This window comes from Lepisma saccharinum, chromosome 23 (genome assembly GCF_977018435.1).
Source record: "Lepisma saccharinum chromosome 23, izLepSacc3.1, whole genome shotgun sequence".
Lineage (NCBI taxonomy): Eukaryota > Metazoa > Arthropoda > Insecta > Zygentoma > Lepismatidae > Lepisma > Lepisma saccharinum.
The window spans coordinates 35,348,421-35,475,976 of record NC_139251.1 but is presented as its reverse complement, the minus strand read 5'-3'; the positions used below and the strand labels follow the sequence as shown (position 1 = coordinate 35,475,976).

General features: G+C 38.6%; 4 protein-coding genes across 9 annotated transcripts in view; 1 reads left to right on the top strand and 3 right to left on the bottom strand.

The window, feature by feature from the left end:
• Positions 1 to 23,256, bottom strand: part of LOC146005347 (carboxypeptidase B-like) — a 54,959-nt gene extending 31,703 nt beyond the window's left edge. Inside the window, exons 1-3 of the mRNA XM_083144538.1 lie at positions 23,134 to 23,256; positions 21,811 to 22,020; positions 19,768 to 19,858 (exon numbers count right to left, since the gene is read on the bottom strand). Of these exons, the coding sequence (XP_083000664.1) occupies positions 19,768 to 19,858; positions 21,811 to 22,020; positions 23,134 to 23,198 (366 nt within the window). The 5' untranslated portion in view covers positions 23,199 to 23,256. The remainder of the gene's footprint in view (positions 1 to 19,767; positions 19,859 to 21,810; positions 22,021 to 23,133) is intronic.
• A 13,750-nt stretch (positions 23,257 to 37,006) lies between these two features.
• LOC146005316 (rhythmically expressed gene 2 protein-like) lies at positions 37,007 to 49,657 on the bottom strand. Of its 6 annotated transcripts, XM_083144468.1 has the most exons (3): positions 49,382 to 49,651; positions 46,486 to 46,562; positions 37,007 to 38,096 (listed from the first exon to the last, which is right to left on the bottom strand). In XM_083144468.1, exons 1-3 carry the CDS (start codon positions 49,388 to 49,390, stop codon positions 37,373 to 37,375), a joined length of 810 nt encoding a protein of 269 aa, XP_083000594.1. In that variant the 5' UTR covers positions 49,391 to 49,651; the 3' UTR covers positions 37,007 to 37,372. The 6 variants fall into 6 exon arrangements, with proteins under 6 accessions (XP_083000594.1, XP_083000599.1, XP_083000596.1 ...); XM_083144473.1 differs by lacking the exon at positions 46,486 to 46,562 and having other exon boundaries at positions 49,590 to 49,657; XM_083144470.1 differs by lacking the exon at positions 46,486 to 46,562.
• An 8,774-nt stretch (positions 49,658 to 58,431) lies between these two features.
• LOC145977871 (splicing factor C9orf78) lies at positions 58,432 to 85,557 on the top strand. Its single transcript, XM_083110204.1, has 6 exons — positions 58,432 to 58,757; positions 74,000 to 74,114; positions 75,098 to 75,246; positions 76,173 to 76,382; positions 81,706 to 81,839; positions 84,942 to 85,557. The coding sequence occupies exons 1-6, from the start codon at positions 58,633 to 58,635 to the stop codon at positions 85,115 to 85,117; spliced, it is 909 nt and encodes a 302-aa protein (XP_082966330.1). The 5' UTR covers positions 58,432 to 58,632; the 3' UTR covers positions 85,118 to 85,557.
• Positions 85,558 to 90,294: 4,737 nt separating this feature from the next.
• Positions 90,295 to 109,084, bottom strand: LOC146005281 (synaptonemal complex protein 3-like). Its single transcript, XM_083144402.1, has 4 exons — positions 108,622 to 109,084; positions 106,543 to 106,688; positions 103,090 to 103,203; positions 90,295 to 90,945 (listed from the first exon to the last, which is right to left on the bottom strand). Exons 1-4 carry the CDS (start codon positions 108,944 to 108,946, stop codon positions 90,781 to 90,783), a joined length of 750 nt encoding a protein of 249 aa, XP_083000528.1. The 5' UTR covers positions 108,947 to 109,084; the 3' UTR covers positions 90,295 to 90,780.
• Between the last annotated feature and the right edge of the window lie 18,472 nt (positions 109,085 to 127,556).

Genomic DNA, 127,556 nt, shown 5'->3' with positions numbered 1-127,556 from the left:
TGCCGGCGGAACGGCAAACTGAAGTATGTTCTGATTATCGATGGAAGCGATAGGCTTGTAGGCGACCGTGTAAGTTTTTTCGACATTTTGCTGAATAGGTTTTTTACTGAAAAGATCGAACTGCGAGATCATGCAAGTGTTATTCTCCATTATTATCCAAAAATATCTTTTCCTGCCGCCTTCTGTTTAATTTTCCTTTTGCGTGTCGTCCTAGATTTTGTGGATGTTTTTCTCCGCTTTTTGGATGCGCTTTTTTTACGGATCGTAGATGTTCTAATACGAGTGGCTAAACGTTTTAACATCGACTGAGCAATTTTTGTTGCAGGTTTTGTTCTTATACCGGAACCTACCAGAGAGTCGATTTTGCGTTGTGCTTTACTCTGAAGATTTTGACCCGCTTCACGTACACGTTGACGAACGATAGTTCTCGGAGTTTGCTGGCTTGTTGCAATGTCGGTGATAATGTTAGCGCCTGTTTTCAAAGCTTCTTTCCCGATCGCTTTTGCACCACTCCAGAGTAGAGGTTTCACCATTCTAAAGAGTCCTGCAAAGAGAGACCCCAATCCTCTCCCTTTTTGAATTCTAGTTGAACGATAGATGGGTCCAATTCCCCCACGGATCTGATTACTGTAATATTCGGTCTGCGAATTCATGGTGATTCATCAGCTTTTCGACATAGACTGAGCAAAATGATTCCTTACTGTTTTTTAAAAGGACTTTGCTTTCCTACGAAAATGTAAAACAGCTATTGTAGGTACGGAGCCGTTTCTCAAAGGCAGGAAATATCCTTGTCTATCATACATCGCAATTTCTATTGTTTCGAAAGAACCTTTATCCAGAGAAACGTAATGAATCGGATTAAATGTATGATGGGCTACGGGTACTGTGCAAGATGATTCTGTTTCCGAATACTGTTTTCGGGCAAGACGTAAAAGACGTAGCATTTCTCCTCCGACCAATTGCTGTTTCACGAGATCGGAATAAATGAATATGTAAGGGTTTTTATCCACGACGTTATTGGACACTGCGTGCGTAGAATAAATAGATTTCAATACGTCATATCGAAATTTAGCGTAGTCATCAGTTTCGTCTATGGGTGTAACAGTATTTGTTGGAACACCTTCCGATTCAGGATCGGGAACCCCTATCACGGACAGATGTTTGTTCACAGCCTCTTTAAAGAAAAATCTGAGATGAGTAGGAACAACGGCGTTAGCAGGGTTTGTTTTCAGGAACTGAATGAACTCCTCTATTGTATATGTTGCTGCAGGAAAATAAAATGGCTGCTCGTTAATATAGAGTGTATTATCCGTAGAAACAGAAGATCCCGACGCGTCCCATTGCGCTTCCAACAGAGAATGCCAGAATTGCTTAAGAACGTTTCTCCGTATTTCCAGGTCGTTGGGGAGGGATTCTTCGATGGTAGAGATCAGGTCCTCAGCATTTGCATACGTCCGAACAGGAAAGGTCACCGTTCCGTAATCTGTTTCCAAAACATTGTCGTATAGAGTTGAATAATGCAGTTCTGCTAATCCGACTTCCCACAATTCTGGAGACAGATCAATCCGTTTTGCAAGTTTTACGTTGAAATGGGTCAGCGTGTTGTTCGGAAAATACTTCTCCGATGCAGATGACGGTAGGTAAACATAGAAATTATCGTCCATTCTCGCCGAACACAAAGAACTCACTGGATCGTGGTGACGATATATTTTGATATAAATATGTTTTGGAAATTATTTTTCTGATAACGGTTTTACGGAAGATGCCTTGATCCACGAATCGAAACTAGGTGGATATCCGAGCCAGCGAACCAGGTATTCCAAATTTTTACCTTTTCCCCGGCTGTTCAAAATCTTATCAATTTTATACTCTTCGTCAGGATCCGAATAAACTTTTTGCAGTTCATGTTTGTAAAATGTGCCTTTTACAGGTTCTTCGTTTAAATCGTCTAATATGTATACAGGTACAGGTGATCGCTGAACAAGGGAGTGGATTTTGAAAAGTTCTCGTGACCACGATTGTTCGTATCCCTTCTCAAAATGTCCTTTGACGACAGAGATTCGTACGAAATCACCAACATTCAGATCTGAAGACGGTTGTGAAATATGTCTGTCAGGTTTGTTGAGACGTTTCCACACGATGTAAACGTTAGACTCGTTCACATCTCGAGGTGCCATCCCTATGGAACTGTGGATAGTTGTATTGTAACCTTCGAGAAGTTGCGGTAAAATGTCTACGTAACGTCTTGTTTGTTTCGATGTGAAATATTTCCACATTCGTTCTTTCAATGTTCTGTTGAAGCGTTCCACTACACTTGCTTTCACAGGATAATTTGAAGCGATCGAGAAATTTACATTCTCATTTTTTAAAAACTTCTGGAATGTAGAATTTGTGAACTCCGTTCCTTGGTCGGTCTGTAGTGTGACAGGTTTTCGTCTGCTTTGTCCGAAAATAATTTTGAAAGATTCGGTTACCGAATTGCTTGTTTTATTTCTTAGCGGTAATGCAAAGGCATATTTTGAGAAAACATCGATCACTGTCAGAAGATATCTGTATCCATCGTTATGTTTTTGTATCGATGTCATGTCGTTGAGATCGGCTTCCCAAAGCATGTCTATGTTCCACACATTGTAATGATTTCGGGGGAACCTTTTCCTTGCAGGTTTGTGGAGAGTGTACGTTTCCTGGTGCATCAACCATTTTTTCACCGTATTGCGGGATATATTTTTATCCCGTACCGCGTTCCATAAACGATCTACAGATGAGAATGAAGCACGGTGTCGGGGATCGTAATATATTTTGGTGAGGATTTTATCGTGTTTTAACTTAGGGACTCCCATGACTGATCTCTCTGTCTACGGCTTTTTCTCAGAGGAACCAGCTTGTATGCGTCAGGTGTTCTCAGAAACGGTGTAGTTTTTCTGGAAACACGGACAGCCGCTTTCTTCTTCTTTTTCTGTTTCTGTCGATGAGACGGTCCAGGGCTTTCCGTTGACGACGCTGAGAAGTTCAACGTCTTCGGATCAGGAAGTGTTTTTTCCTGACGTTCGTCTATCAAATGTTGAGCCGTAGATTGGTACTCGTCGATGATATTTTGTAACTGATGACGTGTATTACGGGGTAACGTCTCAGCCAGGTTCGGAGGAAAGAACGTCGATCCTGGCGAAATAGTAGAAGAACCGTCGTTATCTTGAACAATAGGAATTTGTAATGGTTCTTTGGATTTTCGACTCAGCCATAAATACTCGTCCAGTTCCTTTCTGTAAAGACGCCATTTCTGATCGTCTGATATATTTTTCATTTTTAGAATATCATTCATTTTTTTATCCAGAACGGATAATTTCTGAGTTACAGACGAGTCGGAACCGCGAATACGTGCTAACTGTTCCGGTGAAAGGACGATCATCTTTTTGTAGGAAGATGTCATTTCTCAATGAGGAATGAGAGTACCGAGAAGACCCGATAACAAAGAACCTAGAAGTAAGGGTAGAAATCCACCTTTTTGCACAAGTAGTTTTCTTCGTTTTTCGATGTTCACTTTCGGTTTCACGAGATTGCGTAAGACCGACTTGTAAGGTGTCAGACGACGTTTTGTGGACGGTTTAATTTTCACGTTTCCTTTTAAAACGTTCAGGCAGCATTCGCTGATGAAACGAATTGTCTTTTTCGGAGCACTTTTCAATAATGATTTACGGATTTTGGTCGGTGAATTTTTCAACACGTGCAAGAAAGGTGAATGTTTCTTGAAAGAAGACGAATGTCTATTCCTGTTAGAACGTGATTTGGTACGTGTCTTCCTCGTTCTCCTCATCTCGATGTTTTAAACATTCCTGAGGAAGATATGCAGTTGAGTAATTCTGGTTAAAAATGTCTGTCTGATAACGTAAAGGATCCGGTGTTGACTGTGAAAGATCAATATACAAATAACTGAAAGGTTGAGCGGTAGCATCTATATATACTTTTTCGAGTTCCTTCATGCGGTGAGGATGAAGTTGTCGTGCAAACACAGTGAATTGGTTCATATCTCGAGGGTTTTTAAAAATAACGAAATGCTTCACGTTCAGCGAAATGTCTCTGCAATTTTTCCCTTGATGAAAAAGATTCTGTGTTATGAACACCACCGAAATGTTTTTGTGATGACTGCCTTTTGTGAAAAGGTCGGCGACTTTTTCTCCTTGAGCAACCATCATAAGATCATCCAGGATTATGAGAGTAGGGGTTTTTCCGTTCCACGACTGCCAATCGACGATCCCTTTATGATATTGCACATCTCGAAGATTTTGCGGAATACTGTTTTCCTGATCGTAACACCATACGATTTTCTTGACGGATCCTTCGACAAGATGAACGATGGAGTCGACCATATTTGTCACAAAAGTAGTTTTTCCACTTCCTGATGCTCCGCAGACCATCATGGTGAAAGGATGGGAAAGTTTAGGAAACATGTTTTATACTGGAGATTTGAAGAAAAATGAAGATCTGGCACATTGTAAACACATTTTATACACTGGCTGTCCGAAGAAGGGTTCAAACTCTTGACCTCTACAGACATATTTTAGTCAGCACAGTATCCGAAAGGATACGATAAATGTTCATCGTCGAAACGTCGTTTCAACAGTACCGGCTGAAACAGCTTTTTTTCATATGTACTGATTACTTGGAACTGTTTTGTTCTTCTGATCCTGAAAATATTTTCGACCATAACCTCAGGTTGCTCACTGTTTATCATGTCGCACATGGTATCAAAATTGACCAATTCCGATGTGGAGGTATTCAATGTGATTCCTTTCACTTTACAGATATACTGCGGTTCGGAGAACGGTTTTGTTATTTTCATGCTGTAACTTTTCGGTCCCGTTGAAACAAACTGTTCACAAACTGCACCGGGTCCGAAATCTGCCAATTCATCGGTAAGTTCTCCTAGTGCGTCACCTGTCTGGGGATGATATTCCATTTCAGGACTATCTACGTAAATTACAGAATCTGTATCACAATAACATATCCTGTCACCCAATTTTTCGAGAAGTTCGTACAGTTTCAGACGAGCATGGCATGTTGTGAAGGCTCCGATAGGAACATTTACTTTCCTGTTCAGACTGACAGCCTCTTCAACATATTTCCAGTTCACTAAAACGGTGTCCTGATTGATGAATACGACTCCTCCAATCATTATATTTGGATCAGTCATTTTATCGAGAAAATCTTTCGATTCCTTGATGATGGTCGTCTGGGAAAGGTTGTCCCGTTGACAGAACTTGCCCCATAAAGAATTAAGGCAAAGTTTAGCCAGAGTACGTTTACCAGGATTGACTTCGATACTGTTTTCTTCCAATAGAATACCCTCCTTATCGAAATATTTCTGTATGTACTTCTTCTTATCCTCGTCGTTCTGACACCATGAAGGCCAGCCGCTCGCTTCCTGTTTTATTTTCAAGAAGGTGTTGACATAACCAGCAAAAAGTCCTCCAGTTTTTGTGACAGGGTTGTACATCGATGTTTCATACTTCCACACTTCCGACACTGACAGTACTCTGTAGCCTAAACTGTAAGCTTTACGCACCTCGGCGATGACCCAAGTCCCCGAAAGTGTGCGTTGTTCATCGGAATGGCTGCATGTACCTTCACATTTTAATCTGATAGCACATTCGTTACACAAGACAAACATCAGTTTTCCATGCATTTTTGTAGGTAGAACAGGATGTAAAAGGGCTTTTGGTGGCAGAACAGTACATTTTATGAGCCCCTCCATGTTCAAAACCTCATTTACCGATGGAATAGAAGTTCCTAGAAATATGGTAGGATGTCCGACAGGATAGGCACAGTATTTGTTCACATAAGGGTACAAACTTGTAAAATCATAGTACTGTAATTTTTCATTTTCCTTGATTTTGTAATACGTCCTGACTGTTTCAACTCTTCCTCCATATAAGGCGTCTCGTGGATTTAAAGGAATGCAGCAAACGATAGGATGTGTCGATAGATGTCTGTCGAGTTCAGGATCTGCTTGCAATATTTTTTTGAAATCGCATTCCCACATTGTGACAACAAGGTATCCTTCAGAACGTAGAGCCGCAAGTTTACGACACGTTGTCTCGTATCTGAAGGCTGCAGTGTTCAACAAGTCACTATGTTTATCACTGTTACTATCCTGATCGGTTTCATCTTCTTCGTCACCTTTCGGATACATATCCCTGTTAATTGATATGCAGCGTTGACAACCATGCCAGTAGCACCCAAGCGCCTCATACACCGTCTGCGTCTCCTCGTGATAGCCGTCCACTCTGTAACGCCCTCCTATGACATATTTTTCACGAGTACGTCCACCGTGAAGAAGTATTACATCATTTTGTTCTTCCACGTAGGTTAACCATTTCAATGCGAACTTGGACATCTGATCTGCATGATGGTAACCTCCTTTAGGTATTATTCCTATAGTGTCAGCCGGCATAAATTTCTGCCTGTAAATTAGTGAACAGGCAGATGCTATTGTGAGACAATCCTTGAAAATGTCGATCTTGCATATGTCTAGGAAATTCTGTCTCAGCTTCAAACATCCTTGTCTCAACAGGGTAACATCCTTGATGCAGTATTGAAGAAGTTGGTTTTTGTTGTTGAAAGGTACATTTTTGCTGCATTCAATGTCATACCAAGACATAAAACGGTGCTGATCTTCGACTGTTTTCATATATTCATAGCCGTATGCAGAAGGAGGAGGCATCGGTCCTATGTAATTTCTGTTCTTGTAGGTGTTCCACAGATGCGGATAATAGCCTTTCTGCACCGGCAAACCGAAAAGTTTTGAAAATCCTGCAAGATTTGTCTGAACGTAGTTGAGACTGTCCACAAAATGAAGATTTTGGTATGACATACTGATGATTTTGGTACCGTCTAAGATCACATGAGGTTTCATTTCTCTTTCCAACATTCTCCGTAGCAGAAATGTGCTATCGTAGCCTCGAGCATTGTGTGCACAGATGGTTATGTTGGAAAACTTGTGCTGCAATTCGAGATAGGATAGAAATGTGTCTACAGGATCATCCCAGAATATAAACTCTCTGGTTCCACAAACAGAACAGGGAACTGTTAAATCCTCCTTCTTGTAACACGAGTGACAGGCTGTCTGTACTACAATAAGATTCGGAACATGAAGAAACGTTTTTTCTTTCTCAGAGTAAGGAATGTCTGTATAACATTCAAAATCGTAGAATATATATAGAAATTTCGAATTCACTTTACTTTTCGGTACAGCCATGTGACAGAAATGATTTATAGGTTTCACGCAGTTACATACAGTACAGAACTTCATATTACATTTATGCACTTTTTCATATGTATTGCTTGTTAGAATAATTCTGAAACATCTGAGGCACTGTTGGATTTCACTACAGACTGTACCGTTTCGGAATGGTGTAGAAACGTGATTCGTGAAGCAGTTTTCATTTTTGAAAATTCTGTGACATGTTTGACATATTCTGCGAACACCCTGTTCAGGCACACACGGCGGAGTTGAACGACACATAGAACACAATTGTTTACACAGATGATTATGCGGTCTATGAAATATGAGTTCGTTACACCCGCGACATTCTTGTTTTGCCGCAAATGCTCCAACACGGTTCACTATCACATCATAATGCTGGCGAGTGTTATCATAGAGAAGGTATATATATTTGGAAGCATTTTCAACCTGTCCTTCAAACAAAACATCTTTCACATCACGAAGATTGTTGTATACAACAATTTTATATTCTGTAAGAACTTGCTGAAATTTTCTCAGTTCAGGAATTCCGCTTCCTGCACACGCATTGTCTGTGAGATCTACATCTGCTTTACGCATAAGTTCGAAAACAGGTTTGAGAAGATTTCTATTTCTTCGATACTGTGAATAGGACGGATCATTATCAGCATGGGATTTTCCTATGATCAAAGCTTCAGCTAAACAGAGTGGTTTCCTTCTATTCGGCACACCGACGACACTTCTTTTTTGCGTGCTTAGCATGTAATTAGGTAAACAATATGTTTTTTTACCTCCACCTCCGACAGGTATGTCGACATGGTCGGCGCGCAAAATTAAGCGATCTGTAGCAGTGAATGTTTTCGCACTCTGCAATATTTTATACATGATATTCCACACCATATCACTGTGTAACTGGTCACATCTGTGCCACCCGACATAAATATCTTTCACAGTGGGGTCAGATATGTTAGACAGAGTTAAACCTATCTTGTCTTCATCTTTGGTGTTTTTTTTAACGTAGGTGAGAAGATTTTCGACACCTTCGCGGATCCATGTGTGAGGATCGACATTTTCTGGAGGGTGCGAGAAACTGAATTCCACACGTCGTCCTTTGGAACGGAATTTAGGATATTCACGTTCTTGAATGTTGTGTAATATTATATTCCCTATCTGTTCACGAGACACTGAAGCACGTTTTCTTTTCTTACCTCTTCTATCTGCTACAGAAACACTCTGGGATGACGGTTCTGCTGGGGGCAAGGGATCCGGTCTCCATGACGGTCCTGGCACAGGTTCCAAGCCTAATCCAGGTGCGACGTTCTTTGAAGGTCCTGGTGATGTAACAGGCTCAAATGCGGTTGTCTGCTTCTCCTCGGTAGCTGGGGATACAGGATCGGGTGTTGATGAAGGACCTGGTGATTCTTCGGAAATACCTGCTCCATAAAGATCGGGTACGGGTGTTGTCACTGTTTGTAGTAACCGGTCATACTCCTCGATCAAGGAGATTGTTTCTCCTGCTATGATTTTTTGCGCAATTTGCACCAACACTTCCCGTAACTGTCTAGGTGTTGTGAAATATCCTTCACGATATAGCAATAACAGATCGTCAGCGGATAACTGTACGTCCATGATCGTGCGATGTCTGTGTCACGAAGACTGTCATGTGGAGAGAACACCGTACTTTATATACGCAAGCATACCAAACCAGTTATTTCCGTTCCTAACGGTTTTGCTGTCTGATCTGCAAACTCTCCGGAAATATGTAACAGTCCTCTGGTAACCGTCTTCGCCCTTTCTGGCTGATATGAATGCTCATGAAAAATTCTCGGAAAAGCTAACTGTCTTCACCAGATGTTGTCCTTTCTGATATCAAACCCAAGTAAAATTCTCGGAAATAGCTAACTGTCCTCACCAGATGTTTTCCTGATTGCTATGAAACCATGTAAAATTCTCGGAACTACTTAACACTCTTTTCCAATAAATCCCCGAACCATCCCTAACTGTTCTACTTTATTCCGAGTCCAACACACTATCACTCATCCTCCAAGCAAAGGTGGCGACCCCATTGTCACACCAGCATCAGAACCTGACATGACTACCAATTCTATAATATTACGTAGTATCCGTCGGTGATAGATATTGTCACCTATCTGTTGTAGGTAAATTGAAAAACTCGAAAAACATGTCCGGAAAGTTTCGAAGGGCCGTCCAGCCGTCCCTAATTGGACTAGAGTGAAAGCAATTGCAGATCCGGAATCTGTACGTCAACACCTTTAAACAGAGTATATGGACGGAGGTCTACGGTCAAAATAACAAAAACCAAGATGGCTGCCAAGATGGCGACCCCCATTGTCATGACGAGGTGATATGACAATTAATTGTATAATATTACGTAGTAACCGTCGGTGAAGTTTACTGGCACCTATCTGTTGTAGGTAAATTGAAAAACTCGAAAAACATGTCCGGAAAGTTTCGAAGGACCGTCCAGCCGTCTCTAATTGGACTAGAGTGAAAGCAATTGCAGATTCGGAATCTGTACGTCAACACCTTTAAACAGAGTATATGGACGGAGGTCTACGGTCAAAATAACAAAAACCAAGATGGCGGCCAAGATGGCGACCCCCATTGTCATGACGAAGTGATATGACAATTAATTGTATAATATTACGTAGTAACCGTCGGTGAAGTTTACTGGCACCTATCTGTTGTAGGTAAATTGAAAAACCCGAAAAACATGTCCGGAAAGTTTCGAAGGGCCGTCCAGCCGTCCCTAATTGGACTAGAGTGAAAGCACTTGTAGATTCGGAATCTGTACGTCAACACCTTTAAATAGAGTATATGGACGGAGATCTACGGTCAAAATAACAAAAACCAATATGGCGGCCAAGATGGCGGCCCCCATTGGCATGACGAGGTGAGATGACAATTAATTGTATAATATTACGTAGTAACCGTAGGTGATGTTTACTGCCACCTATCTGTTGTAGGTAAATTGAAAAACTCAAACTCGAAAAACATGTCCGGAAAATTTCGAAGGGCCGTTCAGCAGGCCCCTAACTGGACTAGAGTGAAGGCAATTGTAGATTCGGAATCTGTATGTCAAAAGTATATGGAAGGGGTCTACGATCTGGAATACAGAAACCCTACATTGCCGTCAACATGGGGGCCCTATTGTCCGGCCCTGTGTGATTTAACATAAAATTGATTTGCCATAGAATTTACCCTATGTGTAGGTCGACTCTGATTCTGTTTATTTAAGAAACAGACGCTATTACAATAACACTGCATTTTCAACATCATCTATTTCACGATGCTCTTTCTCAGACGTTCTGTGAAGACCCAACAAGGAAGTTGGTTTTGCAATTATATCTCCATACTTTTATTATCTGTCTGGATGAAACAAGGAAGTACTATGTACATAACGTTATCAGAGTCAACCGGATGCAACAAGGAACTACTGTGAAACTCATCTCAGAACTGCAGGCCTCAGTCCAGCAATTTCCTCCTTGTAAATCTGTCATGATGTGATAAAGAACTCCAGCCACCGCAGTTTAATCTCTTCTACAGATTTCCGCGTAACACGCTTGCTAATGACTTAAGCATGTAAGGAAGTCTGCAGAACTTCTGAAACAGATTTTCCTCCACTCATTCTGTTACTTCGTGCTGGATCAAGAAGAACGTGCGATGGCGGATAGAAATTTGGTAAGTACCTATTTCATATTCATATTAAAAATAACATATTTTCTGTATACACCATATATTTTTATTACAAAAAACTATTATACATATTTCATTATACCCATTAAATGCAACACCTCTCAATGTAGACATTATATGTACAATCTCGGGTTCGATTCCCGATGGAAACCTATGGTTCTGTGCATAAATTTAAAATCAGATAGATTGTTTAATTATCCCACAACTGAACGAAACGTGTTAGTGTATTAGTAAGATTAGTAATGTTTATTCGTTCAGTTTTCTCTTTTTCAACATCTCCACCATCCGTTCCTCTAGCTCTTTCCCCGTTCCCCCTGTTTTTTTATTTTCTGCTCTTTCATTCCTTACACTTTTAAATAGTTCCATTAACTCGAAACAGATTCTTAACGATAAATGCGAGGGTACATATTGGACCCTCTGTATGTTTTCTACAAAATCACCAAACACTGCCGCGTTTCTTTTTTTTTCAATAATGAAGCTGAATATTTTCACCAATGTGTCCACCTTCACTTCAAAATCTTTACACGTTTCTTCTAGTCGGTGCAATAAATCTTCGGACAACCCGTTTTCTTCGCAGAAATTGACGTAGCTGGCTACATGCTTTTCTACTTGTCGTGCGTGAACTTTGCTCCACAAATTTCTTCTCTCTTCTGTTGTAGTCCCCGTCTCCTCTTTTACGTCTCCATACAGCAGACTGAACCCTAGTGGAAGTGTAGTCATCTGAAATAGACAGAAAATATATTAGTTATATATATATATATATATATTTCGGCCTCCCCGATGGCGCAGTGGTAGCGTCGTCGCCTTGTAATCAAGGGGTCCCGGGTTCGATACCCTGTGGAGGCACAAGTGGTTCGGATCCTACTTTAAACTGTAGGTCCAGTCCCAATTAGCCTTACCGTGCATAAAGTGGACTTCAAACAACTAATCAATCAATCTACCGTGCATAAAGTGGACTTCAAACAACTAATCAATCAATATATATATATATATTTTTTATTTTATTTTATTTTTTTTTTCTTTTATTTTTTTTTTTTTTTTTTTTTTTTTTTTTTTTTCACAAACTGTAATCACTGTTATATATTAATTCACACATATTTTCAGGAACGTAACATGCAGCAGGGGGAGGCTCTGCGGAATGCTTTTGATCAATATCAAATAGGTGTAGACGAACAAGAGCACTTCGCAGAGCTCACCAGGGATGTTAGGAGGTGCCTGGAGGAGCAGGCTGACATCGAACGGGTCTACGAGCAGACGTTGGCAGTAACAGCACTTCGGCGTCGACTCAATCGGGAAAGAATGGCCGACACTTTCCGTTATTATCGTCAAAGGTAATTATTTTAATTTATTTCTTATAACATTGTATATTTTGACATGGTCCGACAACCTATCGACTATCCTTGTAGCTCAATTATGGACAGATGGAAATTTAAATCTGAAAAATAAAATCGAAAATTTAAAATCGAAAAATCGTAAAAGTTTAAAATGTTTTAAACAAGTTTAAAACGTTTTTGAACAAAATTGAAATAAAAGACCCTCAGTCACGGTCCTGTTTCTCCCAGACCTCACGTTTCAAAATGTCCTCAGTTGTGGCCTGGTTTCACATGCATGTTCACCATTTTCTGATTATATATGTCACATACCACTTTTTCTTTTACAGCCAATATCTACATGGAACCGAATATATTTCTTTAATTATTATATCTTGTTTTTCAGAATGGGTCGACGCAATGCTCGTAGAGCCGATAACCTGCTTCACCTGATACCTCCTGCGGTCCTCAGAGGCTACGTTCGTCCTCCTTCTCCTGCTCCGGAAGAGGAGGAAGATCCACCCCTCATTGATTTGGTGCAGCGGGAGGAGGAGGACGGACATCGTACGCCTCCATTACCACCACCCGAGGACCGGGAACACCTAACCCCCCCACCATAGGCTGTATGTACATCTTCCAAATAAACCTCTGCTGCCACAGGTAATGATTTTTATTTTCTCACCTTTCAAGCTGTATCGTTTTCTGCTTCCGACGTGTCAGTCTCCTCTATTATTTCGGGGAACTCACGATGTGGGCCTGTACCTCTTGAAAACTGCTCTTCAACTTTATGGACACTGGAAATAAAAGCATATTTTGATCTTAGATCGTTACGCCGTAACGGGTTGTAACAATAGTCGGCTAACTCTTCTAAATCTAATGCAGTACCTTTTACTCCTAATGTATCGCTTACCGACTCCTGTAGGGGTACACTACTGTTAAACCACTGAAATATTTCACCCAGTGATAACATAGACTCACGATATTGTTTTCTAAATATCTGCATCAGGGTTGCAACATCACTGTAATCCACTATCATGTATTTTTTGTGACACCCCACTCGGTACAGCAGGGGAATCTCCTCATTCAGTAAATGTTCCAAATTTTCGTACCGTGTCAATTCGACAGCGGCACGCCCACAATTTAAACTCTCATCCGTCATCATGATATATTTTGTAACCAGACAACGTGGAGGAACATGCAGATCGGATATATCTACATGTTCCGAATTTAGTTCAGATTCTGTCTCCATACAGATGCAATCTTTTGAGGAAATTCCCGATACTACAGTAAAAGGTCCTGCATTATATCCGTGAGATGCTATCTCACCGGCTACACGATTGCTCCACACATGGTACGGCAAATGACCGTATACAGGTGCTCTCTCGAAAAGGTAATGTGTCTCGCATAATCCTGTTCTACGACTCTTGATGTACTGCATGCTGATCGGAAAACCATTACTTTCAAGTTCCATAAAATTCTCATTCACTAGATCTCTATTGTAAAATGTTATTAAAAGAGATTCCCTGTACCTTACCGGACTATCAAACACCAACACTTTGGGACTATTACTCTCAAATATTTTCGATTTAACACCATGCAGTCTTTTCGAATCGGAGACTGTTACAGGGTATGCAAAACACATCGCCTTTCTCGGAGAACGTTCTATGTAACCGTACAAAGGATTATACTGCATATTTTTATCAGCATCATGTTTTCTTTTCCTCAACGTTTCACCCCTACCACAGCGTCTCAACTTCTCATATTTGTGTTGTGCAGCATTCTTTGCTTCCCACGATCTACGAAATTGCTGTTCCGTAAAATACTTAGGAACGCTCACGTACGGGCTTTCATCCTTAAACATTTCAGGCTGTACCGACGACCGTGGTGTCCGTGGAGGAGACGGCAGTAGACGGCTACTTCGTGATGTCGTCGTCGCTGGCGACAAATCTGGAGCAGCAGGTTTCATCCCCATTACACCGCCGACAAATTGCAATATCCAGCTCCCTATACCCATTTTACACTTCTACTCACCTCAAGATAACCCACTATATATTATATATATATACCAGGTAGGATTGATCCGTTGAAACTGATCACTTTTCTCACTACAGTATCTGCAACCTGACAGCCGATTGTGCTGGCTGAGCTGTGGACAGTTATCTGGCGGACAGTTGTACCTCTTATGATGCATATCTGGCTCGTTCCATTTTATATACCTTCCTCCCGACGATCAACACAGTCATATTCGATACGTAATCTCTCGCGCAGAGCATCCGACGCCCACGTGCCTCTCCTATCTTCTTCCTGTCCTGGTACACTGTACACACTCAACTCTTCCGAGAATCGTACTTTTTTTATTCTGTATAATTTATCTACATCCGTCTTCTCCGGCACTTTTTTCTCCTTATGCTCTTTCTCCATCACGTGCTATCCCACATGCCACAGCATTCAGCCATTCCGCACATCATTCATCCTGTCCATGCATATCACCCTCAACCGTCCACACACACACATATCGCTCACCAATTCCTGGAACCACTTAACGATAATCTTTCTCGCAACACCAAACCAATTAACACCAGACATCAAACATTACTCATTCCCCCGAAACCCTACTCTCATCCCACACAATTCCTAGAACTCGAACACTCAACACTTCAACACCATCTGCTCGAACATTCACCAGACCCTGAAATAATCTCCCAGACAAAATTCCTTGAAAAACAGACCTTAAAACACTTGACTCAAAACTGCAAAAGCAATTACCATTCCAGACCCATTACACAAACCACATCCATTAATTCTCACAACATTTCCTCGAACCAACACTCGACAAACCACATTTTCCAAGAACAGACGCTTAACCTTCACCGCACGCCTTAAAAGCCTCATCAACGCCATCTGTTTTCAGACGCCGGAAATTCCGAGAAAACCAACCGTCACCGGATAATCGTCGATACTTTTCCTCCTTCCCCCCAACCCCAATTCCCAGAATTTCAGAATCATCAACGCCATCTGTTTTCAGACGACGCGGGAAAAACCCGAATACTTTTCCTCCTCCCCAACAACCAATCAAAACGCTCCTCACAAAATTAAGCCCCGCCCATTTTAAAACACCCCACCAATCAGAATCAACCTCACAATTAAGCCACGCCCATTTTATGACGTCATCGCGAACAACAATAACACTTGCTTGCCCACACAACTACATCATCAATTGATCTTTGATCGATCTTTTCCAATCAATTGATTTATCGACTCCAAGGGGTTACACTAACTACTACCGACACGAGAATGAGAACAAACATTTACAACAGGTTTTAAAAAAATATCTTTAAAATACCCATAAAATTCTAAATAGCTACATATATAGCCTAATTAAAAACTATTTATGCGAATTTTGCATATAAAATATAAAAACTTACATATATAGATACAGTGACGTGCACTGAGGAGTAGCTAGTCTAGCAGAGATAGATCAATCAATCTCACATCTCGAATTATATTCAAATCACAATATTTATTGTCTTGTTAAAGCCACTACAGCTCATATGCAACACCTTCTTTTCCACGCTCTTCTCGTCCATCGGTGTGATCCGCAGGCAAAACTTACTGGATACCCTAGCTCGCTCTTCTTCCGCCTGACCAGTTTCCAGGTAGAAACGGCCGCCCGAAAGAAAAGGAAGATTTCTGCCTCTACCTCCCTTGCCCCCTAACCCCGCTGCAATGGTTGAAAGCCCGTGCTTTCAGGTCCCCCAGTCTATCTCCTATAGGACAGATAGGGAATTGGTTTCTCATAGATTTTTTTGTAAATCCTCTTAAGAACTCAGGGTAAAATTTTCTGCAGTTCTCTGTATTTACACAACATTTTACACGTTGTATAATATGTATGTATAATATGGGATGTAGTTTTATTATTTATGAAATGGGAACGTGTTATGTGCAGACAATAATGTTATGCTTTCTTTCTTTCTTTTTTCTTTTTCAAATATGGAATATATAATGATTAAATTACAAATATGTGCTCGGGCTCTCTCACACTCTCGTTTTAGTAGTGTTTTAATTAAATATACTAATCTCTTGGCCTCTAACAGTCATAAATACGGATGTATTTATTTGGGCAAGAGAACGCGCGTTCATATTGCTGTTGGTTTGGTTTATTTTACTTTGCTTTTCTGCCACATTTGGTTATTGCGAAAATGAGGATGAGTGATGATATGATGAAATTGATGAAGGAACCTCATATGAACAATCCAGGCCAGGATTCGAACCCGTGATGAGTGCGCATTCTTGTGCTATGTGTTGTACTCTGCAGTGAATAATGAAATAATTTGGAATGAAAAATGTATCTCAGAACTCAAAAAGCCAAATGAATATTATTGAAGAAACTACGAAAAAGTGTGTTTTGTTTCGTGTTTTATTTTTGTGCATAAAGTGGACTTAAAACACCAAATCAACCAACTGTGCGGGAGTGGTTTTCACAGCGTGCTACGACACCAGGAGTTCCGGGTTCGAACACCGACCTGGCCATGGGTGTTCTTTGTATTTGTCCCTTCATTAATTTTATCGTATCATCTTCGCAATTAACCAAATGTGACAAAAAAGCGACGCTAAGTAACAAAAATGAAATCAAATCATTGATTGATTGCTCGATTTGGTTTATTTTACTTCGTTTTTCCGCCACTTCTGACTAATCGCGAAGATGATACGATAAAATTGATGAAGGGACACACACAAAGAATACCCATGGCCAAGCTGAGATTCTAACCCAGGATCTCTGGCTTAGTAGTAAAATCAAATCGTTTTTTATTTTCGAATGTGGGTGGGGGGGGGTTACGTGTACTTTTTTTTAGTACTCATTCATCATTTTGTAATCTTTTCCTGTTATTGACATTCTTTTTTTTAGGAAAACTGTGCCCTAAAGGGGGGAGGGGTGTGACCCCCCATCTTGAGCACGCCACTGACTGCACGACCGCACGTCACTGGATAAATATATATATATATATATATATATATATATATATATATATATATATATTAAAAACGTTTTTGATTTGGGATGATATGATTTCTACTTCCATATCCCATGGATATCCGGAAGGGGGCAATGGGGGCCACGTCCCCCCTGGAAAATAAAAGTCAAACAAAAATATTTATATTTCATACATAATTTCATTTCAGCCACACTTATATGTGTTACTTAATGAAAGAGAATTGTAGGAACATGATAACTTCAAACTGAAGCAATGTTTTTTTGAGGGAACAACACTATTACGGAGGTATATGTGCCTTATTCCCCCTGGAAAAAAATACATTGCTTGCCCCTCCCTGTAAAAAATCCTGCGGACGTTCATGCATATCCCTCTCTTTCTCTGTGTGTGAGAGTAATAATTAATGTATGTGTATGTGTGTATTGGTCTATATACGTATTTCAGTTTAGAACAGATCACACAACTAATAAAAAAACAAATTCACAAAACTTTTTTTTAAAATTTGAAAATCAAATTATGGCTGTTGTCAACATAGGCGTCGAGAGGGGGGGGGGTTGAAGGGGTCGGTGGACCCCCTAGAAATTCACATCGTTTATTTAAAGATACAAAAAAGACGAAAGTTTGTTACTCTTATTGTTAAGAACAGAAATAAAGTTCATTTAGTTAGTATTCGAACAGAAAAATCAAAGTAAAAATGCATGGGATCGAAAACATTGAGTGAAAATACAGGAACAAGGTTACATTCTACCATTTCATACGAACAACAAATGGTTCCACAGTTTTCAAAATTCTAATAATTACAGCTGTAGGTGAGAGGTCACACAACGAACTTTAGGAAAAAATATCCCCCCCAACATTTAAAGCCTTTTCTTGAACAAGATGTGCAAACGTTAATATCAAAATGCATTTAAGATACTAACTGCATAAAATGCAAAAGAAATAATGGAAAATAGTTGTGCTGGTTTTTATTCGTTTAGTGGATCGAGTCTCCACATTTATATAATAATAATAATTATTATTATTTCGAATAAAACCTGTTTTTATTAGTTTATAATATGTATTATTGTATAATGACATTTATAACCGTGGTAATAATACTCATTGTTATTTTATCTGCTATTCAACTTTTACAATTTGCCCCCCCCCCCCCCCCATGGTTCTCAAGATAGTTTTTAGCAGCTTTTTAAAACGTAAAATTGTGGAACATATTAAAGCTCTTTCTAGGTGTTATTTAAAAGTCTTGCACCAATTTGGAACAGGTTTTACCTTCTTGTCAAGTCTTCTGAGAGCACATAATATCAAGTGAGATAACTAGCACCGACTACAATGTAGTATTCCATGTACGGTGGTTTCTGGTTTGCAGTGGCGTGGCGTGACTTTTTCGAAAGTGTTACCGGCTCTTAGTATGACAATTATGCCTGCTAGACGTAATCAACCCCCCTCCTCCCCGGTAAAGAAAACATGTCTTCGAGCTAGATATTTGTTAATTTCGTTCTTGTTTTGCAATGATTTAGCCACAAACACTCCTAGAAAGAACTACCACTCATGAGACAGTTACCACGAAAATCCAATGAATAGTGGTAGGCCCTTGTCAATTCTTCATCTATCTCTGTTTCTTTGCAATGAGGTGCGAAGGGGAAGAAGAAGAATCACACTTTTCTCTGGTCAGTTTGACGTTTGTGTGGTGAGCACTGAACTCCGCTCCGCTCCTTTGTGGAAGGGAAGCCCAGCTGTACGTACTACTGTTGCCAACTTAGTATTTTGGAACAAGGTTTGTCCAAATCACGAATCACACCAAGGAACTATATTTTCGTCTATTACCTAACTGGTCTCAGTTGTCGTTCAATCCAGCCTTGGCTCTACAGTCTACCTCTAGTTGCTTCACAGAAATGGTATTCCTATTTTAGGCGGGATTTAGCTCTTTTCTGCCAATCCGATATGACAATACTGGCTGATCCGGTAGGTATGAACGGCAACAGGGCCCCTTAACAGGCATATGAATAACCCCCAAAGTCCTTCCCCGCTCTTTCCTTGCATTGGCGCCCTCTTCTCCCTTGTTGCCTCTTCAGGTTAGCGGAACGGCCTCCCTCTTCGCTTCTGTCGGCTGCAGAAAAAAATGTCCTAGGCAATATCATGGTGGAATGAGGCAATATATACTCGACGGCAACGGTGTTCATTAACGTATTTAACAATGTTGTCATTTTATTGAAACAACTTTTTAATTCTTTACATTTTGCTGTTACCTGCTGTAACACCGACTACGTGCACGCCACGCCTCTGCTGGTTTGAATTATTTTGGATAAGGAGATAATGTAGACACATTTTTCATTAGCTATTACAATTGATATTCTTTGAACGGAATCATCTTGCGTACAATTCAGTTCAAAGGATTTAGGGGTACAGTAGTCCTCCCCCCTCCCCCCAAATGAAAGACAATGTACATCGTACGCCTGTTCCTGCACCACTGACTGTATAAGTCTTAATATGAGCGAATATTGGTGTGATACTTTACCTCATCAACTGTATAATAGCGATCGAAAGAGATTGCCCTTGTACCACGAATGTTTCTTCGATGATGCGTTGTCTTCTGCTGCTCTATGAGGCTAAAATAAAAGCAATTGAAAATGGAAAAGTACATTGCTATTCTTAAATACATGATAGGATACGTTATTGCTTGTAAATATGTTTTACAAAACACAAAATCTTCTTATATATCGTAGCTCTTCACATTTTCTTTAAATTTGCATTTTGAATTACATATTAAGACCTATTTAAAATTTCTGTTCTATACTTGGTAAAAAAACTATCGATCATAACTAGACCTCGGATCTAAAAGTGTGCTTTTAGATTCCTAAAATAGGCTCCAAAAACCCTAAAATAGGTTCTAAAAATCCTAAAATAGGTCCTAAAATTCTTACGTTAGGCTCGAAAAATCCTGCAGTAAGTTTTAAAAAAAACTTAAAATAGTTCAAAATTTCTGAATACTGCTGATTAGGTAGTCACCGGCAATGAAAATGGGACACCTATATCCTGATATACGTCGTGTGTTGCCTAACCCTACGGCGATGGCATAACTTAAGCCCCTATCACACGGAACTGGATTTCTAGTTGGAATGCCCTAGTTGGCGATGAACTGACTTTCTAGGTAGAAATTATGGCCGCCTGGCTGACTGCTTGACTGGTTTTGAGGAATAGGACATGTTCTAATTGCTACTAACGTCTTCGACTAGATTCTGTGGAACAGCCAATCAGAGCAAAGTTTGGCCATGTGAAGATAATCTGTGAGTTTGCAAAGTAGCCTTTTTTGTCTGTGGTTTCCGAGTGCGTACAGCACGAAAGGCATGTTTACAATTGAAAAAGCTAAAATATTCTTCCATACGTGTATAGTAAACGTTGTAAAGTATGTATTTTATCAGCGCCGTTCTTCTTTACCTAAAACCATTTAGTACGCAGCGATATTCCTCTCGGTTGAATAGTTATCGTATTTTAAAAATGTGAAGTGAAACGTTGTTTACTTCTCGCGCGGCCGCCATTATGGGAACGAAAGACTATCGACAAGTACGGTATAACAAGTACCGTGTGAGGCGAAAACTAGCAAATGGGTAGCCAGTCCAGCGTCAACTAGAGCGTTCCTACTAGAAATCCAGTTCCGTGTGATAGGGGCTTTAACATTGGAAATTTGCTATTAAAATCCACTCCTTGCCGTATAGTTAGGCAACAATCTGTTTTCATGTTATTTACAGCGAAGCTCCGCAATTTTGTCTGTGAGGATTATCTTATGTATCTACTGAAAATAATATTTCAACAAAAACATAGTCAGTGGTGCAAACTTCAATGCTGAAATGTTAGTTTGCAAGGCGTGAATGCCACAAAGCATGGGACTGACGCGAAAGTGAGCAAGACCACACAGATCAGATCACTTTGGATTGTACAGGCAACAGTGGCACCAGAAAGTTTGCTTTGTTTATAGCTTTGAAAAATCACCATGGACTTGGAGAAAGGGAAATCGACAGAGTACGTTTCAAACACGTTCGTCATTGAATTTTCTAGTGACCAAGCAAAGCAAATTCCTCTGTGTGACATAAAAAGTCTGCAAAACCTTTAAAAATAAATAAAAATCTAAAAAAGGTTCGATTTAGGCACATAAACCTAAAATAGGTTCTAACAAGCAAAATAGGTTTCTTTAGGCACTATAAAACTTCATAAGTTGTTTTGTCTCTTAATGAAACGCTTTAAAGGAAAAAATAGGTTAAAAACCTAAATTCCGAGGTTTAATCATAACGAAGTCATCAAAATAAAATTGGATCTATACTTTTGAACAAAAGTGACATAGTTTTGTGACAAAGTAAACACAAGTAAGGAAGGAGTAGGCATGGACTACCGTGAAAAGTGTATAAGCGGAAATTGCCGATTATTTTTCCCTTACCCACTCTATTTGTATATTTTCGTTCTTCTCTACCATCTTCTTTCTAGATTTTCTTCTCTCAGTTTCAGTTCAAGGTTTTCTGACGCCGTTCCTGCTTACGAGGCCATTGTGAACTTTTCAAGTACTTACCTCTGAACATCTTCCACCAAAACTTGATGCGCCATTTGATTGTCGCGCAGGAAACTGTGGAAGTTTTCTTGCATTTCAGGGGCTACCATGATGTCAGAGAGACGGCCAACGACCGGTTCCTTCCAGAAATCGATGCCCTCCCTTTGGCGCCAAGACAAAAGAAGGTCTCTTGATGTGGCATTGGAAATGGGCAAGCGGAACAGCTTGTGGCTAGGAAAGAAACATATTTATCTGAGAACACTTGTAGGGACCGGGCACGGTCGACCAGGACTCGAATCCGGTTGCTTGGAATATCCTGCCATAACCCTACCAGTGAGCTACACTCTGTCCCATCTATCTGTGGAGCAGCCGAACGAAAATAAGACTGCGCAAGTAGTGACGCGATACGCCTCCACCAATAACGGTGAGAGGAACGGGATTGCGTAATGGAGGGGGGTTACCAGCCTTCCCAGCATCGTGTACTGTTTCGCTCTGGCTTTGCCCACACGATTACCTTCGTCCTTCTCTACCGCTATGCACGGCCCTGCTCCAGAGTTAGCTGGGACAGAGTATAGCCCTCGTTTTACAGCTCTACTAAGTAGAGAAAAACTCTCTGGTGTTGTCGAACTTTCAACCGTAAGCGAGAGTGGGCGATGCAATGAGCTGCGTGCCATGTAATCCTGCCCCTGCGTTGCCAAAATGTGCAGCGTTATTCAGCACATCGTCGTCACCTTTAGTGAGTGCCAACACCAAATGTTTGTATCACCATGAAAGGGAAAACTGTACACAGTGAAAGTGAGTTATTGTTAGCTAAGCGAGTATTTGTGTAACCGAGTTAATGTGAGTCAGCATTGTTAGAGAGGCTGTGGAGACCATGTGGAAGCCAATACTGATGAAAAATAGTAGTTGTTCGCTGTGTACCAGATTTCAGCGCTATATTTCCACCTGGTGATTAAAATTTTAACTGTTTTTTTCGTCAGCATTCGCTTCCCCATGGTCACCATAGCCTCACAGTTTTTGCCTCTCTTTGCCCCCGCAGTACGACCTCTAATGCTGAGCCTTGTCTATTAAGAAGTAAACTGTCATTGCCCCCTCCCCACCCACCCCCAGTTTTGGCACTCTATCGCCGCTACTGTTCATAGGTACAATCTTTGACGAATCTTGGGTAAAACATAAGTGTTCATGTACCCCCATCAGCTGCCACATCATCTATATCACAAGTGAAAAAATTAAAAACCAACAATCATTAAAATGATATAAAGTTGCATTAAGTTTCATTCTGATTATGCTGGCGAGTTAAAAAATCCTAGTTAAATGAACAGTAGGTACAAAATTGAAGCTCACCCTTCGTAAGACAATGATGAGGCTGATACCAGCACAAAGAACCACAATGCACAGAAGACCTTCATTTTTCACAGAAATAAAATAACTTCGTTTCTCGATACCCTCATGTACTGACTGTCAAACTCTTTATTCGATTCATAGTATTTATGTTTGCAGTGATTATATAACTGATTAATATATCTTTGGAACAAGCACCTGCTCTTGCACGTTGTCTGGTTAATTTCAATCGTATCGAGACATCGTTTCAAAAATACATGATAAGACCCAGACAAAGCACAAGATAAGGGCGGACACAGCTAAACATAAGCACTGATGATCACCCAGGCTAGTGAGAACACTCATTCATGACAATAACCTTTCCTCTTTTCTTTGTAAATATGGCAGGTATTTCCCAAACGTTATTGAGAAAGTTACAAAAAGCATTAAATCGCAGTAATTCGGCGTTATTTCTTAACAAATGTTCCCTTATCAATATTATTTTTTAATCTTTATTCTGATATGAACTTTACTATTCTCACAGAATGCTTATCTGCAAGACAAAAGCCATGTATGATATTTCACTTCAACTGAACTGAACTACGTCTCGTGAATTGTATGCACATTTTCTTATCTTCACTGTATCTTATCCTCACTCAGTCTGAAGCTGGCTTTTTGTAACAAATCGCGAGTCAAGTTTATTCAACCTGAATAAGAAATGAACAAATGTAAGATATATTTTCATACTTCTCTCTAACGCCACACACTAAATTAACTATTCCTAATTAGGTTTTTTTTCTCGTTGAGCTGCTTGGGTGGCAAAGTTGTGAACTACCACTTATTTTGGACTTCAAGGACGTCATTATTACCCCTGTATCTACATGTTGTACGTAGTTTCATATTTAATATACAGTGAGTGCAGAAAGTATTCGTACACTGTGCCATTTTTCATGAAAATCGGCAGAAAAGGTGATTTTCACATTTAAAGATCACCAAACGACAATAGAATGCACATTGATTTATCTATGCCGTCGCAAAACGGTTCTTAACATTAATACATACGCAAACCATAAGCATAATATACACACAAACCGCAAGCGACACGTACAGAAAGTATTCGTACACCCAGGAACTCGGGAAGAAAAAGGTTACTGTTGTGCGGATAGGAGCAAAATTTCTGTGCACACATCACACCAGAGCTGCTAATAGCGAATTGCTGTAGCCAAATGCAACGGGAAAGTGCCGCTTGGGGCACACAGTCAAAATGGGCCACAAAGCGAAAGAGACAACTGAAAGTGAGCGAAAGCTGATTATTAAATTGCATAATGAGTGTAAAAGTATACGGGAAAATCGCAGGACTTGTGAACAGACTCCGGTCAACCATTCAGCTTTGGAGGGAGTTAAACGGTGAGGAACAAACGCAGAAGTGGGTGACCACAGGTGCTCAGCGACAAAGAATTTTGGTTACATAGAACGATTATTATTTTTTTATGTATACGGATAAAAGTAGTCAAGCTACTTTCGGAGGTATGTGCTTATGCCCTGGTACCTGAAAATTAACCCAGGGCGTCAGTTCCGTGAATGTTTTACGGATTCCCCCGCTTTTCTTTGATTCATCCTTGATTTCCATTATTTTTTTAATTACAATAATTCACTGTGACATTGGCAAGAATGTCCCAGTGTGAAGAACCAAATTTGTTCGGTTTTCCTGAACAAAGTTGGTTTCACATCATTCTACAAGGTAAGAAGATTAAGATAAAGGTTAGAAATAGTAGGAAGTAAATAAGTGTTAGTGTTTAACATTAATATTATTTATGATCACAGATACGAAATTACATAAGTGTGTAATTGGGTGGGTAATGTTTTCTTAGGATAAGTTTTATTGTGTGTCGTGTGCATTAGTGTTGATGGATGAGATGAGGAATGGACATTAACACGATTCTATGAATGTTAAGCAGGGTCTATGTTCTAGTATGTTATGTTTGAGATAGTGAGAGTATTATTGGCTTTGAGATGTACGTATTAATAGTAGGAAGAGATATGAGAGAACGAGTGGTACCTGATGCAAGGAGACTTGCGGGAGACCAGCAAGAGTTGGTCGGACTGGGATGAACATCGGTACGACGGTTGGTACCCGGGACATCATCAGGAAGGGAAGAAGTAGGGACGGATTTCCTGGGAAGTATCGGGTACATTAGTACGTTCGGTAGTGGAAATATAGAGAATTGTCAAGAATCAGTGAGAGAAGTTTGCAGTGTGTTTAGTAACGAGAATAAAGAAGGGGGTGTAAGATTACAATTTAAGAAAGAAACGAAAAAGAAGAATCTTGGTTAAATTCGGTTGGTTCCTAGGTCGAGTCCTTGCAGTGTTATCCTTTGCCTTTCTCCGGGGAGACGTAACCTTTTTTCGTTTTGGCGTATCACTGTCTTCTGTATTAGTGTCTCCTTCTTGATGTTCCTGTGGGAGGTTCTGCTTCATTATCCTCTTGGTGATCTTAGTCCTAAGGAGGGATGTCCTGTTGTTGAGTTTGTCGAAGGTGGATTCTTTGTGATCTTCTGGGGGGTATATTACATTCCGGAGGTAGGGGTTGAATGGGGAGGTGAGTGATGCCGGATTTGAAGAGGGAATGTTCCTCTTTCGACACCAGGTTTGTTAAGTCGTTTAGTGACGTAAAGTGCTCGGGATTTCTTATTAACTGGTACGTGTTGAAGTTTGGTAGCTTTTGTCTTAAATCTTCGATTTGTTTGTTTGATGTCTGGCAAAAGAAGGCTTTATGTTCCGGTGTGTCCGTCTCGGTTTTACATTTCAGGCATTTATCAGTCTGTCTGAGGTTGTGCTTATATAGGTGTTGACCGTAGGGACCGTGTCCCGTTAGGAAATGTATGAGACCTCTCGTGGGATGGAAATGGTCCATCGAAAGTCGTTCTTTTATGTTTGGAAGGAAGCTGTGAAGTCTCCTTCCTTGCGTAGCTTGTGTCCATTCCTGTTGCCAGACGCTAAACAAGTGGTTGTAAATTTCTGGTACCGTGGCAGGGCGTATTCCAATTAGTTTATAGATTTCGTCCTCTTGTCCATTTCTAAAGTAATACTTTGATGCTCTAGTTTTAATAACGATTTCAATAGGCTGTAGGCCCGCAATCATGAGAAGAGCCAGGGTTGAGGTTGTTCTGAATGCACCCGTTAGGCGAAGTATCACTTTGCGTTGTGAAGATCTCAATCTGTTTTTAATGTACTGTTTACTGGTTTCCATGGCCCACAGGGGCGAGCCATAGGAAATAATAGAATTATATATGGTAATGAGATATGTTTTTATGTGTGATAGTGGAAGGTTGTAGTTTGCTGAACTCAATGTGGCTAGACTGTTTATAGTTGTTTCGGCCTGGGTTGTTGCCAGGGCTATGTGTCTGTTAAAAAACATCTTCTCTTGAAGAGTAATGCCAAGGTATTTAGCTTCTCTTACTCTTTTTAAATTTCTTTCTCTGAGTTTGATTTGAGGGTTTCTTTGTAACTTCCCCTTAAGGATAATATAATGAGTCTTTTCCGAAGTTATTTTGAGTTTAGCATGATCACACCAATTGGATAGCATATTGATTGCAGTGGATGCTTTATCTTCGATTTCCCTTCTTGAGTTACCGGAAGTGAGCATGATAATGTCATCCGCATAAGCTATGATCTGGTCTATGTCTGGATGGTCTTGTAGTTTCATAAGCGCAGGCTCCGTTAGTATTCCAAAGCTCGGGTCCCAGAATGGAACCCTGAGGACAACCTTTTGACGTGATCTTACTCATTTGTAGATCCGGATATTTGATGCTAATTTTTCTGTTAGAGAAATAACTTTTCAGAAGTAGGAAGAGTGTACCTGGGCAGTTCATATTTTTAAGTGTTTGAAAAAGGCTGGGCCACCACAAGTTGTCAAATGCCCCGGCGATGTCCACCATGATTCCAACCATGTACTTGTTTGGAGTGTTTTGTGTTGTAGACGATAGCAGGCGTAATGCATCGTCAGTGCATTTACCTTTCGTGAACCCAAATTGTATCCCTGATATGGGTTTGAGCAGGCGAAATTCTTTGAGTCTTTTTAGGATAAGTTTCTCGAAGAGTTTTCCCAAAACGTTGAGAAGGCATATTGGTCTGTATGAATTGACCCTGGTTTCATCTTTATTTGGATGTTTCTTGATGATTATTAAGTTTGCTTCCTTCCAGGTCTCTGGGAATATCTTCTGAACAAGGCACTCATTAAATAGTTGAGTAATGTAAGGCGTAAGTACTGGGGTGATTTCTTGTATTATTTCCACAGGAATTCCGTCTGGTCCCGGGGACTTCTTCATTTTCATGCTGCTTATTTCGTTTTCTACTTCCTGGGTAGTGAAAGGTAATATTGGTGATTCTGGATATGGCTGGTGATAGATTTCTTGTATCCTTATTTTCCTCGCTGTCGTTTTCAGGTTAGTCGTCTGGTATGAGATTCTTCATTAAGAAGTTGATGGTTTCTTCCAAGTCCTTTGTCATATTCGTGTTGTTCTCGTCATTAATTAAGGTGGAAATGGTTTGCGGTTTTTTTTATTTTGCCGGTAGCGATTTTATACGGGGTGCCCCATTTATTTATTTCCAGACGTTTTTCGATGAAGATATACCATTGTTGTGTCTTATAATTTAGTAGCTCGGTTTCGTATTGCTTTTTTTTTGGCACGGTAAATCTGGAGGTTGGCATTTCTGTATTGTGCGATGATGGATTTTTGATATAGTTTCCTGGCTTTTTGCATTTGTTTCTTAAGGTTGGTTAATTTCTTTGGCCATGGCTTCCTCTTCATTTTCCTTTGGTTATTTCTGGGTGATGAATTTTCAATTGCTTGTCTGATGTTTGCAGAGAGTTCCTCTGCGAGCGTGTTGAGTGATTTTTGTTGGTCCAATTGTTCAGGGATAATGAGCTTTTCTAGGAATTTTTGATGATCGATTTTTCTCCAGTTCAATATGTTCTCCTGGTTTGTCTGTTCAAGCTGATGTTGCGTGTAGATTAAGTCGAATAGTATTAAGTTGTGGTCGCTTGTTGTGGCGAGATCTATAACTTTCCAGTTTTGGACATCGCCCAAGGCCCTTGCATTCGTGAGTGTTAGATCAATGTTGCTTGAGGCGCCCGCCCTTCCCCTGTAGGTGGGGGGATTATCTGGCTGATTTTCGACTTGTAGGTTGTGCTCAGAAATGAATTCCTCCATGGCTACCCCCTTGGTGTCGGTTTCTTGGCTGTACCACCACGGAGAGGAGGAGTTCGTGTCAGCTGTGATTATGATCTTGTAGTTTTTTTACGCATTGCTCAGCGACCACGAAAAGCGTTTCATAGTGCGTAGGATCAAACAAAACCACAAAACGAGTGCTCCGACAATAGCTACAGAACTTGGAAATCGGGGCGTGAATTTATCTGCAAGCACAGTGAGGACTGTATGCAAGAACGAGGGGTATCATGGTCGAGTATCTCGTAAGAAATGTTAAGCCAATCCAGCTAACAGGAAGAAACGCCATTTGGGACGTCAAACTTTTGATTTTTTTCAAAATTTTCAATTTTTGGGAGCTTATAGAAAAAAGGGGGCCCATGTTTAACAATTTTCGGACTTACCCGGCACAGCACAGTAAACATAGGAAATATGGCTAAGGTGTTTTGCCCCACTTCATGGTTATTTTGTGGCCCAAAGATGAGAAATTATGAAAAACGTTCTATAGGGATTATTGTAGTATAGCATGGAAACTACTAATCTGGAAGCAAAAATGATATTAAACAAAATGAAACAGCATTTTTTTAAGAAAATGGTTTTTGAATCATTACATTTGGAATTATAGAACAGACGTTACAGCGATTTTCGTAAAGGTCTTAAAAACGCTAAAATCACCGCACGCCGCTGATTGAAAATGGCTGCCAAATCCAAAAGCAAGCCTGAAAAAAAAGTTTCAATGTCGGTTTTGAACCCTTGAAAGATGTAGAAAAATAGGTTAAAATATTAATAATTTTAAATATGGTGAGGCGACAAATTAATTCAAAATTAGTCGAAAAGGTATGGAATGACCCAAAAAAGCTAAACTGTGAAAGACTTGCCTCGGGGCACTTGTAAATGTATGAATTCATTTGGATTAACAAAAGTTGCACTTTTTACCGTCTACGGAGAAAAATTCACGCATAATTCCCAGAATTCCTGGTGAGCGTCGCGTTTCTTCTGAAACCCGAGCCACTGTTCCCCTGGACACAGTCAGGGTCATTCCTTTCATTTTCAGTTTTATCATATACTCCAATTCATCATGCCCTCCCTGATGGAGTAGTGGTATCGTCGTCGTTTTGTAATCAAGGGGTCCTGGATTCGATACCCGATGGAGGCATATAGTGTTTCAGATCTCACTGAAAACTGTATGTCCAGTCCCGATTAACCTATGTGCATATAGTGGACTTTAAACAACTCCAAATTTTCTGTACTGACTTTTGAACTGACATACACAACATATAATGCATATTAACATGACATTACATCCAAGCATGTATATGTTAATATTATTTATTGGTCTATCCATAATTATAATAATATTAATAATGCGTAAATTAATTAACATTGTATTTTTATTATATGAATAGTTAAAAGACGGTATAAGAATAGAGATACAAGTATATCAGTGCATATTCATTATCTAGCTTATGTGTACTTAATATTGCGAAGATTTGTATAGGAACAACTGTCCTGGCAAGGAAATTGTCAAAGATAAAGAATCAAATACTTATTGAATAACAAAAAAATGATGTTACATTCAGTCAGCAAAATGTAAAGTTCCTGATTAATATTTTATTCATATTATAATAAGTAGTAATAACCCATGGCCCAACAGCCTGTGAGGGCCAGGGCCTACTTACCGGCTGCCGGCCTTACTCCCACATGCCTGTGTTAATGCTCTGTTAACGAAAGAACGTTTGTGTGAAGCCATTTGGGTGAGGTCATTTCATGATAAATTTCAAATCCTAGATTAGAAGTACAACCATGTGTGAAACCACAGATGTGGAAAGGAACCGCAAAATAAAAACCAAAATAATAGCTAAAGAATTAACTAACTAACTAACTAACTAACTCTCTAACCTTCTTAAACCCGAAGGTTCATGGCTGCAGCAACACAGGCCTTCCATCTGTCCCTATCTTGAGCAAGATCTATTTAAGGTTCGTTACGATACTCTTTTCCATCCCTACCGAATATTGTTATTAATTTTCATAAGTTATTGAAAAGTTTACTTCAGAAAAAAAAAACTTTGAGTAAGCTGCATTTAACACTTAATTTTATGCTGCTTTTCCATAGTGCATACCTCTATATTATATTTCACTGTGTGTGTGAATCATGGGCTGAAGATTAACCATTTGTCAAAACCAGCATACACTGTGCTGCACATAAACTCTGTTCAAAGTGAAGAGGAATGGTGTCCCTCTCACCTTTACCATCATGCTACTTTAAACAATATTTTAACAAACATTTATTTCAATTCTGTCAAAATATGCATGGGTATTGGAAAAAATAAGTTGTCAAGTTCTACATTACAAATTTCTCCTCAAATTGCAGTTCTGAGCAGAACTTTGAGCCACTTATTAAGCTGGATGGAGTTTGTCACAAATATCATTAAGAAATGTGTTTCCACTCCCAGGTACTTCTTTTGAAGGATGAAAACGTTCGCTCTTCAAAGTTTTTCATCTAGTTGAGATCCCCAAACTTTGATACTGACTTAAAGCATATGGCAGTTTGGGAACTACCGTATTTACCAGCGTATAAGACAATTTTGTACACATTTTTGAGGAAAAAGGTTAATCAGTAAATATTACAATTAATTTACAGTATTTCAAGTATAAAGTAACATGTAGGTTTACTTTCAACAAATAACTTACATAATCTAATTAGGAAAGAATACATTTTAATCTTCGTCAAAACATACACACATTCATCTCAAGACCTAATGAAGTCACTTGAAACCTCTTCTAAATCGGAATCTGCATCCTCATATGTGTGCATGAACTCTACGTGACTGGAATGCTCTCACATACCACAAGGAAGCAACTCAAAACAGAGAAAATTTCCAGATATGAAGGTAATAAAAAACTGAGTGTCAGAGTATGAGAGACAACCTGTCTTTCAGACCTATTCTTAAAGGGAAAAGTGTATCTTATACCAGGGGTGGCCAATGTGTCGACCGCGGTCTACCAGTCGATCGGCAAGCTGCGAGAGGTAGCCCGCGGTGCTCTGTCAGTCTTTTGCAACGCAACTAGATGATTTGGCCACGGAATTTGAGAGAAGATTTACGGAGTTCTTCCAGTTAGATGTAACTTTCAAGGCCTTCCGATTTCAGGAAATGAAAACTGAATCTGTGGATGAACTCAGTTCTCAAATATCACAATTAGTGGAAGGCGACCCCAGTAAAGTAGAAGAAGAAATAGTGAAGTTCTGCTGCGACATTTACTTGAAAGCAAGAGCAACTGATAGCAACGTATCAGAAATCTGGAAACTATTGTGTGAAAACTTCTATCCAAATATTCGCAAAGTGGCATTTTATTTGACTGCATTTTTCGGATCTACGTATCTATGTGAGTCGGCGTTCTGTACAATGAATGCAATGAAATCAAAGGAGAGGAATCAATTAACTGATGATCACTTGATTTCCTGCTTGAGAGTAACAGCACGTAGCAGTAACGTCATATGACTTGCAACATGATAAACTCATTGGCAGAATGCAATGTCAAGTGTCTGGAAAAAGTCAACTGACTCCTGAAAAGTACAAAATAGTTGTGTAAGTTATTTACTGATGGCCAGCAACGAGTGACATACTTTTATTAAAATGAGTGTTTATGAAGGAATAAAATTGTAGTAACTATGTTTATCTTTTAAAAAATAATACTTTCTCATTAAAAGGATGCTAATGATGAACTGGGGAGATATGGCCTAAAACAGGTGCCAGGCCCACAGTACTGAAGCCAAAACTTACTTAATAAATAAATAAATACATACATAAAATAAAATAAAAAATAAATGTTTTCTTTTATAGACTCTCGTTGTTAGGTCTAAGATAAGTAGACTGCCAGCGATTCTTGAAATGTAAATTAGCCCTCAAAACAAAAAAATGTTGGCCACCACTGTCTTATACACTGGCAAATATGGTAATTGAAAAGAAACAGCTAGCTTCAATGCAAACATGAATGTGCCAGTGTGTCTAATTGACAAAATTAAATTTACTCTCAATTAACCCAGCATTGGTAGCGTACGGTCTCTAGTTCCAGATGTGTGGCTTTAATGTCGTCATTTATTAATGATTGTTTTGTCAACACCCTCCCTTTGTCTAGCTGAGTTTCTAACCTTCCTCTTTTACACCATGATTTGGTTTCAGTGTTAGTCAAATCTTCGAGCTGCTAAGGAGGCTTCGTTGAAACCCCTTGCAGTCTTGAGTCCATGCACGACTATAGGCGTACCTAGTTTTTACTGAAAATCTTGTCTGCCGTTCCGTGTCTGACTAATAGAGAATGCCTTTTTATAATTTTAATTTTTATAGTTTTATAGAATCTCAATTGTTGAAAGATAAAATCTAATTGTAATATTTAATGATTTGGCATTTTAGACCATTAATTTAGCATATTTTAAATAACCCGGTCTCTGGCACCGTGTGCGACCATAGACATAATTTTTCTCATGTGACCCACAAAGGGTTAAGGGTGCCTCAATCTTTCACATGCAGGACAAATATCTAGCTACATTTCCTTATACGAGGGTTACAACAAAAGTCATGGCAACCATTTTTTCCTCAATAATGCAGGTCAGGCAAGCAATTTTAAAATATACAGTGGAAACCCCATCACATGCAATGCATTGTGATGCCACTAGATGACAGTGGCTGCCAAGGCATTGGACTAAGGGAAGTGGGAAGTCAGTGCATGTTTAACAGTTGTGCAGGATGAATGTGACCCAGCGTGAACAGCATTCTTATGTGAAAATAGCAGTTCTCTGTGGAAGGAATGCAAGAGAATGTCACACTGAGCTTGTGGAAGCTTTAGGAAATGATGCCGTACCATACCGAACTGTTGCGAGGTGGACAACAGCATTTGGGCATGGAAGAGAAGCAACTGCCGACATGAAACATTCAGGATAACCTGTGATTGTGTGTATTTTGTCTTTTTCTCTATCCTGATACAGATATCTAGGTTGTTCAAAATTCATACATTAAACGTTAGCATATATCGTAACCTTCCAATCGTATATTTTACTATTTCTTGCCTGGCCCACATTATCGTGGAAAAAAATTGTTCCCGTGACTTTTGATGAAACCCTCGTATTTACATTAACACATTCGGGTCTGGCCTCATAATACAGCATTTTCACCTCTGGCCTGTGGGTTTTGGTTGTTTCTCAAAAAATCATAGAAATTTTTTTTTGTAATTTGTTTTTATTTACCACAAATTTCTTAAATCTACAAAACTTCCTCTTTTCAATGAACAAATATTTGTTAAATTTTCTTTTCATTTTCAGACATTTTTGAATATTTTTTCAGCAATGTTTTGTGAAAAAAAAAAGTACAACATTGTAACATATGTTAATATAGAGATATTTTAAGTTCGTAATCTGGAAATTTCAATAATTAACAATGCAAAAACTACATAAACTATCAATACATCTTTTGAATCTTGCATAAGAATACTTCTTATGTGCACATAACAAAAAATAATTACAAATTACAGGTAATTAGCTTTTGTTGAAAAAGTTCGAAACATTCAGGAATGCAGAGAGCAACATCACAGCTGGAGCAGTAAAATGTTGCGTCTTTTCTTGCTCACTTGCCAGTTTCTTTTTTCTGCCTGTCTCCACAAACTTTACATGACCTACAGGGCCTTGACTTTTTCCCTCTAAGGGGGGGGGGGATTTTCCTTGGAAAATGGCGGCCTGTTAGCCTATCTGCTGTAGTTGACATTGATGTTTGACCTTGAATATCTTTGCCCGCTTTGATGAGTAGTGCTTCCCCTAATTGGATGATGAACTCTTCCAGAGACATATTATGATTTTCCCTGTTTACTTTCTTATAAATTACATACGCATTCACCACTGACCTAATGAACAAATGGAATGCAGAATTTCCCCTATGCAGTCTGGATCTAACGACGTCATTCTAAACAATGCAACAACGTACATCAACCTGACAACAAACAGTTGCAGGTGCGAGATAAAAATAGGACATGAGTCACCTAGCGGTCGGAATTTCAACCAAGAGGCTTGAAGGAACACGCACATGAGACAAACTACGAACATAGCCCGTAGTTCAATCAGCAAAGCGATTGCATACCGCAGGATGGGCTATGCCAGTCTTTCGTCCATACTGACTTTAAGTGCACTGCGGGCTACCCGTCGTGAGACCCCAATGTGTTAAAGATAACACGAGGCACATACAGAAAGTAAGTTCCCATTAACCATAAAATAATACAAGAAGGTCAGTGTTAATGCATTAGTTACATTGAATAATAACCTACTTCTCAACATATTCACCACCTTTGTTCAGGCATTTGTCATAGCATGGCACTAAATTGATTGATTAAAATAAAATGTTTGGGTGTGTCGAACACTTGGGTCATTTGCACTCATCACATTATATGGGGTCTAGCCCTAATGGTAACTAAAATCAACAATTGTCTTAGACAACTAAAATCTCCTTATGCATGTTAAAAGCTGAGGTTGTAAAGGAACACTCAGCACACATGTGGACAAAACAGAACACAACACACAACTCTTAAGATTATACTGGCTATAGGTTCATATGCCAGAGCCTCGTTAACCTGCAAGACTACTTACAGGGGTGTGCTACATGGAAGTGAGGTTGACGTATGGGTACCGTCTAAAAAGATCACCCCTTACACCCCATGTGGCACTAAATTTTGTATGCTTATGTCATATGTAGAGCCCGGAAGTTTGGCAAAATGCCTTTTTATCTACTGCATATATTGCTAAAAAATTTCCGGATATACGTTTTTTATGTTGTTTCGAATGTTTCAGAAGCCTCTTCATTTTGCCTATTTGGGACCCCACTGCCTATTTTTAATTATAATGCCTTTTTTTGCCTTTTTCAATGAAATTTGATCATTTTTTGAAAAAAATATGTTGGCATTCATTTTTCTTCCGTTTATTATGTGAATAATTTTCTCCTTATTTAAGTAATATTGAACTTACGCATGTTTCAACATTGCTGAAGGAGAAAAGTGTGAGAAAATAGTATTTCATGATGAGTTCGGATATTACCTCTCGGTTAACATCTCCTTGTGCATGATTGACTGCTGAAGTGGAGAGGTTGATTTCGAACACAAAGAAGATATTTCTGAAATCTCCCTCTCGAACCCGAAAATTTCAGGAAGTTGTGCCTGAGCTTAGTTTACCTCTGCAACCAGTCTTGACGAGATGGGGAACTTGGATATCAGCAGCTATATATTATGCTAACAACCTTGAAAAATTCAGTGAGGTGATCGATGCTCTTCCAGAAAATTAAGCGGCTTCAATTCATGAAGTGAAAAAACTCCTGTGCTATTCAGAACTGAAGAATGAACTGTCGTTTATTTTTGCACATTATGGTGCATTGCCAGAGACAATTACAAAGCTAGAAAAAAGGGGTGAGACTCTTATAGAATCCATGAAAATTCTTCAAGGAATCTATGCAGCAGATGACGTAAGTGCCAGAAGAAAAGGGGTCAGCTGTTGCAGAAAAGTGCAAACAGGTAGTGAGTGCAAATGAGGACTTGAAACAATTGAAAACAATTTGTGATATTCTAAAAGGTGAAAATGCTGTTAACAAAATGAGTCCAGCTACATAAGCTTGTTTTATGTATGCTCCAATAACTTCTGTCGAAGTAGAAAGATCATTTTCTATTATGAAAAACATTCTCTCTGACAGACGACTATCAATGAATTGAGTTGTTGATTTGGTGTTTTAAGTCCACTTTATGCACAGTAAGACTAATCGGGACTGGACCTACAGTTTAAAGTGGGATCTGAACCACTTGTGCCTCCACCGGGTATCGAACTCGGGACCCCTTGATTGCAAGGCGACGACGCTACCACTGCGCCATCAATGAATGTTGACAACTTTAAAAAAAAAACACCTAGTAGTTATGTGTAATCAAGATGGAGAAAATTGAAATGTTCTTCCCAATGTAGATTTTAACATGTTGCCAGAAATTATATATAAAAGTAAGCGACTTCCAAATGTGCCTTTTTTTCGGTTTATTTTGCCTTTTTTTCATTTTTAGTGCCTATTTTCCACATTATAAATGCCTTTTTGCCTGCCTATGTTAACGAAAATAAATGCCTGAACTTCCAGGCTCTAGTCATATGTGTCTGTCGACAAAGGCTGGAACTATCTGTACCACAGTGTCACTGTCAAACCATCTTGTCAGCTGAACGGAGAGGTGAAAATTGCTACATATGATGTTGAGGCTGTATGGGAAGGGGTTGATTATCTCCCACTTCCCTTCTGTGAAATGTCTGCTCCATCATCTGACCATACTGTCACTCATGACATCCGGTCATGCACTTCATACAGTTGCTGCGTACGAAAGAAATCGGAACTTACTTTCTGGATGGAAATCATACCTCAAAATTTAAAAAGTGAGCTGTGGAACGTGGCCACCGAGCCATAATTTGGGAAGCCCTGTTTTAAATTAATTATTTATTGGATTACATGATGTGGCTTTTCTGGTAGAACTCCCAGGCTTAACCTTGCCATGATAATAAAAGCCATTCCAAAGGAATACTTCATGAAATATAAGAAGATATCTACTCTTGTAGTTGATTTAAAACGTACACTTGGCAACACAGAACTTCCAATCTACCAGCGTTTTCAGTTGGTTTATAACAGAAAACAATGCTAAAATGTATACAGCCATGTATTTCACAAAACATATAGTATTACAAAAATATTATCTACATTTTATATCTATATATTAAATCTCAAATCTGCTTCAATCATTATGACAAAAGTTTTAACTGGCATAAATACTTCTTACTTTAAAAGCATTCAAGAAGAACCAACATATAAATTAATTAAAAATGCTTGATTTATACATGATTCCACGTGTAAAGTAATTCTTCAAAAATTCTTTGGGCATATTTCATGAGTACATTGTCAGTTTAAATTATCCTATTAGTCTCTTCAGCTACAACTCAATAATAAAATTAATATCATCGCAAATACATGTTACTTACACACAGAGATACATACATATCCCAGTCAACTTTACAACAATTGAGCTTGTAAATCTGAAAGATTTTCAAACACACATTCTGTTCTAATTTTCTGCAATGTTGTTACATCCTTTTCATGAACAATATAGGCATTCCAACCTGCCTGAGTAGCTCCAACATAATCTTTCTCATAGGTATCACCAATGTGAAGTGCCTCTTCAGGTTTCACATCACAACCACGAAGTTTTAAAGCTATATCAAATATCCTTGGATCTGGTTTCTGGCAACCAGCATTGTACGAAGACACAATGAACCTAAAATAGTCTCTAATTCCCATGCTAATAAGAAGAACGTCTAAGCGATCATCAAAATTCGATATTACCCCTAGAGGCATTTCACTTTCACGTAAACAATCTAAGAGTTCCTTTGCACCCTCGCAGTACTCCCAACCATCAGATGTTGAGTAGGTTGAAATAAGGTGTTTCGTTACGTTTTGTAGCAAAGTGTTGTTCAAGGAAATGCCAGCACCATAGAATGTCCCACGGACCACCTCACTCCACCATCGATCCCATGACATCCCCGTGGCAGCACCAAAGTTGGGGTGTACTGCGTTCAGACGCTTCATCTCTGCTTTGAAGCTGGTACTCAGTTTTGAAGGGTCGGCAGAAATTCCAAATTTAGATCCTATTCTTGCATACTGTTCTCCAGGAGACATGCGAAACTTCAATATGGTGCCTGTCACATCAAATGTGATTAGACGGAAACGATTCATAGTTCTGTAAAACAATATACCAAAGTCAATAAGTATACTTGTATTAATGGCACATACACACAAATAATAATTCTGTGGTACTTCTGAAAACCTATCAATTTCAGTGGATGGTAGGACTTCGTGATTGCACCTTGCAATTAAGGAGTCCTGGGTTCATTCTGAACTTTAAACTGTAGGTCCAGTCCTGATTAGCCTATCTGAGCATAAAGTGGACTTAAACACTGCATGTGGCAATGCTCACTAAAATTAATAGGTAATTTACTTGTTTGTAATCAATGACATTTTTATTGCTTTACACAAAGTGAACTAAATCATATAGTTATTCTGATTAAACAAAAAAAATTGTCCTGCTAAACTCCATGGTGGTCTAAGGACCACAGCTTTTTCATTGGATGGCACATGATCAGTGCATCGAGTCCCATCATCGTTTTCTGGCTTTCAAGACTAGAGCACACAACTTTTTCTATCCAAGTCGTTCCACAATTGCCAACATGACGCTGGGCCAACACTGAAATTTTGGGGTTTACACTGGGAATTGAACCCAGGACCATGTGTACCATATGTGAGAGCGCTAACCATGTGGCTACATGAGACCCTTGTTTATTTTGAAAAGAAGGGAAAAGTTTTTGTGTAAAATGGTTTGGTGGCATTTATATGTTACAAAAGTTATTGTCACATTAGTTAAAAAAAAATCACGAACAAGACTGCCATCTAAGATATTAAAATTCACTATTGTCGCCACTGATATGGAACAGCAACTACGAAAGCTACTGTGCAATTGGAGAATGAGCATGCTGCATCCAAAGAATTTGTTAGGGGCAGTCATAGACATCCAGGATAGACATCCAGGAAAGGGGTGGGGCACAGCCACACCCTGGAAAATTAAAGTCAACCAAAAATTATATATTTGACACATACACAGTGGACTACTTTTAATTCGAACTTGGATAATTTGATTTATTCGATAAATAGAACTGAAGTTTATTCCCCTTGAAATCAACTTTTCATTAATTCGAACATTTTTCTTGTGTTCTTGGGAGTTTGAACTAAAAAGAGACCACTGCATAACTTCATTTCATTCACAGTAATGTTTGTTAGTTGCAGGAAAATAATAACTTCAAACTGAAGCATTTGGGGGGAGGGACAACCCTATTATGCTTGCCCCTTCCTGGAAAAAAACTGTGGACCTCCATGTGGGCAGTGCTGAATTCTGTCATCTGCTGAAGCCTGTTTGGCGAAATAATCAACTTCAAAATTATATTTTTGTTTTTTTCCTTTGAAAGCCAGAGAGGGTCACAGGAACAGCTGAACCAATCCACTTGGTCCAGTTGCCGTGGTGAAGGGAAATTCTCGTGGTATTCTGCCTTGCCAAATTTTTCATTTGGAGTCATTTTCGAAACAGGTGTCACTCTCAACAAGGTCAAGCATGGGGAAGCCTAATGGTTGCATAACATTAGAGGCAAGCGTGCTAGAGGGTTATTCATACGCTGCGACCTACCGGATCATCAAGTGTTTAAATCCTGCCTAAAATGGGGATACTATTTCTCTGAAGCAACAAGAGCTAAAGTCGGGAAGGAATAACCTAGCAGTGACGTCACTCCCTGCTAAGTCAGCGTTGCCAACTACTATGAAAGGAACCATGGCACTAGTAATGGTACGAGCAGTAAGGATCGCGGTGCAAACTACCAATCTTCAATTTAAAGTTAGCACTGCTAGATGTCTATTTTATGTTTGTTTATTTTAATTATTTCATATAATTCGGCTTTCAGCAAACCTTCTGCATGCGGAATATTGAGAGATGACAGCCACGACTTCATTTCATCCTTCCTGCTGTTTGATGTTGGGATTTCTTCCACTAACTTGTTGTGGTACGGAGTATTGTTGCACACAATAACAGAATTTGGGGACAGATTGGCAAGTAGCTGTTTTTCGAACCACAACATAAAATTGTTAGTGTTCATCTCCCCATGATAGTCCCCAGAAGTTGTTTTTGAAAGGAACACTAACTTTGCCCCTCCACAAATCCAGTTTCACTGCCAGCATGCACAATAATAAACCTGGGACTCTTTCCTGTTGGCACTTTACCCCCCCCCCCCCCGAATCTTTGGAATCCAGCCAAACTTTGGTGACAGTGCCGTGTGTGTTCATGAAACTTTCATCCATGTAAATGGAAGACCGGCACTCTCTGTGCAGTTCTTTAAGTTCACGCAAAAATGATCGCCGCTCACAACGCAACGATGCTGTTTCGTTCAAGGAGTAGCTTCCTGCTGCTTACGCTATGCATTTTTAATCTGAATCCTAAATTTCTTATGATCATGCGCAACGACCAACGCGAACCCTTAAAATTAACATTTTCTTGCAGTTCCTTCATCAGTTTATGTACGGTGACAACAATGCCTTTCGTGTATAAGTCATGGATTGTTCGGCGCACGACTGCTTCATCAAAAGAATCCAGATTTGTGACACGTTGCTGGGTGTTCAGTCGGTTTTTGCCCACCGTTGAAAAAGATTTCCCACTCGCACTCGCAACACTTTTGTCTTTATCCTTCAAAATTCTCCACACCTGTCGCCACGGACGTTCTGTGAACAGCTGTGGTTGTTTTTTCATCACAATCAAAGTACTTATGCACACTGAAAACTATTTCTCTTGCATCGCTGTGAAAGGGCTTGCCTTTCTTTACGCCACTGCTCATTGTACAATAATGACAAAACCAGCAAAAAAAAAAACAAAAAAATAACGTGCTAACAAAGAAACAAAATAGCCTGCAATCCCTCGCTCGTAGCTGCGGTTTGTTAGACTAATGTAGCAGTGTGGGGGTTTGCACGCCTGCATCACCCCTCTCGGAATGATTTCAATTGGCTTGCATGTCACCTTGTCGTCCACACTAGCGAATGAGCCTTCGCTTCTGGAAGGAGAGGTGAAGGTGGGAGATGACGTCACTGCCAAGTTATTCCTTCTGCGCTGTAGACTGCAAAGCCAAAGCTGAATTTAACTACAACTGAGGCTGTTTATGTAATAGACGAAAAAATAAGTGCTTGATGCGATTCATGATTTGGACAAACCTTGCTAAAAACTAAGTTGGCAACAGCAGTACCTACATCTAGGCTTCCCTTCCACCACTGGAGGAGGGGAATTCTGTCGTTTGCTCACCACAGAAAAGTTAAACTGACCCGAGAAATGTGTGGTTCATCTTCCCCTTTCCACCTCTTTGCAAAGAAACAGAGATGGTTGACAAGGTTCGACCATTATTCACTGGATTTTTGCGGTAACTCTCTCATGAGTGGTAGTTCTTTCTAGGAGTGATTGGCTAAATCATTGAGCAGATTGCAAAAAAAAAAAAAAAAATCCTGATTTTTCTTATTTGAAAAATGCTCGACAGCTGTTGAAGTAATGTTGCATCTATCAACAACAATGTAATCTTCACACCGGATACCTACTTAAATTATGTGCAATCTTCAATCTACTTTTGCAGAAAATAAATGTAAAAATCAATTAAACCTGTGAACTGAACATCAGTTTGCTGTCTATATTTTACAATAATAAAATGAAGAATGGTGTAGATATATTTACCAAAATCAAAGATACACTATTTTCAAGGAGACGGTATACTTGAGGAACAAGTATAATGTAGTCTGCTGTCTTCAAATGCTAACTCAAATGTTTCCACTCTTTCAATTATGTATACATTAAAATTACTGAAAGTAATTAATCAATGTAAGTTTAATGATAATTTTAAAGGTGCACAACCCCTCTTATCTGATAAGAAGCCATACATTAAGTCAACCATTGTTAACAATGAGATTACTGGTATCAAGAAATTCATCAAATTCAACAGAAACTTGTCTTAATCCCACACAGTATCTGTAATTTATTTATGTGAAACGTCCCTGACAATTGTCTAATGCATTCTACATACAATACAAATTGTTTAACTCCTAATCTTAGCATGACTGATACCATGCAATACCTATACATATGTAAACAAATCTATCCATGATTGTTACTCATCATTCAAATAACTGCATGTTTGATTTTTTGTGTTGCTTTTCTGCCACTTTTGGCTAATCACGATGAAGAGGATGAAACTGAACATCCATCTCCCCGGATGGGATTCAAACCCAGGAACCCTGGCATCGTAGCATGCTGTGCTAGCCATTCCACCATGGAGGTCAGACACACTGTATTTGCAACAAGCAGAGTTGAGAGAGTTAATGAGAATGAGTAGTAGTAATGGAGTGGAGAAAGGAACTCTAACATGACTCAGGATTTTGCATTTTACAAAATAATTGGCATAAAACAGTAAAAACTTTGAATTTCTTTAAAATTTGTTCTAGGTCTGCTTCATGTACAGATAAACTTATTTGGGGTGGACCTACATGATCCAAAGCACTGTAATATACTCCACCGGGTATCAAACCCAGGACTATTGATCATAAGGTGATGATTTTACCATTATACCATCGGTAATATTTAGAGCCCGGAATTTTTTTTCAAAATGCCTCTTCTTATCTACTGCATATATTGATAAAAATTTTCAGGATATACGTTTTTTATGTTGTTTCGAATGTTTTAGAAGCCTTTTCATTTTGTCTATTGGGACCCCACTGCCTATTTTTAATTATAATGTCCTTTTTTGCCTATTTTCAATGAAATTTGAATTTTTTTAAAAAAAAAATGTGTATATAAATTATTTTTCTCCCAAAAAACGTTGTTGGCATTTATTTCTCCTCCATTTATTATGTGAATAATTTTCGCCTTATTTAAGTAATATTGAACTCACACATGTTTCAACACTGCTGAAGGAGAAAAGTGCGAGAAAAAAGTATTTCATGCTGAGTTAGGATATTTCCTTTCGGTTAACATTTCATTATGCATGATTGACTGCTGAAAACCCGTTGCAGAACACCTGCACAATTACGTCATTACATCCAGAGACCGTGTCAGGAGGTTATTGACAAGAAGCAGCACTAATGCCGAAGGGCCTTTGCATGGATTCCAAAATGAAGTTCTCTATCTTTAGTTTAGTTCTGTACTTTGGAGGGAAAGGATCGTGTAGTTGTCATCCTGCCAAAATTTAGTGTGCCATTAAGTGGTAAGTTACATGGTTACGTGCGTGAATTTGGTGAGAGCACAATTTCGACAGACGGTACTATTCTTCTCTGCAAGATATGTGAAAAAACAATCAATTGTGAGAAAAAATACTTTATATCTCAGCATGTGTCAACAGCAAAACATAAATCTGCAGCTGCTAAAATAATCAGACAGAAGAAGATATCCCTAATTTCAACAGTGGGCATTTCATCCAACAGGCAATCTCAGTTTTCACTTGAACTGTGCAAAGCTTTCATGGAAGCAGGAATACCTTTTTTGGTAACAGTAGTATAAGCCAGAGACACATTAAACTCGTTTGTTTTCAAATAAAAATCATTGCCACTTACCTCATATGCATAGCGGAAGATTTTTCAAGCTGGGGATCACTTTTTTTTCCATGAAAAAAGCATTATTTTTAACATTATAATCATTTATTGGTCATTGCTAATTCGGCGGGCAAATTTTGACTCACGTTGTCTATCGTCAGCTGATATGCAGTATCGTCAGCTGATGTGCAGTGTTTCAAAACTTATGAACCGATAAATGCCGCACAAACTATTCACAAAAGGTTTTTAAGCGAAAATTGAGGCTAGACTCTACTTTACGTCCTTATCTGCATGGTGATTGCTTCTTTGCGTTCGCGGTGCGGCACCCGGCATCTCTTCGGGTAAGTACCTTTTTTCTTTTTACACTTTGTGTTCACGATAGCCCCACTATCCATTCACGGGGTCGAGGTATGTCTACGAGGTTAGGTTAGGCCTGTTAGGTTAGGTACCATTAGCACTCATTTCACCCCTAAATATGTGCTTCATCATCTAAAAAATTCCTCAGTACGTTCAATTGCGCATATCCCGAAAACATCGGTTTTTCTCGATTTACTCCTTCAGGAAATTTTTGCTCGCTTTGGGATTTACGTTGTTGAATTCCTTATAAAATAAGCTTTCCAACGATATATGACACGTATTCCTTAGGAAAAGGACGTAAACTAGACTTACCTTACATTGGAAAAAAAAAAAAATGCTCACACGTCATCTTGTCATGGTTGCTACACTGTGAGCGGGTTACATAACCGAACGCACGGACCATTTGATTCACGTAGTCGACGGTAATGGCGGCACGAGCTATCGTACAACGGAGATGCATGATTGACGAAAAATACCTTATTTACAGGCAAAATACATTGCACGATTCTAAAAAAACAATTTCTCCGGCTTCAGAAAGTCCTCAAGAATGCAATTCCGTAAGTACTTTCTCGTCTTTTCTCCTGTAAATTTTTAGAAATCCGTCTCCGGCTTATACTACTGTTACCCCTTTTTTTCCTGAGAAATGCAGTTAAAGAAACGGTGCTGTCGGAATCTATGCTGCGGAAAACATATTTAAGTGTCTGCTACGAAGAAGCTCTGCAAAGAATTCATGCTGAAGTTGGTGGAAAGATGATCTGGATTTCAATAGATGAAACTACTGACAGTATGGGAGGCTACATAGCCAACGTCATTATAGGATCTATGGAACCAACATGTGGAGAATCCTCGTCATTTCTTCTCACATCAGAACAACTAGAGAGAGCGAATAGCTCAGTTATTCGCAAATTCCCTACTTCTGCTCTGGCCAGATGGTGTACATCATGATGACTTGTTACTTTTTATCAGTGATGCAGCTCCCTATATGAAGAAGGCTGCCATAGCATTGAAAATTCTCTTCCCAAACATCTGTAGCCCACGCAATGCACAGAATTGCTGAAGAAGTTAGTGTGTTGCACCCAGAAGTGGAGAGGTTGATTTCGAACACAAAGAAGATATTTCTGAAATCTCCCTCTCGAACCCGAAAATTTCAGGAAGTTGCGCCTGAGCTTAGTTTACCTCCGCAACCAGTCTTGACGAGATGGGGAACCTGGATATCAGCAGCTTATATTATGCTAACAACCTTGAAAAATAGTGAGGTGATCGATGCTCTTCCAGAAAATTAAGCGGCTTCAATTCATGAAGTGAAAAAACTCCTGTGCTATTCAGAACTGAAGAATGAACTGTCGTTTATTTTTGCACATTATGGTGCATTGCCAGAGACAATTACAAAGCTAGAAAAAAGGGGTGAGACTCTTATAGAATCCATGAAAATTCTTCAAGGAATCTATGCAGCAGATGACGTAAGTGCCAGAAAAGGGGTCAGCTGTTGCAGAAAAGTGCAAACAGGTAGTGAGTGCAAATGAGGACTTGAAACAATTGAAAACAATTTGTGATATTCTAAAAGGTGAAAATGTTGTTACCGAAATGAGTCCAGCTACATTAGCTTGTTTTATGTATGCTCCAATAACTTCTGTTGAAGTAGAAAGATCATTTTCTATTATGAAAAACATTCTCTCTGACAAACGACTATCAATGAATGTTGAGAACTTAAAAAAAAACACCTTGTAGTTATGTGCAAACAAGATGGAGAAAATTGAAATGTTCTTCCCCAATGTAGATTTTAACATTTTGCCAGAAATTATACATAAAAGTAAACGACTTCCAGATGTGCCTTTTTTTCGTTTTTTTTTTTCATTTTTAGTTCCTATTTACCACATTATAAATGCCTTTTTGCCTGCCTATTTTAACGAAAATAAATGCCTGAACTTCCAGGCTCTAGTAATATTGTTGCCCAGGAAAACTTATGAGCGAACAAATTGATCCACCAGATTCCAGGTTCGATACCCAGTGGAGTGAGTGCATAGTGGTTCACATCCCACTTTAAACCCTATCTGTGCATAAAGTGTACATAAAATAAAAACTCAAATTGATCCACCAAATTCTTGGTATAATTTAACAATACAGGGAATTTATCCAATTTGTTTGAAATTTGGAATACTTACTAATTTGGGCCTCGTAATCACGAATCTGCACTTAAAATTTGGCGCTTATTTGGGGGAAGGTGAATCCAGCCAATTTCTAACATGCCTTTAACAGGGACTCTATAGAGAAAGCCAGGGAGCCGGAGCGGAGCGTAGCGTAGCAGAGCGGAGACAAGGCCGCGTTAGCAGTTGGGGGTGGTAGGTCAATTACCCCAGGAGCGGAGCCCAGAATCGGTGGGAAATTTGGAAATCGAGGGTGTAGAAATAAGCACTTAATTTAGATTATTTTGCTATTTCCACATGTGAGCGCCAAATCTTAACTGCAGATTCGTGATTAGGGGCAAAAATTAGTGAGTATGCCGAATTTCAAACAAAATGGAGAAATTCCCGGTATTGTAAAATCGCTCCAAATTTTTCTTTTCTATCCTTACTAGTGTATTTTTAAAAAATGACAGGTGATGTGATGTTTGAAATTACCTGTTTGTCATGAAGAGGTGCACAAAACAATCAAACAAACTTCCATTCTGTTCATACAATTTTATATTTGGTAGATCCTGAGTAATCAAAAGAGATCGACTGTTAATTTCAAGAGAAATCAAACAAAGACATTCACATCAATCCAACATGTTAATTTACAGTATTTCCAAACATCACAATTTTATATTTGTAACTTTAGTGGACTTTCAGGTATCTATCTACTGTATCTATATGCTAAAGTTCAGATTCACAGCTTACACTGAAACAGTAACAAAACAAAACAACATGGTACAGAAGAAACTAAAATCACACATTCACATTGATTGAAAATTGTGTCCCTGCTAAAAAAAAATAATAGCTAATAATAATATTTGGAGGTAGAATGTTGCAAGGTGGCAATAACCAGGCTCTAGGACAAAGTAGTCAGCACCCAACATAACATGCTATGATGTCTGGAGTCCCTGGTTCAAACCCTAGATATAACATATAGGTGTATTACTGTGTGTCCCATCATCCACCTCATTCACTTAACGGGTATGGTATGTAACATTGTTATTCGTACACATAGAATTTCCGAGGAAAAAATGTCATGTCTACTAGTAAATATAATCATATTCATATGTACCTGGAAATTATGTTAATGAAAGTTTCACCAACAAATGTCAATAAAAATGTATGTTCAAAGTGTATAAACAGAGCATATAATTTATGTGAAAAGAGAAACACATGCTGTTTCATGCAACATTGTTATTCGTACAGGCAAGAGTTTCAATTTTCCTCGCATACAGCGCCACCGCTATTCGGGCGATTTCGTGCAGTTTGCAACTTCGTAACAAGTTTGAACATGCAGGCATGCTCACCGTCAAGTGGAATGCTGGCGTAGGTATTGTTGTAGGCCTATCGTCTATCTATCAGCATGTTCCAAATGGGCAAGGTGAAGGAACTTAGTTCCGATCTGAAGGATGTTGTTATAACTTTGGCCCTTCGAGGTTATTTGTTAAGAAAAATTGGACAAACAGTCAATAAATCACACTTCACAATTCAATATAGTAAACAAATTTAGAGAGGAAGGTTCAACACAGAATGTGCCCAGAAAACCAAAAGAGAGACGGTTGAATAAACGTGATGAACACTTTATTTTAAAAAGAGTGCGGTTGGCACATTCTTAGACTGTTAGAAAGAGTGGAAAGGACAAGAGAGAAAGAGCAGAGAAGGAAGAAAATGAAGGAAAAAGAGTGTGAGATATAAAGCCCAACCACATTTAATATGGAAGTAAATATGTTTAGCCTTTTAGGTGAAAGTACAGTAGACAAGTGAAAGCCACCTGCTAGAAAGTTCCAGAACAACTTTCTAATAGTCTGGAGGGAGTAATGTTTTGTGTATATATAATGCCCTGTTTTTGTATCTTGTTACCTTTGTACTTGATACAGAGTCTGAAGAAGTCCTTGTTAGAAGGTTGAAATGTTACGTTTAGTTTATGTTTTTAATAAAATAAATTACTGCCTTGGTCAGCATATTTATTTTTTCATAATCATGGAAACAAGGCTTAATGGTGTTATAACAAGAAATAAGCACTTTTGATATAACAAACTTGCATTTTGTGCAAAGCACATTCTTAGACTGTTAGAAAGAGTGGAAAGGACAAGAGAGAAAGAGCAGAGGAGAAGGAAGAAAATGAAGGAAAAAGAGTGTGAGATATAAAGCCCAACCACATTTAATATGGAAGTACATATGTTTAACCTTTTAGGTGAAAGTACAGTAGACAAGTGAAAGCCACCTGCTAGAAAGTTCCAGAACAACTTTCTAATAGTCTGGAGGGAGTAATGTTTTGTGTATATATAATGCCCTGTTTTTGTATCTTGTTACCTTTGTACTTGATACAGAGTCTGAAGAAGACCTTGCTAGAAGGTTGAAATGTTACGTTTAGTTTATATTTTTAATAAAATAAATTACTGCCTTGGTCAGCATATTTATTTTTTCATAATCATGGAAACAAGGCTTAATGGTGTTATAACAAGAAATAAGCACTTTTGATATAACAAACTTGCATTTTGTGCAAAGCAACAACATTAGGCCGTTGTTTCCATTATGTACCTGCAGATGGCATGAGCGTCGAAAGTCACGCTGTCTCGCCAGTGTTTCCAAACATGCTTTTTTACGAGAATTTTTTTTGACTATGCTTACCTAACCTAACCCAACCTAACCTTGCCGGAAATGGTTTTTGGGGCTATCCATCAATGGTTTGTGATGACATAATGAACACGAAATTATGTATTTTTCGGTTAAGAAGGTTGAACCACTGCATACCCACTCCAAATCGACAAAACACAAGCACGACGCCATATTGCATGTTCCTCAACGGAAGAAAGGACCCAAAGGAATTACTCGTAATGTGAAAAATCGAAGTTATTTTCGTGTAAAATGTTCCGCAATACACATTTGGTAAGTACGAACCATTTGAAACTGAAAATTTCCGATAGAAATGTGTCTCCGATATAACAGACATTTGCCACTTCTTTTCTTTTATATTATTGTGTACGATTAGAAAAGTTGTACAAAAAATGGCATGTTTCTCTTTCAGTTTCATTTAATTTATTATTGTCATTGGTTATACAGAATTTGGGTAAGATTTTGTTCCTAATAATATTAGTTATTGAATTGTAAAGAAACAATTTCAAAAAGAGTGTATTTCCTTTCAGATATTAAAGCATTTTCTTTGAAAAACCGTGTGTACTAATAAGAATGTTACATACTGTATCAAAGGGATGTAAAATAACCAAAATAGGAAGACAAGTAAAACTCTGGAAGCGAATATAATTCCTAAGAAATATATCTTAACGGATGAGAAACAAAAAACAAAAATTAAAACAACAGACTGCACATGTTGGTCCCTCACCTGAAACATAGTACAAGTTTCAAAACTAAGCAGAAATGGAGAATTAGCTATGCCATGAACTAGGTCATAGTTCACACGAGACAAAAAGTTTCGTATTTACTTATTTCGTTTCCTTTTACTGCACATTTGTACGATATGTAATTTAACTAATTTCCCACTGTTGAGTTATCGTCTTATTTCCCTTCTTTCTATTTCAGTAAATATGTACCACAGAGAAGTTCAGTCTTCCAAGTGTGTCAGTGTGCAATTTCGAACATATCAATTTTTAGATAATACGTGAGGAAAAAAAAAGATCGTAATATTACGCTGTATGTATTTTACAAAAATAGAAAGGTGGTCGTTACTTTACACCAAGGTTATTAGAAGTATAGGTTGGGCCAATCCGTTGTTTACTCGTAATGACGAAACGACGGTAAGAGGTGAATTTATCCATGAAATGAATTCCAAATCTATGCGCTAGTGTTGCACTATGCAGATAGGAAAATCATGCCAGAAACTGAACACACGAAATCGAGTACACAAATGAGCATTTCCACCCAGTTACAATTTGTGGCTTTAGACAAATTGAAAATAAATATAGATAGGTACTTATTGTTATGCGGGACAGAATATTTTTGATCGGAACGGAATATTTTTTTTTTAAATCCCGTCATTCGGGACAGGAAATATTCGCAATTTCTCGACTAACATGAAATGTAATATTGTATAACTTTGCTTTCACGCAAACTTGTCATAAAGTAATATTTCATTCTCACAGGCAGTGGCGTGCCCAAGCGGGAGTTAGTGGAGGTTATAACCCTACCCGTTGGCCCCGTATTCCTAAAAAGCAAGAACGCCAAATGTAGGAAAAGATGGCAAAATGAGGGATGACTACCAAAAATAGTGTACAGTCATGGAAAAAAGTTCTTCCCCATAAGGCTTTAATAGGAGCAAGTAATGCAGGAGGGTAGGCAACACATATTGCACCCTTCGATGATCGGGTGATTTTGCCTGTCTTAACACCGAGAAATGTGTTCCACGCGAAGGTCAACATGACAGGAAAGCAAAGAGGGTCACGTGACTATTGGTTACGTGGAGTGTTGTGCTTCTCCACGTCCCCAGTTCTTGATCCACATTGCAGAAAAAGTAGAGCTGCATGCAATATATGAAAAGAGGTTGTTTTCAACTACACGCTTAATTATGATTTTCCCAATTGTAAATCTATCAGACGTGTCTCCCGATTTAGTCGGGACAGTCTTTTACTTTGAATTCCTGTTTGTCATAGGCGTAACTTGACGGGAGCAGAAAGAGCATTTGTAACCCCCCCCCCAAAAAAATCAGGTTTCTTAAAGCTGCTAAAACAGGAATTAAATACTATGATTTGACGCGTCCAAAAAAAGTATTATATTGAAAGATTTTTCCCAAATACGTAGATAGCAATTTAATACTTTGAAAGTGTCTCAGATTTGTTTATTGTCACAACTTTGTGTGGCACAGGTCTACTACAAAAGTGGAATTTCGTAACAGAAATATGAACCCACTCCTTTTATTTCGTAGCCGATTTCATCTTGAAACTGAAATTAAGAATATTAGTTAACAATGTCATTGGTAAACAATAAAAACATGTGTTGGACCCAATTCTTTAATACCTTATCATAATCTTTATCGCAAGTTTAAATTTTGTTGTAAGTCCACTTTATGCAACAAAAAAAAGGTAAAGTTCTCACCTGTGCTTGGCGCTACGCCATGAAGGCGTATAGGGGGTGTGGGGGTAACGCCCCACACTTTCTTGATTCGTTCGTGAGTGGGGGTGATGTGATCAGCATCACGCCGCCCCACACTTTCTTGATTCGTTCGTGAGTGGGGGTGAAGTGATCAGCATCACGCCCCTGACCGCCTTTACCCCCAGGGTTTCCCCCAGGTACCCAAGTCTTTCGACGCTGGGTGGGCGCTGGGGCCGCTTCCAACGTTAGAAAAGTTCCCGGGCTTGAACCTGCCGGGAATCGAACCCGGGGCCTATAGCATGGTAGTCAGACGCGTTACCGACTGAGTCACCGGCACAGATAGACTAATCTGAAGTGCATACAGTTTAAAGTGGGATCCGAACCACTATGTGCGATCACCTGGTATCGTACCCCAGACCCCTTGATTACAAGGCCTTACCACTACGCCATCAGTGAGGCGCACACAATCTTTGTATTTCGACCTTTTTAAACCTATATGTATCATATAAGAGGTTGTTTAACGTTGCTATGCCTCTATGGATTATATTTAGCCAGTATTCGAGCACATAGCGTCAGGTTTCATAGAATATAAGCTTCTCTTCCATGTTTATGGTTTCCTATCTGCAGTAGAAAAACTGGTAGGTTCCCATAGCTTTTCTTTCAATAGTCTTCCAATGGTTGCATATCATATCACTCAAATTTGATTCATTCGTTTCGAACACAATCCCCGATGGCGCAGTCGGATCGTGGGCGCCTTGTAATTAAGGGATCCCGGGTTCGATACTCGGTGGAGGAACATAGTGGTTCGGATCCCCCTTTAAACTATAGGTCCATTCACGATTAGCCTAACAGGACATAAAGTGGACTTAAGACACCAATCAACCAACCAACACAATCCCGTTATTGTACAGATTATCGAATCCAGAACCTTCGTCGCGAATAACATAAGCAGGAAGACAACGTGAAATAACCGAACAGAAACAGAACCTAAAACCTACATCGGATAGATTGGATTAAGTCGACGATACAGCACGGGTTCTGAAATGAAAAAGAATACGAAAGTTGAAGGACCTCTATACGCACCCACTTTTCCTCCACTCAATGGGGAACATATCCTTCTAGCTGAGAAGCCTTTACGTAGGAGTGCCCTGAGGGAACTTCAAGGCCACGACGATAAAGTGTTCTAGGTGCAATGACGGGACCAAAACATACGTCAGATAGCTGTGTTCCTCCTTATTTCGTACGCCATTGATAACTGGAACACGTGACCTCGTCTTTGGTAGAGCAGAAGCCTGCTTGCTTGCCACCACCCTTTAGTTCAGTGACCTTCGCCCGTAGTCAGCAAGAGTGAATGACTCACCATATACTTGTTGTCTGTGAGGCTACACAAGAATAGATATTTCGTTAGTGGCTGTAAGTATTGTTTCATCTGCAGTTATATCAGTTAACATTTCAATAGTTTCCTTCCTAATGGTTACGTTAGTGATAAACATGTAAATTAGTTCTCGAGAGTGAACGTTTTATCTATTTGAACGGGGGATTTTTATACAGCCTGCATGTATTATTTTTTCCTGAAACAAGAAGAAATTCGAAGACGCAAAAAAGAGTTGTATAAGAGTAGTTAACAAAAGGAAAAAAGAAGAAGAAAACGAAAATGTAAATGCTGAAATAAATTATGGTAGAGATCGAGTGAATAACATTTTGCCATGGGGCCTCCTCGATGGCGTAGTGATAACGTCGTCGCCTTGTAATCAGTGGATCCCGGGTTTGATACACGGTGGATGCACATAGTGGTTAGTATCCCACTTTAAACTGAAGGTCGAGTCCAGATTAGCATATCTGTGCACCAAACCAAAACTAAGAAAGAAATTGTCACAGTGTAAGAAAATTTCATGTTCAACCAGATACGAAACAAAAGGGAATAATATATTGCAGGTTGGAGTTCACATCTGTAGCATCTAACCAGCACAATTATGAATCGCAACATATCGTATCAGATCCATTTTTATTATACATGTATGATAATATAAGAGAAGTAGAGGAAAGAGAAAACCAAGCGAAACACGGACGCCTTCTCCAGAATTTCAAAACTCGTTACATAAGGTTCTGGGTTGAAGTCCCGAACAGGCATGACTTTCTTGTTCTTGCCCTTTTATCTGCTTCATTTCATCATAATTCATCGTTATGGTTTACCTGCAGGGGAAGAATAATGACAATAATTACCAATACAAAGCCAATGACAAACAGAACAACTCGATTACGGAGGTGCCAAGAAGAAACGAGACTTGACAGTTTCTCCGTCTCTCGGTTTGTCGAATTGAAAATTGCTCTCCCGTTCTCGGTCTCGATTAGTTAAATATATAAATCGAAAATGTATGTGAATGAATATACATGTATTTTATATATTCCGGTTTTGTAGGAGATTTCGTGAGAGATGAAATAAGTACTCTTCCATCGTATTTATTTTTATAATTTTTATTCCCTGTTCGATGATCGCGACGATAAGGACGAGTGACCATTACATGAAATTGATGACGAAATAGTCAAACACCCCCGACAAGGACTGTACTCAAACCCGGGAACTTTGGCGACGATATCGAATGTCAATCACTTAATGAGCTTGACCACCGAGCCTGCTTAATGTTGTTTCTGTCAGGTAATTCGTAATAATATCCCACATTCACTATCATTTGCTTCATAATTTATCTCATTGTTGTGATTAACCTGAATTCAAAGAATTAGTTGAAAGGCAAAAATGCAAGATTGAATGTCTCTGATGTTACTTCGTGCCGAATAATATGACGTGGTATTATGATATGAATTTATTAATCATATAATATGCCTATTCATTCCATTGATTGATCCCAATTGAGCACACAAAATATGGTATAATGTCCACTCCATGGAGGAGTGGTTAGCACAGCGCCCTACGATGCCATGGGTCCCTGGTTAGAATCTCGACTTGGGCGTGGGTGTCCTTGGTAAGTGTCCCTTCATCAATTTCATCATAGCATCACTCATCTTCATCGTCGCTATTTGCCAAAAGTGAAAGAATAGCAAATCTAAATAACAAACATCCAATCAAATCGAACATCTCTACCGATTTAATTCTATACGGTACCGAATTCCCACTTTATTACTGCATCTTAAGTCATTTTACAGCATCTCAATTGTTTTCCGATTCGAAAACATTTGGAATGTTGTTTTGTGCAGTTGATTGTGTATTGTTTCGTTGTTTGGATTGTTTAATTAACGTCGCATTAATTAGTTTTAGACCAATCGTGACGGGGGAAGCAAGAGCACAAAGAAAGCGAAAAAGACAAGGAAGAGACCACGGCTTTCTTTAAAGATAGCATCCCGTGAATACAACTCAAGTAACTGCAGAATATTATGAATAAAATTTATTTCGCTTTTTCCTTTTATTTCTGTTTCAGTTATTTTACTTCGCTTTTATTCTACCACTCGCGTTACTCGTGTCGGTGAGGAAGAATTATAAACTCGTGAAATGGACGATGGTACAAAAAAATATATGCCTCTCCCACGGTTCGAAACTGTCAGTACAAAATATTGTCTTATTTTTAAAATTTACGGGCAAATATGGTTTGTCACGTAGCAATTTTCGCTCATCTCTTTCTCAAGGGGTTCCATTGCCTCTCTGATGTCGTAGTGGTAACGTCTTCGCCATGTAATGAAAGGCTTCCGAATTCAATACCAAATAGAGACGCATTTGGTTCGGATCCCATTTTAATCTGTAGGTCCAGTGCATGAACTGGACTTAAACAATTAACGTGTGGCATGTGGTCTGTGATGAGAACCATCATTTCAGCGAACCTTCTTGACAATGACTCTAATATCACTTGAAAGAATAGTATTTCCTTACGAGTAGCTCTTGTCAAGAAACCAGTTCCTGAAACTTTCTTCTGGAGGCATCGTAGCACCCAGCTGTTTGTTGTGGCTGGGGCACGAGTCATGTGACTCATGCTATCAAAGCTCAATCTTTCCCGAGAACTCAGAATCACCAGGCAAACTTAAGCGAATATTCTGTTATTTGGGTTGCATAAACAACAGGCTTTAAGACGTTACGAAATTCTACGTCCCGTGGCCCAGGTATTTTTTTCTAAGACTGTACGTAACCCCTCCCTTTCGAAAATCCTGGGCACGCCACTGCAGTCTCAGGTTAACATGCAAGGGCAGATTTTTTCCACCTTTCGATGTGTAGTCTTTAATTTCTGCAGTAGAAACCAAGTGTGGCTTCTTACCGATGTGTAAAATGATTAATACAACTTTCGTGTTGGTATTTTATAAGCACAAAATATACACGAAGTTTTGTTCAAAGCTAATTTGCGTTACTGCGAAACCGTAATTAGATTTTGATCAGCTGTAGGAATTTAGCTTAATGGTTTAATTTTTGCTTTGTAACTTGGCCATAAAGCAGAATTTAGTTGCAGAAGTATTGTATTTTTTAATATCGCTTATACGTTCTATGAAATAAATGTTAATGTGTCTGTAATGGTCTTACATAGTAGTATACATTTTTTAAGAATACTTCAGTGAATTGAACACGTTGCCACAAATATTTAAAATACTATTACTAATTTGTATAATACATTTTAAACTTCTGCTCTATAGAATCCTTCAAAATGTCACCAGTGTTTTTTTCATATAATCAAAAGAACATCACGTTATGAATCTCCTGCATGTGATTGCAGAGTAATCAAACAAACGCCAAATTATCTATTCTTCCATTGCACGTTAAGGAACAAACACAGACACGCCCTTTTTAACAGACTACACAGAGCCAAGATACCATTTCCTGTATCATACAGTCCCTGTTATCGTCTCCCCCCCCCCCTCGTGGTTTAAAATATATCATAACAATATGTATATCTCTTTTGTGACCTACACTGAACTTAAAGTTTAATTGACATGTGAAAGCGGAGATCCTTCTTTCTTACGATTTCTAAACAACCGAAGAGTGTGGTGAACGTGAAACTACTTATTGTTCGCAACAACAGTATGTATTTTACAAATCGCCTCTAATCAAAAACCCTATTACATCACAGTAAGTGATTTTTTAAGACAATTCAGTAGTCACTTTAAAACCACTGAGTGCCACATGGTGGGAAAGCAGATTCGATGCCTTAACTTTGTTGAGATGTCAAATGGGAGAGGTCTAGGATGCGCTCCTTCAAATAATTGGCGACAATAAAACTGTCCAAATGGTCGCACATGAGGCTCGGTGTATTGCAAACTAGTTGTGTGGCTTTACATTTCTTTGCTCACTAGTTATATGATACGTATGACTTCTTATTCCAAGTTTTGAAAAAAGCAGGAGTGATGAAAATTTCAAAGTTTCTTAGAGGCCACTTGGCAGCCTGGTAGGACTTCCCTCCCTCCGCTCGTGGAGGCGTCGGTGGGGGGGGGGCGACCTTTGAGTCCAGGTTGATGAATTGGCATCGAATTTAGATATAGATGATCCAAAGATAGGCAACACTGTACAGGGCCGAAATCGAAAGGAGAAGCAGTTTCACTATGATGAAACTGTTGAAGATCCACTAAAGCGGTACAAAGTTGATTTTTATTACCAGGCCGTAGACGATTATTTTAGCTCTAAGAGAAAGGTTATAGCAGCTTAAACATAATAGTGAATTTTCCATTTCTTTTATGATATTAGTAAGCTTAAAGACATGCAATCTTATCTTTGTTTGAAAATTGTAGAAAACTCCCGGAATGTTAACACATGAAAGCTACTGAATTAAAAGATGAACGAAAAGCGTTTTTGGCTATAAGAAAACAATTACACGAAAGGAGACCTTAAACTGATAAAGAATCATGATTTTGCACCTAATGTGAGTGTAGAACTTCGGATTTATTAACTTTGTCGGTAAACGTGGCAAGTGGCGAACAAAGTTCTTCTTGGAAATTAAGGCTAATAAAAATACTATCTCCTATCAATCATGTCTGAAACACCCTTGTTTCTATTTTATGCAAGATAGCTTTATACGAAGAATAATATTAAATGCAAAGGTAAAGTTCCCTGTGCACATAGCACCATGTCATGAAGGCACGTTTAGGGGATGTGGGGGTAGGCCCACACACATTCTCGATCTCAGCCATTTTAGAGGTGATATGATCAGCACCACTCTCCGGCCGCCTTTACCTCCCAGGGTTGCCCCCATGGTACACCCATTCATTTGAGGCTGGGTGAACCCCAGAGCCGCTTTATACGGGGAAAACGCAGAAAAGAATTCAGACCTTAGATCACCCACATTTTAAAAATCCAATCATGTATCACAGACCTACAACGTTAAACATATCAAGTCAAGCCTTCATTTCTTTCCTAATACTTGTTACATTTAAGATACATTTAAGAGAAAGAGAGAGTTTTCATAAAATATAATAATAAGTCTAATATAAAATTAGTGTTTAACTGTGGTCGAGCGAAATATCCTTTTTTGGTTAATAGTATAATAAAATTATTTATTTTATAGTTTGATGTTTTACTTAGGAATATATTAATTTTCAATTTCCAGTTCCTACGTAATGACGGGAGGGGGGGGGGGCTTTCGAGAGGGAGCGGCATCTGACGCCACCTCCCAGGGCGGCAAAATTACTAGCGCCGGCCCTGGTGTACACTATATGTAACACACCTTATTACTGACTTCCTTCACCCTGGATGTACAGGGTCAAGGAAAACAAAGAAATGAGCATAATTTTCTCTACGGAGAAGATATTGAACCTAAACCAAAAAGAACACAAATAATAAACTCGACAATGTAAATTGATGAGATTTAGTAAATCATTTAATGAAGTGACTAATCGCAAAGGACATAATCAGCTCAGATCCTATTACTTCTTCATGATATGTGACGTAAAGTTCCCGCCCAACCGTTTGACGGCGTTAGTGGTTATCGCATCTCCTTTTCCACAGCCTGTAGTACACATTCTCATCTAGACATTGTTCTTGTTCTGGTGTTTAATATCTGCATACTGCATCACTGTCGTTTTGTCATTTCACGTGACTTCACATTGAAGTGATGCATTCACTTGGCCGGTCACACGTCATCGCAAGCAAAAACTTCAACCGTTACCATGGTTTTGGGCCAGGGCTGACTTTACACAACACTTTCACAAATTGGATGTATAAGCATGGTATAAGTCATCTGCTCATTTCACTTAACATTCTGTTTCTTTTAAGTAATCTTTCTATGTCTGAGGATGCAACTTGAATTCTAAAACGTAGATTTTTATAAGTATAAGAATAAAATATTCACCTATAAACTTTAACGCCGTATAAAGTATGGTACTCTAGCTATATTGAGTATTCTGTTTAAAGAATATTTTTTATTCTGTGGTAGCAACTCTGTGATAGAAAAATTGTGGTTGGAATAGTGTAAACAAATTACTAATTTATAATAACGTTGTGTCTTGTACCTTGTTTTAAACCGTTCCCCCTTTCTTTGTCCAGAAAAAATATATAAGACTAACAGCAAGTTTAGTATTCGAAATCAAATCGTAGCTTCTTGGCGTAAGGCTGCTCTTTTAAATATGTCGTCCATAGGTGAGTCTTCTCATGGTCCGAATTTTAAGAGAAAGCAGAAGAGACCATTGCGACTACGAAGGGATTATTCGGAAGATGATGATGATGTAAGTGAAGGAGAAAACGAAGTAAGGTATGTGCCATTCATTTGTACTTCTTGGTTAATATACTTCACCTGTAATTACGCCCCGGTACTACTTTACTATAGGGGTGACACCTATATATCATTTATTGGTAACGATTTTAAGTCGGAGACGGATTCCTTCAAATTTACAGGAGAAAAGACAAGAAAGTACTTACGGAATTGCGTTCTTGAGGACTTTCTGAAGCCGGGGAAATTGTCTTTTTCGAATCGTGCAACTTATTTGGCCTGTAAGTAAGGTATTTTTCGTCATTCATGCATCTCCGTTGTTCGTTTCGTCAATTTTTGACATCGTAATTACGTATCTGCTTCGCGGAACATTCCTGAAGGTGTATCAACGTTGTTTTGATGAAATTAATTGCAATTTTTCACATTATCAGTACGTCTTTCTGGTAGGCCTTTTCGCAATTATTTCCAATTTCTAGATCCTGATACTAACACGACACCAAATTTTAACTGTTTCCTAACCTAACCACGTGCCAATGGTTCGTGGGGCTAGCGCCAATGGTTCGCAATTATTTCCAATTTCTAGATCCTGATACTAACACGACACCAGATTTTAACTATGTTTCCTAACCGAATTAACCTAACCACGTGCCAATGGTTCGTGGGGCTAGCGCCAATGGTTCGCAATTAAAATCCACTGGATCCTCCACACCCGGTACAAACTTCACCACGCATCCAGGACACGTTATCCTTCTAACTCTCGTTGCAAACGCAGACATTTCGAAACACTGCCAATGAACATGAACAAAACACAACCACGACGCGTGATGGTGTACTTAGGTGTACGCGCCAAACGCTATTCTCCGTCGGAGAATTAATTTTCAACAAACAACATGAATTTCAGCTATGAAACATTCCCACATCACACAAAACACCTTCCCGATATTCGACAATGCTACAGGAACTTATTACGGTAAGTAGTTTCTTCTGTAAAAATAAATAAATGTGTCCGAAGGATAGTAAACAAGTACCGTAATTTTGACCTAATCACGAATCTGTTGAAAAAAAAACGGGGGTCACGTCTGAAAATTTGAAAAAAAAGACAATTAAATTTTTTATATAGCTATATAGGTGTATATGCGTAGTTTTACGAACAAAAATGTCATCTCCTGTCATTGTGTCCAACCACGCCGTTGTTTTACAAGAAAATGATTTATGATGTTCAATTCTAGTACGATCCCTATTTTTTCGATGAATTTAGGGGTGAAATGAGTGCTAATGGAACCTAACCTAACCTCATGTGAATGGTTCGTGGGGCTACCCGTGGATGGTTTTTGGGGCTAACGTCGTTGGTTTGTGGGGCTACGTGGATGGTTTTGGAGGCTAACGTCAATGGTTTGTGGGGCCAGCTGTGGATGGTTTTTGGTGCTGACGAACAATTTTTCATCAAAATGTACAATTTCCAGACGTGACCCCCAGTTTTTTACAACAGATTCTTGATTAGGAGGCAAAACTTAGTTAGTATACCGAAAATTAACGAAATTGGAGACTTTCTCTATATTGTAAATTCTTACCGTACTTTCTCCTGTAACAAGTAAGAAATCCGTTACCCCAATAGTAAAGTGGGTAAAAATCTGATATTCCCCGGACACCTATAAGTTCTTCGTTTTGTCAATTTTTGACATTTGTACTTAACTATCTGCTTCGCGGAACATTCTTTAAGGTGTATTCACGTTTTTTTGATCAAAGTAATTGCAATGTTTTACATAATTTTAACTATGTTTGCCTAACCTAACCACACGTCAATGGTTCGTGGGTCGGAGAATTAATTTTCAACAAAGAACATGAATTTCCGCTATGAAACATTCCCGCATCGCACAAAACACCTTCCAGATGTTAGACATTGCTACAGGAACTTATTACCGTAAGTAGTTTCTTCTGTAAAAATGAAGAAATCTGTCCGGGGAATATCAGATTAGTACCGTAAAGTGTTACCAATGTCTCTAATTACGTTAATTATTTGGTATACTAACTAAATTTGGCCTTCTAATTATGAATCTGTTGTTAAAATGCCACGGACACGTGTAAAAATTCACTGGTAGCCCCACAAACCATTGACAGATAGCCCCACGAACCACTTCCGGCAAGGTTAGGTTAGGCAAGCATAGTTCAAATCTTGGGTAAGACTGTACTTTACGTCATTTTCCTAAGGAATCCGTGTCATATATCGTTGGAAAGGTTATTGCATAAGGAATTCAACAACGTAAATCCCAAAGAGAGGAAAAATTATCTGGAGGAGGAAATCGATAAAAACCGATGTTGTCCGGATATGCGTAATTGAACATACTGAGGAAATTTTTCGATGAAGCACATATTTAGGGGTGAAATGAGTGCTAATGGGACCTAACCTAACCTCGTAGGCATACCTCGTCCCCGTGAATGGTTTGTGAGGCTATCGTGAATGGTTCGTGGGGCTACCCATGCATGGTTTTTGGAACTAACGTGAATCGTTTGTGGGGCTACCCGTGCATGGTTTTTGGAGCTAACGTGTTGTTAACTCCCATTGGTTACCACCAAAAGGCAATAAGGACGTAAAGTAGAGTCTAGCCAAATTTTCTTTTAAATAAAAAAATATTAAAAAAAACAAAAAAAACAGCTTTTTTCATGATTTCCAGACGTGTTCGTGGCATTTTAACAACAGATTCGTGATTAGAAGGCCAGATTTAGTTAGTATACCAAACATTAACGAAATTAGAGACATTCTCTATATTCTACATTCGCTCCGGAAAAAATGACGATAATGTACCTTGTACACGAAATATAAGAACCATAAATATTTATTATGTAATTTTTCCTTGCATTACAATGGAAGAATTTTTGGATAGTAAACACCTACGTCACATACACATCAGTCGGAAACTAATACAATACAAACTTAAAATGTGATTAAGTATCCATAATGGAATCCCATGCAACTATAATGTATCCCAAAGGGTAACAGTTTCATATCGGCACAACATATTTCTTCATTTTTACAGAAGAAACTACTTACGGAAATGAGTTTCTGTAGCTTTTCGAAAGTTCGTGCGGGTATTTTCTTTCATCTTGGAATTTCACCGGGAATTCATGTATTTGTCTAGAGAAATATCTCTCCGAGGCACAATTGCCATGTTCCGTATGTTTGATGTCGTAACCCCCTGTCAGTGTTTCCAACCATGCCATTGTTTTGCAAGAAGATGATGAGGCGTAATATACACTGGTCAACAATTGGTGAGGAACAAACACATATTGACCGATATCTTTTTCATACAGAACTCTGTGTCAGTTTGTTGCCAGAAAGAGACCAGTAGAGGGCAGCAAGGAATCGTTGCACCCATTCAGGAAGGAAAATGTGCGCTTGGAGCATTGTTATCAGGAAAAGACTGCAGTGCTGTGGCAGGAGGTGGTACCCACGTTAGACAGGCAAACACGGTAGAGGCTGTTGGCAGTGCAATACTGGTGTGCAACAGAAGAAGCGTGTAGGAAGATGGCGAGAAGAGTGCATTTAAGTGATTACGAACGGGGCAGAGTGGTTGTTCAGGGTGGAGTCAGGGCGAAGTGTCACTGAAGTGGCAGGTGTTATGGGGGTATCGAAAAGTGTAATTTTCCGACTTCAGAAAGCTACTTGTACCAGAGGAACAGCTTTGTGTATGCATGGTGGAGGTCGTGAAACTTGTAGAACTGCTCGCCAGGATTGGTACATTGTCCAGGTGGCAAAAAGGAATCGATCTGCCACTCCAGCCCAAATTGCTCAAGACCTTGTCAGTGCTTCAGGTGTCCGTGTGTCCCCAAAAACCATTACACGACGTCTGAATAGTGGTGGGTTGTATGCCCGGAAGCCGGTTAAGTGTGTGCAGCATCGTAACTGGGACCAAGACAGATGGGCAAATGTGATGTTCTCTGATGAATCGCCGTACTGTGTGACAAGTGATTCTGGACATCAAATGGTGTGGAGATAACGTGGAACACGATATCATGCACAGCACATATGTGAACTTGACAGGTATGGGGGACCCGGAGTCATGGTATGGGGGCCATAATGAACAATGGGAAAACACCACTGCACATCTTTACCGCAGGATCCGTTACTGGAGCACGGTATTCTACCGAGATCCTGGAAGGTTATGTTCATTTTTTTCGGGGTGCAGTGGCCCCTGACTTTCTCTACAAAGATGATAATGCACATCCACACAGACTGTCCAAGTGACAGAGACACTGGAAAGAGAAACCATCAACCGAATGGACTAGACTGCATATTCACCGGATCTCAATCCCATCGAACATGCGTGGAATGCTCGCGGAAGGCGGGTTGCACAAATGAACCCCCCACCCCGGACCCTCCAGGGAGTTGAAAACTGCACTTCAGGAAGAATGGGACAATATACCCCCCGCGCTCACGAACGCTCTCATCGACAGCATGCCGAATAGGTGTGCAGCTTGCTGTGCAGTCCGCGGTGGCCACACGCCATACTGATTTCCTCTGGACTCACTCTACACATGCCAAATTGTGATTCATGTGATTTCCTCACTTTGTTTTGCTTATGCAGGTTTTGCTTAAGACATTCTGTTTCTTTGGTTGATGGGGAATCCTCGTCATCTTTTCTCAATAAACCTTAACTGATATCTGTACTTATATATTGTTCACTTGTTGCACCCTGATCACATAGTCAAAAGTTATTGGTCAAAACGTGTTTGTTCCTTAGCGATTGTCGACCAGTGTACATTGAAATTATTTTCGTGAAGAAAGCATAATTCCACCCAGGCCCGCACCTAGAGGGGGGCAGTGGGGGGGAGGCAACTACCCCTCCCAAGTGCCAGCTTTGACCCCCCTGTGAAGAATACAGAACACATTCCTACCTGAAATTCTCACGAATTTTTACAATTATATTATGTGTTACTCTAGCAACATAACAAAGAGGGTGTATGGGATTCCGTATAATGTTGTATCAGGATTGGGGGGAAAAATTCACTACCAGATTCAGGCTTCGGGAAATGATTTCGCAACTTTCAGTATCTAGAACAGTTTGTGACATTTTGAGTAGTCTTGTAGCTATTAAACATGCCCAATGTGTTGGATGTTTTTCTAGGATGTGTTGCTATGAACTTGGAACTGCTTAAATTTTTGTTTCCCAAGTCTACCTTTTGGTAATAGTGATTCATGTGGTAGAGAGAGGGAGTGGATATTTGATTTTTGTTACTTAGCATTGCTTTTCTGCGTCTTCTAGCAAATCGCAACAATGAGTGATGACATGAAATTGATGAAGGGACATTGATAAACAGTGCCCCCCGACCTTGGACAGAAGTCCATTCTAGGGAAAGCAAACATTGAAGTGAAAAAACAAGACTAGGAGAATCTATGAATAGCAGGACAATTGGATACTCATGATGGAATTTGTTTTTACATGTTCCTTGCATTTTTCTTCCAGATGGCCAAGGGCACTTGCAAGTGGCACAGAGAGGCAATTGCCCCCCTCCTTTGATTTCAAATTTTATACAAATAAAAACACATTTCGTAAAATTTTCTTGCTCGCTTCGTTCGCAATGTCTGCTATTCTTATAGTCCAAGTTCGAAGCCATAGTTATGAGGCGACTGGAGTCGGCCCTGGGAGCTAAACGATCTATATGAGAAAAAATGTTAAAGAGAGTGCCATGGCGCCCGTGGAATTAATTTCTTTCTGTGAAACTTAATATAGAATATTAATGATGACAATGTAATCCAAGAAGTCATTGATCAATCAAGGAATTCCTATTTGTTTGTCAGGTGTCAAAACATGTATTCCAAATCACACAATATTTTGCAAAGTGTTTAACATAACAAGTAGGCAAACATTGTCTGTAATGCTGTAAGAGTCTCCCAATTTGATTTTTCTTGCATAATACAACACAATGGTGTTGTTGGATTCTTGTTAGATTCCTTTGTGCGTAAAAATCTTGCAAATTGGAAACTAGAAGGAATCATTATGAAGCATGATTTATAAAGAGCTCCCTTAATCAGCTCTGCAGAGAGGCCCAAAGCTGTTGGTACATATGAGTCATTCCATACGAAATCAACACAGCCTCCAACCTGACCATCTCCGATTTTCATGAAATTTTGGGAGTTGAAACTATGCATGGAACTTAGTAACTATGAAAATTTTTAGTCTCGTGCCTCTTGTAATTGTTAAATTATTCAAGGTCAAAGTTAGCAGAAATTGCCCTTTTTGAGCCCGCTTAGCTATACTAAATGTGCTGTAACTCCGCCACTATTTCGCCTAGAAAGCTCAATTAAAGCTTATTATACAGGGAATTAAACAAGCTTTCCAGTGATATATAACAAGCCCAGTTTTCGATAAAAATATAATTTTTGTCACGTGACCTTGACTTTTGACCTTGAATATCTCAAAACATGTCATCACCAAAAACCGTGAAAAAAATATATTTGGTCCCTCATGCTATACTCTAAAACATATCAAAAAATCATTATGGGACTGCAATGGGATCAGAAGATACAAAATAATATGTTTAACTATGTGACTGATAAAAGCCTCATTACATGAACTACGACGAGTCAAAAGTCCTTTAACACCCCCTACAAAATGTAAAGGAGTTATCCTGGTCATGAAAGAAATATGTTAGGCACAGGGAGATCTCTAGCTGTGTGTGTCAAGTGCAGGTCCGGCATATTGTTGACCGCCATAGTGAATTCAACGCAAACATTTCAAAGGAAAGTGGGTGATGTGATATATCAAATCAGGCCAGAATTTCACGAGAAATGAAGCAGCGAAGGTTTTTTCAAACTTATTTTTAGGTAGCAAAACGTTATACGCATATCTTTCACTTATGATATATGCACATATAATGTCAATGTTCCTGTGTACACAGTCGTTGACGTCTCTCACACTCAAATAGAACATTTGGCAATGTAGCAGGTGCAACATAATCGCAAGCAGCAACTATGCCTTCTCTCAGATGGTCAATATCAGAGACTTTTAGGCAAAAGTCCTCCTAAGATGTTAGATCTGGGGATTGTGCATGCTTTTTAATAGATCCCCATCTGCCCATCAATCTACCTAGAAATTTACCATGAAGAATGTTCACATAGTGTGGTCACACACTGTCCTGTTTCAAAACTCTGGAAAAGTGCCATACCCCGTAAGCAAGGACGAAAAACCTGTTCACTTAACATAACACATCCAAGAAGCACTCACCAATTAAGGTTCCGTTGTTGAATATGGACCAACCATTCCCGTTCTCCATACACTATACCACACACATCATTAGCTTACCAGCAACAACCATTCGGCTGGGATCTGTCTACTGTAGATTATCAAATCACAGGTTTTGCGTATAATTTTTATTAACTTTACCGGGAACATAAAAATTAGCATCGTCACTGAAGAATTTTTCATTCCAAAGGAAGAGTCACGTAATTGTTTGAGATACTTTACCCAATATTCTCCACTATTCAAGTATTTGGTGAATGTTGCTGATTAAAATCATATGCAATGGTGCGTATACTTCTTTCTGTCCCAAGATATCAGCGTGATCTCGATGAGTTCCTAACACTTTAGGAGCATTCTTAATACTTTGTTTTTAACACCTCGAAAAGGAGAAAATGATTACAAGCGTGCAGTAATAATTTTTTGCTGGTTAAATATACTTTGGAAAAACCTTCGCCGCTTCATTTCTCGTGGAATTCTAACCTGATTTGATATTTCACATCACCCACTTTCCTTTGAAACGTTTGCGTTGAATTCAATATGGCGGTCAACAATATGCCGGACCTGCGCTTGACGCACACAGCTAGAGATCTCCCTGTGCCTAACATATTTCTTTCATGACCAGGATAACTCCTTTACATTTTGTAGGGGGGTGTTAAAGGACTTTTCACTCGTCGTAGTTCATGTAATGAGGCTTTTATCAGTCCCATAGTTAAACATATTATTTTGTATCTTCTGATCCCATTGCAGTCCCATAATGATTTTTTGATATGTTTTAGAGTATAGCATGAGGGACCAAATATATTTTTTTCACGATTTTTGGTGATGACATGTTTTGAGATATTCAAGGTCAAAAGTCAAGGTCACGTAACAAAAATTATATTTTTATCGAAAACTGGGCTTGTTATATATCACTGGAAAGCTGTTTAATTCCCTGTATAATAAGCTTTAATTGAGCTTTCTAGGCAAAATACGAGGGTCACTCTTTATATTTTGAGCCTAACAATGAAAAAACAGGAATTTGGCATTGAAAACTGCTTTATTGTTTTTCGAAGTATTCTCCTTTATGGTCAATACACTTTTGCATTCGTTCGAACCATTTGTCAAAGCAGTTTTTCCAATCTTCTTGAGACACCTCCATAATATGGTTTTTGAACGCATCAACGGCATCTTCCGCCGACGAAAATCGTTGTCCACGCAATTTATTCTTGACATTCGGGAACAAGAAGAAGTCATTGGGTGCCAAATCAGGACTGTACGGCGGATGACCCATCAATTCAATTTTTTGACTGTTCATAAAGTCGGTTGTTAGACGAGATGTGTGACAGCTGGCATTGTCTTGATGAATTGAATTGATTTGTTGTTTTAAGTCCACTTTATGCACAGCAAGGCTAATCGGGACTGGACCTACAGTTTAAAGTGGGATCCGAACCACTATGTGCCTCCACCGGGAATCGAACCCGGGACCCCTTGATTACAAGGCGATGACGCTACCACTGCGCCATCGGGGAGGCCTTATTGTCTTGATGAAGAATGATCCGACGGCGTTTGTTATCCGTATTTGACCAAAGACCTCTGGCAAACAAATTGTTGTGTACCATTCAGAGTTGACCGTTCTACGTTCCTCTAAAGACACAGTTGCCACATGACCAGTTTTCCCGAAAAAACAGGCGACCATTTGTTTCGATGTGCTTTGAGCGCAAACAACTTTTGTTGGATTGGGTTCATCTTGAAACACCGATATAGTCGACTGCTGTTTACGTTCCGGCTCATATGCATATATCCATGATTCGTCACCTGTTACAATCTTATATACGTCTTTTGAAGCACCATGATTGTATTTATTGAGCATTTGTTTGCACCAATTGACGCGAGCGTCTTTTTGAGTTTTTGTCAAATTGTGTGGGATCCAACGAGAACATAGCTTTCTCACAGCTAAATGATCATGTACTATTTTATATATGCTGGTGGAACTAATGCCTATGGTTGCCTCAATCTCACAGTGTGTCACATGACGATCTTGCAGTATTAGGTTTTGCACAGCATCAATGTTTTCATGAACAACAACTGATTTTGGACGACCTTCACGAATCTCGTCGGTGAGCGAATGGCGGCCACGATTAAATTCGTTATACCAGCGTTTCACAGTGGCAAAGGATGGGGCTTCATCGCCAAATGTGGAAGTAAGTTTGCGATCCGCGCGAGAAACGAAAGGCGAGAGACGTCATCGTCTACGCGGCTGGTCCAGGGATCCGTGCCTCCAGGTTACATTGCTGCTAACAGGATAGGTGAACCTAACGTACTCACCAACTTTGGGCTTGAATGAATTTACAACCTGGTTATGTAACCTGGACGTACTTATCCCCGTGCAGCTCTACGCTGTCCTCCCGTGACCATATACAAGGAGGATGTCCCCAGTTGACCAGCATCCATTCCGAGGAGTGATTGCTGGTTTATCATAGGGACTTTCAGCCTATTTAATCCGGAGCGAGAAGCACGCTTCCCGGACTTATCCATCCAAATATGAATTAATAAACCAAGATGTTGGAAATACACATTTAATAATCTTGGATTTCTCACATTTAATTATATACAAGCACTGAACAAACTTATAAGGGTGTTTTTACATATGTAACCAACAAATAGGTAACAAGAGCATGGTACTTGCATAGTCTGCTTCCACTTCATCACACATGGTCCTTTGTGCACTTCACTTACCACTCCAACTATGAATGGGGGGGGGTTTCTCAGAATTTACACTAAAATATGACCGGGTCTTAAAGCAGATGGTTATTTACTTGCAAATGCACTGTTCTAGGGAGATATTTGACAAAGGATGTGCTGACTAAATGTGGGTGCTTTTGGATGCCAGTCCCCTTGGTTTTCTAAAGGCCCTTTGTCCTCACCATGTGGTTTGGAATTGTTCCGATTTTTCATGGATTCTGGTTCCATGCACTATAGGCCACTTTAACCCTGCAATTTGTCCATTTTGTATACTCTTGGACTAGTTCTGTGCACTTAGTAGGTATTCCACACTATTGGAAACAATGGCCGCTCCATTGTTCCTTTCTCCAATGGCCTACTCTGGCCCAAACTGCTGGAGCAATGTGTACTGCTTCAGATCTAAACCACAAGTAAGTTCAAGATGGCGTCCTCTCATGATAAAAACCAGGGGGTGCTCGTTGCTATGTGAAGTACGTATGCATTACGTCATCTGGGAGGATCGGGTTTGACGGTGCTCGTTGCTATGTGCAGTAAGTTTGGTGCGGGGTACATTTAGCTACTAACACGTCGCAAAAATCGGAACATGCAGGTTGTTGATTTTGTAGCGTTCGATTTATTTTTATTGTATTTTTGTACTTCTAGACTGCAATCATGTCTAATTGTGCTGTAGCAAGCTATGAAAAATATAACCAGAAAACTAAAGGAACTGACATAAAATATCATAGATTTCCAGTCGATAATTGCGTAAGTAAACAGTGGATTCATGCTTGTAGACGAAATGTAAAAAATGCAAGTGTGCAGTGCCAATTATTGTGAAGAAGACTACGTATGTGCGAGATCTAAAAGCAGAATTTCTGTATTTTCCACCAAAGAACGTGCTGAAGCCAACTGCAGTGCCATCGCTAAAATTACATCCAATTACTTTAGTACCAAATAATCGAGGAAATGGTGTAGTTCTCCTAAACACTTATCTTCACAATATGCTTCGCTTGTAGGACGTGCTGATAAGGTTTGCAGAGCTGTACGCTACGAAAGACACGCAATAAGGAAACGTGCCCTAAACAGGCTAAAGACTATGCTGCAAAAAAAGTGAAAAATATATAGACGTTGGTATATACACAAACTGCAAGCAATGTTTCGTTGTTGGAAAACATATTCGATCTATTACAAAGGAGAAATACACATCTGCATATAAGCAAATAAATTAAAGATTACAAACAACCTCTTTCAACCACTTTAACCAAATAAAAAAGTTCAAAATCTAGAACGTAACCTAACCGACAGTACTACAAGAGAAGTCATCAATATCTTGAAAATGTGTTCAACTAGTGCGAAGTATGTAGTGAGCCTAACTGATTTGTTAAGTACATTTTATGTAAGTCGGATTTATAATTATTAACGATTTCATTTAACACAGACCGATGTTGATTGTGATTTGTATGTTCACATTATTGTGAAAAACGTTGTCGGAAATGGGCATTGCGAAGATCGTGTACTAACTTTCACGCTATTCGAAATGAAATTCACTTAGTACATCTTCAATTCGAGTTACATAGCGTTGTATGCACGATGGTAAATATTGCATAAGTGAATATTACACCCATCATTAAAATGTTTGCAACTTTGTTCAAATTTGGTATTTCACAAATATATTGTGAATAATTTTGTACCCTTGTACTCAATATAAACCAATGGATGTTACATTATTTCTTTGTAGTACATTTCTGTCAAAAAGAGCAAGATCTAAGATTAGTGTAATGCAAGTTACTTCGTTTATGTACAAATGTGTGTCGCATATCAGCCTTGGAGTATATTTTCCGGTTATACAACTCAGACACACATGGGAATGGAAATGGAAAATCTGGGGACAAAGTCCTTTAACGAATAATGATTCGTACAGGTGCACGGTCAATCATTGTGAGTTCATGTAACTTTTCTCCTTTATTGTTTAATTAAACTAAGATATTTTCATCGATATTCTCAAAGCGTTTCATTTACCGTGTGATCAAAAATCTATTTCTATAGGCTTGAATTAGTAGGTTAAGACATTTAAGTTTGATGCTCCTAGTACTCATCAAGTATTTCGAGTATGTTAACTTAGTTAAATTAGTACTTGTACACTTTGACTCATCTTCTGCACGCGTTTGTATGTAAAGTTCTTAATACGAAAAAATACTTTTTAGAACTATGAAAACGATAACTTGCAGCCAAATTTGAACCAGAGAAATTAAAAATATCTGCAATTACAAACTGGAATTGCGTTTTCAAAATCTGAAACTACTATCTTACAAACTATTTCATCATTCTTCCTCCACATAAAACTTTACAAAAAAATTTTGCATTTGGAACTTTGGTCCGTACGTAAATTATTGTACAGTAAATAAATATATGAAGAAGGTTGGGAATTCTTTCGAATTTAGAGTAAGTATCAAATGCAGAGAAAAATTTTATCTAGATTGTATATTGCTTCTTTCACTTGATAATTTCAAAAATAAAGTTACATTATAGAGAATGGTAAAGATTGGATTTTAAGTATATCAGTATAATTTTAATACTTTCTGGTGTTATGTAAAATTTGAAATGTTCCTGGAAATGATTGCAATGTTCTGAATGAATAAGAAGGAACTATTTAGTCAGAAAACTAAATATTAGGCATTTGTACTGCGTTGTGTTAAATTATGTAAATAGATTATACCGGACTACTATCGGATTAGAAATTACGGATATTCAAGTTTGGACTCCAATTAAAAGTTAATCAGTAGAACCACATAAAAACAAGTTACATCAAAATTCAGCTTATTCAATTCTGTGTCAATCTATAGTTACCAATTTATTTTTTATTATGCCTTCTATTTTTATTATCGTGAGAACAAGATAGGATTATTTTTTAGTTTGGCAAACTATCGCTCTCTTTGAGATTCTATAAATAAAGAACGGGTGTTTTTTATTTATAGATTATAGATTATATAATTTATTTATTTATTATCCAAACTCTAATATCCATAATTTATAATCCGATGGTACTCCTGTGACGTTCTGTGAGCCCGTAGTACCTCGGAGGCCTCTGTCGATCTCCTTGGCGTAGTGCTTAGCACATCGCGCTTCGGCACCAGGGGTTCCGGATTCGAATCCAATCGGGCAAGATATTGATTTGTCCTTGAGAATTTAGTAAATGTGATAGTATATGTGAAAACAAATATTGATTGATTGATTTGCTTCATTTTACTTCGCTTCTTGTGCCACTTTTGGCTAATTTGCGAAGATTACTCTCTCAAACTCTCAAACTCGCATAGAAATGATAGCGGGCGTTTGCTTCTGCCAAGCCCCGAACGAACATAACCGAAGGGGCACCGAGCATAACCGATCCTCCCAAATGACGTCACGCGTTCATTCATGATCGGCAATTTTCGGATGGTGCTACCTTATAGTATATTAAGTTACCTTGATAAAAACTACCACAGTTCTATTGTCTGGAAGCTACACCCAGGAAGCCATCTGATTGGTCCACAGCACCTTGGGCTACTTGCCTTCTTCAAGTACCTTAAGAAATCCACTAGATGGCAGTCTAGTCGGGGCTACTTCCACTGGCTCTCACCAGATGGCACTGGTGCTGTGAGACCGATTGTCTTTTGTCAAAAACATCGATTTTTTGATGTTTTTGGGGTTTATTTGTGCTAATAATTGTGACTTGGGGTTATTTTCAGGAAAAGCAAGTTAATTTGTGCTTGCACAAATGTTATCCTGAAAATATATCTATTAAAAAAAAAAATTGTATGAAAAGCAACATGTGCTCATTGGATTATGCCTACACACAAAATGTTGTCATTTTGATAACTAATGAATTTTGGTCAGGGACTTATTCTTTACTTAATATTTTGATGTTTTATCATACTTTTACTACTTAGGCCTAATTCCTGCTAATCTTAATACATCTGGGAATGTCTACTCCTGTTAATTTTATATGGAGTGAATTAGCCTTGTACTTTTGTTGGAGTGGAGTGGTGCCTGTATGTATTGGGGATGTATACCCAACCTTTGGTTGGTTATAAGTTGATCGATGCACTCTTGTCTTGATAATCCACGTCGAAAATCGTAAAAAATCATCGCATGAAAATGTTCACAAGTTAATTCCATTTTATTGTTGTCGCGCAATCTCCAAGGCAACATAAACAACACAAATGAAGCTATTGACAAAACATTTGAAGTACATTATGGTCAATAATGTCAGACGATTCCGTGCAAACGTCAAATCGCACCTAACTTCAATCAGTGTTGCCAAGGCTCAAAATATAAATAGTGACCCTCGTAGTGGCGGAGTTACAGCACATTTAGTATAGCTAAGCGGGCTCAAAAAGGGCAATTTCTGCTCACTTTGACCTTGAATAATTTAACAATTACAAGACGCACGAGACTAAAAATTTTCATAGTTACTAAGTTCCATGCATAGTTTCAACTCTCCAAATTTCATGAAAATCGGAGATGGTCAGGTTGGAAATTGCACATATCTGTGTTGATTTGGCATGGAATGACTCATATTAATTGTCTATTAACATTATCGACCTGTAAATATCAAGTATATACAGTTCCTATTAGCCTATTTATGTTAAACTTTATATTCTTTGTCAATCTGGAAAGGCCATTATCGAAATATTGCTATTTGATGTTGCTTGAAGTTTTTTTGTTCGTTGCAGTTTCAAGATATGATCCCTTTTCTGTTACTTATCTCTTTTGGGAGAGGGGCAAGTGCCTCTGTGTACTCTGCTATATCTGCCAATGCGACACAATATATTAAAAATTTTCCCCCTCTAGGATTGACTTCGCCCCCCCCCCCCCTCCATTACAAAAAATTCCTGGCTACGAGCCTGATTCCACCTTGAAGAATCTTTCGCAATGCAGAATATGTATCTTAAAAATGACGAAATAAACGAGTAAGAGGTGTTGTGGCCATACGAAACTGGTGCCGATGTAAGATATAGTCTATTAAATCAGCCTCAAAATAATAAATACTGACTGGCACAGCAGAAATCATTCATAAGAATAATTACTTTCACAAATGATGATGTAGAAAATGTTCACTTTCTCAAGGATCACAGGGTCTTGTTACCAACTTGGAATGTAAGTGGTGCATAAATACTATTCTGAACATCTCTCAATACAACAGATTTTGTGGGGATGTAGATGTTGGAAAGCCTACAGTTTTTAAAGAGATCTTACTTTTTCAGAACTTAAGTAATGATTGATGCTTGTAAGCATGTAGTTATAACATAGCAGTAATGTGCATACACACTCTATATGCATATCATTATCCATTTTATTTTTTTATAGGTCAAAACTAGTAGAGATGAAGGAGCTGCAAAAATTGAGGAGGAGGCCTCATGGTGTCAACATTGTTGGATTGGCCCTTGGGAAAAAAGTTCCGACAGAAGGAGCTGAATCAATAGTAAGTAATATGCAGTATCCAATCAACTTTCTCAGTGTCTGGATTGTGTTAGAATGAAAGTTAGAATTCTTATGTCCTACAGAAGCAAGAGTTAAGGGCCCAACTACGGATTGCTGGATAAGAATGATCTTCATTTTGCATGCATCAATTCTATGATATGAACTTGATATGTGCACATATTGAAGAGACGTAATAAAAACACGGTGCAGTCATATATTTGTTTCACACTGAGTGGTCGTTTAGGTTGCAGACAAGTGCTGCCATCTGAAATATTTCATGTTGCAATTCTGCAGAAGTTGTGTGTTTTTTATTCTGTCAAAGTGTATTTTAAAGTGAAAGGCAATTCTTGTTATTTATGCTTCCCTGTATGGGTGTTTGTGTCCTGAAAAGATCCAATCATGACATTTTGAGGTCCCAAATAATAGGGAAGTTTCAAATAATCATATTTAAAAGTGGTTAATTCTCAATATTTTCAGCAGTATGTGTGTGTGATTTTTTTTTCTTTTTTAATTTGCTGTTTCTATTCCAGAAGTGCAAAAATAATCACTTGCTGGGAAAATAGTGTATAACATTAAATATTTTCACAGGGTTGGGAAATTTTGAACATTTACGAAATAGAATAGCAATTTTTTTTTTGAGTCAAACATCAGGATGTTAATATTTTCCAATACATGTCAACTGGGTTTGGTTGCATTAGCATTTCAACAGTTCCCTTCTTTCCTCTACAGCTGCATTGCATAAACATGAATATTTCTGCAACCTGCTTTTTGTTACTAAATTACTTCATGATAATTACTTTCCTAAGTGACAAATCCTGGAATAATGTTCTACAAGCTTCAGTTGTTCAAAAGCACCTAACTTCACTCATCCTCCCATACAGCTTAAAAAAATATTACAGCATGTGGAAATATAACCGAGTTTGATACACACACAATATTTCCTACTGAAACAATAGTATTGACATTTAGACTTCATTTTTGCAGACTGACCCATTCAGAGTGAAATCAGGAGGGCTGGTCGACATGAAAGCTCTAAAAAGTGGAAAAGTGAAACGGGTGGATGATGCTTACGATACTGGAATTGGTACACAGTTTTCTGCTGAAACCAACACAAGAGATGAGGATGAAGAAATGTAAGTAGTGTGTGACAGTGCTGCATTAGAAATTTGAATCATAAATAATGTAAAAAAAAGACTCTTTCCAAGTTGTGGCTCTTTTCAGTAAAGGTCAATGCTTAAACATCAGTTCCATCTTTACTGTGTTATTATTGTTATTAATAACCTGCGGCTCTACTCACAATTATAACACCATCAAGCCTTGTTTCCATGATTATGAAAAACTAAATGTGCTGACCAAGGCAGTAATTTATTTTATTAAAAACATAAACTAAACGTAACGTTTCAACCTTCTAGCAAGGTCTTCTTCAGACTCTGTATCAAGTACAAAAGTACAGAGTCTGAAGAAGACCTTGCTAGAAGGTTGAAATGTTACATTTAGTTTATGTTTTTAATAAAATAAATTACTGCCTTGGTCAGCATATTTAGTTTCTCTACGCACAAGTGTTACTGTATTTCCATTATAAATTCCCTGAATTTCAAGATGTTTTAAAGTAATTTCCAGTAGGTGGTCGTCCTCAACCTTCATTATGTCATAACCCCTTTTAAATGTATTTGGTAATTAGCTACCCCCTCCCCAGACTTAATCTCAATATTTGGTGGTTGAACTCAATATTTGTAGCCTTGTTTTGCCTCTAGCAAGTTGTGGGGGATATTTAATTTTTAAATCTCTTGTTTTAATTAATAACTGAGAGTACACCACAGGTTGAGAACCACTGCTAAAGTACTAATCAACATGTGTTAGATCTTCAACATTACATGCTATAAAAACAAATGAATCACAGGTAATTAGAGGAAAAAGTTAAATGTATTTTCTATTTCTAGCAATATATTTTTCTTTTAACTTTTACAAGTTTTTCAATGAATTTACAAAATTCCCTGAGTTTTCCAGGTCGGTGAAAAACTTGCTTGTAACTGTATTTTGTTTCTTGAATTTCTTTCAGGATGAAGTACATTGAAGAGCAGTTGTCGAAAAGGAAAGGAAGAAACAAAAAAGAAGAAGGCAAAACTGATGATGAAAAGTATCGGTCGCCTGAAGAGGCTGCCCTCCAGGCAGTTCCAGACCACCTTAGGGCATCGTCCAGTCAGCGATCAGAAGAAATGTTGTCCAACCAGATGCTGAGTGGTATCCCAGAAGTCGACCTGGGCATTGAGTACGTTCATCTTTTTTCTCGTGTTATTTTAACCCTTTCAGTACAGAACCATCACTGGATATGACATTTTTTTTTTTTGTGACCTTTGTGATCCCAAAATTGAAAAACATTATTTCTTTTTCAAAACTGTCTACAAAGGTGCTGTTCCTTAATGTTTTTTTCTGAATTACATTAGGGGATAGTGATTGCTATATGCCTGTACTGGGATTTGATAAAATTAAATGTTTGGAAATCTAAAATTGTATTTAGTTGTGGTTGAGATTTTTCGCTTTGCTTCTTAAGAGTTACATTCTTATATGTGTGAAGTTTTGTAAAAATAATAATGTAATGTTGCCATTTCCCATCCAGGATGAAGTCTGAAGCATTCATTTTTACAAGCAATAATAATGAAAGCAAATCTAAATCGTTTGTTAAAGTATAGCTTCATTTTTCATCTTAACTAGCCTTGTGGTAGGGGTCTTTCATTGCAAAAAAAATAAGTAGGGGGCGATTAAATACATGTTCGAAAAAGTAAAGAATTTTGGATTTGTTATTTTGGTAGACACCCTGTGTAAGTCGAAGTGCAAATCTAATATAAACATTGATGAAGGAACACTGTGAAATAAATAACATTTTCATTCATGTGATGTCTAGCAATATTCTTATCGCTGTTATGTTAACACAGCTAAATAAACATAAATGCTATGTTGACATTGCATACATTTGTAGATGGTTTATTTGGTATGAGTACATGAATAGTGTGAACCAAATATTTATCTTCATGGTGGGTGTGGTAAATGTAGTTTTAGTATTGTAGTTATTGATGTTTCACGTTTCCAGGTTGCAAATTGAATTGTTTATCCCAGTTACTTTTGAAGAATCACTCTCTTCATTAACTGAGGTTAGAGCTTCTAGACAAGTGGTCCTTTGAAATTAATCTGAGAAAAACAATTCAAACTGCAACACTAATATATATAAAGCATCACTGACACTTGATGAGGTTGAACAGTTGAAGAATGTGCCACTTTATTGGAACAGGAGTGTACAACAAATATTTGTCATTATATTAAGGTTGTTCAAATGAAACAGACTGGTGTGTAGAAGGTAACAGTATTTACATGTAAGAAAATATACAATATCACAAAGATAGTGTACTGGTATTACTTCGACAGAGGCTACAGATGAGCACAAGTTTCTGGATACCGTCTGTAAAGAAGAAGGATGCTGGTTGCGTGTTGAACCACTCTTCCACAGTATCTTGAACTGATTGACCGGAAATGAAACGCTTACCTTTCAGAGCCTTCTTCAGTGGACCAAAGAAGTGAAAGTCACAAGGCGAAAGATCTGGGATATACAGTAGGTGTTCTATAACATCCCACCGAAAATGACACGGGGTGTCCATCGTTGCATTGGCAGTGTGTGGGTGTGGTGTTATTGTGGTGCATGCTCACACCTCGTGACAGTTTTCCCAGCTGTTTTTTTTTTATGGCCCTTCGGAGTTTCTGTAAGGTGCCACAATTACGTTCAGCGTTGATCATGGCACCCACTGCAGCAGCAGATGTCGATGGACATCGAAAAACACTTGACAACATGACCTTCTTTGCACATGAATTGAATGACACCCTGTTGTAACGCTTGGATGTATCCATTACACACCCCTTGTGCTTTCACTTCCTCTCTACTCAACAGATTGCGCACATTATGTTCTGTTACTACGAACCACCAAGCCCTACAGTGCTGCCATCTTCTAGCCTCCCTGTCAAATACTTACAGTGTTGCCAGCTCCGTCTGTTTCACTTGAACGACCCTTATATATCATATTGGTACATTATTAATGTAACATTGACAAATTTTGTATCTTCAGTGGTATTTTTTCTCTGTTGTGTAGCCAGTTAGAAACAAAAATTAAATGTCATCCGAAATTCTTACATATTGATCACACATATGACACCTAAGAGCAGATAATATTGATGATATAACTTCTTTATGAAAGCTCTAAGAATGGGTGGCAACATGAATGGATATTATATGATTTTACTTGCATTTAAATCAGAGCCTTTTAGGGAGCTTTTGGTACAAAGTAACAAGTGACACATGTCATTTGGAAATTAACCTTCAGAAAGAAATGCAGTCTTTCATACAGGAGTAACACAACAAGGTATCATGTCACTTCAGTCTGTTGTTCATGCATGTGCAGTCAATGATTTCTTTATATAGTGGAGAGAAAAGTACCTTTTGCAGTTTGTGTTCACATTATTTTATGATCGATCGCCTTCTAATCTCGCTATACTGCTTGCAGATGGAGAAAATTGTGGATCAACTTCCTGTCTTGGATTTTTACCTTTCAGGTTTTTTATCATGTTACGTAATTCATCAAAGTTTGTGAAAGAAAGTCTAATGCTTTTATTAGTTTGACATGCAAAACATGCTATAGAGGAGCCCAAGTTAAGAGTTCAGTATGGGCTGTTATGGGCTTTTACTTTTGAGATCACCACCCCCATTCTGTCAGAAACAAAAGTCGTTAACATGCGAAGAGAAAATAATAAATATGCAAAAAGGAGAGGAAATGTAAGGTTTTGATGGTCTATACCTTCTATTACAATTCAGAACATTCAAAAAATGCGCTTTCCTTTCTTATGTTAAGCGCGATTTGGGGAGTCAAAAATAACAGCCGTCCGCCTATTGCCACTCGCTGCAAACACGTGTTGGGAAGAGGGAAGGGGGTGGGGAATGGCCAGGCAAAAGTTCGTGAAGAGGCTTCCGTCTTGGGGCCAGGTCAAGAAATTTATTATTTGTGTGTTCGCTTTCTCGTTTTGGGGAATTCTGAAAATAGGCATATTGTATGCATTGGCGGATCTAGCGGGAATACTCCCGGTTCTCTTGCTCTTCCCAAAGGATGACAAACTATTACAAAAAGTTAGATAGCATTATATTAAAAGAACATAAAATGATCGAGCAGTTCTTTTCCAGATAGTAAAGTTTGACGCAAATGCATAAATCGGGAATAGATTTTTGAGATACCTAAGTAAATTTAATCCGGGATTTGTTACTTGCAAGGCAATAACGTTAATTGATGGACACAAAGCGAGAGCATTTTAGATTGAATATTTCCAATGTCTCTTTCTTTCTGTTATCATTGTTCACACAAATACAACAGAACTTCATCTATTTCACACCTCTAGTAATTGATTAATTGAGTTTTAAATTCACTTTTCTGCACAGATATGTTAATTGGGACTGGACGGACTTACGATTTTATGTGAGATACGAACCTTTATATGCCTCCACCGGATATGGAACCCTAATCCCTTAATTAAAATGCGACGACCGGGGTGCTTTGGTGTATGCCGGTATTATAATGAACACTGTTCCGTTTCAAATGAAAGAGCGCACCGAAAAATGTGAAAGAGGCCTCCCCGATGGCGCAGTGGTAACGTCGTCACCTCGTAATCAAGGGGTCCCGGGTTTGATACCCGTTGGAGACACATAGTGGTTCGGATCTCACTTTAAACTGTAGGTCCAGTCCCGATTTGCCTTTCTGTGCATAAAGGAAAGAAAAACACTGTGATAAAGTAGAGAGCAAGACGTATGAAAAGTATATTCGGAAACAGTTATTTTCAAATCTTCCTCCACGGACCGTCATTATTCTGGACCAACAGCTTCCCACCAAGTCACGCATTCTTGTATGTTCCTGGTCAAAGCAAACTATTGTAGGTGCCAGCACCCATGTTGCGACCCCACGCTTTTGATGGGCAATTGTTCTCCCATTTAAATATATGGGGAATTTGATGCTGAACGTGCTGCTATTACATTAAATTGCAAGTTTAATTTCATCTTAACATCGGAAATTATGTCGGAACATCAGTGTTCTGAAACTAAGAATTTTAATAAGACGATCGTCAATAACAGAAAAGATATCGGAACTAAAAAAAGCCTTAAAATTTGCACAGTACTTGTTTACGTCACTTTGAATTTTCACAATTTAAGTGCTTTATTCTTGTGAATGTGGTAAAGAATAATACATAATAATTCCATGCGACTGCACTTTTTTATAGCTAGTTGTTATTAATACCCGACTCATCTTTTTACGTGATATCATACTTTTTCTCATGGCTAGTAAATATGGTGGCCGCGGTGGCTCAGTCGGTAACGCGTCTGACTACCATGCTAAAGGTCCCGGGTTCGATCCCCGGCAGGTTCAAATCCGGGAACTTTTCTAACGATGGAAGCGGCCCCGGCGCCCACCCAGCGTCGAATAACATGGGTACCTGGGGGAAACCCTGGGGGGTAAAGGCGGTCAGGGGCGTGATGCTGATCACATCACCCCCACTCACGACCGGATCAAGAAAGTGTGGGGCGTTACCCCCACACCCCCTATACGCCTTCATGGTGTGGTGCTATGCACAGGGGAGAACTTTACCTTTACTTTTACCTAGTAAATATGGTTCTCTATTTTATACATACACATTTATCGAGAAGAATAGTTATTACAAAAAATATGTTACATTCTGTTTCATATCTCGCAACCTCTAGGACTTTCTTATTTACAGGAATTATAATTTTAAAAGGACGAAAATACGAGGGGGAAATGTCTGCTTAATACAAAGAAAACATATGTTAATATTAAGTTATGGATAGGACATGGTGTATCATAATAAATATTATGCGCTTCCACTTAATACATTTTCTCTTTGTAATTCGGGTAGTTTCCCCAATTCCTACTCCCGCCGTTGAATTGCACATACTTGCAAGTCGCAACAAGAGGAAACATAAAGCGTAGTGCAAAAATCTATTTTTTTTTATTATAGACTCATGTCAGCTAGGGACAACCAAAATAACGTCAAGTTAAGTGCTCTTTGTGCATAAATATACTATATTTAGCCCATCTGAGATACCCTGTCGTTGCGCTTTAATATATTAATTCTTAGGTTCAGGAGAACGTAATTTTCAGAAACTTATGACTTGCTACATAATCCTAAAGGTTTGCTAAACAATTTTTGTTATCGACGCTCCAATGTAAAGCTTAGGGCAACCAGATGGCGCACGAAATTATTTAGGGACACAACAGGGCTAGCGCCTCTAGTGGAAAAGTTTGACAGTGAACAGCCCCGTTGACCACTAACTTTTGTTGCGGCGTGTACTACAGCAGACGCTCGATGCGAGCTGGAGCTTTCTTGTACTGCGCACCATGCGGCAACGCTGTTGCCATAAGCCCCATACTGAACTCTTAAGTTGAGCTCACCAATAGTACTTCTTGACCAAACAAGGAGTTTAAACAATGGAGAGCAATGCCAAATTGAAATAAAACAGAATATGCACTAATTTCAGTCTTTTATTATTGCAGTGCTAAGATCCGAAACATTGAAGCAACGGAAGAAGCAAAACTGAAGTTATTGTGGGAAAGGCATAGCAAGAAAGATGCTCCATCTCAATTTGTGCCTACCAATATGGCTGTGAACTTTGTACAACACAATAGATGTAAGTTGTCTTTCCTTTGTTATATTTTTAAGAACCCTGATATTACATGTTCCTTCATTGTGTTTATTTTACAACAGACCTCAAGGAAGAATGAATAAGTAAGGTTCCACTGTAGTTTTTGCCCTTTTGTAATAATTATTTTTGTGTGTGAATTTTAAGGTTCATTCAGAAGATCTGAAGTGTTAGTTATTGCTTATTACAGGGCAAACATAATGGAAATTATTGTAAAGAGATGTGCAGTAATACCATGTGCTACAGATAGAGGCATGCATATTTCGTTTTTGATGAAAACACGAAATGTGAAATAACACATTCTAAAGTTAATTTTTCATGTTTCTGAAAGGTCTGAGGTGCATTTTCCTACCCTATTTTGTCACGAAATGATGTGAACTGAAAAATGCTAAATAGACTCTTAAACACAAAATTTACCATTTATATACCGACGCAACACTTTCTGAAGTCTGAAGTATCCTGTGAGTTATGCAATTCACGGAAAAATGATTATTTCTGCTATAAATGTTTGAGATGCAAAATGGACCCCTTTATATAGAAATATATTTAATATTCTGGTAAAGATTTAATGTGGTTTTAGAAGGGATATGTTATTTTGTGTAATTTGGGATTATATTCACATTTTTTAAAACCAAAATGTCATTTTATATGGCACTTATTCACTGCTATAACAGCGAAATTTCATTTTATTTACCGCTTTTGAACCTGAAATTGACTGTTTTTGTACCGAAATTTTGCTTCTTTATTTACCAAAAATATGTGCCTCTAGCTATAGATGTTATATGTGATCTGTTTTAAGCTTCTGTGCTGACTGTGTAAAGATTACATACAACACATGATCATAAATACTCAGGGTTCCCATTTACTTAGAAATCCTGTAAAAGTATAAGAAAATGGTTTTTTCTACATGCCAGGATTTGGGTATGAAATTAAATCTCCCTGTTTTTTTAATAAAAAATATTTATTTTTTTTAGCAATGGAATAAACTTGATCCCTTGAATATCAAGTGCAGTTCAACACTTTAAAAAAAAAACTTGGTTATTAGCATGTTAAATCAGCACATTATGATCTGGAAATTTATTTTAAAATTGCTTGAAAAAGTCAGTGAATTTGTTTTGCAAAAATGAGTGATAATCCTGATATTGCCAGCTTGAAAATTACAATACACTGCATTTTCTGATGTTCAGTTTTTGTGATGTAGATAAGACGTGTGAAATACGGGGTCCGCCAATATATATCTACACCTGCACAAGGGATGCCATTTCTGTAGGAATGGAGCATTAAACCCCTGAACAGCCTGCTTTTGTGGTAGAGACATATTTTAAAAGTAATGTATGGTACATCATATGACAGCTGCACAGCGCACACTGACTGTCTGTGATCTCTTTCTCTGAGGGTAAATCAAGAGAGATTTTTTTGATCACGTATCCATAACTTAGAGACTCTGAAGAATTAGGGAAGAAGTCCAACCAATTCCACCTGCAATGCTGCTGGATAATTTTGTTCATAGACTTCGTAAGTATACAACATGGAATGGTGACTATCTACCTGATGTGATTCTCCAAAATTAAGACATTGTGTTATTGTTTTACAAATGGCATTATGTTATACGGGGTATCTATAAAAGAACTGTGTTTTAAACGATCATAGTGTGCAAACGGTATTAGATAACTCAGGTTAGTTAATTACTTCGAAATCAGTAGCTCATAAAGTTTTATTCATGCCATTTGGAGTTTATTCCAGTAAAGGTTTGCAACGCTGCGCAGCGTTGACCTTGAAGTGGTCGAGCCGAGCCGAACACAGTCAGTGCAATTCAGTGCAACGGCAACACCACAACAGAAGGTGCAGTGTGTGATATGGCTTGTAAAAACTACAGGGTGGGAAATAACCTTTTACTAGGGGTCTGCAGGAAAAAGTAACAACAATTAAGAAATTATGGTAATACCAAATGTTTACTACGACAATTGTGGTTACAAAAACAAAATTAAAAGTTAGTTCACGACAAAGCCCCTTGCTTCAAGGCAAATGCTAAAACCAAGACCTTCTTCGGCGAAGTGGCATTGACTTCTTCAACAGTTCTGAATGGCCGGGTGCATCACCGGACCTGAATGCATCGGAGCATTTTGGGGCTATTCTGAAGGATGCATATGAGTCCTTGATGATAGTGGAACGCGGACCGGACCGCTATTCCCGGCCAACACTCCTTGCACATCTGGAACAAGTCCTCCGTGACATGGAATGGAATACGGAGTGTTTGCGAATCTTCTGAGCTCCTACCCTGATCGTCTTCGTGCTGTGAGAGAAGCAAACGGCGGACATACTAACTTTTAATTTTGTTTTTGTAACCACAATTGTCGTAGTAAACATTTGGTATTACTATAATTTCTTAATTGTTGTTACTTTTTACTTGGACCCCTAGCAAAAGGTTATTTCCCACCCCGTAGATCTGTTATTACTGTGCAGCGGAACTTTTGACGTGAGTATGGTGGTGTTTTAGTCTTCGGACAAAACCATCCATCAATGGCTTAAGGCATTTAAAGAAAATGGAAGTGTGGATTGGAAGCAAAGGGCCTATTCCATGGCCTCCAAGAAGTCCGGACCTTACTCCTTTAGACTTTTTCCTATGGGGACATGTGAAGAACATGGTTTATGCGGAGAAAATTCAAGATGTCAACCATCACCCCAGACATGCTGGCCAGGACGTGGCAAGAAGTCGATTATCGTTTGGATGTGTGCCATGCTACAAACGGGGCACACATTGGAATTTACTAAATTGTAAACAAAACTTGACAACATTACCTTCAAAAGTATGTATTTACTTTTCCCCGAGTTTGTTTTTAATAAAATATTTAGCTTCAAAACCCAGGAGTTCTTTTATAGATACCCTGTATATCAATTACGTTTATCTTGCTTTACATTAGTTGCATTGTGTTACTATAGGAAATATATTAAAATGGCAGATATATATTGCCGGACTTTATACAACCCATCGGCACTGTCAAATATTAGCAAGTTTTTATTTTCTTTTTATTTACTCAGCTCAATTAATGTAAACCTGTAGCGACTTATGTGTGTTTCTTTTCGACTCAGTTAATATAGAAGACCCAGAACCACCCAAGAAAAGGGAGAGGAAAGAAGAAAAAAGAAAAGCCGTGGTTGTTGGATCTGATCCAGAAGATAAGATCAAGAGAGTGAAGGAAGCAGGAGAGAAAGCAACGGATGACTACCATTATGAAAAGTTTAAAAAACAGTTCAGAAGATACTAGTTCAGTAAATATATATTTCGTTTTGATATTGAAACAAGCTGTTTTATGTATATAGTATATTTGTAATGTAATTTTAATAGCAGTTTTTATGTCAGTGTGTGTGTGTGTTTAATATTTATAAGAAATTGATCAACTTCTGAATGTGTACTTCTAAGTAAATACTGTATTCATAGACTTAATTGTATGATTTACAAGTTTCCTTTACAATTTACTACCGTATGTGTTAATATTTTCATTTTCCTCTCTTACCCTTCTGTTCAACATGCACCACATGGAACAGAAACTAGAGGGATGGTTGATCTTTCTGTCATGTGATTGGAGAAGGAGCATGCTCTCGCCAAACCGAATGCCACGGGAAGTACCGAAATCTGTCATTTGATGCATTATGTGTTTTTCTCTGGCTGAGTTGAAATTGGGGAATTGTCAGCAGATCTGCAGCGCTGTAGCTTGGTCGGTGTATCTCAACGCTGACCCAAGAACTAGAGAGCCTTTCTTCTTTACACAGACACAGTGTTTCGGCTCTCCCTGTAGATTCAGTCCCAATGGATGTTGTTGTAATTGATATATCAGTTTCCTTTTGGTGAATTAATGCATTGTAGGAAATCTGGCTGAAACAACATGAGCTTCGGAAGTGTGTAGCGAAACAAACAGTGTGCATAAAAAAACATTTTAAAAAACCTGTTTTTAGCACTTATTGAATTGGGGATTTGAAAGCAGTTTTCTTTTTGTGAATTAATACATTGTGTGTGTGTGTGTGTGAACATGCCATTGTCTGCAGTAACGTGTCCACAATTTTTGAAAGGAGGGGGTTATATATATTGTAGCGTGACGTCGGGTAAGGTACGGGATCGAGTCACGCCGGGACGTAGCTCAGATAAATACAATAGGTCTTAAGTTTGACTTGGCTAACCACCTCTACCCTTAAGGAGGCTGATGAAGGATTGTTGGGAGCCTGTGTTGTTGAACGCTACTCACCCCTTGCTGTTGGTCTGGCCCTCGGCTTCTGGCGTCGGCGACGGTGACAGGTGTCCGCTGGAGAGATCGAAGATGACGATAAGAGACGGCAGGCAATTCGGCGACTTGTTTTATTCTTGCAGATTCTTCGGTTGGCTTAATCCGGACTGCTTATGGACTTCTCGCTTGTTGCCGCCTCGTAGTGTCGCGATCTCTCAGCAGGCCGTCGTCCTCTTCTCGTCGATCAGTTTGGTGGTAATATTGGAGCGAAGTGAGAGATCGATTTACTGTCTCCAGCGGTTTTATACATTGGATTTGAGTCATAGGTTGGTGGACTTTGCACCTCCACTGTGCACCTGGGGTATCCCTGGATGCAGATGGAAATTTACAGTGGAGGTGCACTCACCGCTGGCGAGGGCCGTTGCCTTGCTGACTGTGCAGAGCCGAGTGGAAAATTCTTGTTGCTCGGCTCTGCATCCGGTGGAATGTGGGGTGAATGAGCGTTCAACTTGCGAGCTTCAGAGCGATGTTTGAGGCAAATTAATGTTTCGACTTTTATGCTCCCAATTCCTTCATCAATATATACTGTATATATTTGGTAGTCAGTCCTTACTTTGCCATCTTGTTGTGCCTTTGATGTTCTATGATACATATTTTTTAAATAATGTGCTTAGAGTTGGTCGAAATCTGGGTGTGTAGAAACGAACATGTTGTATATTATTTGTGTAGTTATATACGCTAGGGTGTAGATTACAGATTTAAGCATGTTTTTTTTTCTTTATTTATTGGAAGTGTTTTATTTTAAAAACACACTTCAATGCAGTTACTGATTATTTTTCTTTTGTAGTTCATTGTTATTGACAATGACATCTACGGCACATTATATTGCGCTAATATAGCAGCTCTATTGTTAATAATCAAAACAAAACACAGGTGATGTCGTTCCTAAAGTCATAATAAACTAGGTTCACAAGGCATTATTTTTTTCGTTAGATTTTTTAGTTTTGTTACGACTTTCACAACACACCCATGTATTAATTTTGAAAGAAAATCATCCAGTTTTGTCGGTGGTTAGGGTGTCATGAGTTTCACAATAGGGGGGGGGGGGGGCAAATTGAATCGTATTTGAAAGGTAAGTATTGTGCTTATGGCTACCAATGTGAATTTTATTACTCTTTGCATCCCGATACTTTGTAACTCGTGTGGTTGCTGTACGATATATGCATTGCGCGAATGCCTATGCTGATTGATAAACATAGAACTTCAACTTTTTTGTGAACGTTATTTATAATCAAAGAATGGGCCATACACCTATGGTTCACATAATCTACAAAATTTTCAGCATTTCTCCTATGCCTATCTGAATACACATACAAGTGACAATGATATGATATTGCATTTGTAAAAAAAGTACCAAATTTTGCACTTGCAGAACATGTCTCTGACTGGCCATTTTTATGAAAATTTTTGCAAGGTTTATGAAGATTGTTTTTCATATGAATATTATCTAGAGATATTCCAACGAAGTATCCAGTCATGCTTTGGAGACAGGAGTGGTGTTTGCAAGGGGAATGGCGCATTCAAAATACGGGCTATATCTTAGAACTAATGGAAGTCATTCCAGTGGCATTTAATATATATCAAATTTTTTTTTTACCTTTACCTTTTTTACGCCACTTTTAGTCCATGTGTCTTATCCGTTGAATAAAATGCACGGAAAACAAAAAAGGGAATTAGCTAGAGGACACCTGCACATCCATTGCCGCTTTTCGTATATATTTTTATTTTATTGAATTTCCTGTTGTATGTTCTGTTTTATCTTTGAACACTTGATTTAGGGAAAGCTCTGGTCCTGGCGGGCCTAATTCTTGGCCAACAATCAGTCTAGGTGATTTAAAATTTTATTTGTAAGTATCTCACCTGATTCATTTCTCTTTATTTTCACGGGTAACACTTCAGCAAAGAACTCACTAAATCACACCAACTTATAAAAACTTTCCAAAGCACATCAAACCTCGACAGCAGACTTCCCATGGATATCTACCTCCTCCTTTCAAATTTGTTCGGTAAGGCATGTTAAATGGACCCAGCCACAATCTAGCGGGGAACCGTAAAGCAGCACCTCAAGTGTTGGGTCTCAGCGATATTGTGACCATTCGCAATGAAAACACCCGTAACCCCCAGACCTCTTCCACAGCTCAGAATGTAGGGACGATGTTACAGCAGTGAGGCAGAAAGTCTGTATCCAAAATGTGACCATTGGTATGTTGCCAAGTTTCGTACAACCCACTACAGCCACTTTTGCTCCGATGACGACTTCTTGCGGCAAGTAAACAAGGTTGCAAACAAGTATAAATTGTTATAATGGTAATTATTTTTAGATACGCAATGGACAACGTGACCTAAGAGTAGAATCGCGCCTGGATAGAAACAGAAAAATAACATGATATTAGTTATTCAGTTGGAAAAACATAATGGCTATCTGTGATTGCCACTCTCTCCTAGCGATGGAGCTACATCCAAATACATGGCAAGCTAGCTGCCAAGGGTGAATAAGATTGTTTTGTAATTTCTTGGTTTACAAAAAAAACTTTGTAAGATGTAATGAATTTTTTTTTTTTTAATAAGACAGATTGACAAAGCTATTGAAATAATTTAGGTCATGTCAAACTTGCATTTGCAAGATACTTGGGAAATTTTTAGATCTTCAACTTTATTAGTTTAAGAGATACTGTATCAACAGTTCACTTTAGAGAGATCATTGTCTCCTACAACTAGATATACAGGCAGACCGATAGTTAATTGATGGTGCCGTGTGGTATTTTGTAGCTCCTATAAGACAACAATTTATCTCGACAATCTGAGTAGTTACCGAGATCCTGACAATTGACATAAAGGGACAGACATAACGGTATTTTTTTTTTCTTACAGCTTTGGTGATTAGCACCTTAGAGTTCATTATTTATATTGACAGCAAGTGATCATCAATAATCAAGTTTTCATTAAGTGTACTCTGAAAATAACTCTGGTATATTGAAATATAGTGTCAAAAAAAAAAAAATAGCACCATTGCGTTTGTGCTCCACTATCAATTGTGATCTTCCTGAAACTGGACGATATAGAAAACAATTTCCTTCGTTCTGAACCTATGAACTGGATAAGAGCAAGGGTGAAGTGATGGTCGCATACAGAGTTGATAAAAGTCATGATTTTTATTAAATCATGCTAAACATGCAATTTTTAAGAGGTGTGCTATTTTTTTGTGACGAACTGTGTTACTGTTATTATTACAGTACTAATAAGCTGTGGTGCAACAGCCCATGAGGCCCAGGACCTGTCATCCTCAGTCCCATCTGCCGAGGTGGAAGATCATCCAACCTGTTACGGGGTGCCGTGTGGTCTTCGTCCTAGGTTTCCGTGACACTGTACACTACTCTTTCCTAGCTCCCCATTTTTTCACAATGATGGATGGCCACTCATCGCATGCACAGGCCGAATTATAAGAGAAAAGTTGTTACACTTCCCCCGAGATAAACAAACCTGCATGCATCCCATAGCCGGTGCCCAAAGCATGAAGCCTTAGTCCACACAGTGTGGAACACTGTCCTTATTGCTTGTCAAAATATTGCCAAAGGTTGCTGGCAGTTCATGCAGTGTAATGTAAGCTTACTGAAAGTATCTCCACAAACTACTGCAGCTATCAATTGTTTGGCGATCCCTCCATTAGCCAAAATGATGCACATATGAAACATTACCTGTCTTCATTTTACTCCCATTTGTGAACTAATCCCTTGAAGGCCTCTTATTGGTTGTCTTGTTCAGCACCTTGATTCCCATTGTTGCTGTTACCTGGAGCGGCACCCTCTACTTTGTATGCATGCCCTCATGATCGTAGGTCAACATAAAAGTTTCAGCTCCTACAGCAGTCTAACCTGGACAACAAGGGCAAAAGTCAAGAGCACTAACTATGCAGCTGATTCTTATTTTTACTATTCCGTCTTCATAGGTTAATCGTGATGACATGGACGAAAGATGGTTGATTGATTTAAAATTTTTGGGTACGCCTGCACGTATGGCCATTTTTGCACCTTTCAGTATATATGGGGACATAGCCCCTTATCTACAGAACGACAGATGGAACTGACACAGGAGCAAATACAACTAAAAGAAATGTATCTTTCAAAAGTAAAAGTTTGTGAAGAAAAAATAAACTTTATTACACCAATAAATACATTTTTTATGTTAGTCTCAAAATAAAAATCCTGTGAGGATAAACTTTGAAAGCCTCAACAATTTTAACAGTCAATATTCAATAAATATCTGCATACTGATAAAATAAATACTATGTATTACTATTTAAAAAAAACACTGACAGAAAATAAAGACATTCACATGTATCTCCAGATAAGGTTTGGGTGAAGAATTCTTGGGAATAATGCTTATGGATGAACAATAAAATAAACATTTACAAATACAATAATATATACCACTGGATAACATTGAGAAATATATTACTACACTATTTTCACTAAAACTACTGAACTTGTTGCACTATAGCTATTCTGAGCATGAGTGTGTGAGCAACTGGATAAAAAACAAGTCAATTGAGATATGTTAAATAATAAAACTTGCCATGTCTAGACTTATGTTAAAAAGTACAACTGCTTTGCGAGCTGTTCACGTCACAAACAAATCTTATCATCATGAGTTCAAGATGAGAACAGCATTGTCTGAAGTGATTTTCTCACATTGGCCATTTCTTGCTGCTGGGTTTCAATCAAGATCCTCTTCTGCAATAAGGCCAGTTCTTTTTTTAATTCTGCTTGCATGGTTCCTTGTTGTTCCTTGTGCTTACTATCAAGATCTTCGAGATTCTTCCCCAAGAACAAAAAATTTAAAATAATTGCACGTGAAATACTTACAAGTATTATTAATTTCACTATTTTATGTATATTTATTGGTTAGGTATAGCAAAATTTTGTTGCAAGTTCACTTAATGCTCTAGTAAGGTAATAATAATCGGACCTACAGTTTAAAGTGCAATCCGAACCAACGTACAATGTTTGTAGTGATTTGACAAATTTTACAGAGGTTGTTTCCGATCTGTGGTGACGATTTCAAATTGCACCTACTTTAAGAGAAACTATGTCACCACCATTGAGAGTGCTCTATTTGGTGGCCCTGCATCTTGGCAATTGCCCGACAGCGAAGTTTCCCCTGTAGGAGACTGGCACGAAGTGTAGTCATGCCCAGCCTCAACCACTCCTCCTGACAGGCTTTCCATAGCCCTTCAATGGTGCGGGGTCTCCTGTGAGACAAGGCTCGTTTCAGTAGGCTGAAGGTGCAAAAGCCCATCGGTGAGGCATCAGGTGACTTCACTGGAATGTCTGTGGAAGGAATGGTACGAATTCCAGTTTCATCTGCCAGTTTTTTGGAGGAAGAGCCGGGTTGAGTGAGATGTGTGACTTGACACCTTGTTTTGAGCTGATGATCATGTCCTTTGCCTCGCTTTTCCAAACTCAAATTGCGGTGAATGATGGTGTGCACTGTCTTCAGTGATGTTTGTAGCTGGTTCGCGATACTTCTCTGTGTGGCTGGATACTCCCTGATGACCAGTGCCCGGACGTCCCGAATTGTAGCTGGTGTGCGGCAAGTTGCAGGCTGGGGGTTGGCCTGTTTCTGCCCCACAGGAATCAACCCACGCCTCGCCTTACCTGCCCCTTTCAACACCAGTGATATGCCATTTTTGGACACAGTGAATCCACGCTCCTTGCACAGTTTTATAATGGCACTATCACTGTAGTTTACGTCAGAAAGTGCAGATATGTAACCCTCCCAATATGCACCGATTTTCGGTGGCATTCTTCCCGATACGCACTGACCACACCTGTCACGCAAGTCATCGAACGGTCCAACGTGCCCACACGACTGGCAGCTTCATTCTCTTCCCACTTGGTGGTGCTGCAAGAGGTGTGCAATTTCGTCACCATAGATCGGAAACAACCTCTGTATTGTCAATTTTTTTTTCCATATTTCTACCTTTAATACATACTTTTACATATTTAAGGAAAACATAACAGGTTTATTTCATATATTGTTCATATTTCATCATTTTGGAATTGTCCAAAAGAAAGAAATTATGTGGCTCCATGTGCATTTCAACTCTCAGCTTCGGCATGTGTTCTTGTAGGAATTGTATCTGGCTGTCATTTTTGCTGTTTAATGCAATGTGTATTATTTTCTTTGTTAAAATTGCCATGCTTTGTTGGGCGACAAGTTCATAGCAAAAGAACAAGCAAGTGGTCTGTTGGCAGTATATGTGCTTGTTATTGTTGCGGAAGCTGGTATTGTTCGTAAATGTACAACAAAATCAGCCGACTGTCGCCCATCACAGCGAAGCAATAATACTGCTTGAGGAGGAGTATTATGGTCCAATTGTCGCAGTTTAGCATGTTCGCAGTTCTCAAAGGGGGACCATCAGCAGTGCAGATGGGTTTATTGGGAGACAACAATTTAAGTGCCACCAGATCCATTAATGCAAAGGAAAATATTAAATTGTTTATTAATTTATAATCAAACAAATGAAGAAGTCTTCTTTGCCTCACTTTGGGTAATTTTCCGCACGTGTTAGTCCATATTTTGCCAATTTTCAGTCCATATGTCCCATCCCAGCCAAAACATTCCAAGGTTTTGCGAATCTGATTTCAGGATCCTGATTTAGATTAGTTACGAAATTTTAAGTGGTTCTGTATTGAAAGTGCTTAAAAAGTCGAAACTAAACTCGTGCAACAGTCTTCTGAGGGCCAAGGCTTTCAGTGCGTGGAGTCCCATCGCCATTCTTTCTGGCTTTCAATTGTCCTCACAATGCTGGATCAACACCATAAACGTTGGGGCTTCCACTTGGAATCAAACCCAGAACTGGGTGTACCAAAGGTGAGAGTGCTACACATTGGTAGCATGAGCCTATTGAAAGTACTTAAGTGTTGTCATTTGCTTGAAGAGCGGCCCACAAGGCCAAAGCATTCATGCTCAACAAAGACAATTCTATTGTTCTATTCAAGAAACACATGTGCATGTTAGGAATTGTCAGTGTTGAAATAATAATAGATGGTGGTGGGTGGCATACATATACTGCTTATGAAAATTGTGATGCTGTCAAAATCCTTCCCAAAATATTTGGCTAGACACACCCCTTTGTGGCACTGTACTTAATGAATTGCTATATAAGTAGGCCATAAGCATTGAAAAGTAAGAAATAACAAATAGAGCTGAACCGATACCAATACTTGAAGTTAAATAATAATAAACCAATAATTAAAATTTGTTCAAAATTTTGATCAATATTGGTGTGTAAATATTCTTTTCCAATTATATACATTAATTTACCAAGAAATTTGGTTTAGAATATTCAAGAATTTCATCAGAATATGAAATTGATAGTATGTAATCACAAAATATAGTTTCCTGTGCAAAATAAAAAGGAAGTTTGAATTTTGCACAATTTCCTGGATAATTAGACTCCACGAGAGTGTCGCACTGCATTTTTGCAGACCACGTAAAAGACCAATATGTCAGGAAAGTAAGTATCAGTTAGAAGAATTCCAACCAATACCACTGGTATCGGCATTGGCTCAACATAAGCATACTTGTATGCAACTGGAAAAATGAAGCATCATGATTAGGGCTGTGCCGATACTTAAAAAAAGTTATTCAAATTTTCATTAACAATAGTGTGTATGTATTCCACTGAAATTACTCCATTTGCCACTTGCCAGTGTATAAGACACGCTTTTTTTCTTTTTTAAAAGTAAGTCTGAAAAACAGGGCGTGTCATATGCCAATACTCAGTTTTTCATTACATTCATTTCTAGAAATTTTCTCTGTTCTGAGTTTGACGATTTACTTGTGGTGTGTGACAAAGATGATTAAAATGTATTTTTTCCTAGTTAGATTAGGTAAGCTATTTGTTGAAAGTATTACTTTATATTTGAAATACTGTAAATTAATTATATATTCAGTGATAAAGCTTTTTCCTCAAAAATGTGTACGAAAAATGCCAGCAAATATGATATATGTATCAATTGACAAAGATTTTTGCTTTAAAATATACAAACATTACATTATGATATTAAATTACGTTATTTCATCACAAAATTAAGTTTTTTCCACACAAAACTGAAGCAAAATAAAGAGAAGCTTCTAATATTGCATAATTTCCAGGATAAATAGACTCCACAAAAGTGTCGAGAGGCATTTTTGCGCAACCTGTAAAACACCAAAATGCTGGGAAAGTATTGGTCAGTATCGGCAAATAAATTCGAACTGATACTTTCCGATACCAATACCACTGGTATTGGCAAATACTGAAACATCAGCATCGGCATTGGCTGTCTTAATGATAGATCTGACAAAAGTCCATTGTGAAATGCTATGCACCAGGAATGTGCACGTAGTATAAATGCAGACCCTGATGGCGTGCAGTAAGAGATCTGGATCTGATATCCGAACCTTTCAAAGACTCTAGATTCAACCATGAAATGTAGAAACAAGACAGGTACTGACTTTGTTATTCCAAAAATGTCTAATAAATGATTGCCTGATAAATCACACATGTATCTATTAAGAGTGGCCTGGAGGTTGGCATGAAAGTAGTTTCCTGGCCCGATGCGATACAGAGACACCTAGCGACATATCAGAGGACTAGGAAGAGAACCTTCCTCCCTTCACCAGCCCCTCCCCTCCGCGTGACTCCCGCAATGAGGTTTCCAGGAAAAGGACACCCACCTGTTTCTTTTCATTTTGGTTTCGGAGGCTAAATTTCTCCACTGGCAAAGCAATTCGCATTTCACTGCTTGCTGGCTGACTCTTGCATGGAGCGAGACGAGTGGCAGGCTCCAGAGACAGAATCTTCGTCACTGAAGTTTTGATTGAATAAATTTGGTTGATTAGAGTGGCTACTATAATTATGTTGAATTTTCTTGTTGAGGTTAGAATTATCAATTGAGAGTAAAGAAGGAGGTAGAGAATATCAGTTGAAAGAAAGTATTTTTTTGAAGGCGGTGTTTTTTTATACAAAATCGATATATAATAATAATAATAATAAGGCAAAAATTAGTAACAATTATTATTTCAACTATTAACGAATAGAGTCCCTATAATAATTAGAGATGGGCAGGAGCGAAACTACCTGGAATATAAAAAGAGGAAACTTGGACATGCGTAATAACATATGGAAAAACTGAAAAGGAGAAAGACGGACAAAACAATGTAACAAAATGTACAGTAGTAACAAAGATGTCAGGAAACAATAGTATAATATTGAACTTACACTTTGATGAAGTAGTTTTCTTTATTATGATCTGAATTAAGTCCCTTTGCATAGTTCTCATCGTTGGAGTTCACAGCAGCTTTAATCGGCCAAGATTGATTGATTTTGTTTATTTCACTTCGCCTTTCTGCCACTCTTGGCTAATAATGATATGATGTAATCGATGAAGAGACGCTCACGAAGGACACGTATGCCCAGACCGGATTCTAACCCGGGACCACTGGCGTCGTAGCGAAATGAGATAAATACTCCGCCACGGGGTCGGCTAATCGGCCAAGGGTGGGTACAAACTCTCAGTGGTGATGGGAATCCCCTGTGGGAAAATATGACCAGTTCCTGCATCACATTAGTTGCTCTCTCCTATTGTGATTTTTCCCAATGTTAATTGATTGCTTCCCAAGTGAAATTTCAGTCCAACTAATTATAGTATGATCTTCAAGATCAGCACTATACGTGATCCAAAGTACTCTTAAAAAAATCACAGTGAATTGGTCAAAATAAAGTGACAGAATTTCGAGGAGAGGCCAAGCCTCTGTGGACCCACACATGGCTACGCCAATGTACGTAAGTAAACCCGTAGTGCTACAGCCCCTGAGGGCCAGAGCCCACCTACCGACCGGCCTCACTTCCAGTCCAACCAGTTGTGTGCGGTCAGCACGACGAACACCTAATCTTTGTTGTAGGTTTCCGTGACTCATTCATAGCTTCCCAATCTCCTCACGATGGTGGGTGGCAACCGGTCCTATACACAGGCCGAAATCTCAGGAGAAACGTTGATACGTTTCCCCTAAGAGACTCGAACCTGCGCGCGTCCCGTAGACGGAGCTCAAAGCATGATGCATGGGACCATACAGTCACGATGCAGAACAGCAGGCCCGTAGCCAGAATTTTATTTCAGGGGGAAGGCTCATCCCTTATCAGCAGCTGCCATCTAAGGGTGAAAAAGTGGGGAATAGAACCCCTGAAAATGAATTTCTCAGTATATTACAAGTTATTGTACAAGATATTTAATGTAAGTAAAATTAATCACCGCTATGCCCTATTTTAATTACATATTTGTAGGATTTCGGAACGGTCTTCAGCCTCACCTTCCCCCCCCCCCCCCCCGGTCACGTGCAGTGGCGAAGCGTAGATTTGCTAGCATGGTAGGCACAAAAGTGCGATAATATCCTTTACTTGGTTAAATCTGTAAAAAGAAAGGGAGGGGGGCTATGTCATGGAGAGGGGTTCAATGTCTCTCCAGGCGCTTCTTTACTTGCCAGTGGCGTGACGTTTTCAAAAGTTTAGTTACCGGCCATCAGTACGATAATTATGTCTTGGGCGTTCTCCTCCCGCCCACCAGATGCCATCGATCTAGATTTTTGTTAATTTCTGTTGGTTTTTTTTTTATTTTTTCAACCCCTGATTTATGCACGCACCTCCAGAAAGAACTACCAATCATGAGACATCGCAGAAATCCAACGAATAGTGCTGTTGTCAATTCTTCATCACTTTTTTCTAAATTTATTTATTTATTTTGCAATGAGGTGAAAAGGGCCAGAGGAACCCCATAATTTTCGGGTCAGTATGATGTTTGTGCCGTGAGCAGACGACAGAATTCCGCACTTTCAGCGACTGTCAGTTTGGTACGTTCTACTGTTGCCAACTTAGTTTTTTTTAGCAAGACTTCCTCGCACCAAGGGAAACACCATTGTTATCTGTTGTCTAACTAAAGGAATGGTTGTAGTTAATTCCAGTCTTGACTTTCTAGATAAATGTATTTCTGACACCTGTATGTGCAAGTAAACATAATTTAAATTTTGGATATTTTCGTCTCAGTTGTTCTGATCTATGTTAATCGTGACGATGAGAATATATGGAGAATGAAATCAAGAGGATCAGGAAACATTGACATGGCCACAATTAGGTCACCTGGCTTCGTAACGTGTTAGGATGACCACTACGAGGCTTTCAAGAAAAAACATACGTAAAGGTGACCTATTTCATTCAGTGTGAATACTTCACATCCTAGTTTGTTCTATCCACCTTTACGTGATAATAGAACATAGGATCCTTGTTTGGGACCCTCCTATGATAGCTACACGAAAGGTTACTATGTAACATATAAACAGGTTATAATAAATGTAGTTGCTTGAGAATCCCAATTTTTAGGAGCAATTTAGCTCTTTTCTGCCAATCTAAAGTGACAACACTGGCCTGTTCCGCCAGACCTGAAACAGACCCCGCGATAACCCCACAACACTCCTTGTCCTAAACACAAAAAAAGACTTCCCTTGCATTGTACTCTCATTGACCACCCTCTTCTCTTGTTATCCCTTCAGGGTAAACGAAACTGCCTACCTCTTCGCTTGTATCGGCTGCATAAAAAATGTCTGCTTGTAATATCTATTCGACGACAGTGTTAACGCATTAAATAACGTTTCAACAACTTTTAATTTTTTTAAAAAAATTACTGTCACTTGCCACTGCTACTTGCAAAGGAAAATAGAGTTGAAAACAATTTAGAAGTTATTCTTATAAGAAGGAAACATGAAAGACCAAAAGTGGGTCCTACCTTACCTATGATTACATCTTCACTCAATTAAGAACTCAATTGTTCTTGCATTTTAGTCCAGCACTTCCTTGCATAAATCTGATCGCTGTACACGACACGAATCACAAACAAAACTATACCGCCACTAACCTCGCGCTCCCAGCCTTGTAGCGTCCTGAGCAGGAGGCAAGTTTTCACAGAGAGGGAACAAACAAGCGAGGGAATCCCCGTTCACGATAAAAATAAATTATTCTATTTCCAGTGAAAGTAAAACTACTTTGTAATATAAGGCGTAACTAGCATTTTAATTTACATAATTTGGTATGAAGACTTACTTTAGAAATATAAGTTCTTTGGACTTTCTGTTTACGCTACGGTGTTGGGTGAATCGACAAGACCATCAGCACTCTGACCAGAAAACGAAGTCAGAACTACAGTACTCCGTAATTTTCAATTTCACTTACTCTTGTCGATGAAAGGAAGGAAAACCCAAGTTTCGTACAAAATATGGAGAATGTACAATGAAATAGAAATCTCTCTGCACGAACACAAGCTAATGTTTATAAAAAATGCTGGTACACCACAAATTTCCAACCCTGGCGGAAATGCAGTGTTGCTGACATTCTGTTCGTCCTAGTGAGTAACACCGCGAGGCCGGCCTCAGGAGCACGTTATAAGCATACGTACAGTACTCGTAAGATTAGGCTTCCCGCATATACGACCGTATGACAGAATGTGAAGAGAAGAGGCCCCAGCAAATGTGCCTCACTCCGTGGAAAGTGCGTATACTAGACAGGGTTAGAATTTTTTTGTAATTATCATAAATGAAAATTCCAAACTTTTGCATTTCATTACATATGTTTTGACGAAATAAGTAAATACAACTTTAAAAGAGTAATGGCGTGGGTAGGCCCGGCCTCCTAGGACGCTTCGCCACTGGTCACGTGCCTGCGGGAGAAAATATACATAGGCTAAGTGCTGATCCCTTATTCTGATTGGCGTTTGTTTGGAAGTAGTGATGTTCTATGACACACACACATATCTCCTCAACAGGCCCTATAGACCAGCAATGTCAAACTCAATTCGTGAGTAGGGCCGCATAACGATAATGTCAAAACTATCCGGGCCACACATCTAGAACCCCAACACCTTAAAATCCAGAACTAAGTGGTTCGACCCAATGGGGCCAAGGGGGGGGGGGGATTCCAGTGATTATTATTGCAGCATCGATATGTAAATTATATATAGACCTCCTCCATATTTTTCCATGGTTATAGTATTTTACATGTTACTTTCGAGTATAAATTGGTTACAATTGTAACTGTTTGCAATTATAGTTTCGTTTCGCACAGATTTCACTGCTTTTTTTTAACAAGCTTCTCAAAAGTTTACAATGAGTTTTTTGTTAGCATGAAACTCTTAATGCAGACAACAAATGTTTTGTCAGTCATTCTTGATCATTCGGCTGTTTCATTAATCTTCATTATGGAAAACAACTTTTCACCAAGGAAAGTGCAACCAAAATTAATAAAATTTCTACAGTAAAATAGCTTATTCGAGGATACTGCTATGGGAGATATAAGAAAAATCAAGGATAGCCCACCTATACGAGTTGCACTGCAATTAAATAAGTTCCATTCGAAGTCAGGACTTGCACACACATCATCAAAAGATAAGGGAGCAGAGCAGAACAAGATTATTGCCCTTCGCACCCTCTGAAGTATTGAGTTTTAATATAACGGAAGACTGTAACTTTGCAAAATGGCCTCCACTTCCTTCAAAATATCAACTCTTGTGTCACGGGGAGGAATCATTCAAGTAGTTTTACTGTCATATCGAGATAAGAATCGCATCCACGAATGAAGGGAGCTAACCGAGCTAGCTAACAGACGTCCGTAATTTCTCATATTGTGAGCGAAAAGGCAACAACACGAACAATTTTCACTTCCAATTGTTCATTGACTAAGTCATAAATCCTCTCCTCAACTGTATTTCTGATTTTTTTATAAGCGTTGCTTTTCTGCCACGTTTGCCTAATGGCGACGATGAGGATCAGTAATGATATGATGAAATTGATGAAGGGACACATACAAAGAAAACCCATGCTCAGGCCAGGATTCGAACCCGCAACCTCTGGTGTCGGAACGGGTTGTGATAACCACTCCGCCACAGATTATGGCAAATTTATTTCGTGATAAAAGAAATACTTCTGAATGAATTTACTTTATCAGGGTACACAATTTCTACGCTTTTCAGTATTCACTTCACAACATAAGTAAGCATTTCACTTGAAAAATCTACATTCCTCTTCTATAGTTCTTTTCTTACTCCAACGAAGTTTGGGCAGCGATAGGGTTCTCTGAAACTTTTACAGAAACTGGCTTTTCTTCCAGGTAAATCCTTGAAAATCAAGAAACAGACTCATAGGCGACAGAAAGTATGCACGCTGCCCTCCCCCAGCTGGCAAGATATTTTCGTACTTCAGAAGTAACCTGTCAATCAGCTTGCTTAGTTGACACAACACCTAGTCTATAATGGAATGTATTCCTGTGTAGGGAAAATTGGTCAATGTGTTGAAGTTTGGATGAGTCTGGTCTTGTATCAAGAGAAAAGAGAAAACGGAATAACTACAAATGTATAGATAATTTCAAGCATGAAGTGTTAAGTGGGGCCAAGGCGGGCCGCATTAACGGATGCTGGGGCCCACATGCGGCCTGCGGGCCGCGAGTTTGACTGGCCGAAATATCAGGAGAAAAGTTGTTACGGTTCATCCACGAGACTCGAACCTGCGCGCGTCCCGTAGCTGGAGCCCAAAGCATGAAGCCTTAGACCGTACGGTCACGATGCAGAACAGCATCTAATGGCGAAAAAGTGGGGAACACCTGAAGTTGAGTTTTGTTTCCTAATTTTGATTTGGCAAAGGGGGCCCTCTCACAGCACCAAGCGCCGTCAACCCTATGCCGGTCGTTTGAGTATCTTGAGTTTGAGTTTCTGTAAGTCTACTTTATGTATAGATACGCTAATCGGGACTGGACCTACATTTATAGTGGGATTGAACTATTGGGCGTCCACCAGGTACCAAACTCGGGACCTTTTGACATTATGAGGGTCATCTTTACCATTACGCTATAGGGGAGGCAAAATATATCCGAAACTAAGAAGACATTTTGAATGGACATGTAGAATGTAGGAGGCAGGGTTCGCGCTGAAGAGGAAGAAGACAGGGAATTCTACCTCACCTTTCCTAACCTGTACATCTCTAATGTAGCCTAATTCTCAACCAAGCCAAGAATCTTGTCCTTCTACATTTTATGTCACTTTTGTTATTGTTAATGAAGAATTCAAATTAATAATTTCTTTAAATCTCAAGTTAGCAAGTCAGCCAAAATTATGTTTTTATACTAAATTTTACATTAATTGAAGATTTGCAAAGAAACAGTAGACCTTTTCATGATGTTTCCACTCCAAAAACAAATGTTTTGTAAGAGTCACATCAAGTTTATGATTGGAAGTAGTGAAGTTCTAGGAACCCCCCCCCCACCCCCCCCCCCCCCACACACACACACACACACACACACACACACATACATATGTAAGCAACAACAATAGTAGGCTATTGTAATTTGGAGAGGGTGTGATTTGTGAGCGGAACAAGCATGGGAATTTAACGAAGTTTCTTTGCGAATCATCAATTATGTGTGTGTGTGTACACGTATTTCCTATCTGCACCGTTGACTCACAAAGTACTACATGTGAGATGAAACTATCGAAATGTAAAAAGAGGAAGCGCTACCACCCTCCCTGCCTTTTCTACATTTTATTCAAATCGAACACGAGGCACGTATCTAGATATATATATTTCGGAGGGGCGTCCTAACGCAATGTCTCAAAATAATAATATTAATAATGTTAAATTAAAATAAGTAGAATTATATTAAATTAATTAATATATTTTTATTACATGAATAGGTAAGAAGGCGGTATAACAACAGTGATACAGTATAACATCACGTATTCATTATCTAGCTTACGTGTAGTTAAGGTCGGCAAAATTTGTAAATAAATAGAAACTGCCCTGGCAAGGAAATTAATGTCAAATAGATAAAGAATATAATATTTATTGAGTATGAAAAAATGATGTTAGATCCAGTTGACGAAAGTAAAATTCCTGGTAATATTTTGCATGTTATTATAAGTAGTAATAATTCTTGCATAAATCTTCTTTGGTACTGTCATTCAAAGTCATATTACTTTCCAATATTTTTGCGGAAATAAACAATTTGCGATTAAACAACAACCTTATTTTCATTACTTAATTGAAGTTTTATGATCTCATTATTTAATTTTTTTGTACTTGGTAAGTCTTTCGGGGGGAGGTTGGGACACCTGGACCCCCCCTAAATACGTCCTTCGCGGTAGGATCGAGATAAAGTTACTGTGTCACTGGTTCCAATTCAAGGTAAATATGCTCTGCTTCTCTACAATCAAACATACACAAACTCATGGCCTTCCTGCTTTCTTGCCTGGGAAAGAGGCAATAAATCAAGCTGTGACAGCTACGGGAACTTCTGACGAGGGGACGGAATCCAGCTGTGCAGAGGTTTCAAACACCCGCGCGAACTAGCCCTCACCGTCAGCCTGGGGCAATTTTGCAACAGAGGCATCTAGTGGCCAAGTTGCGAACTATGATGAATGAAATTCGGCTGAAGCGGCCGTATCTTTCGCCGTCGATAATACATGACATTTTTAAACAATCATTTTGGGCTGTGCAAGTGATTTTTAAAAGAAAAGCCCTCCCTAGCTTAGTCGTAAAAGGATTGAGCATTACGTTAGTATGCATCATAATGGCCATTTTCGTTGGTGCTACCCACAAATCCTATAACCATTCTGTGCTTATTTACGTATTTCCTTATGGGAAATTGAAAAAAAATAATGGAATTTGTGCACATTTATCGAACTGAAATTGCATAAATGTGTCATGTACTCAAAGTTTCATAAAGTAAGTTCACATCTACTGCGTGTTTTCTGGCAAATTTTTGTCCTAAAACGTTATATTCAACAAAATGCAAAAAAGCCCATGTTAAATTTAAGCACTTTCCACGGCGACCTTCGCCAAACTCCACCTCCCTCTTAACGAAACCCATAATAGATATTTACCTTAAAAAAAGAATCATGAATCTGGCGTAGAGATGCAAGTCTCTGGCCCTGTACGACTCTGGATTGTTGAACCAGTTTCAGCTGTTGTTGGATTACTTTCTGGAACTTCTCCTCCTGCAAGTAAGAACAAACTTGCGTTACCTTTTTGATAATTGTATGACTGAGGCAAAAAAATATATATAAAATTACTAAATATAACACTTAGTGCATATTATATTTGTATTTCTGGCACATATTTTTTGTGTACATCGTGTAGGTCATGCTTTAAATGAAAATAACAATGAACCAAATTTATAAAAAAATACCACAAGTAATTTTACACAACTATTATTTCAATGCAGACGATATCCAAGTTAACACACAAAAAAGATGGTGCTAGAATTGGATAAAAAAAAAGTCTGATTCTGCTGATGAAGTTTTAAGTAATTACAGTATATGCATTTCCATTAATGTTAAGTAGTTAGAATTGGTTTCAATCCGTAGTGTATTCTCCATGTTACTGCATTTACTGCTGTAAACCAATTGTTTTCACATATTTTAATACATTTAGCTTTAATATATTGGTAATTGTTCAGCAAACTATATAAACAAGCTTCTAAATCAGAATTTAAGTCAATTAGATGGACTGGCCCTGTTCATCTACAACCTGGTGTTGGAATACATTATCAGGCAGCTACGAATTGATGTCAGAGACACTGTACAATACAAATCTACACAAATAGTTGGATATGCAGATGGTATTAACATCATGGGCAGATCACTAAGAAGATTAAAGGAAGCCTTAAGGACTTGAATGAGGAAGGCAAGAAAGTTGGACTAAAAATAAACTAGAATAAGACAAATATATTAATCCAGTCAAGGAAAAGAAGAAACTGTGGCCTGCCTGCTCAGTTCCACTGCTCCAAACAGCATTGGTGGAAGGACACTGCTTAAGCCCTTTCCCATCGCCTGCGGAAAGACGTGTCTGAGTGGAGGGGGGGGGGGGGGTAAAAAGATGGATTATGGCAACACGGAAACAGTTGTTGAAGGTGGTATTATGGCTGTTGGTGTGGATGGCAACTGTGAAATCAGAGTTTTGGGTGGAGGAACAGTGATTATTGATCCTTAGATTCAAGGGGGTGGAGGTTTTGCCCAGATTTGGCAGATGAGGGTGTAAATCAGGTTGGATGAGTGGCAGGTGCCCTTGGGGTGAAGGTTGAACTCACCTGCGGCTGTGGGGATCAGGAGGGTGGGGGAGGTGATGAGTATGGGGCAGGTCTTGCACCTGGGTTTGTTGCAAATAATAGCCGGAAATTGTTTGGGGTGGAGGCTGGGGAGAAGGTGAGACCTTTGGAAAGGACGTCAGTTTTGGTGGTTGTGAGGTTGTGACTGGAAAGGTTCAAGACGGAGGTGCAGTCAGTGGGTGGTTGTGGGTGAGGATTGTCAATATGCTGGGTGCATGTTTTGTCTGAGGACTGGTGTTCTTCTGTGGTGTGGTGGGGGGGAGGGCCATGGTTGGAGCTGGTATGCTGGGGTGGAGTGGGAAGCAGCAAGGGTAGGTCTGGAAGTAAGGGACATGTCTTTATGGGTTGGTGTTGTGGTGGGAGAGGGAGGGGGCATCCTGCATTCAGGGCTTGGTGGCAGAGAATGGATAGTTTTTGCAGGTGTTTCTGGTTGAGGTTGTGGGCTATGGGCTGGGAATGGTTCCAGAGTGTGTTATTATTCTGTGATCCATTTCTTCTCCATTGAAAATGTGGCCTAGGTCACGAAATATCAAACTTTGTGTCAATTATCAAATAATTATATTATATTATAAAATATACAATATATTATATCGATTGTCCTTCATTCAAAATTCGATTGCAAACTTAAGATATTACTACACTGCTAATACTGTGAACAATGATTTGCGTGAGAAGGGGGAGTGGCCAAAATTAAGACACATAAGATAATAGTTGCCAACATAAAAATCACATCTAAAAGCTAAGAAGTTTTTTTATTTATAACAGTTGGGCTGAAAAGTTCGTAGGCTGACTCATAGATGGCGTTACTAGAATTAAATCCATGTGATTTTTACTTAGTACTAACCTTCAAAAGATACGTGTATAAATTTCACAGCTGCCGGATAATTAGTTCGTGAGATATAGCATTGTGAGTGAAGCAGCTTTTGTTATTGTGAAAAAATGGATAAAAAAGAATTTCGTGTGTTAATAAAGCATTGCTTTTTGGCGAAAAAAAATACTGTTGAAGCCAAGGCTTGGCTTGATAAACATTATTCGGACTCTGCACCATGAAAATCAACCGTTGAGAAGTGGTTTGCTAAATTTAAACGAGGCGAAATGAGCATCGAAGACGATGCACGCAGTGGACGCCCCAAAGAGGCTGTTACCGACGAAAACATAAAAAAAGTCCACAAAATAATTTTAAATGATCGTAAAGTGAAGTTGATCGAGATAGCTGAGACTTTAAAAATATCAAAGGAACGTGTTGGACATATTGTGCATGAATATTTGAACATGCGAAAGCTGTGTGCAAAATGGGTGCCGCGCGTGCTCACAATCGATCAAAAGCAACAACGTTTTGATGATTCGGAGCAATGTTTAGCGATATTCAACCGTAATAAAATTGCTTCCCCATCCACCATATTCTCCAAATCTGGCCCCCAGTGACTTTTTCCTGTTTGCAGACCTTAAAAGAATGCTCGCTGGAAAGAAATTTAGCACTGATGAAGAGGTAATCGTCGAAACTGAGGCCTATTTTGAGGCTAAAGAGAAATCGTACTATAAAAATGGCATCGAAAAATTGTATGACCGCTATAATCGTTGTATCGCACTCGAAGGCAACTATATTGAATAATAAAATCGAATTTTGTCAAAAAAATATTTTTTACTATGTTAGCCTACGAACTTTTCAGCCCAACTGTTATATTTATATACTTTGCGGTAGCTGACAAAATGCAATGAGAAATGGAGAAAAAATAACAAATCAGCCTAATTTCTGTGTTCTGGGGATTGCTGGATTGTGTGTCCTTAGAGACGAGGCTCTGTTGTTTGTTTTTGATATTATTCCCATGAAGTATATTTGACTTCAAAACTAATTGTTTATCTTTTGTTGTCATATCAAAAAAATTCTCCCCTACCCCTGGAAAAGTGGTGGGGGGAAATTTTAGGACAAGATCGTTGGTGGGGGAATTCCCCCCTGGAATTTCGCACCCTGGGGTCTACAGATATTATGGTTTTGTCACAGTCCTATCGTGTAGGCTGATGCAAATTATTATTTGCTTAGGGCCATAATATCTTGTCCGCAAACTGAAAGAAACCATCCATCGCACATGACATGGTGCTTTCAATTCAATTAAGACAAATTGGCCCATGCCTAAAAGGTCCTTGTCCCTGGTAAGAATAATTCCTCACAAATGTGGCTCATGCATGTTAAACCCAGTCAGTCATGCAAAGACATTGTATGAAAACTCACTTGTTCCTTCATGCGAGACAAATCAAGATCCCATTGCTCCAGCACTGTAGAAACATTGCGTTGTAAGTCTTCTTGGTAACGTTGACGACTTTCAACTTGTGCCTTCCATAGCTCCTCTACTTTAGACTGGTTTGCCTTCATTGCAGCTGCAAAAGAGAAAAATACACAATCTATTTCTATCATATGAAACTTTACAATCTTGCTTCATGTACCAATTAACCCATTTCCAAAATTGTTTCTGAACTATTGACAGCTTACAACCACATAGCCAACTTTAGATTGCTCTATGGTACTCCCTTCATTATGCGCACACATATTTTAGGTAACGGTTCCGATTGTTTTACGATTTCCCCTAGCACAAAGACTAATTATCGTAGAATTTTGGAAATCATTGTCACATGAAATTTGAACCTTCCTTAAAGTAATGAGCTCTGTTTGGACTCGAAAAAGTTATTTATGTTGAAAAAAACAACTTGAAAATTACCTTACGCACTTTTCATGGATAAGATATTCTCAGTCGACAAGCGACAGTAAATATCGTAGAAGCGTGGGAATGAATGTAGACGTAAATCGGAACCTTATTAGAATGCATTTAGGTATTTTATTTTAATGCTAAGGGAACCAAACCTAACCTGCCTAACCTAACCATGATAGCATATATTGAACAAAATATTAAATGATCGCTAAAACTCCGCAGTATGTGTTAGCAGACATAAATTGAAATCAAACTATGTAAAAATTGTATTCATAGCATGATGAAATCGCAATAAAACAAAAGGAACTTGGGTCCAACTTTTCTGTCCCATTTATTTACACGTAAGTGTTTCATCTGCACGGACATGTTCACTGCATTATGCACAACTATGTTCTCTCTCTTGAAGTCTCTTCACCTTTCCCTACCAAAATGCTTACATGAGTAGGTTAGGCAATTCCTTTAGTATTTCTATTCTTCGTGCCCGTTCACATATACATATATGAGGCATTCCTGCATTACATTACGTGTGTGACATATCATACACAAATTGTAAAGTTCTAGACATGAGATTGGATTAAAATAATCATAATGAACTGATTTCATAGAATTATGAAGTACTTTTATGGTGTATGCTAACAAATGAAAGAAAAAAAATTGACATAGCCTGAATGCTCAAAAATATTAACAAAAGTGTGTTACATGTGTGATGCCTTAAAAATGTAGCAAAATTTGCCTTCACTTGTCTGTGAAGCATATAGGCTACAGATGCTAATAACTTTTTGTTGGTGAAATATGTGAATTCTATGCATTCACAAACATTTAAACCTTAATGCAATTAAAAACACACATAATTTTCAGATTAATTCATTTTGTTCTTTAAATGAAGTAGGACCACTTTCCGTGGAATATCCCACATTGAACACTTTGTTAACTCCAAGAATACACTTCCAGCAGCTACAATTTACAAGTACCTCAAGAACCGTTATCTACTTTTGGATATGAAAGGCCACAAATTCTGCTTTCAATTTAAAACCGACAGATTCACATTGTAAGTATCCGTGAATGATCTAACTTCAAATTTTTCAGTTTCAAATGCTCCTCGTGCTGTATATCTTGCAAAAATCATCAAACATAGAGAAGTGCATTTTTATAACGCCCATTTCCTTGCTGGCAGCAGAATGGAATAGGAGCAATATTACAATACCGGACCATTCCCCGATTTCGTTCATATTTTGCATACTTAATGATTTTGGGCTCCTAATCACGAATCTGCAGTTATTATATCCGATATTGTAAAATCTTACCATGGAATAATTATCTGGAAATTTTAATGTCTTTCACATTGTAAATTTAAGCTAGGATCTCAAGTTAAAAAATCCAACAAGTATGGAAAAGATAATCAAAACCGAAAGTGAAATTTCGAGGAAAGGGAAAGTTTAACCATGTAAAATTTCTTGACAGGTGCAATTGTAAAAAGCGAGAAATTGGTTGCATTGTAGGTAACATTATTAGTATTCGACATACGAGCACCTCATTTACATAAATTAACAAATATAGTCGTGGAAAACAATCTAATTTTTAACTAAATTTGTAATGATTTTTACCTGCAGTGTACTGCTCCAAGCGTTTCCTTTTTGCAAGTAAAGACTTGTTAATATCAGCTCCAAACATTTCCAACATCTTTGACATCTCATTTCCAAAATCTGCATTGCCACCACCCTCGCATACAATAGTATCTCCATCTCCTCTAACTTCAGCTGAGTGATGCGATCTTTTATGTCCTGGTTTTGCAGAAGAAGGCTGGATAATTTTACTAGGTACTTCGTCTTCATCGATGGTATCAGGAGAACTCAAATTGTCTTCTGAAAGATCAGGTCGAGCTTTCTTCGGATGACTAGCCAATGATCTCTTATTTCCTACCTTCGGCATTATTTATTTAAAACCGATACCGGTCAACGTTGGAATAATATTTAGAAAGGTAGACAGCAATTAACCTAATTAAGAAGGTATTCACAAGAGGACAACTATTGCAGACGAAATTGCCGCTGCTTCAGATTTAATTATCAATTTTGCCAGTTCCTACCTTCCTAGCATCACCCCTATTCGGGATTCAACTTACCACCGTGGCGCTAGTATCGGTGGGTCTAGGGCACAGTGGGATGCATAAATATTACCAAGCAAAGGGTCATTAAAATGTAAAAAGTAAAGTCCTCCCCTGTGCTTTGCACCAAGCCATGAAAGCGTATAGGGGCGTATTGTCATTGTCCATGCTCTTTCTTTTTTTACTCAATGAGAGTTTCAAGGAGTGAAGTAAAAGCATCTAACCTAACTTTTCTATGGTAAAAGGTACAATTTCAGTAACCACCAAACGTCTCTAATTCCCTTATTTTCCGCAATGAAGAAATACGTTTTGCGGAAACGAAAATTTTACCAAATAAAACGCCTAACACGTTGTACCTGACGACAACTTATCCACCAGCATACTTAAAATGCTATTCCTGAATGACACGTAGGATACAAAAGAGAAAATTTTATGAAAATTAGCATGAACAATTTGCATAGCTGCCGGCCCCATGGCGGAGTGGTTAGCACATCGCGCTACAAAGCCTGGGGCCCCGGGTTCGAATCCTGGCCTGAGCACGGATGTTTGTGATTGTGTATTCATCAATTTCATCATATCATCACTCATCCTCATCTTCGCAAATTAGCCAAAAGTGGCACAAAAAGCGAAGTAAAATGGTAAAATAAAGCAAATCAATCAAATCAATTTGCCGAGCTAGACTTGTGCCTCACACTGTACAGCGTTTGTTTATATTTGGTTTGTTCAACATGACGCGTGGTATTGGTTTGGTTCAGAATAGAGAAAACTGAAACGATCGAATTGTTTTCGTGTGTTGCGAATCCAATGCGAAGTACGGAAAGTATAAAAATGTTGGAAGTATTGGCGTACGCAGAGGGAGGGCTGATGGGGCTACAACCTCTCCCGAAATTTTGAGAAAATTTAAAATGAAAAAGCAGAAAACTCGAGGAGAGCCAACCATCTAAAAGCAAACTCCCCTTAAAATGAGCCGCGATTTATCAGTTTTGCCTTTGCACAACTTTTAAAAAAGGTTAAAAACGCCAATTACGAAAATCTTATACCGTATGCTCCCCAGACCTTGAACGCAGTTATGTAATATCCGCATTTACAATTCCAGCCCCCTCCGAAACAAAATCCTGCGTACGTCAGTGATTGGAAGCGTAATTTGTGAACAGTTTGACAGATGTAAAACCTGTCAGTGAACGCTTCTGGAAATTGTATCGTTAATTTGATTTACTCTGCTTCGCTTTTCTTCCACTTTTGGCTAATTGCGAAGACGAGGATAAATGGTGTTAAGATGAAATTGATGAACGACAATCACAAACATACATGGACAGCACACAAGGCCTACAGATGATTACATTAACTGTAAGTCCAGACGCCTGTACTACGTCTTGACCACGAAGTTTTTTTCTTGGACAAGCAGTTGTGTAAAAGTTAATAACAAACTAGAGTAACATTTTCACTAAATTAACGGTATACGGCGTAAAAAATAAAATCAGTTCACTGGAATTTCACCAATTAGCGTCGAAGTCTTTCCAAGGATAATTTATAATAATAATATAATTTGTAAAATCCGAGTAGTAATTTATTATTATTATTATTATTATTATATTGTAATAATTATTTGATAATTTTTCTCATTTCTACTATTCAGTTGTAGACCATATCAATAAACTGATTTATTACTCTACAAAAATTCTGGCGACTTCTGCTTCTTACGGTTTCACATTATTCGAGTGTTAGTATAGAAAAGACAGTACAAAGTACAAACTCGAATGAACTTAGCACTTAACAAAGTATCAAGGTCTACCTGGAGATGAGGCAGCACTCGTTCTGCTTTTTTTCTGTAGTTTAAAAACGAATCTATAGTCAATCAACATCAATCAAAGTTCAGGGAGGAAGATATTTTGATAATTGGGGAAAATGTATTGATAACGTAGACAGTCATTAGGTTAAGGCTCAACTGTTGAATAATATAACAAGGTCCCTAGAGATCCCTACCAACCTCACTTCCACGTAGTACACCCTGGACTGTAGACTAACGAGGCTCTGGCGACTGGCCATATGGCCAGTATAATTTTGTGTGTGTTGTCCTGTGTTTTGTCGCTATATGTGCTGAGTCTGGACCCCGTATAGTGTGACGGGTGCAAAATAGCCTTAGTGCTGGCGCACCCAAAATTTTAAATTCAAAATCAATATCAAAGATCCCTACAATTAAGGAAGCGGAAACTAATGAAATGTCGCTGAATAATGCCAAACAAGAAGAAAACATAATTTTAGTGCATTTTCTAATTTGCATGTTCCTGTTGTGTTAGAAATAAATAAGGAAATTTTCACTTCCACTCAAGTGTTTAGGTAAATTCAAAGTCCGCTATCTTGAAATGTGTTGACCGATGCCGCTCAATACCAATATCAAACCAAACGGAAGGCTCTCCGATGGCGTAACGGTAACGCTGTGGCGTTATAATCGAGGAGTTCTGGGTTAAATACAAGGTCCGTGAAGAGTCTCCCCTCCTCTAGTAAGGAAGGCTACATTCGACGGACCTTGGGTTAAATATGTGGGGAGGCACAGTGGTTCGGATCCCACTTTGAATTGAAGGCAAAGTCACGATTAGTCTATAGTAGCATAAAATGGATTTTAAACACATTTTGACTAAACCAAAGTTTTCATTTTAAAGTGATGGCCCAGATTGTGTCCTAAAATCGCTGGATCTTTAAAAATGTAGTCAATACATATAATTGAAAATACCAGTAGAATTTGGAGAGCTTGCAACAGACAGGAAATCAATTTTTGGTTTCGTCTTCTTAAACTAAACTAGTTGACCAATTTTGTTCAAATGCATACCAGACCATTATTTTAGAGCTGCGTAGAAAATGCCACTTGCTTCAAAGACGCCATTATTGTTGAAAAGATTTATTTAAAACTTCTAGATTAAGCAGCAATGCTTTAAAACTTCCGTCTGATTAATTTGGTTTATTTTACTTCGCTTTTCTGCCACATTTGGCTAATTGTGGGAATGAGTGATGATAAGATGAAATTGATGCAGGGAACTTACAAAGAACACCCATGCCCAGGCCGGGATTCGAACCTGGGCACTGGTAAGAAAATTCTGTTTTTCCCCTTCCATCTTCGAACGTGGTGCATAAACAAATCAACTGTTAGTTCAAAATTTCTAAAATTGTTGCGGACACTATTGTTACAAAAATTGTGACAGTAGTATATTTTTTTGCCCCCTTCTTTCCTGAACCGCACATTGCATTTCGAATGTATTTATATATGCAGTGGCGGCGATTGTGTTCCAAAACCGGGGGGCAAGGTGCCTAAACTGGGGGGAGAGGGGCAAAACAGTATATTTCCCTTTGTAGATATGGTTTAGCATAGTCCGGTGGCAAAAGTGGCGAAAAGCGGGGGGCAACTGTCCCCTCGCCCTCCTAATTGCCGCCACTGTATATATGTGTAAATTTGTTATTTGTCTGGGAATATGTTAAAGTTTTGTCAGATGATTAGTTCTTTCTCATTTTCATTCACGTATCTCATTTTATTTTCATATTGCAGCCATATTCAAAGCCTTTCTTCTTCCCAGTGGAGGTCATTTGTAGATGGCGCTCTGTAAGCGTACACTTTTTTATCTTAGTCATGTACTGAAAGGTTCTTTCGTCACGAATAATAAACAATAATACCACCCAATATCTCTGCAGTGGTAGTCACGATGAGCAAGTATATTTAATGTTATCAAAGCGAACTTTGAATCGACTCTCGGATCTCCGTTATCTCACTTTTCCCTTTCTTGATAAGTTCAAATGAAGTATTCACCTTTGAGCTTTGCTTGTTTCTGTCCAGCTACTTTGAGACTGAATTCAGCGTTTTTTCTAAAAGAACCTTTGCACGTATGATCTAAATGCACCTTCACTTAGTTTCAAATCTGTTAAAACTATGTTGGCAAGAAAAGTAGAGGGTCTCCCCGATGGTGTAGTGGCAACGCTATCGCCATGTAATTGAGGGATCCCGGTAGAGGCAAACTGCACATTGGTTCGGATCTCAATTTTAAAATGATTATATAATAATAACCATACCTTTCAAATAATATTGTTTCTGATGTATCAATAAAATTTTAAAACAACAATAAAGAATCAAGAAAAAATAATATAAAAACTTTTAACTTAGGTCACCATATTCCGTACTCCGGTATGTACCTCTTTTTTTTTTACAAAGAAGATTTTGTCTTTCAGATTACAATGACTTCCCTATAACGTGTCTAGAAAAGCTATTGTCCTTTGATCGAGGTACGTACAGTTACGAACACTTCTGGGTTGTTACAACCCAACTGACTTTCAATAGGATCGTTACAACCCAGAAATGCCTGTAACTGTACATTTCAGTGTTCACAGGAATGTATAAACTGTGGATGCAGTCTTCATAAATGCTAAGGTTTTTTTTCATTTTGGCATTATGTTATGAAGTAAGAATTATATTAGCTGCCCTCAACAAGTATACTATTGTGATCCTTGTTATCAGTGGCGGCGATTAGGAGGGGGCAGTTGCCCCCACTATTTGCAACTCTTGCTCCTGCTGTATCCTAAACTTTATCTACCAAGTAAAATTAACTGTCCTTGCCCTCCCCCCTAGTTTTGGAACCCAATCGCCGCCACTGCTTGTTACTACACAAATGTAAATTTATAATTACATTTGTCTCAAATTACATACAGCATTTGTACATAAGAAAGCATAGAAATAAGTGTTACACAAGTAATGGTTGATATCAAACACTTCAGGCTTATCTGTTTGTTTAAAGCTTAATGGAATTTTTCTTATCTTTTCCAACCTATTTTTGCTCGTTTTAACAACAGAATCTTTTTGGCATGAGATTAAGCACGAATCTTCATTCATACACTCCTCCTTTCTTTGCCTTTCTATGGTCTCATTGGTTGAAATTTTCATATATTTTTTTTTAAACCAATAAGGAATGGCCTTGAAACGAACTTTGTGAAAGTAAGCATTACGAAGCAGGCCAAGGTCCGTTGGCTGAGTATATTAAATGTTTCCAAAATTCCAGAAGGTTAGTAATTGCGAACTAGGCAAAAAATATGTTCTTTACAACTGTCATCCACTGGCGTATCCACGCTCATCATGCCTAGGTATGGTTGTTATTTGTGAGTATCCCTTGACCCTTCATCAATTTCATAATATCAGCATTCATCTTCATCGTCGCGATTAGCCAAAAGTGGCAAAAACGAAGCTAAATAACAAGAACCAAACAATCAAACACCTATTTTGAGTGTGTGTATTATTAATATGTTTCAAAAGCTTTACAGCCATTGTAGTGTTTTTACCAGGATTGTTAAAGGTCCAGAAATTTTAAATAAATTCAATTCCGGTCCAGGAGAGAAAATCACTAAGCGTAAATGGGTTCTGGACCGTAAAGAACCTTTTTTATCTGCAAAGTATTTCAATTAGGTCCAGGAACGTTTATCCGGATCAATTTAAATACGGTCCAGGGACCTTTTTCCTGGATCGGTTTAAATAGGGTCCAAGTTTCGTATTAAAATGAAACAATACGCAACTTGGACCGAATTTAAATTGTGCGAGAAAAAAGGTTACGATCCTGCAGCGGGACCCAATAGAATCCATTAGAATTCATAGGTTCCTGAATCTTTAACAACTCTGGTTTTGACCAATTGTGATATTTTCATTATTTATACTGATAGTGCAAAATGTTTACTAAACAATGGAACGGGTTCGGTTTTATCAATTCACTTATATACTGCCATACATTAGTGTCATACACAAAATACATTATTGGGTTTAAAAAAACACATTTACTTTCATTGTTTGTTGGTGGGCTACATGAGAGGCGGGTTGGATAAAAAAAAAAATATTGCTCAATTGGTCCAATTTATTCCAAACCGTCCCTCACGAGCTACTGGTAACTGAAGGCTATATTTCCAGTGGCTCGTGTAGTTGGTTATACGCGTACACTTTAGGTGCTGACGGCGATCTTGAGGAAATATCATTTTAAAAAACAAATAAAAGTAATATATTTTAGAACAGAACTCAAAACAATATCTTTATGTGCCAATTAAGTCTGTTCTTTCGTCTCAACTATCGATAGATCAGTAACTACTCTATGCATTCATAGTACCAGAGCCGTAAAGATAAATTTTGTTGTTCTGGTAAACCTACCAAAGTAGTTCAAGGCATCATAAAGTAACTCGACGGACTGATATCTGAAATCTAGAATTTTCTAGGTTAAAAATATTGCAAATACCACTTGTAGCAATACAATGCTTTTATTGCCTCGTCCATTTCTCTAATATACGTTCAGTACATTGTAAAGATAAGAGAAATTATCATAAAAAATTTAAGTCTACCCGTGATAGCTCACCATATATTTTGAAATATGGGAAATAGGTACGATTTAAATAGGCACATACGATGGCTTTTGCGATCCATTTGTACGATTTCCTGCTTTTTCATATCATGTAGAAGGAATCCAGGTGAATAACTTTTGTTAGTAACCTTTGATTACGAAAGGCCTTGCAGTGGCGCGTTCAGGATTTTGGAGGGAACATGGGCGTCGCCAGAAATTTTCCTAGTGGGGTCGAATCGAAGATGTCGAGGACACCCCCTCCCCTCAAAAATATTGTGATACAGACCAGTAGCATATCCAGAAGTTTGTCAAGGAGGGATTCATTTTATAAATTATTGAATTATCGGTATTAATAATAATAATAACTACAACTACTACAAATACTACAACCCTCCTTTGGGCACGTCACTGTGTCAACGAGCCTTCAAAAAACGGCATTTTCTGTTATGTGTGTATGCAACCGCGCAATACAAATGTGTAATTTTGAAAAAAATAATCGCAATATTGGATTTTTTCCCTAGTCATGATATTGTGTGTTCTCAAAATTTGGTTTAAGGCCATTCTGAGAGGCTAATCGAGATTGCACCTACAGTTTAAAGTGCACTGTGCCTCCCTCCATCGTGAATCGAACTCGAGACCCCTTCATTACAACACGAAAGCATTATCACATTGCATTAGAAAGGTTCTTTGTGTGTGTGTGTGTGATTATAGTTATTATAACTCTTGGGCCAAATTATGCCAGCTGGTTACTTATTTTTAAAATTTTATACTTTTCTTTTTTTAATTTTGTGGCAATTTTCAGACATTTTGCTTCCCGGTGGATGTCCCATTACAAATGGAGGCTGTCATCCCCTAACCCCTATATCATGGTCAACATTATTGAACGTAAGTAGAATCAATTTCTTAAGATTAACCTTACTTCTCAAGACCGGTAAATGCCAAAGTGTTGGCTGTGTGCCATACGCATCACTTGAAATTATAACCCATCCTCAAGGAAATAACAACCTATGGCAAGGTGCCAAATCACTGAACCTTTGGCATGTGACGCGTATTACATCAATTGGGCAAACAATGACTGCTAGTTGTAGAGACGAGAAATGTATTTTGCCTCTTGTATTATGGATAGAGCCAGAATTACTAGAGGGAACGCCACCTATTGTCAATTCCCCGCCCTTATTTATTGCGAGGAAGGTGAAGAAGGGGGGGAAGAAAGAGTTCACAGTTATTTAGGTCAGTTGTATCCACACACGCACTCAACATAGGGTGACCATAATATTTTGACCCCAAAGTGGGGCATTCCAAGGAAGTCTGGGGCGCGTCAAGTATCTGAGCGCTCAGCGAGCAACGTAATCTCTCGGCTACTTGACGGCGAAATAGGAGTTGCTCCACGAGCGCTGCTCACTTGATCGCTGAGCGAACTTGAACCTTGCTCGCCACAGGTTTGAGCCACAGAATATAGCGTTTCTGTGTTTCGATCTCGTGAGGCAAAGAAGAGAAAAACTGTATGAGGAGCCGCAAATGGCGTGACGACCAATGAGGAAATATTTATGATGAACTGAACGGCTTGCGATATAGCGTAATTAGAGAGGAAGTTCAAGTAACAGAAGGTGAAGTAATATTCCAGTTTTTGTAATTGAATTAAAATGATAGTGTTGTTTATTCCAAATAATAAATTTTAAATGTAAATATACACCGTAGTTTTGGAAAGTTGTGCAAGTGTGTGTGAAAATGAAAATTTCGACAGTTTTGTTCACATCAACTATTCTATTTCCATTCCATAATTAACAGCATTTCAAACACTGAAATCTTGTCCACTCGACGCAGCCACATTGACCACAGATTATTCAAAGGCAAGGCACTGATATTTTGATCAATGAGCAAACTGCGTCAAGTAAATGATCTGTCTGCTGAACAAGCGAAAATCTTGCTCAGCGAGCGTCGCTCAGATACTTGACGGGCCCCAGTTCACCCCTCCTGAAAACTCTGTTAGGCCTTATTTAGTTACTTTTAACGTGTTATTATTATTTATTAAAGTATGGATCACATAAATGATACATCATAAACAATAAATTAAATATGATCTCTCGTTGTCAGCTAACCAATTTTCTTGAGAATAGTTTTATATTTCAACAACCGTTCAAAAAACTTCCCCCAAAGCGTATGTCACATCTGACACACAACGTGAGATTTGTCTTTTGAACTTGTGTCAAGATGCAGACATTTTAATTCTTGTTCAACTATTGAACCGTAATGAAACTACATGTACGCTTCTTGGTCATGCTTCTTCACTGCTCTACAAATAACGGAACGTACACAAAACAATACAACCCGTGACGCGAGCTAACTTATACAGTAAACTGCTGTCTCCTCGAGCTCGAGAGTTCCCGACGACAATTCTATATTGTTATGAAGTGCTTGAAACGCAGTCCACCTGTTTCGCCACAGTATTGCTATTACATTTTTTTTTTTTAATTTAATTTATTTTCAAATTTACACTTGGTTTTCAAGCTTACTCCTAGACTCTTATAAAACACGGCAAGTAGGTTTTTTTCAATGATATCGACGAGACGATCGGGACACGCCTCTGAAATGGGACTGCTCCGGTCAAAATGAGACGTATAGGTCACCTTAACCCAACATCCCTTCCAAATTTCATGAAAGTCCTAAAATGTTTCGCAAAGGGCCAATATATGGTAGTTTTGGTACTAATATTCCTGCTAGAAATACTAGGAATAATACATAGGAAAGTCTTGTGGATTTTATAAATGTTGATATTGTTAGACAGGCAATAAAAGTTTGTATAATTCCTATAGATAGAGGATGTTTTATTTGTAATATTGTATGTGATATTAATAATATAATAGTAATTAATATTAATTGAACTTTAATGTCAAGGGGTAGTTTAATTAGTTAGGTTTTCTATGATTAGAATATTAACTTTGGGAGTTATTGGTGATGTTATATCCCCATTGATGTTTTAAGAATTATTAATTCGTTGGTGATTTACAAGACTACTGTTTTTCTTAAACTATAAAAACTTATGGTAGTAGTATTATTTATATTCATTATTTTATTTATTAGATTTTTGTGTTTTATTTCTCAACGTAGGCATTTATTAGCAACCTTATTAAGACTTGAATTTATTGTGTTATCTTTATATTTATATATAACTCATTATTTTATTAGTAATCAAGAGGAGTCCTATTTTTGTTTATTATTTGTTTCATTTTGTGTGTGTGTGAAGCTTATTATCTATTATCTATTATAGTGTCAACCCCAGTCCCGTAGCTAGAATTGATCTCCAGGGGGGGCTTTGTAAACCAAGTCCATTAAAAAAAATATTAAATGAAGGTAAATTATGTGTGTGGGGGAGCGCTCATTTATTTATAAATATCATATACTACACAAATACTACATTTTTCTACATCTTTTAAAACATCTCTTGAACTGTTAATTGACTGATACTGAAATTATCCCTTACACACCTCATACTATTTTAGATGATACAGATATGTATATCACACACAAAAAACGCACAATATTTAATCACAGTGCCTACAGTATATTCCACCCCCGGCCGAATCAATTAAACTCCCCTTCCTTCCCAGAACTTGGTAGCTGTTGTTGACCTTTGTTTGACGCAGACGCGGAGGGAACTTGCATGATGACATCAAAGTCACAGATTTCTGTCTAAACGGGAGGTTGCAACAGGGACAGTGAAGGTACAGATAAAGAAGCTCCCCTATGAAAGAACTTTCTGAAGTCTAGAGAATATTCTAAATACTTGCAGCTACTTCTGCTCATAATCAAAATGAGCGAATGTAATAGATACTGTTCATATTCTGTGGATTTATCCTTAAAGTTGTGAGTTGTCTACATTTTCACTCTTCACTGCAAACAAATTATGCAAAATAGTTTACCTAATGTAAAGGGGGGCTGATAGCAGTGCCAGGGGGGCTGACGGCAGTTCCAGGGGGGCTGAGCCCAAGACTACTAGAAGGAAAGGCTGGGGTCAGACACGCCTCTTTTCGCGACTGCCGCGGGTGTGACGTCATGGGCGGACAAAACCCAGCTGAGTCTTTACCCCATACGGAAAGAAACGTGGAAAGGCTGATCTGTTTTGTTCTTTTCGCTCCTATGTTTTTCTTGTATTTCTGGATTGTTGGGTTCAGGGTGCGAAATCCTGGAGGGGACGAGGGTGATTTCCCCCCACCAACAATCTTGGCCTCAAAAATCCCCCCACCAAAAATTTCCCGGGGGAAAGAGTTTTAGTTATAACAATGTAAAGATAAGCAATTACTTTTAATTTCAAATATACTTTACTAAGAATAATATCGAAAACACACACAAATTAGTGTGGTTGTGAGTGTTGAATGCTTTCTGTCTCAAGAGATCATTAACAAATCTACATCAATACTCACAGTAAAAGTAAAACAAGAATGCCAAACAATAATAACTATGAAATCTAATTGATTTATATTAACATAGTGCACAAACTAAACATTAATAACATTACAAATATGTACATCGTATAATTCACACATACTATGTTTGTGGGGAGGGGGTTGTAGGTTAAGAACTTTCTCCCCCTCACCAGTTTTCAATGATTTCGCACCCTGGTGGGTTGTGAGGTGTTGCAGTTCACAATGCCTTCAGTGAGATGTTGCGACGTTAACAACACTAATAATACATAGTAACTGTTATAATTCCCTTGGAAATACGCAACTTGCTATTTATATACGAGTGATGCTTAAATAACAACGTAGTTCAACTTCCGTCCTCCATTGTTCTATTATTTATTCAGTCAAATTTTCATCATAATCGCCCCCACCCTCCCTCAAAGTTAAGTGGACTCAACCAGCCTCTGGGCACCCCTCTTCGACATCCCACTGAAGAAGTTAAGTAAAAACAGCTCCTCCCTCACTCCTAAAAGAGAGCAATAGATGAGGTTGTTTTCTTTTACATATTCAAGTTATCCATAATTTTGGCTTTCTGCCTTTCTTTATTTAACAAAATTATTTTACGCATTCAACATATATTTTTCTTTCTGCCCTAACAAAACGCATTACTAGGTGTATTAACCACAATTTTACACGAAACTAATGTTTCACAGAGGAATGTGACGACATATAAACTACCGATAAAATGTGTGCGTAAATGGCTGTGAAATCCAACTGTAAGGACATACGTTATGTCGGATCCTAAGTAAGTCTGTGTATTCACTCCCAATTAGCTTCTGGGCATAATTGCGGCTCTCTTTTGTTCATAATTACTGCTTTGATTCGGCTGCGGAACCGGAGCGTAGAGCGATCTGTCCGCCCGTGACGTCACGCCTGACGTCAAGGACCACGTGATCAGGTATGGCCCCAGCCTTCTCCTCTACTAGTCATGGGCTGAGCCCCCCTGGCCCCTGCGTGACTACGGGCCTGGTCAGTTCACCAATGGTACACTCCTCTAAGAGTGATACACCGGCCGGGCTTGGCGAGCGAAATACACAGAATGTAGCAGACGACAATATTCAGCTCTTACATAACAATTGATTTGGCAACAATCAATCTTAAATGTCGTTCGGTATTGCCCAAATAGACACAATCCACTAAAAAATGTGGACAGAATGTATGATAATAGGCACTAAGAATTTCAAAAAGTCCCTAAAAGGGGGGGGGGGGGTTCAGCCATTTTGGAGATTGAGAATGTGTGGGACCCTACCCTCACCACATCCCCTAAATATGCTTTCATGGCACAGTGCTATATGCACTGGGAACCTAACCTATAGGTGTAATGAAAACACGTAACACGTTCATTGCATCAGTCAAGATCAGAATACGATTTTATTTCCGTCTAACCATTTACCGCATAAAGTGACTGAATTCCTTGTTTATTTACACAGATGGATCAAAAACTTCGAAAGGAGTTTGTAGCGCACATTACATTCAGGGACGGCGACAGGGGTGGGCACGGGTGGGCAAGCGCCACCTAAAAATTCCTGTGCCCACCCGATTGCCCACCCAATCAAATTCAATAACTACATATACTCGGGGATATATGAATTATTAAATATTTAAGTGTAACCTGGTGTTCATGACATGCATATTTTACTTGTGAATATTATCTATGCTGGAAATGTTCACATATTATCAACCCATAAAAAATAGCTATTGTCATTGTTGAAACAAAACTGTGATCAAATGAATACTTCCATGTTTAAAAGCAGCTAGTAGGCTTAGAAGGCTAAAAAAATATGCAGGGTATGATCAAGATTAAATCAGAATTGAGGGTGAACTTGAGGACTGCAGCTCCGGGCCTCCACTACGTATATATATTCCGGCCTGGCTGTGGTTGAAATAATCTGCAAATAAACAAATCTAAACACCATCTTAGTGTTACTTCCACCAGCAACACAATAAATTATTTCGACTTTTTAATTAATATTAGAATAATTTAATCAAGAAGAGGCAGGCCATGTGACACGAATGGCAGAGGAAAGAATAGTTTACAGGATTCTTGTTGGGAAACCTGATGGTGAGGGACCAGTAGGAAGGCTAAGACGAGGATGGAGGATAACGTTGAGGTGGACCTAAAATAAATCGGTAAGGATGGGAAAGATTGGATTGATCTTGCTCAGTATAGGGACAGATGGAATGCTTGTGTTGCTACAGCCATAAACCTTCGGGTTTAAGTATGCTATAGAGCAGGCATGTCCAACGTGTCGATCGCGGGGCATTTGTTGGTCGATCGCAGTTATCTATTGTAATTATACGAATATACGTTATTTGAATTCAACTTCTATAATGTGTAATAGCTGAGTAGGTACAAATGTTTGCAAAGATTAACGATTAATAGTAGCTCACTGCCTGTTGTGACAATAAAAAGTAGATCACTGCTTCATTGAAGTTGGACATGCCTGCTATAGAGTATAATATAATTTTAATTAGCTCTGCATTGAAATTCCAGAAGTGTCCCTTTTTTTTCATTACAATTTTATATACCTGTCATCTTCAAATATCAATGTGGTATACGAAATATCAACTTTATATTCGCCCTACTAATAAGAAGGAATCACAACAATCACTACAATACCGAAGTGAATAAATTTTAATAAATCAGTTATGTATGGAAAAAGCTACAGAATTATTCAATTGCTAATGAGTGGCTTATTCTATTTAGAAATCCTAGTTCCACACATAAATTTTGTCACATGAATCAGCCGAAAATGTCAATAGAATCTGTAGATGCAGCTGAAGTAAAGAAAAAAGTTATGTTACGAAGTATATAGAAGACGATTTTGTTAGTTTGTTTCTAAGCCCACTTTCATGCTCAGATAGGCTAATCGGGACTAAACCTACAGTTTAACGTGTAGTCCGAACCAGTGTGCATTGTGCTTCCACCAGAGGAGGGGGGAGTCAAACATGGGACCTCTTTATTATAATGCAACAGCGTTATGCCATTGTTGAAAAATATACAGAAAGAACTCGCACCAAACGTGGCATTTTATCACCACAGAAGATACATCTATTTTAAGAGGGTGATTGCCTGAGAAAAATATTTGAGACTTTCGGAAAACAACGTCATTGTTCACGGAATTAGCTGCCTTGATCCACTAATGAAACGCTGTGCGATTGAAATTACCACCTCAACTTTCTAAGAGATATAAACTAATGAAACTCCATTTTTGGAAGAGTAAGTTCTGGTTGATTTGTTTTATTGTAAGTCATTTTTCTGCTAATTGTAATAATGACCACGTTATAAGGTTCAATGGTGATTAGATGAAAGTAACGAAGGGGCGAAAACACACACACGCTGACACTCAAAATACAAACCCTCATAAATTATTACTTTCACAGTGGTTCCAGCCGCCAGGGACTCGTTGTCCTGAAATAATAAAGTTTCCAGGGTATGCTGCACAGGATAGAGGTTGACATTCTAGTGTGTTCGAAATGGTCACGCCATACAACGCAATGAAAAATAGATGAAGTATTACTGGTACTATGATCAACTTCGATGAATTCCTTGTGTTCTAAATCATTTTGTTACCTCAAAAAATATGTTCATGTAACCATAAGTGTATTGCTTCTCACGCATTAGTAATATGACAGTTCTTCAGAAAACGAATAGCAACTTAGCTGAACAGATTTCTCAATCTTACTTGTTTATTACTTATGACGAGTGATATTTTGTCAAAATAGCCTTTCATTAGCCTAGGGATTTTTAATGGACAATGAACAAATTTTCCGTGTGTGTTTTAAATCATTCCTAATAAGACGTTCATTTTAATCCAAACATTCAGTGGCGGCGATTAGGAGGAGCGGGAAATGGGGGATGCAGTTCCCCAGCCACATTTTGCCACTTTTTGCCCCCGCACTATGGCCTCTTTATGCTAAGCCTTTTCTATCAAGAAAACGTATATTCAGGGGTGCCCACAGGGGGGATTATGGCGCAGGCTGCGCCATCGAGATTCTTTGGGGGATTTTTTCCCTTCAAATAATGTAAAATTGAATATTTATATATTTTTCCAAAATACAGGTAAAAATTTTGCACCTTAAATGCACTTTAAACTGTAGGTCCAGTCCCGATTAGCCTTACTGTGCATAAAGTGGACTTAAAACACCAAATCAATCAATCAATCAATCTTAGGATATATATTAGGCCTTAATTGACACGTGGGTTCTGGGGGGAATTCTGAATTAAACGTTGGTGGGGACAGTATTCAACTCTAAGTCTTAGATTATGGCGGGTATCTTAGTTAGAGGGGCATTGAGCATTAAGGTATCCAATTCTTGTGTATTACTATTGTATTAGAATGTTGCAGAAATTCTGATGTGGAGATTGAGAATTAATTTTTTGGAGGAGGCAATATCCAGTCTTCAATATCAACAGTAAGTCTAAAATTGGCGTAGACATTTTTGTGGTAGGATTGAGTATTAAATTTAAAGGGGGAGATAGGAAGCTCTTGATAAAGTGTTAAATCTTAGATTTTCAAGGGATTTCTGTAGTGAAGAGAGAGTTTGAACATTAAATTTTGGAGACTGCATTTAGAGATATGGTATCCACACGCTTTCGACCCCGAACGTGCCAAAACAGAAGTTTGAAAAGACTAAATACCTCGGGATGTTAAGAAAGTATTGACACCCGTTAAATTAATATTCTTGAAAGCCTGCAAAGAAATGGATGTAAAAATGTTCTTGCTTGCCTCGCTCGCAATAATGTGTTTGTTACAACAATGCGTGTTTGGCGCTTTACTGAGGTGGATGTGAATTTTTATGCTATAGCTTCATTACAAGACATGAACGATATTCTCCATATTCATGAGTAACATCACTTCTTAAAATATAGTGCTTAGTGTTGGTATACTGCTTATTTTAAAGCAGGAGCATCATTTGTAACAAAAAGCTAAGAAAAAGTTACTTTCGGTGTAGGGATTACGATATAGTTTCAGGGCGCAAATGATATGATTTGAGGAGGGGTTGGGACGTATGACATGGACATGATTTTTGTGGAAATGCGCCATTGGCCTTGGGGGGGAAGGGCACCCCTGCGTATATTGTCCTTGCCCCTCAAATGTTGGCACCCAATCGCTGCTACTACAAACATTCAGATAGATTTGTCAGTTGTACAAACCTTGTAAGCTAAGAAAAGTAACCCCCAAGGAGTAAGAAAACTCTTTCAGTCAAAAACTTATACGATGAAAATACTATGCTCAGGAACATGCATTTAAATTACGAGAAACGTCACGATTGTCTACCATCGCACTTTCTATCATTGTCGCCGAATACATAAAATCAAGTATGTGCCTTGTATTTGCAACACAAGCTTATACCTAATTCACATTTATTTCACTGTATGAACATGCATGAAAGAATGTGATTAGAATGTATGGCTGGTGTATGGCTGCGCATGTGTAAACACTTCCTTGAAATAATTGTGTCCATCAGAGACAAAACGAAAGGAAATGGAACAAGATGCGACAATAGATTAGAAAAGAATAAAGAGGAAAACAAGGAAAGGGAAAAGAAGTAAGAGGAAAATCGGGAGTGTAAGAGAGAGGGGGATACATACGTCTTACGTACACATACATGGTCTTACATTTATACTGCCCACCCTAATCTATCACTATGGAGCTTCTGCCCACCCGGTTGAAAATTTCTGGCGCCGCCCCTGATTACATTTCCGACCTAACACGCAATTTTTCGGTTTATTGGAACCATTTACCCCAAAGGGTGTTATGCAATATGCATGGCATTACAATTCGCCCTTAACAGTATACATACTGATATTCTAATCTTTACTGACGCAATGAACCTGTTATGTTTTGTGTTTTGCATTACTCCTGTCGACAACCCATTTTCCTTACCGACCAGAGTTTACGTAAGTTACACACGTCAACCGTTACAACGAGCGAGTCGATATTTGTGCTGAACGAGAAAAATAATTTGAAAATGCTTCCATCACGTGACTCCTTTACATGGGTCTCCATCAACGGGTAGAAAAGCAGGGTTGTTGAAGGTCCAGGAACCCATAAATTCTAATAGGTTCTATTGAGTTCCGCTGCAGGACCGGAATATTTTTTCTCGCACAATTTAAATTCGGTCCAAGTTGCGTATTGTTTCATTGAAAAAATGTTCCTGGACCGAATTAAAATTTATCCGGTAAAAAGGTTCCTGGACCGTATTTCAATTGATTCGGAAAAAAAGGTTCCTGCACCGAATTGAAATTCAGCCGGAAAAAAGTTCTTGGACCGAATTGAAATTCAGCCGGAAAAAAAGGTTCCTAAACAGTATTTAATTTGATCCGAAAAAAAGGCTCTTGTACCGAATTGAAATACTTCACAGATAAAAAAGATTCTTTACGGTCCAGAGCCCATTTACACTAATTTTATCTGGACCGGAATTGAATTTATTTAAATTCCTGGACCTTTAACAACTCTGTAAGAAAGACAAATTTCGAAGGGTTGGACGATTTCGTGCGAGAACTAGCTGACATTCGTAGACCAAACTTATCGTATATTGTTATAAATTTAGCTTTAATACATAGGTAATTGCTCATTATATATTATGCAAACTATTAAGAAAAGCTTCTAAATCAGAATTTAAGTCAATTATTTAAAGAACGTTGGTTTATGTACGCCACTGATCATTCTCCATCGCACCCTTCTGTTCTGACGACTAGTGTTGCCCACGAGACGAGATTTTGGCCTGTCTCGTCTCGTGGAGTCTCGTGGAAATGCTGTCTCGTCTCGAAAATATTCGTTTCTCTTATGGCACATGGTCAATCTCGTCTCGTCTCGAATTTTTAAAAGCCTGTCCCGTCTCGTCCCGTGGGCAACACTACTGACGACTGGGTGTCCTCCACGATTGTACGTACAGTGGGATCCATGAGTATTACCCTGCAAATTGTCCATGACTAATTTCATTAATTTTTCTCTTACATCCTATGTGTTTTTAAGCGATGGATTCTTATCTACGCTGGTACAGAAGATGTCAACAGCTTGTTTTGAGTTTTCTTTTAATTCTTGAAGCTCTTATGGGGCCAAATAAAGTGCATGAACATGGTGATGGACAATTTGCGCGGTAATACTCAAGGATCCCACTGTACGCCGGGAGGGCGAGGGAGCCGACTAAAAAGTGGCATTTAAGGGGAGGAGATACAGTTATGCACCAATTGTGCATTTATTTCAATATCACCCGAATGGCAATGCAACTAAAATAACAACCTGGGTGTATCCAAGGGTATGAATTTCTCTCCATGTTACAAGTGGAAGCGTTTTTTAATGTTGATTATTAAGCTGGACACGATGTTTGAAAATATGATGAATAAGAATTTTCGGAATCCCATGTATTCCTTATGGGGAATCAACTTCATCATCAAGTTAAGGCTAATCAAATTAATGAAAGCACATTTAACGGGTATTTGGGTTAGGGCTTCACACATTCTCGATCTAGGCCATTTTGGAGATGATGTGATCAGCACCACGCTCCGGCCCCTATTTATCCCCCGAGGGTTGCCTCCAGGTACCCATTGATTTGAGGCTGGGAGAGCCACAGAGTCGCTTTTTGCGGAGACAAGGCCAGAAAAATTCCCTTAGAATCGA

Bases quoted from the DNA above. Each gene is read 5' to 3' on its own strand.
- LOC146005316 (XM_083144468.1), bottom strand. The intron at 38,097-46,485 runs GTAATTTCAAAC...ATTGTTTTACAG, and splicing joins CACCTCTTCATGACAAACAG to AACTATGAATCGTTTCCGTC.
- LOC145977871 (XM_083110204.1), top strand. From the start codon at position 58,633: ATGTCGTCCATAGGTGAGTCTTCTCATGGTCCGAATTTTAAGAGAAAG. The intron at 58,758-73,999 runs GTATGTGCCATT...ATTTTTTTATAG, and splicing joins GAAGGAGAAAACGAAGTAAG to GTCAAAACTAGTAGAGATGA. The intron at 75,247-76,172 runs GTAAGTAGTGTG...AATTTCTTTCAG, and splicing joins AGAGATGAGGATGAAGAAAT to GATGAAGTACATTGAAGAGC.
- LOC146005281 (XM_083144402.1), bottom strand. From the start codon at position 108,946: ATGCCGAAGGTAGGAAATAAGAGATCATTGGCTAGTCATCCGAAGAAA. The intron at 106,689-108,621 runs GTAAAAATCATT...TCTCTTTTGCAG, and splicing joins CTTGGAGCAGTACACTGCAG to CTGCAATGAAGGCAAACCAG. The intron at 90,946-103,089 runs GTAAATATCTAT...TTCTTGGGGAAG, and splicing joins TTCATGATTCTTTTTTTAAG to AATCTCGAAGATCTTGATAG.